Here is a 128,937-nt window from a genome sequence, read left to right on the forward strand (position 1 = left end):
GGGCTGGACGCCCAATGTCCCGCTTTCTGGCTTTCTGGCAAGTCCATCAAATGTCCCAGTTGTCTTTAAAAATCACTTTTTTCGGCGTTCTTTGACGGTGACGACACCATCATCGGCACGTGTCCCGCTTTCGCCCCCGAAACGTCTGGTCACCTTACTCAAGACACAACTCAACTTTGGTATATTATGCTTTTTGTACCCGCTTTCGTAGTCTAATGCTCCCAAACCCGTCTGCTCTGTAATTATTTTGTCTGCCCCGTGTTTCTAGCAACGATTAATGCATCCCAGACAAGGTTAAATTATAGGTCACTGGTTAAATACCTCACAACACTAAGTAGGTCACTCTTGGATACGACAGGCTTATGGGGTCGCATATCGTCCGTCGCGTCTAGTAACGGATTCAGTGTCATGTTATGAGAAAAGTATCGCTACAAACAGATGGACCACGGAGGATAAATAGTTCGCTGTATGTGTACCAGCCAAACTCTGATGTGATAACCAACTGTCATTTGTTATCTCCCTTCGTCAACAACGAGTGCTGTAACTTGTGCAACGCACTTGTCTGCAATACCATTTAGTATTTTCTTTTGCTGTAACCTGTAAGAGCCATGACTTTGAACCAACAGTCGGCACGAACATTTGATGATGATGTGTTGCTCTATTTTCACCCTTCGATGGAAAACCTTGCGAGAGAGATTGCTAATAAATGCGACGGTCAGAAAAAGGTATAGTGTATAGATCACACCGCCACACGTACTCTACAGTTTACACATATATCTTGAAGATAACACAAATTCTGTGGTGATGACGTGAATGTGAGCTATAGCATGATTTGAGGTGAATTATTACACTTTGAATCAATGGTCGTAATACATTGTCACAGTTTTTTTTTCTTTGATTACATTTATTACTTTTGTTGTGGGGGCGAAGTATACATTATAATTTCCACTAATGCTGTCCAACAAAACCACCAGCTGGTATTATCCTGCATTATTTACCAACATAAATAAAGTTATAATTGTACAATTTTTTTAAAAAGCTAATAACGTTATTCGTATACACATAAGGTGTAATTCAGAACCCATACATTAATTTCTTGCACTAGTGCATTCTGCTATATCTTCTGTTGCAATCTTTCAGTTAATTCAGAATCTGATCTCACTAAACAGGATGAATAAACATACAACAGTTTCTAGTTGACAACACTTATTAGATTGAGCCTAAGCAGTGCAGACTGAACAATGAAAAAGATAAATCAAATCAAGCATAAATGTGGCATTGTAAACCAAAGATAAACCATTTTAGCTGTTAGTATGAAAATGATTATCACAGCACATGTATCAGATGTCAAAAACTCCAGGGGCATTTAGTTACATGTGGACTGGAGGGAAAGGGTGCCTCTGGATTTAACCCTTGCATGTAGCATGTAGAGGCTGTGGCAGCCCCACCTGCTACCTAAGACCTTTGCTCTTAACCAGAGTTAGGATAGTTCAGGGATCTTTATAGGTTATCTGCTGACTTCCATGGTCTTTGTCTGCTGCAGTGCTTGCTGCCAGACAATCTTACTTTGTTTCCTGTCCATAGCTATGAGCCTACACACTTTGGAATCAAGAAACCTTACGTGCTTTCATTCTGTTTTAAAACTGTCATGTACAACATTTTTTATGTCCTTGTTTTTACTTATTTTCTTCTTGTCATCATCATGATGTTGAAGGAGATTACAAATAATGTTTAGAAGGAAGCTGAGTCATACAGTCGCCGGGTATGCTTTTGTGATAAAATCCGGTGGAGGCATTTCAACGATGGTTTTCCAGACCTTTTTATTGATGATGTAAAGGCGATGGCTGGAAAGGACGGTCAGTAGCTTATTGTGTATATTTTATGTATAAAATATGTATGTTTTTTGCATCAAAAAGTAACAGAAGATTTTTGTGTTTATCACTTAATATGTGAGTGGTATCATACAAGAGCGGTAGCTAGGCAGTGTCATTAGCGAATTTCACAATAGAGCTCCTATCTATAGTGCTTCTACAACTGTTAGTATGTAGTATGATCAATAGTGATGACAAACAGCAACTTTGATGGGAAACTGCACAGAATCTTTAAACAGAATCTACTAGATTCATTTTGTAGCATTTTATGAATCAAAATATCAAGTGCACCTTGATTTGTTTATACATGCACACACACATTAATTATATATATATATGAATCATTAAGCTGATAGTTTTTAGTGTTTTTATAGAAGCATGGGATATACTTTCAAAATTAATGGGTGATATTTTATTTTTGGGTCACTGCTGATATAACATTCTCTCTTTTCTCTCTCACTCTTGTGCCATTATATAGCCCTAGTTGCTAGCACGGCGTTACACACACACTCTCTTGCTTGCTGACATATACAGGCAGACATCTTAGAATTTGCTTTTATTTTTTTTTTATAGTTATCTTTCTTGGGAGCTTTCATTCTCCAGAGGTAATATTTGAGCAGCTCTCACTACTATATGCATTCCCAAGGTGAGTACAAAAGGCTGCACTGCATTATGTGTCAGAAGTTATTTCAAATTTCAGTAATTCATTTAATTTCTTGGCCTGCACATAGGTAACAGAACATCCCTTATTATTATTAAGTTTTAAGCTAGAGCTATAATTTACAGCATTATTCTTTTTTTTTAGCAGTCTTTTCACTTGTCTTTGTCATAAATATCTCCATTGGTGTGATTCACTCTTCATACTCCATCCCATCCACTTTGTTTAGCAGTGGATACATTTTTATTCCACATCCCCTTCATTTTGCTGGTCAATGAGCCTTTACTAATGTTCTTTCTGCTTGGAACACTCTCCCCTCGCCACTTTGCCAGGCTAATTCTTTAAGTGGTTTCCATTTGCTACTCACCTCTTTAAAATGATTCTCAGTCCCCAGCGTCATACCTGTTTTCATGGAATTAGTGCCCTTTGCAAGCCTCATAAACTTAATTAACTTGTTATATATAGTTTATGGGCGCTCTTTATTTCTTTTAAAAGGGAGTAAATTAAAGGAATGAGCTTTTAAGGGTTTGTTGTGCATGATAAATTTATATTTTGATGTTAACAGGGTGAAGAGAAAACCAGCCTTAAAAAATGGCATAAAGTCAATCCTTTTCTTTTAAGATTTGGTATCACTTGAACTGGCATGTGTTAATTTTCACTTGAAATATTCTATTTTCAGGTATCTTGCAAGATCATTTCACTTCATCATGCCTTATTTTCCAACAGGAACTATGGAACGCATTGATTTGGAGGGTCAGATTGCCACAGCAAAGGCCAGAATACTAATTAGCCATTGCCATCATGAGCTAATATTTTAACATAAACATAAACAAATTATGGGTCGCATTATTTTAAACACATGCGTTTTAAGATAAAATTGTAATCTATTTGGTCCCATCCCTTTTTATCAGAGCTGTGTTTCAAGTGCAATTGTAAGTAAACAATTGTTTTGTAGCCCAATATTTTAAATAGGAACAATTTAAAATGTCAGTATATCTATTATTTAATCCCAAGTTATCATTTCCATTACCCTTTTGGCGTTTGAAATTGTTCAGTCTTTGTTGTAGACTCTGGCCACACTGCTGTCTGCAATTCCCCTAAGTGCTAAGGGACCTGCCCAGATTATGATTTATGACATCCATGCCTTGCAGGAGAGATTTTACTTTTCAGATACGGTCATCCCAAGGTAAATAACTATCTTAGTAACACAAGTTTCAATTTTTAACTTCTTTTTTAATGGATTGGTTGATAAGCTCAGTAGCTATCTTCCTGGCTTGAGTTTATTATTAATTTTTTTGTCAGGTGTGATTCTTCTTCCTGTATGATTCCTGTTTTGGCTTTATAAATGTTAACATGCCTTAAACAAATACTGAGTAGCCATTCCGTGATTTCTTTACTTGGTATCTTTTCTGACAGACTTGTAACTGCCATTCCTCTTCTTCAACGGGAATTAGACCAGCTTTCAGACTGCAGTAACCTTGCTTATGCCTTTCCTGATGATGGAGCTTATAAGAGGTTTCATCATCATTTCAAGGATGACCGTACCATTATTTGTGCCAAAGTGAGAGATGGAACTTCAAGGACTGTCACAGTAAAAGATGGTAGTTGTTTTTCTTGAGCATACGAGAAGTTCTGAAGTTGACAAAGTTAAAAGGTGTTTTTTTCAAGTCTGTTGTAAGCAATTGAACAAGATTTTAAAAGAAGGTTGAGACACTTGACTGGCTGCTTTTAAATAACTGGACTGAGTTTTAGATTGCAGAGAGAACATAAGAGAGATAATACAGCTGATAGGACTGATAATTCGTGAAGATCTGCCAGAATAACAGCATACCAAAGTCAGCAAAGTATCCAACCATCATCAAAAACACATTCAGCCAGTTTCAATAACATTGCACTATATGTGTGCACAGCAAAAAGCATTTGTGACATCACAAGGAAGATTCTGAGGAAGTTAAATTTTTTTTAATCAACTTTACAAGAGAAAAAAACTGCTGCGCTGAAAAGCCAAATCAATATTCCATAGTTACTTCCCTTGAAATCTATTTCCTTGTTGAAGTGGGGCAGTCCGGTGGCGCAATGGTTAGCGTCTGTTACCAATAAAGTGAGGACTGGCTATCCTGGGTTCAGCTCTCGCCCCAGCCCCGGTGTTTCATCTTTGCATCCTTGCCATAGGTGCTGTCTTGGTGTGAAAGAAATAACAACTAAATGAATGGTTTAAATGGCAGTGTGCTCAGATGCACTGAGTTCTATTTTACAGGACTCTCAGTTACATGCTGAGATACTATTCTACTTGAGTGTAGAACAACATAAGATTTGATCAAAAACAAAGCAGATCAGAGATTTAAGGCAAGAACAGCGTTTGGTGGTTAAAGGCATATTTTTCATGAAAAATTTACTGTTTATTTTATTTTATTACCATTTTATTTCTTGAAATCATAAAATGTACCTGTGTTAAGGATGGATAATGTCCCCTCCCTCAGCAACACTCAGCACTCGAGTTAATATTGTAGAGACTACCTTCCTCTTATTTTAGTAGATGCAGATTGTTTGATGGTAGATATTATTCTCAAACATTTGCAAACTTAACAAGTTACCAAGTATTACAGTAAACAGATTATTTTATGCTCACCTGCATGTTTAGTTATTTAGTCATCTTTTTACCAATATGGAACATAAAACTTCCACTACAGACGTTCATTTTTGTCTCTCAGCAGTATATTTGGTTATGTTGCTCCATGTCAGTTTCTGGTTCTTCAGTTCTTTCTCTGCTCTCTTCTTCCTTTTTATTTTTTCAGCCACGTTTCCTCATACAATCATTGTCTAAAAAAAAAAAAGTTATTTTGGGTGGTGCCTCTGTTTTTTCTAGTAAAAGGCTATCAGCATTTTTAACGGTTTAAAAGTTTAAGCCAAATACTTTTTAAAAAATGCTTCATTTCTCCTATTTTAGCAGCTAATCTCCAAGATCTAAAATGTCAGTTATTTCCATTAGATCACATACTCCCTCCACTTTATGATCTTTCAAGGATATAGATTGGAGAGGAAGATGTCATGAAAAATCTAAGTGCATCAGCAAAGTTTTATAAGCGATTATTTTTCTTTTTTTGTGTTCTTTTTTTTTAATGTTTGCATATGGTTTTGACATAGTTTTGAAAATAAATTCTTATTTCAGGCCATCCAGAAGGAAAGCATGTGATCATTATTGATGACCTGGTACAAACTGGTGGAACCTTGAGGGAGTGTGCCAAGGTATAGATATTTTATGGCTCTCAAAAAAAAGTTTTAACCTTGTAAAAGTTGATAATGCTACAGTTACTTTAATGGTCTAAAGTTACAGCTATCACTGTAGTAGTTACATGTGATCTAAATGTAAATTAGGAATAAAAGTAAATTTTGTGTAATCATCCTGATGGGGGATATATCCATATGCAGGTACAAAAATAAACGGTATCTTTCAAAGAGATTCCAAAAGTCAAATCAGTTGCATGTCATCACATTTCAGGCACTTGTTCAGAGAGGAGCTGAGAAAATCAGTGCGTATGTGACTCATGCTATTTTCCCAAAAGAGTCATGGAAACACTTTATAGGCTGCACACCAGAATTTGAAAATTTCTGGATGACAGACTCAGTTCCCCATGCCGTTGAAATCTGCAAGAATCCACCTTTTAAGATGATTTCACTGTGTGATTCAATCTCTGAATCTCTTCTTGGTTATGACCTTATGCCTCAGTGACTTTTGTGCATGACAGATCTCTACTGTACCATGGACATAAAACATTTTATCATCATTGTTTGATAACATGAACTATTGGTATCAACTAGGAGATTTTTGTACAGGAAATCTGATGGCGATAATAAAATAATACATTGTAAGGATGCAGATGTAAAATTGCTTATTCATAGGCATGCAGATCACTTTCTTGTAACTGCAGTCAGAAATTTGTTTAAGGTTCCTGCAGTAAAGGGTGATGACTCCAAAAAGCAAGGTTTAGTGACATCAGGAGAATATTGAATATATTGAGAAATCTTGAGCATATTAAACATTCAAAAGGTGTAATGAGTTGTGGTAGGTGTGTATTGTTTTGTGCACGAATGGCACTGTCTTGTGTCTGACGTCTTGTGTGCGTCATTTGTTCCACGTCACTTGAAGCAGAAAAAGACGTCATATATAAGAAAATGGCCAAGTGAGCGGGAAAACAACGGTGTATGTATGTGTTTGCGATTCGCCCGCTGGCTACAATCGATTTGACAACTAATTACAGAAGTTACTTTACAGATCATTCGTCTGCAGACACACGCATCCACACACAAAATTCATTTAATCATAAAAGACAGACGGTTTATGGACTAGCTGGTAAAGTAAATTACGCCAACCGGCAAACTAACTCCCGACTTACATGAGTTACTGAGGAGGCTAAGTTACCTAATCAACCGCCATAGTGGACATTCTCGATAAAGGGGTCAGAGGGCAAGGGTGAAACTTAAAACTAAAACGAGAAACATTAATAAACAAGTGAACAAATGAAGAAGAAGCTATATGAAGTCACATTTATTCATCCTGACCAAATGATGTTCTAGCAAGTATTGAATATCAAAAGTATTACGGTCGGGGTACGATGTCGGTTGTAAAGTTCGGTTTTGTTTTATTATGGCGTCTACTATATACTCTCAGATTCAGTGAAAACGACATTCGCCCTGAACATATCTCTGTGCCACTTTATCGGTCCAGTTTATTTGTGAGGTTTAGACAAACTTCGCTTGAACTAAAAACGATTTACCCAGTTCGAGTAGGGTGACAGACGGGAAAACGTGCTTCATGACTGAGCCCTCGGCGACGCACAACAAGAGGGAGAGACAGCTTCTGCGCTTGGACGCTGAGAGTCTGCTGGGGATGCAGTCAACGCAGCCGCGGCGTTTGTTTAATTAAGCCCGTGCAATTAAAGACCAGTGCATTTGCTGGCTCTCCGTCTGTTTCTGGCTATATAGGTTGAAAGTTTGCTTACTCACATCAAACCTTCCACCACTCGGTTGCCATCGATTCAATGCGCAGATTATGGCCACCCCTAAACTGGATTCTGGTGTACAGAAGACTTCTTTGCAATAATTATCATAAATTTGATGAGTTGGAGAAGGCACTTGAATTGGTCTAAGTTCGCATGCACACAAAATCGGTCGTACTTTGCACGCTAGCAGTCCGGTCAGAACAGCTGATAATGCACTGATCGCCATGTTATACACCATACTTTAATAATAAAAAGAAAAAAAAGAAGAAAGGTACAGAAATAAAAGTCTTTTTTGATATATCACACCTAGAGAAAATATTAAATCAAGTTTCGCTGTTATTTGACTTTGATAAGATCGTTTTGACTGAATCATTCTGAGCCATTTACTGTCGACGTGAAGATTACTCAATTTACAAAACATTAACATCTTCATACCTTCTTCCTTCGCTCCTCGGCATTCTACTTTGCTCCAAAGTACACTGTTTTTGTTTTATTCTTACCAACCACCCAAAGACAATTAACACTGGAATTAATTGCAATGTAAAACATCACAGTGACAGCTAGGAGCTTAATCTGTAATTCATATGTTGCACCCATGCAGTATGTTCAGTGTCCCAAACAAGAGTTTCTGTGTGACACCTTTTGAAGAACTTTTAAAAGGTGTAGCATATCTGAAAACTTAAGCAGACAAACAAATATTAGGTACATATTTGTGTTTTCGTGGTACTCGTCCTGATTCATTTGGGTTTAATTTATTGCTATAGTATCATGCCTCGTTTTAGTAGTTATAACTGGAAAAAAACCCTCTGCCAGCAGTCCAGTCATACAAGTTTGTGCTCCAATAGTCGGTTCAAAACAAAGCTAACTTAACTATAGGGTTTATCCATGCGTTTCAAATCAGTGAGACCGAGTCAGTATGCATGACAACAATTGCCTCCTCCAAACTGAATAGGCTGTTAGGGTGGGGTGAACGGAGATTAAAAGCAAACTCAAAAACTGTCGAGAGCTAATTGATAGCAAGAACAGCGCAGAGCAGCTGTGATTACCAGTCCTGATTGCTCGAGAATTGTTCCCCCGTCTACCAGGTAGAAGACAAAATAAAAATCTGTTCTTACGCGCGTGCTAACACTTTCACAGATGTCACATTATTCTGGATAAACGTTCTGGATGGTGGGACATTTCGCAAATGTCACTAAATAGTACCACACCCCATTTGATTCATTGCATTTCTAAACTCTCCTTGGTGGGTGATATATGGTCTCCAACACACACCTGTCAGCGTGTGAAGCCGGCCGCAAAACAGTTCGGCAAACATTTCACAGGCTGCTTGACGCCAAACGTTCCTCAGATGCCAGTTGACATGCAGCAGGTGTTATTATTCACTTGCTATAATACGATACAATCAATTGTAACAACAATTAAAGAATACACGTCTGCGTGTGCAGCCAGCAACCATTCCAACGAAACGTCCTGACAGAGTGATTATGTAGACACCACAACTTTGTGTAAACAAATAAGTAATTAAGGGTGAAATGCTAAGAGACTGCCACGCAGAAGAATTTTACTTTATGAAGTAAATAAAGGACGTTATGTCATGCCTCCCACTCTCGAGTGAATGGTGGTTGTCTGCTCTTCCTTGACAAAACAAACAACAAAACCAAGCTCAGACATTTCTTTTACGTTTTATGTTGTTGTTGTTGTTGTTGTTGTTGTTGTTGTTGTTGTTGTTGTTGTTGTTTGTTTGTTTCGTTGCTTTTAAAGAAAAACATTCAAAATAATTCAGGAAACCTTGAGCCAGTTTGGTATTTTATGTGTTGCAGACAGTGTTAGCCTAAGGGGGTAGAATAATGCCCAGAGGTTTTATTAACCTTTGGTGTAAATAGCTGCTTATATTTGGTCCGTATGTAAGAAACATTTGGGTGTTTGACAGTAGTTTCTCGATCCTGGCGGTGAGAAAATTTGCTCTGTTTCAGGCCGGATATAGTTTCAGATATTTTACGGGTATAAGTTTGAATATAGTTGGCAAGGAAAGACATTAATTTCTCGTGATCGTATGTCACCAGTTCCATAGGCGTGTCATATTGAGAGCATTGAGTAGTGAACTAAAAGCTGTGTTTTGCAGTGCAGACTCCCAAAACAAAAGGAACGGGTGCGAGGGAGTAAACAGCCCGCACAGCTGATAATTAAAACCAAGAGGTGATTAATTATGTTTACGGGGGAAAGGATAAGTGGCAGCTTTATTCGATTCGAAAACAAACATCTCGCATTCTTTTATGGATCGATGTCTACCATTTTGACTGGTGCTGACGTGTATATAAACCTTGCATTAATCCTTCTTCCTCGGACATCATCCAGGACCAAAGCGCTTGTTGAGAAAGTTGACGAAGCAGCATTACCGACCTGTGAGTATCTGTGTGTCGTGTTGTTCACTTAGATGTCAAAAAAGAACTTCAGTGCGAATAAAAAGCTTAATAATGCATTGGTCGATTTTGAAATATTAGTCACAATTGATGACACGTCACAGATCATGCAGCCCGCGAGAATCGAAAGCATGGGGAAACTTTTTTTTTCTGACTCTAATGTCAGTAAATATTAAGAGGCAGAGAACATGCTAGGGTCGAGATTCGACAAAACTTGGCTTGAGGAGTGTAGAATGAGGCATTTCGTATCCTCACTATGACTGACTAACAGACTGTGAAATCCTCGCTGTGTGACTATCTAACAGACTGTGAAATCCTCACTGTATGACTGACTAACAGACTGTGAAATCCTCACTGTGTGGCAGGTTCGACTAACGTGGCTGTACCAAGCATCACCATGAGGATCCTGTTTACTGTCCTTGTCTGGACAGCCGTTATCCTAGGGCTGAGTAAGTGACTATCTATGTTTGTCTGAATAGCCGCTATACTAAGGCTAAGTTATCATGTTTACCTTGCCAAGCAGGGCAAGTATGCTCGACCGGACAGCACCATACACTATAAAAGTAGTTATGTTGTCTTGGAAACATTTGCTTACCTTTTTCTTGATATTTAGGACTGAGTGATTGTATCTTGTCCTCACATCTTTCGCTGAGTCACCCAGATAACGTTTGTCTAAACAATTAAGAATAATTGTGTGGCTGATTTTCTTTGTTTTGTTAAGGTTGTTTGTTTGTTTGTTCGTTGCTTTCTTTTTTTTTTCCTTTTTTTATACTGATAGCGTACTAAGATAGACTTTACTGTCCTGCTTGAAACTACTTTCGGGGACACAAATATGATTCATAAAGACCTCTTTCTTCTTCAAGCGACCACAAGTTTCATGAGACAGAAGGCACGTGACAGAAGAAGACTTGCATTAATATTGTATATGGATCTAGAAATAGAGTACTGCACGTTAAAGTTGAATCGAGTGTGGATCGCTACTACACTAGATTAGTATAAATTAAAAGTGATACAGGTATGTATCTCACGGTAGACGCCTGTGTGTACCTGGCTGTAAAGCACTTAAATTAATGTTGATAAATGAGCACAAAAATGGTATTCATTGTGCTCTGATAGCCTGCATTTTATTTGTCTAATTGTTGAGGTCAAGCAAGTTACATCTGCTACGGAGAGAAGGGGAAAGATCTGTACCAGTTTTCCGGCGAGAAGATCACCGTGGAATTTCCCTGCAAGTACAACGCCATCAGGTCGCAAGTGTGTGGCGGCTACAAGTTGACCATCACCAATGGCAACGCGTGGAATGGAGTGCGCTACCTCGGCTTCTCCAGCTGGATAAGTGTCACCAGGGTGTCAGACGGAAAGTTCTGGGAAGGCCGCACCGACCTCAAGGTGGCTGGCAAGGTCAGTATTGGAAACACATTTCTTACTCTTGTTCTCGGAGTCATTTGTCAGTTGGTTTATGTAAGGAAAGTAATGATGATTTCTCAGAAAGGTGGGAGGGGGGGGGGAGCGAGCAATAAAAGGTGAGGAAACCAGAGAAGGACACACCGACAAGTCCAGGTAGAAGTATTATGATCCAATATGCAATTTGAACCCCAGACTTAATGATTGTCACCCCAATGGTGACGAGACCCTATTACAAATACAGAACGGATCGACTCCTTTGTGTGTGTGTGTCTTTTACACTTCTGGAAAATTGTGCAATATCAAATAATGTTCAATATTTTTAATATACATATACGCTGCAATTTTCCCTGTCTTAAAGTAAGGATGGATAGATGTAGAACTCTGCAAATGCAGTAAAGACAGCAGTAGAACAAAGAAATCAAATGCATGGTAAAATATGTGTGCACGTGAGAACCCACTTGCAAAACATTTTCTATATTTATGTATATTTTATAGTTAGAAGATAACCCTTACCCGACGTCCTTTGCAGTATGTCAAAGACATCCAATGCACGAATACCAGCGATCAGTTGCCGTACAGCACAAAAGGCGGCAACATCAACTTTGAGGATCTCTTTGATATCAGCATTGCAGCTGATCATCTATCTCTTACCATCACAGAGAAAACAAAACAGCACCTTTTCTTTTGAGTTCGGCTTCTACCAGGTAGCAGGCGACAGGCAGTCATCATCAGACTGGAAATTCATCTGCAACGACGACAGCGCTGTTCTCAACCCGTATCCCGCACAACTATGTGGTGAGATATTGCTGACATTTCATTTCTTGATATTAGGGCTAGCAAATTAACTGCAGCCTTTAAAGACAGGAAGCATTGTTTTATTGATATGATTCGAAGTTTACGAGTTTTAGCAAAACATAATATTGTTCCTTGCTATGAAGCAATTGTTTTGCTTCCCTGTTGTAATGTACAGGGCTAGCTGCCTTTCATGATATCGCCTCAGTTTCTGGCTCTGAGTAAAACACCAATCATCCCATCCCCACCTTCATGTAATTGTGACTGAGCGTCTCTGGTGCGTGCCTGCATCCGTGCACGCGAATGTGTGCATACGTGTTGCACGTGTTCTTTATGTAGTGTACGCAAGAATGTTGCGCGTGCGTTTACTTGCTAAAGATGTTAGTCTGCTTGTCAAAGGTGTACCCATGCCATGTTTGACAGGTGACGGGAAGCTGAAGGTTGTCAGAGACAGGACTAAATCCATCCCATTGTTCAGTGATGATACGGAGACCGTTATCTACGACGTTTTCAGTAATCCTGACATCACTCAGTATGACCAGTGAGTCATCATTACATGGTTCTCATCACACAGCATCAGCCCACGCAACTTCATCATTAGCGTCGTTACCTACAACATTCTGCTAATGACCATATCGTCGACAATGACAAAATAAACTTATTTACATCTTATACAGTCTGGCACAAGGCAACAATTTCCCATATCACTCGTTTCACCTTCACTTCACCGTTTGCTTCTATACATTTCTGCACTGACTATAGAAATACGTGTTGAATGTGTCGTTTTTTTTCGCCCGGTAGAAAGGAACCCTCGTGCGAGGAGGCCCAGTTCCATCTGACCAAGACTTGCCCAGACGACGCGGCGAGGCAACTGGCTGTCAGCTACTGTTGGCCCATAGTGGGCAGCCTTGGACACAGAAACTGCCTGTCGAAGTATACCTACGATATTGCTGAAATATTTGCGGTAAATACACACTCAAACACACGTCTTTCTATTAGATACCTTAGAAAGATATAGTCTGCCTTCTCACCCGAGAACTAGCAATGGAAACAGAAAACTAGAATTTAAGTATACTGGCTTCCTTATCTTTTAAAAATGTTTTTGATGTACACATTCTTTGTCAATCATTTCTGATTTGTTTGAAAGAAATCTTTAAGAAACTTAAAGCAGATACTAAATAATTGACATGTTTCACTTGCTTGTTCTGAAAGATTTCCACTACTTGTTGTTGAAAGTATTAACTGTGTAAAACTCAGCAGCGGCATATGTGTGCGAGAATAGCAGAAAATTTATTCTAATGCCATTTATGCTTTTTTATAAGACCCCCCCCCCCCGAAAAAAAAAAAAAAAAAAACCCTACAATACTTTAGTGAAAAATGTTCGAAGCATTTTTGTCCGAGTCTGTTTATTTATGTGGGTAAAAATTGTATCATAAACAGATTAAAAGCTCTTTAATGCTGGTCGATTTCTGTTTCCCATTTTAAATTCGACTTGTCGTAGAAACTAATGCATTGTCTCAAATCTTATAAATTTTATATTAAAATAAACTCCATCTTCTTCCTATGTTATACACTTTTTCTGGACAATCGTTCAAGTTTCACACTTCTATCAATTTGTATTTATTATGTAACAAAAAATGGAGAAAACTCTAATCATATGTCAAATTAATTTAAAATGAAAGATTAATACTTAGATTAAGCACTAAAATCTTAAAATTTGACTGTCCAGTTTAATTACATACAATATTGGTAGAACTATTTTATGCTGTCCACTGCATCGTTAATTTAGCTTAGTTTTGTAGCTATTACACCTGGCAGTATTGTCCGTCTCGGTGTACTATTTTTCATTATAACCATAGAAACTGGGAATATCTTTACTGTGTTTACATTTAAGACTTTGTTGATCATCAGGCATGTGTGGAGTGGGCGTGTAGCGGTTTTCCAAAGCCCGGTGCTGACAAGGACAAGAACTGTAACGCCCTGGCGGAAGCCATTGACGACTGCAGGCGGTTCCCGGGTCTGAAGGAGAAGATCGACGAGAGCAAGTGCTACACCGGCCTCCGCTGGGTGCAGTCGGAACGCGAGGACGACTGTCCGAGTCTCTGAGTTAAAGGTCGTATGTACCCCTACTCGACCTACCCTGGGTGACGACTGACGCCTGCGTACCGGCAAGAGCTCAGTTCCGATCAAACAGCATCCCGACTTCAGCAACTATTCACTGCATATGGCGACTTGTTTAGAAACATCAGACTGACCTCGCTTTACATTGAATCCTCCATAAACTTCAGCTCCTGTAACAACCACGACTACAATCACCCAAAACGCTCGTCCACATACCCAGGCACGCACACACTTGATATGTTACTCTGTAACGTTCTGAATTTTTATTCTTTTTCCAAGAGACTTTAAATTAGTGGTCTTGATGTATTCATTGAAAAAATGAAGAAGAAATAAAACGTAATGTGCAGTGATATTCAGTGTTTTTGGGTTATATTTAGTGTTCTCCTCTTTACATATATTCGCACACATATATTCCTGTCTGCGCGTGAATGTGTGGAGATAGGTGTGTGTGCGTGCGGTGCGCGTGTTTGCTGTAAGTACGGACTATCGATATTTTTTAATCGCGTGTCTGCGCGCTCGCTAGTGCGTGTGCTTGCACACGTTAATACATCTTTCACGAAATAAAACAATTATGAATAAGTTATTTTAAAATACGTCTTCGATCGTACATTTATTTACAACGTAAAATCAATTACATGTATGTGAGGATATTTTGCGATATGTTTAACTGAAGCTGTGTCTGTTGACTACGAATGCCTGTCTTTCTCTGCTTATGCACCTCATGTCTATCACACCTGCCTCTCCAGCATGCAGCACTTAATTGTTGTCTTGGGTTTGGACACTTGTGTTAAGGGCTTTGTGACCAGCTTTCTCCCCAAAGCTTGATGAATTCAGTGATAAGTATTGTACAGATTAAGATTATGAAAACCTTCTTGCCATTATTTCTAGGTATAAATTGTGGTGCCGTGTTTTAATCCCTTTCATTTCGATTTTGCATTCAACTTGTATGCAATGACAAGAAAATATGTCCAGAATTACTAAGATAAAAGATATTCAGAAAAGCTGTGCACTGCTCAACAATGAGTTTGTGAACTGCAAGAAATGAGGAAGGGCAATATGTAGCTTTTAAACCCATCAGTTTTAGACCTATTAGTGAAACATCAGCATGGAATAAACAATTTCTTATATCACAAAATGTCATTTGAACACAAGCAATCAGATTTCATCACAACCAATAATCGTCTGACATACTTGACAAAAGTTTAAATCATATTGGTCAATTTAGTTGAAGACTTATGTATAGATTTTAGGTCTGCATGTAGTACAGGGATATGTGGGGGAAATAAACTTTGATAATTATTTCAATGAACAAAATGCGTTTTAATTAACACATTTTTTTAACATATTGGTCGCATAAGTATACATATTGTTTTTAATTACAAATACCATGCATGTCTATATTGATTAATAAGAATCAAAAATTGTCAATTTGTTTTTAATAGAAACTTCTGTACATAGCGATCTTGTGACAGCATTGTTAAGTTATGCAAATAGTAAGAACAAAAGAGTCTGATCTAGATAGGAGTGAAACACCTTGATGAAAAGCTCTCAACATGTTCTACAGAGATGCTTAGTCTTTAATGCATGTTAAAAGATAATGCACGGAGATAATGATCTATGTCATTGAAATAAGAACAGAGCTTCATTTTCATCAGCACTTCTTGTGAAAAAGAAAACTTGTTATGACGTAGCTGGTAGATGCATAATTAGCAAGGAATCTCTTTATTAATAATTTACTAGAAGCCCATGGCACATGGGAGGAAATTTAGCACCAATAAATTCTAAAGAGAGAAATTGGAAATACTGCTTCAAATGATTTAAGCTCAGCTTAACAACACTTATTCTCAACCAAACTTTACACAAAAAATTATTTTCCAAAAACAGTATAAACTTAAACCTTTATATGCTGGTATCTTGAAAGTAGTACAAGCTCAAACACTTTTACTCCAGACAATCTATTCTCTCACAAAAGAAAATCTGGAGTATGAGGAGAGTTTGAAATGGGGGACGAAGTTCTCATGGTCACATACCTGCATGTACACACAGGATAACACTGGAAAACTGGTGTTAAATTTTGATTTGATGAATGCCAGAAAGAAATAACAATAAAATTTGAAAGTGAACTGGTGAATAAAGACACAAAATACTGTTAACTTTTCAGTTCCAAATGTAAGAAAGCAAACTGAGGAGACAAGAAAAAAAAAAAGTGCAGTAAATGAAAATGTAAACAGATCTGAATTTTATATTATAAACTATGTAGAACTAGCACAATTTTCACATTCCAAAAATAATATCCTCTTTATCTCTACATACATTGTATGCCTATTGCAAGTTGACATCTGATAAATACTAAACTTCCCATTTAAAAATGTTAAATGTTAAATTTCAAAGCATACAATCATATTACACAGTGATGACTAGAATCAAACCTTATCAGCTAGCTGGGTTTGCACATTAAAAAAAAAAAAAAAAAAAAAAAAAAAAAGGTAGGGATAGTAGATTCCAGACCAAACACCCACCCAACACTTGGTCCAAAAAAAAACAAACAAAAAAAACCAACACAAAAACAAACCACATACATCACCCCACCCATACAAAAACAACCCCCCACCCCCAACAGCAGTGTACTTTTGCTTTATCTGCATTTCAAATTCTTTTGTGAAGGAATGTTACATCATCAAAAAATATCAGTAAAAACTAACCCAAGTCACCTACAGCTGAAAACCCTAACAGTACCTGCAGCAACAAAGTCCCAGGCACTTGCAAAAGGGTCAGACAAATATTATAATAAAGCAGTCACTCATGATGTTTCCAGTAAAGAAATACAACAAAGCTGAATAGGAAAGGAACTGAAATATTTAGTGCCAAATAAGCAGCCAAATCTTGAGGTCTGTCCAAGTGCAGAACTGGCTATGACTCTCACTGGAAGTGAAGTTTTAGTTGTTGGTCATAGGCAAATTTGGAATAAATGTTAAAGTCAGCGTCATGAAACTTATCTGCTGTTGAGCTGATCTAATATTGTCTTCTGCATTAATTGAAAAAAAGGCACAGTACAGCAGCACTCTAGGAAGGTCAATTATATATAAAAATATCCCAACTGCTTTGTTTATTAAAAGAAAACAACTCCCCCACCCTCTCCCCTCTGTTCAATCTGCTCAACTCTACTCCCCTCTTGTCCCAATACCTGTGTTCAAGCACATTATTTCTATAATTGCCTCATCACCTTTGTTTCTGGTGTCACATTATACATTTGTACCAAAATTTGCAGACCTTTTGAAAAAAAAAACACCCTGATAATCAGAAATCTTGAATACAGTAAAAAAAAAAAACTTTGCTAAAATTCTAAATTTGAAAAACTTAATAAATCTCCTCATTATCTAAATTATAGCCATTTCAAAACCATTCAAGTCACTGCTGCCTCATTTTTCCAGCAGGTTATGAAAAATAAGCTCTATACTGCCCATAAATTTCTTACACTCAAGCCTAGACCACTGATCCAATATTCTCAGCCATTCACCACTAACCATTATATTAAAATGGAATGCCAGTTAGGTTTCATGCATTTACAACACGATAACTTCAGAAGAGTTTATCCTACCTAGGTCCAAGGTTACAACTATGTAAGATGTGATGCTTTATAAAATTACCTTAAAGGTCTCCCCAACTGGTACATTTTGTATTTTATCATACAATAACACATCAAAAAGGTGGTTTCTCAAAGCATGAGCCTAAATCTGCCAGTTCATTCACTTTAAGGAAACCAGAGCATCATAAAACATGTTCATGACTTTTTGACACCTTTCAGCATTGTATGCCATCCAAAACATTTTTATCGATACATTTACAGCACTTTAACTAAAAATGCTTCAACAGGACAAGTTTTATCAACATATTAACGATATACTTCTAACCGAATAAAGCTTTCTTAAGTGAACCATGTAAGTTTAAAAGGCACTGTACAGATCTATTCGCACATTTGTGCAAGTTCTACACATTTTATAGGCATTCATAGTGCAAATAGCTTTGCTGTTATGCTGAAAGTGCTGTTGGGAATAAACAGCTCCAGCATTTATTAATGACATACATTGATATTATATATTTTGCATAGATCTATTTGGCACGGTGTTACACAGGATATAAAATCACTGTACAATGCTAGATATTTATCACACTTGTAGTCAAACTGTCCGGAAATGTCTTAGTTGAACAAACAGCATTTCAGAACTCAGGAAAAAATCCCAGTCTCTTGTACACAAGCACATTACATATAAAACTGATGAGAAACAAGAACATTTTCAAATTATCTAAGAATGATCAGATCCACAAGTTTGCCAAGGTCTTAACAAAGAAGTTATAGATAAGACCCTGCTTTGTCTCGTCAGCCCTGTTCACTGTATGTGCCTCTGCAGCACACCCAAATTCTAAAAAATGCTTACACCTTCACTGAATACTGAAATTAGCTCAGAAAAGTTAATTTTAAGGTGATTTTTCACCAAATAGATTAGAAGAAGCACATGCACTGGTATTCCATGAAATAACGTGCACACACATGCACATGCAAGTGATTATGTGTAAATGAGGCTAGAAAGCTTACAACCAGTCATCTTGAAATAGGCCTGAAATCAAACCTAATATGGGTAGTTTGGCAGACAAACAAAGCTTTTCAAATGACTAATATTAACTTACAAATAGCTGTCCTTATTGGTAGCTAATGATAATATCTTGGGTTCTGGCATTAATACCATGGTAAAAGTTAGGTATCCTTCCCATTCTGGCAATCACATAATTCTTTCTGCAAGTAGCCATTTGTACAATACCTTGTTGAATTTGATGAGTATTTCCTTTTTGTGCAATTATCCATAAGCATCAGAGTGAGCAGGTGTTGAGCTTCAAGACTCATGCAGCATAGCTCAAGATGTTTTTTTGTTTTTACAAAGATCTTTACAGAAGGAATGAACTTTAGTCCTACTCAGTAATTTCGAGCAGTAGGATCCAGCTGCCATGTTCATCTCCTGCAGCATGTGTCACTAGTAAGTTTGTAGACAAGGAGATTTAGACAGGTATCAGTTCAACATTTTCACATAATTTTCTTCTATATCAAGCTTGGATGGCACATTTATAGGGCCCTAAACAAAGGCTACATAAGACCTGGAAAATATCTGATGCTAGTTCACCAATAATTTTATAAACATCAGTTGATTTCACAATATCCCCCAATGTGAAGCTTTGAAGTGGTGTTAATCACCTGTAAATTTCCACCGTTTGCCTTAAAGAGGGGCATTGGACATTTGTTGAATAGGCCTGAAGTTTATTTTTCTGTAAAGTCCTTGCAAGAAAAAAATTTATGCTTAGCTGTGGTACTAATACAGGGTTAGGGTTATAAATATAAATATATGTGCCTTTCCAAAAATATCTTTCAGAAACAATACTCCAAACTTCTGATACATGTTGTTTGCATATTACATACATTGGCTTTTTTTGCGCATCTTTTATCCTGCTTGACTAATGTTAACATCCATTTCATGATTTAAATTTTTTTAACTGTTGTTTAATCTGAGCAAATGTACTGTAACCACCATAGCAAGTGCATATTCTATTTGTGATGCTATGCCATACAATCTTCTATTCATTTTATTATTAAAACTAAGCACAGATCCATTTCTGCATGACTATTGAATACAACAGTAAAATTCCTATTAAACAGCTCTTTATCAAAGCCAAACAATGCAAATGAAAACTGTTTTTCAAACTGTCACAATTTACAAAAACTAGCTCTCAATAACTAGATGGAGATTTTTAAAATATTCTATAATTTTCTATGCCACTCAGGCAAAGTTTATAGACAGTAGGCAGATGTGGTCCCAGGAAGTTAAGGAATGGAAGTAAAAACTGTCAGACAAAATATTCCCAGTTTTAGAGGATTTTATAAAATTATCTCTATTTAAAGCTTTGCACCACAAGATATTGAAAACTGCAAAAAGTGCTTTACTTGCTTTCTCTCTCTCATTAAAACAAAGATGATCCTAATACTATTATTAGTATTAATGATCTTGACTTATACATGATGCACATGTCTACATTAATGATGAATGACAATAAATGTACACCTTATAAATGTTTGTCATGTTAAACATAAAATCCACATTGCTATGGACAAATTCTATTTATAGCTTGATGAGATACCAGTAAATATTATTAAAACCATAATTTTTATACTTTATACCTTTATACTGAAATAAAGCAACAAGCTAAAGCAAAAATAAAAATCTTCAAGGCAAAAATGGCAACTTTTAAATCTGAAGAATTTTCAGAAGTGTCTGAAATGGAACATCTCCCCAGTCAAAGACAGCAAGAAATCAATAATTATAACATTTTAAAATGTAGACTAAGTAACATAAAAGGGCAATTATTTACTCTGCATCGTAAACTCAAAGCACCAATGTCTACAATTAGCATGCACAGACTACGTTGTAGATTCTGAAATGACAATTCCTTACACTGTAAGACTATTATGTTTTGGCGGGTAGGGGTGTGCTTTTATTGTACTTACATTGTTCATGGTCAATGACAAGTTCAAGTAACTAGTTCAAGAACAAATCTAAACGCTGAGAAAGCCTCCACAGCTATTTTACACGTAAATGTGCTTGTGTAAGAATGAATTCTGCATGTTCACATGCCCTTATGGCATATAATACTTATTTTAAAAATTGCCAGCATTTGTTCAGCAGAATAAATCAAATTTTACAGTTTTAGCAATCCACATTGCCAACAATGGATTACTTCTTCCCAATTTTTCACATGCAGCCAGCCTATTAAAAAAAAAAACTCAACCGTGATTTAATTGTGGTACATAGTGAAGCAGAAGTATTTTATAAAATAATGGAGTAGATGCAGCTCAAAACAGAACAGACGGAATGAAGTCATGAGCTATGATTAACACCCTTTCTAGTGTTTACAAAGAAATTGCACTTGGAACTGCTGTCTTTAGATATATATATATATGCTAACCCACCAAATTAGCTCTCAGATTACTGGCATATGAAGTACCTAGCCAAGACACATACAGGGTCATACACAACTGCCTCTGGTCACTCGCACCAAACAGGATTATGTGACAGGCAGATAACACTGCAGTGGCCACATCACGATGAAGTAAACCACAGATTACCACAATCTTCTTAACAAGTATTTTCTGGTAGAGGTAAATAAGGAATATAAGTATTGATCATAATGTTCTTTTCTTTTACTATACCAATGCTCTAATGATGACTAGGTTTTGACTTCAGTATCAAGAAGTATTTCAGTATGGCTGACATGGGAGAATGATTATCAGCATCTTTTAGGAATGAGTGACCAGCTGCTTTCAGGGAAAACAATTTTTGTAACAGTTGAAAAGGCAAAAAGGCACTTTAGTGACTCATGCTGACTTGTGCTTTTTTTTAAGAAAAAGTCCAATTCAAAAACCTTAGTGACAAACATGGATAAAAGAAATGTTTCAGTGGAAAGAAATTCTGAGAACCTGAATATGTTAGAGTATATAGAGGTAGATTGTTTCTTAGGTTTGATGAAAATAAGCTGCCAATAAATATGAGTCAATGAAATATAGTTTTGTACACTGGCATAAATTTTTTTAAACAAAATAATAAAAACAAAAATTAGCATTCTAGCACAGATCAAGGGCAAAAATAAAGGCACTAAAAATGAAGGCAACCAGGGTAGGGGCGCTCAAGTGGTGTTCTCAGCTCCATCTTTTCTGTTTATGCTCTGCTGCTTTTACCATTTAGTCTTTTTCTTCTGAAGGAATGACGCTTCCTATGGAGGCGCAAGTAAGAAAGGCTTGTAAATCGTTGCCAACAGTAAAGGCATTTGAATGGCCATGTCCCTGCGTGTGCTGCCTTTTTGTGTTGTGCCAACTCGCCTGCATCTACAACACGTTTGCCACACCGCCAGCATCCCATCTTGGGGAATGGTTGTAATGGTACTTGTCCGGGCAATACCCTGCTGGTGGAGACTGGCATGGAGGGAATAGAGTGACTGACTGTAAATGAAGAGCTTGAAACTGTAGAGGTATCTCCAGTGGTGCTGTTGTTAAATGATTCTTGAGCAACAATAGCTGTAAAAGTACAAAAGAGTATTGCTGAAGCATATAATGATTGCTTATACATACGCTCTCACACACACACACAACTTGTGATTAATACAAAATCGATTACTAAATTATAGAACAGTTCCAATGGTTGTCATATATATGACCTTAAAAATCCAATTGGAATAAAGTTATCTTTGTCAATTATTAATATTTCCCTATAATTTCATCTGTTCCATACTTACAATAGTCAGATGGATGCCAGCTGTCTTCCTCTACCATAAATGGGCAGCGCAGCTTGTGCTTCTTCATCACCCCAGCATCAGTGAATGTTTTACTGCAGCCTGAACAACTATATGGTCTCTCTCCTACAAATCCAGTTAAGAAAAATTTATAAGGTATTTCTGAAGTGAAACCATTAAAAAAAAAAAAAAAAAATTACAGATTTCTCTTAAATGCTTGGCAAAGGGTTGGCTGGTTATGAACTATGGCTATCTTTAAGGCTGTGTTATGCACAACTTTAGGCAGTGTAAATTATAGCAGTAGCAAGCGTGTCCTGGCTATTTCAGATGCTATATATCATTTTACCAATTTTGCAAATAATCTGCTGTTTACCCATTACTCTCACTGGAAGAAACACAAGCTCTTGCTGAAACATCAATCAATAAATAAAGACTTAGAGATTAGAGACTTAAAATGATCAACATGATTCCAAACTACCAGCTCTTAAATACCAAAAATAAACTGGTAACCTGTATGCTGGCGACAGTGTCGCTTCAGGCTTGAGGACTCTGTAAAAGCCTTATCACAGTAGTTACACTTGTAAGGCCTCAAACCAAGATGAGTTTTCATATGTCGAAACAGAATGTAGCGTTTAGTAAAAATCTGCAGCAAGAAACAGAATATATCTGTGGCCAGGCTTAACAGAATCTAGAAGTATGACACCCAAGTACACAGTTACTTGTTTGATTTAAGGGCTTGTCTTTTGCCTTTCTTGTATGAATTGTGCACGACACCAAACAATCGATGCTTGCAACACATTTTTTAGATCTCTGTATTAAGCAATAACATCATTTTAATAAAATAAGAAAAAATGCACACACACATATAAATAACAGACAAACATACCTTGTGGCAAACTGTACAAGGGTACAAAAAAGACTTTACTGCTTTTTTTTCCCGCTGGCATGAACGCCGTTCCAGATGTTTTTTGAGACCTGAGTTTTCCAGGAATGTCCTTCCACAATGCAAACAACGGCACAAGTTCTGGCCTGTATGCAGTCGCATATGGCGTTTAAGGCTGCAAGCTTCTGTAAAACTTTTGCCACATTGGGAACAGGAGAAGGGTTTTACACCACGATGAGAACTCATATGCTGATCAAAACTTGTCTGGTCTGAGAATATCTGCACCATAAATTAGTAATGATAATAAAAATAAACTTCCATGCACTTAAATATAAATACCTATCATGTCTTTCCCTCTCTAGCATGTAAGCATACACATGCACAATGTATGGTGTGAATATAACACATAGTAAAATACACATATAAATGGGAGAAGTGTCATAGCCATTCTAATGAGGGAAAATCTAATGGACCTCTGGCATTGCTGTTCACGATTTGAGATTTACATAAAAACATAGTATAGCATCAACAATACACCATTATGCTGTGATTACTGCAGCATTTACAAGTGACTTGCAGTTTATATGTGCTCGACCACACAAATCTTAAATAATGCATTTTACAGTTCCTCTTTGCATTTTCTGTATTTGTCTTTTATCAGCCATCAGTTGTTTATCCTTCCATATGTTGTTTGCTTGTTCTTCTGTCCCTCATATGTTGTCCATGTCTTGTTCTTTTTCTTAAACACTATAAGAATCTTGCATTTTTTTTTTAATTGTTATTACTACAGCTAAAATGTTTTACAGCACCTAGTGACTTCTGTGTGTCAATTTCTTTCTATAGCCTGCAAGTAGCAGGGTAAGTGCTCTCTCTGATACAAGTAATTGCAAGCAATTTCTGCTGTTTCATCGACACTTAGATCAAGCTGACAAAGAAACAAAAACCCTTTCTAAAGAAATGAGCAAATGCTTGTAATATTGGTCAGTGTGCTTTGTCCTCTTGCTAATGGCTACTGTTCACTTTGCTGTGAACCTGTGTTACAGTGTCGAAATATAGAACAAATATCCAAGAAAAAATCCAAGCGGTTTGAACAAGTCTAAACAGACTTGAATGGATATAATGTAATTATGTAAGTACAAAAAGTTGAAAGTGCTTGCTCAACAGTCCTGTGAACAGTGAACTGACAGCCAGAATAAAGGAAATAACCTGGATATGAAAAACAACAAATGAAGTGTTAAACCTTCCAAAATGAGACCAACATTATTTATAAGTAATAACTTTTTATTTTCCCCAAGTCTTCCCTTATATGCAATCCTTCTGGACACATCCCTGGCATAAATCAAGTCACCTGTGCTTAGTTGAATTCTTGCATTAATAATTATTGACCAAAATAAAATTGAGCATCTTTAACTAACCTTCATGAAAAAGAAAACTGAATATGGTGAACTAATCAAAGACAAAGCACATGCAGCCTTGACATGATGCCTACCTTGCCACAGTCGGCACATGGAAGCTTGGAGGTGTCCACAGATGTGGCAGACACAGGGTAGCAGCCTCTTATTCGATGTTTGGCAAGAGAACCACCATCAGCAAAAGCTTTGAGACACACATCACATGGATAAGGCCGCTTTCTGCAGTGGATTATGGAATGATGATGGAGACTGGCAGCATCAGAAAATGACTTGCGGCAAATTGTGCAGCGAAGTGATGGAGTTACTCGATGTGCCATTTCATGACCAATCAGGAGTTCTTTTGTTATGAAAATCTGTCATATATAAAGAACAATGTTTTGCATTTATTAAAAAGCTTAAAGTGTTTTAAAATAACATTTCTAATCTAAGTAAAAATGTATCAATAATAAGATTAACATATTCCATAAAACAATCAAGAACTATTTCAACTCGAAAAATCATAATGCAGATGAGACTACATAAGCTAAATTGTGTAAGTAATATTCAATCAGGAGGTAGATGATTATTTTCTTCAAAGGGTTTTCTTGTAAAGCATGGAAGTGAATGTGGACTAAATGTGACTCACTGTCAATGTCCCCATTAATTTAACTAGGTTTTACTTACTTACTTTATGTTACACTAATGAGTAGCATATTCAAGATATCAACCACTGATTTGTATATCAGATTTCTCTGTGCAATCATCACTTTATTATGTGCTTACCTTCTAAGCACACAGGTACAAAGCTCAGAGAGAACCTTTATGCACACATGCACAACTAGGCAATCCACATGTGTCTTCCACTAAAGTGTAAATAAATCACTTGAAAGACACATTCCCTTCGAAAGCTTCATAGCCACAAATAGAAGGTGTAGTGACAATACTCAAACTGAAACTTACTTTACTGCATTGGGTGCAAGGATACAAAGTTTGTTTTTCTCCATCTTCAGTAAAATGATCATCAATGCCTTGGGTATTAATTGGCACAGATACACATCCACGGTGACGATGCTTTGTCAGCCCTCCCTGATCTGGATAGGCTCTGCCACATTTTTCACAAGTGTGTTGGCTTTCAGAATGCAGTCGAGCATGACGCTTGAGGCTGCTGGCATCTGCAAATGTCTTTCCACAAACATTACAGGGGGTACCCTGGTTGACTTGAAGTGGTGAAGTAGACATCTGGTGTGGAGACATATCTCCAGAAATATTTGGGTGAGCAAACTGTAAGGACTTGGCACTCAAAAAATTTTCCACATTAGCTTCAGAGACATTGCTGGAATCGGGTGTGAAGTGTAAGGAAGATGAGCTAGCAGAAAATCTAGTCTGTGGTAAAGAATGAGGTCCAGCAGTATCAACCCCATGATTCTTCATATGCTGGCTAAGATACTGTGCAGAAATGAACATCTTACTGCACAGTGGGCAAGAAAAGGCATTACTGATTTGATCCAAACCAACCATACTTTCTGCAGGGTTACCACTTTGCTTGGCATGTGCAATTAAGTGACGGCGGAGACTTCTTGAGTCTTCACAAGACTTACCACACTGAGTGCAAACATAAATCATGCTGTCACTATGGTTACGGAAGTAGCAACTGGCATAAGTTTTTGAAATATCTGTATTAGCACTACCTTCATCACTGCAAGAAGTGATGACAGCTGCATCCTTTAAATCATTCAGTAGTGGAGGCAAAATACTCTCCTGCTGGACTTCTTCTCTTGCAGAAGCAATTTCTGATGTTATAGAAACGCAAATTTTAGGTATCTGTACTTTTGGCACATCCTTGCATTTGATGAGGTGTTTCTTTAGTCCACTGCTTTCTGTAAAACCCTTGCCACAGTTCTTACAAACATATGGTTTTACGTCAGAATGAACATTCTCATGACGACGAAGGCTACATGCCTCAATGAATGCTTTCCCGCATGTTTCACACTTGAAGTTGCGAATTCCCAGATGAATCTTATAATGCCGCTTGAGTTTTGAGGAATCACCGAATGTCTTCCCACATTTTGTACAAGTATGGAGTTCTCCTAGTTGATGTAAGTGCTCTTCAAAATTTGGGGGTGATGTCTCTCCATTTGCAAGTGCAGATGCTTCAAAACGACACATTTTACATCTCCTGGCTTTTCTGTCATCATCAGAGTTGCTGAAGCCACTGCTGCTTCCTATGGTGCCACTAACACTATCACTGTCCTCACAATCACTTATGGCATCACCACATTCAAAACACATGTACTGGTCCTTAGGCCATGCGGGTTCATTCCTTGTGATCATCTGCCAAAGAATGCATCAAATGTTTTCAGTATGTCAAGCTTTCACTTTAATTAATGAACATAAATCTCTAACTGCAATATGCTGCCAAATTGTAGCCACTATTTAGCAAGACTGTGTCAATAACATAGCTTCTTCACATAACCAGCAATTATCCAAGAAACAATCATCATTGAATTTAGTACACAAGAGTACGAAAGAATACAATATCTACAAATGTATTTGATCGTTTGATAAATCAGCTTACCTGCAGAGGCTGCACCTGAACCTGCAATGTTCTCAATGCTGTGCAGTCCCCCCTGGGCATTCCTTCTGGTTCTGCAAAGGCAACTGGGCAGAATGTGCTTTCTTCTGCCTCTGATTCATGCATCATAGGTGATGAACTGCTGGAAGAGCTGTGTTGAGTTGTGCTGCCATCTTCAGTGTTGACAGCTGACTGTAGATCAAACAAATGTTCTCCTTCACCTGTAAGTTTTGTTTTTGTACAGTCACTTTTGTTGAAGGCAACCACTTTCTCTTTACTATGCAGACCAAAGTTGCTGGAGATACAGTTATTATTGCTGATCAGAATGTGATCACCCCCAATGCTACCATTCTCCCTTCCTACCATACATTTGAAAAAATCATGCAGGGAGTAAGGATCCTCCTCTTCATTCTGGTCTACCTCAGGTTCACATTGGTCACTGATCCATGTGCACACATTACGTTGATGCCGCTGCATTGAAGCTTTCTCAGTGAAAGCTCTCCCACAAGATTTGCACTTGAATCTCTTCTCCCCACTGTGAACACGAAGATGGCGCTTGTAGCTACCAGATTCCGTAAATGCTTTCTGACAAATCTAGAAAATAAAAGACAAAAGTCCTTGTTTACACAATTTGCAAATAACTTCTGGTAATACTAAACTACAGTTTTTTTTATCAAAATTTTCAGAGAAAACAGTTTCATTTTTTTAATGTTCAGATTAGGAAGTTAATTTCCATGGAGTAATAAAGCACTTTTATTTTTAAGTATGTGTTTAAGTATATCAAGCAAAAGATAGTAAAACTTTAAACTGCTATAAGGTGATGACATTCTTAATATTCACCTTGCACTGGTACGGACGTTCTCCTGAATGAGTCTTAATATGTCGCTTTAATGAGCTTTTGTCTATGAACCTTTTTACACAATTATCATGTGGACATCTGTGCACTTTTGCACGGCTTCCCATATGCGTTTTTTTGTGACGTCCATAGCTTCCTACATCAGAAAAGCTTTTGTCACATATTTCACATCTGAAATAAAGAAACAAAGTGTCTTACTATGATTTAAGTTTTATTTACAAAAAAATCAATGCATTATTTATAAAAAAATCAATGCAATCTATGTTTTTTGGAGGAAAATGTTAAAGCTTCATGTTAATCTCATCTGGCCCTTCAGCTCTTTGAGGCTGTGGAATACAATGTATAAATTCATCTCTTACTTAGAAAGGTTATAATATCAGGCATATAAATCAGTGAACATTTTACATCCTTTTATGGATTATACATGTATTTTACATGTATGTATTTTTAGAACCGTGTAATGAAAATCAGACATTTAAGTACCGTTTGAATAATAAAAAAATGACAGAAGATGAAATGTGCTTTGATTTTATATGAAACCTCCCCTCTTCCCATAAAAAAGAAACATGATCAAAGGACACAGACATCATGATCTGAAAGTGATGACAACACAGTGATTTAAAATCAAACCATAAGCTTCTGCAGAACACAGAAACACTTACATAAATGGTTTCTCCCCAGTGTGCGTTCTGGTGTGTCTTGTTAAGCTGCACTTCTCACGGAAACTTTTCCCACATGTTGGGCACCTTCATATAAATTACATCAGCAGCTTTATAAATCATTTTTTTTTATCCTGAGGCAATCACTAAACATTATCAATTTCATTTCACTCTGTCACTAGTTACTGAAAATCATTGTACACCACACCTAGACAATAGAGAAAAAGAAAGACTGAGGACATGTGCAGGAACAGATAACATACAATAGACGCATGCTGGACTAAACCAGGTACTTGTCCTTTTTCAGGCTTTCCTTTATGCAGTGCCTTCCAGAACTATTTTTTACTATGCCTAATAACTTTTTTTTTTAAAAAAGCCTAATTCATGTTGTTCTGCTTGCAAATGTCCAAAAAAGAATAAGATCACTGGTGTTCAAACTAGGGTGATGGGGGACAGGATTTGGGGATGAATTTCATTGCTTACATGTTCCTATTCTACGCTGCTTCCATTCAAAAAAATTTACTTTCAAAATATTTTTGTATATCATTCAAACATCTATTAGCTTAGCCTGCTGATAAACTATGCATACAGAGGACTTATATATTAAAGTATCTGTGTTCAATTAAGTGTTCCTCAAGAAACATCCACTTATAGTGATTATCCTTCATCCTTCATTACCATTATTATTACCAGTGTAAAGTGTGGACTGTTTAGCCAAGATCAATTCAGATCTCATGACAGCACAATTATTAAGCAACAATCTCTGCTTGAGTTTAAGTTAAACAGGACCACAACATATTTTTTCATGTCTCAATCTTGTGTCTGAGTTGGGAAGAAACTAGCTAACCTCTTTTCTCCTAAAGTTTAGATCATGTTTTAATAAAGAATTTTCTTGATAACAAACTATTCAGTCAGTCATTAGAACCACAACAGTGGCAAACATCAATAATAAAATAAACAGGTGACGAAAAGGATCTGTAAACTAAATCCACTGAAACTGTCACTGTAAGATCAAGAAACTAATGTTTTGTCACATCTGGTACTGCCCATCTGATCTGCAAGCATACCATCACCAGACAGCAGAACATACTATTTGAGCATTATCCATAGCCATACCACGTGCCTAAGTTAAGTAAATAAACTGGGCTCTTGGTCACTATCAATTAAGAGACTTGCTCATTTTGTAAAGAAAAAATCTAAAGAGAACTTTTTATTAGCTTAATGGTTGCTGTTAATTTAAAGATCAAAACTAAATATTCAGAAAATATGAGACCAGAATTAATAAATATCAAACAGATATATGCTTTAATAAGCATTACATTTACAAAAATAAACAAAAATCTATGGAAAAAATTTATAATTATTTAGATAAAATTGTCCAAATTATTTTATCAACCTAGGCAAAAAATACAACTGTACAATATAAGCTTTTATCATCAACATCTTCAAGATCAGAAAGTAACAAGAATTGATGTAAAAGCTGCCATAAGAAAAAAATACATGAAAATACACCAATTTTAGTAATTTAACAGTAAAGAATAGAAAAATCAGCTCACTTAAATGGTTTCTCTCCAGTATGATGGCGAATGTGCTTGCCAAAAGTGGCAGCCTCACTGTAGGTTTTGCAACATATACTGCACTCAAACACATCTTTTTCTCCAGCATGAACAGCAACATGTTGTTCCAAGTCATCTCCATTTGAGAGTGACAGACCACACAATGGACAGTCATAATTTTCAGAGAAGGGCGAACTAATCTCAAGTGACAATAATGAAGACGACTCTAAGTCTCTGTTTGATTTAATGGATGAATCACCAAAGTAAGGACTATTCTGTGGTGAAATGGGCTGCTGTCTTTGCTTATCCACTTCAAGAGCTCTTAAGTGATCTTTGTGATCATTTAAAATGATTCCTGGATCTTGCTTCACTTTTAGTTTTAAGGGTGCAATTTTCATTTTGGGAGCTACAATAGAGATGTTTGATCTAGGTTATGGGCACTCCCTCTCTAGCAACCAGTGCAGATCTTCAGAAATAGAAATTCATTTTTTGCAACAACAGAAAAGAGTATCCTTTTGCAACATTTACATATCTAAGACTACAACTCACATTCTGCTCCACTGTAGAGCCACAAAGAATCTGAAGATAAATAAGCTTATAACACTTCCATGGATAATGTCTCAGCTGACAAAAACCAATACTCCTAAGTATTTTCTCTACATTCTGAATAGTAAAACTGAAAATTAAATAAAAACTTATTATTTCATGCATATTTGGGCAAAGATGCTTCAGCCATCTCCAGCTCCAAAAGCATGACGAGACAAAATGTCGTCTTCTCTGAACAGTACAGATCCAATAGATGGAAAGTTTGTTCCCTGCAACAAGTGGGTGATCAAAGAGCAGTTTATTAAAAACAGAAAATCAGTATTAATTTAGAGCTTCACCATTAGCTTTTCAGTTTTAAATTCTTTTAGCATGCAATGCTGTGTCAACAAACAGGTATATATATATATGTGTGTGCGAAAGAGAGAGAGATTGTGTGAACCTAAACAGGAAATAAGTAACATGTTAGTAAATTAGTAAAGGGCCCCTTCCTTTTCAAAAGGCATTTTTTTTCACTAATGATACTTTTCTTGCTGGGGTTTTTTGTTTGCCAGTGAAGAGTATCTAGCTGCCTTAAGTCCTACTGAAAGTCTGTGATGTGATGTATGCCCACTTTGGCGGCTATTAGTTCTGGATCTTGAAGGCAATGAATGAAATATGCTGCAATATACAATATCAATATTTTTCCACGGTATCAACCCTTCATATTATCATGTCTCTCTAAACACGATAAAGATTAAAGAAAGCATCTGAAGAAAGCATATTACACTGTAAGCAATACTATGTCCAAAAAATTTAGCAGCATCTGATCATCCCCAAACTTGTCAGCACCAAGCCATTTTGATTGACGAGAACTCCTTTTACTACAGACTTCCTCACTATTTACAAATTCATACAATTTAATCTGTAAATATGTTCTGTCTGATGTGCCTTTGCTTAACAATGTTACTTCTCTGGATTTTGTTTTATGATCGCTTTGTTTACTTTGGTGTCTCCTGTTGCCTTGTACTCTCTGTTACACTGTATACCTCTGTTTTTTTTAAAGTTCTATGACTGAGCTAACTCATTTCCAGTTGTAGATCCCTTCTTCCACCAACAGCCTCTTCAGTCTGGAACATCTGGTCTGAGATTTCTTTCGCTGATATACTGTCTCTATTTCTCTACAGTTATAACATTTTGTTTCTGAGCTATAGGCTATGCACTCTTCACATTTTTCTATGACTAAATTTTCTGATGTGTATTTAGAATTTGGCTCCTAAATTAATGAGTTTGTGCCCCTAGCAGTTATTATTATTGCATCTTGTTCGTGTAAAGCACTTTAAAGCCCCCCCTTCCCTTTTCTGATGGTAGAAAAAGACATAGAAATCACATTATATTGTAATTATTTATTATTAGTGCAATCATTAATTAATATTCACTGAGCTATATTTAAAAACATGCCACATCACTGTCTACAAAGAGCATATATATATATGAAAACTACTAAACAGATATGCAAATGCCATCCTGGCCATCTTATCAAGCCATGAGCTGATATTTACCTTGCTAAGAATTAGTGATGACAGACTGAAAATGGCCAAACCTCCCAAATCATGCATGGCTATGGGTAATGCTGTTTTTATGCGCAGCTTTATTTATGGTTTTTGAAAAATATATCTGATTTAATATTTATATTGTAACTGTACAATTTACATTACACAATTTTCTGGATATTTACTTAAAGACAGTACATTTTTAATTTTTAAACAGTGACATAAGTTAATGACAGCCTTTTCCCACCATCTCGTGCTTCGTATGATACACGAATGTACTAACTCCACCCCTTGGATTTAAACTGCAACTATCATAGCATCTTCTGTGGGTCTCCGTCTCGCCAATTCCATTAAATTGATTTTTTTTTTAACGCTATCGACAAAGCGTCACCATTCCTTACATTCTTATCAATTGCAAATTTTTTTATCCATTTAAAAAAAATGAACAGTCAACAATGCCCACCAGTGAACAAAGTGTTGTCTTGTTCAAAAAGACGGGGGGGTCAGACGCAGTCAAGTGACCCCGATGCGCCATTGTTGTGATTTCGTCGTTTCGATTTTAAAAGAAAAAAAAGTATTTAAAACAGCTCAGAAACTTTCTTAAGTGAACTTATATCCAAAAACACGTCTTACAATCTTACAGATACGTCTCCCAGTATGTAATGCAAACTCCTAAACGACAAAGACAAAGGATGAGTCGCCACCATCAGCGACAACCACCACCGCCATCGTCACAGCCAGCGTCATCTCTGTACTGCAACGAACGGCCTAGCAGCAGTTCGCAAACTTTTCACGACTCTCAATCTATCCTGCCTGTACCTGATACTCGCTTAGATTTTATTCAAAATTAATTCAGATCAAATGATACTTACATAACACGCTTGTTGCCCACTTTCTACAATTTAGATTTACTCAAAATTTAACTTTCGCGTCTGTTACTCTAGAGAGAAAAGAGAGCGAGGGGTGGGGGGAAGAGTGTGCAAAGGAGTTGTTTCCCTTGTTTTCCGGTTTCTTTGTCGATGGAAAAGTAGACGACAAGCTACGGATTTCTTTTTTTTTTTAACAGTAAAGGTGAAATCCAAGATAAATATCGCGGTAAACTTAGAGTTTTGGGTTTGATGTATACACAGGGTTAACTGGTATGTATAATCTAGCGTTTGTTTGCCAAAGCATACAGTGTGTATCTGAAGATGACGCAGTGGAACCGTTTTTTAAAAGGTCTGTAGATCATACGCTGGGTACAGATCAGTGGTATAAATGCATTACTCGCCATGTTAAATTACGTTAAGAGAAATATCGAGTACGATCCCATCAAATAGAGGGGAATGAAGTTGAGTAGATTAAATAGACCGCGGAGAGTAATGTCTAATGAACTCCCTTTAATGACCTTGTGCTGGACGTATTTTGTGGGGTTTTGTTGTTGTTGTTGTTGCTGTTGCTGTTGTTGTTTCGCTATGCTTTTTAAAAAAAAAACATGTATGTTGCTGGAAAAGGGTCGATTGTGACCTTTCGGTGGTTGCATTAAATGGAGAATCAATCTAACGAAAGCAGGGTTTTATACTTGTTTTGCTATGAGATCGGTTCCCATCTCTTCCCTGTTGTTTTTATTTACTCACCCCGTACAAGGAATCGCCTGCCAATTTAATGTCTGGACCAACTATGTGCCGAAAACTCCACAAACCAGCGCGTCAAGCTGTCGTTTATTTCTTTGGTCCATTACATTTTCTTTCCTTTACATGAGGGCGAGTCTTAGAATACCTTATTGATAATGTCAGTGGACCAGTGAAGTCTTCCCAATTCTGAAAGCTTTGTTGTGTATTTGTGATCGTTAATAACAAATGTGTATACATGCGTATACAATATGTATTGAGTCAGCTGGGAACAACTAAGAGCTACGTATCTTTTATCATCCCATTTGTCATTCTGTAGACATAACGTTTGCATGTTATGTTGCGTGTGTCCATTTAGATATGTGTTCTTATTATTCTGTCTGTGCGTTTACATTTTTTATCAAGGGCTTTGATGAAGGGATAAAGTTAACTTTAAAATTAACTTGGTTATTATATTTCAGACAAATAACGTGAAATATATTGCTGAGATTTGTGCCTAGCACCACCAATAATACCATGATTTATATAAACCAAATCAGTTTTGTATTTTAATTGCTGGGAACAATTGACACTTTACACCTAAGGCATTATAAACTTCATAATTATAAATTGTATATGCATTTGTGCATTATGTGATGATAGTTGTTTTATGATCTGCTCTACCTAGGGTAAGGTGGTGCAGGGAATTATCATGGTTTGTGCCTATAAGCAGTACCTCATCAGTCTTCGAGTATCATAGAGCTTTTCCTCCAAATGTCCAGGTTTCCTAATCCAATTTTATGGGAATTATTTTAAACATTTTGACATACTTGTATTGTTTCCTTGCAATTTTGTTAACTGCTTATTAAAATTTGAAAATAGCACACAAACACACACATATAAAAGTAATTTAAAGACATTTATTCTTGATTTGTTTAGCATATTTATTCTCTGCTCATTTGCCTATCCAATGCTTTAAAGCTGATATTAGGGTTTAAGGTTAGACACCGGTCGAAAAAAAATTTTTTTTGTTTCACGGGATAGCGCGGATTTTTTTGTATCAGCTATTTAGCCCTTGAATGAAGTTTCAAAAAATGGTTTTACTGCACTCGTCGCGCTATCGGTTGCCATGGAAACAATCCAAAATGGCGCCAAAACAAACAATTTTAAAAGCTAACTCCTTCTTCAATTTTGTGAGTAGACTCAAAATTCTTTTTGAAATAGTTACCTAAAAGACAGATCTACATTTCTATGATAAATAATTTGCGAATTCCTCTTAGTTTTTTTTTTATAATTTTTTTTGTAAAAAAGTGTGTTAAATTTTAAGAAATTTTGATGGAAAACGGTATAACTAACAAACTACTAAGTAATTTTTAAAAATCTATCATAGAAATGTTTTTATATGTATGAAGAAAAGCTCAACCAAATTGCAGATCTATATCTCTTGTCAAAAAGAAGGAGTTAGCTTTTGAAGTAAACAGTCTCTAACCAAAACAAGAAGCTGAGAAAATGAGGAAAGAAAAACTGAAAGTTTAGTAACTACTAAACTACTAAATATTTTTTTAAAAGCTCTCATAGAAATGTTTAAATATGAATAAAGAAAACTTCAACCCAATTTTAGGCCTGTATCACATGCCAATATAAAGTTATAAGCTTTTGAACTAAACAAGCTTACTAAAACAAGAAACTGAAAAGGCGAAGGAAAACAAAGTGAAAGCTTAGTAACTACTAAACCACTAAATATTTTTTAAAAAGCTCTCACTGAAATGTTTACATATGTATGAAGAAAACTTCATTCAAATTTTAGGCCTGTATCACATATCAATATAAAGTTATAGGGATTTTAAGTAAACAAACTGTAACAAAAACAATGAACGGAAAAAGCGCGAGCAGAAATATCAAGCTTAGTAACTTTGTTTTATCTAAGCCTTTCATGTAATTTACCTGCTGAATGAAAAATATAACCATCTTTCAATGTGTTACTACATATAACTTTAACATTACTAATAAAATTAATTATTTTATTCACTTTTAGAAAAGTCAACATGGTTGTGTTGTGTACCCAAATGTTGACCAGGCTTCAGAGAAGTACACAGTAATAAAAACAATGGTGTTTGCAAACATTGAGCAACACAGTTATAGCTTTAGTTAGTTATATAGAAGTTCAGTGTCCACTAGCTTCATGGTTTTTGCCATCTTTGGTCTTTTGCTATCTAACATTTAGTGATGCGCGATGTCACATATATTGCTTCCAATTTTTGCGAGCATCTACTGAAGTAGCAGCATTAGTAGGAAACACTCTCATCTTTCTTAGCCTTCAGTTGCAGGGTGATGGGATGAACATCAATTAAAGAAATTATTTCAAAAGCTTATAGGGAGTATAACCAATTCTTGCAGCCCTATGCTCCACTGGGGGCAAATAGGAATCAGAATAACCTATTCATGAAATCTAGAGATACATCACTGGTGCACCAGAATTTAAGCAGCTGCTCATGTTCTGTTCCTCTGTATGCTAGGATTATTTTATGAATTACCTCTGTAGTCACATGGATTAAAGATGGTTGATTTTTGTGGCTAGGGGGTATCTTATTTTCTGTCAAAGATTTCTGGGAAAAGCACTATAGCTGTCTGGCCTTTTAGGTGGCTGACAATGATGTGCTCTCTAGACACTGAATGGCTACAAACTTGACTAGATAGCAGTTTTCATTGTTTGTTAGGAATGCTATACATAATTGTCTTCACATTCTGTTTGTTACATTTGGTTGGAGTAAGACCATCCAACCCCCACCCAACCTTTGTTTTCTGTGCAAATGATGTAAGCTCTGTTTCCCTACATTCCTGACAAAGTACATAAATAACTAGCATTGCAAGTTGACTCAAATGTGTAAATGTTCGCATCTAGTCCTGATTACTACCGAGATTTGCAGCAGAAATGAAAACTTCGCTTTATTTTCAGCTCGCTTACCACATGACTGATGGTGTTTTCGACAGCCGAATTCGGTTCACTAAGTTACTTTTTTTAGCTGCTACGACGGTCTAAGAATGTCCACGTGGTTTTTATTTTTTTGCACGTGGTATTGTGAGAAGAAATGAGCGTCTGACAGTCACAATAAACATTTAATATCAACGTTAATGTCTTAGAAAAGAAAATATCCCAGAACAAGCTTTGACTTGCTGTCGCCATTGTTTATACATCCGGAGGCCATGACAGTTGCCTTGTGGGATACCCGAGCACAGCCGAAGCGTGTTCGTGTGCCCTATGACCCCGTCTAGGTCGGCATTAGTGAATTCTGATTGGCTATATGCAAAGTATGTTACGCATGCGTCCATATAAGGAAGTTTCCGACCCTTTGTGTCGTCTAGAAAAGAGCTTGTATCATAGCTTGGGGCCTTCTAAGGGTTTTGACCCAGCCTTTGTTTGAAAATTCATGTCCTGACCTTTCGACCGATATACGATGTGACACAGTTGCCCACGTGGCGAGGTGTGTTGCTATGTCTCAAACATTCTCTATTCTCGCTAATTCTGCGCTCGGGAAAAGTAAATAGGATAGAAGTAGATGTTTTCATTGACAAAATAGACATATTTCTAGATTGTTCTATGAAAAACCACTTGGTGAGTGAATAGAACAAAAGATAAACTTTGACATTATGAAGTAATCTGAAAATGGCCAAAATGAAAAATTTTTGACAATTTTTCGACCGGTGTCTGGCCTTAAGCATGCACTAGAATGATGAAGGGCTTGACAGCAGCAGCTAATGTGATGAAGAACATGTTAGCTTGAAGTCTCACGTATATAAAGATGTCTAACATATTCAAGCAGTAAAAATTGTCACCTGTGTCAGCAATAACGCTAACCATGGCCAAAAGGAAAAGCTAGAGAAGTAAAAGCAATTCTCTCTAGAGCCATGGAATGCCCATCCCAACACCTCTGCTTGCTGTCGCAGAAAACAATGTAAAAGTATTGAGTCTTTTGATTGAAGCCTAGGATCAGGAGATGAGAGTGGCTACTGTCCAGAGATGTTCTTACCACAATGGGCTTGCCTGCATTAACCACATCGTTCACTTGAGTCTGATTTAATGTTATTGTGTGCCTGTGCCTCATGAGGTATGGTCGAGTGGAAAATGATGTCACTAAGACCACACTCTGTTCCAGTTGAGTGTGACAAATGTTAATGTCATTGACAAGATTTGAGAAGACAATATCTTGCATGTCTTGCAAACTGACTTCTGCTCTCTTCGAAACAAGATACACATCCTCTGTTTTCGGCACAGTGTAATTTTCAACTGGATTTTTGATTGTGTTATTTCTATGTCTTCCAAAAGTCTCAGGAGTTGCTCTACTCAAAAGTACATCTTGATGGGTCTGTCGTTGCAAGAGGCCGGCAGGATGATGCATATATTTCTGATGTTGGTTATTCAGAACAATGTCTTTTAACGCCTCCAGCTCTTTCCAGACAGAGCTGCCTTCAGCATGAACAGGCATGATAGGATAGCGCGTGCGCAGTACGCCAACGCCTTTAATTTCCGGTAACATTATTCGAACGCCCGAAGCCACAACAGCCTTCACACTACCTTTGCGGTCAAGAACGCCCACTGTACCCTTAACCGTGTCGGCAGGGTCAGGGTTCACTTCTCCTCCCAAAAAAAATTCGGCAGGTGTCTGATAAAAATAGCGATTATTGGTGCCGTTGTAAGCACGTTGCACAGTAGGTTTGCCATCTCTGCCGCCAGCAGTGACCGTCCTTCCAAGATGAGACAGGTTTTCTTCCTTGAAGTGAAGGTCGTAAGGGTTCCAGGAGTGCAGCGGCGTGAGGAAGACCAGCTCCAGGGGCACGGCGTACGTTACGCGTCGCCAGGCGCGCGTGCATGACTTGCTTTCTCGTGCAGCAGCCCTGCACGTCGTGATGGACATAGGGGCCACCCGGGGCTGAGTAGTCTCCGCGACAAACAGGTTTCTGTCAGAGAAGCCGAGGTGGAAAACGCGTTCCCCCATGGCTCCAGCAGCGGAGAGTCTGTACCACCTGTGGTAGTAGCCTGTGTTCAGCGCGCGCTTATTGTTGGCGTTTAGCTTGACATCGCCCAGCACTCTGTCCAGCAGTCGAGCTCCATAGTTGTTGGTCCCTAGTCAATATAACATACATGCACATGAAAGAGAAGCGTTCATCCAACCTGCTTACCAACCGACCAGATAAACCAAGCAAAATATTCTAGTTGATGGTGATGACCACGACAATAATTTATTGAAATAGTGGCGATGAAGAAGGATAGCCCCAGGATGACCACGAAATAGTGACTAGTATTCAGGATGATTGGAAGCTAGACTGACCCGGTATCTGACTCATGATCTTGTCCAGAAGTGACCATTTGAAACTCCTGTCCTGCTTAAGGGTGTTTAGCGTGAATCTTGCAGCTCGTGTCCGCACAAATTCCTTCATGGTAGTCTTGCTTGCTAGCCGCGCGCCCAGGTCATCCACAGGCTGAAGGTCATTTGGGGAAAGGTCAGAGGAAATCGGATGACACAGCACCCTGTAGTTCCAGTGTGCAAGCGTGGGTACTCCTGTGTCGTTGAGGAGTAATGTGGGTAGAAAGGCATAATTCTCATCCTTATGTTTGTCACCCGTGTAAGAAGTGTACCGAATTTTGTCCTGGAAAAAAGAATCCATGATACAATGTCTTCTTCGTCACTAACGGCATCCATTGGAATTGGGTTGCTTAAATTTAATAGGATCTTGTATAGTTTGGCTAAAATAGTACTCACCTGAAGATCTGCCCACTCAACAGCTTCTATGCGATGTCTTCGACTCTGAAACGGCTCTTCCAAAGTGGAGTCAGTTGTCCAGGCTCCCTCCAGGTAACACAGCAATGGTCTAGGACAACAGGATTACAATAGACTGGCTTTGTATATTCTATTACATATTGTGTTTGCAATTCAGAAAGTAGAAACTGCTCTTCATTAACAACCGTGACTGGTTTAAGGTAGTTTCATTTACTGCGCGTGGTGAACACGGCCTGAGTCTCGTCTTGAGCAAATGTCAAAATACTTTACCTAAAGTAGGGCCTGTAGTCTCTTTGTCTGTGATGTTACCATCCTTCCACGCTTTGAACCATTCCCTCATCTCCGCAATTTGCTCTTCCACCGATGCCTTGTCCCTCACACGAGGAGGCACGGGAGGGAAAGGAACGTCGTCTGTGGCGTGGTATACCCTTGTGCTCGCGGGCATGCGCAGGAGGTAGTCATTGTGACGTGTGCGGAAGTGGACGCCATTGAGCACTGCTTCAAACTCCCCGAGACCGCACGTGCGGGGCATGTCTGCGTGGTCATGCATGGCCGCCATGCTGGAGCCGGTGTGTGTATTTGTGAAGTAGGGGCGTGTGCCGTCTCTGGCAAAACGAATCTGCAGAGACCAGCCGCCAGCAAGTGAATCATTCAAATTACATCGCCAGTATTTCAATTTTCTATGTGCAAGCAACCATCTTATAAGATTTGAAACCAAATAATAATAATAATGCAAATCGCATACCCACACTCCTAAGGAGCATACTCTTAGCACTTAAGAACAAGAAAGAAACATGGACAGCATACGAGGGACAGGAAAACAAACAAACAACATATGAACTATAAAACAATAAACAACCGTACTAAACGAAGAATAAAATCAAATACAGAAAACACAAAGAGGAACCAAATAACAAGATCAAGAGCTGAGACTAACATGATATTGCAAAAGGAAGGGTGTGACAAAGGACTAGCATTATGGGAAAGGTTGTTAGGAGTAATGTTTACGGAAGAGGTGTGTTTTCAGTGCACTTTTAAAGGATTCAATAGTGGGTTAGGTGGCGGGTATGGAAAGGGTGAGAGTTTGGCTGGACAATACTAGAAATCCTGTGGCCATATGTTGTTGTTCTGGTGACAAATCTCAATAACATAACCTGTTTCAAACCGGAGTCACCGTCGGATCGCCTTGCTTCCTCCTGCGACAATTGCAACATCATCAAGTGTCGTGTCAACATCTCCACTGTCCGCTCCAACCTGGACAGGCGCTCGCCTTCGTCTTGGCTTTGTGATGACGTCATTGGAGGCCAGAGTGACGTCATTGTGAGGACTGACAGGACCGGTAATAAACTGGTCTTGAGAGAGGAAGGCAGGTCATTAAGGGCAATGTGGCGTCAGCAGAGGGCTTATATACATTTTATAAATGATTTCTATAATATTCATTGCTGTTACCTTAGACAAACCTTTTAAAAACATTTTTAAAATGATTGTCACTAAATGCAAAAGAGTGAAGATAAATAATTAGAATAATAATCTGCGCTGTTTCCGTCGGAAACTTCTACAACGTTTTGACACAAGTACAAGAAAACAAAAAGGTAGACCCAGGGACTATTAAAGCTTAAAATGTTATCCTTTTAAAATAGTCAATTGTCCATACAAACCCTAAAGTCTTCTCATTTAAGCCATTTCCGTGATTCAAAGTCTGTTCAAATCACAACCACCTAGACATGCACTTCAAAGACAAAAACTTCTGCCAGCGAGGATGGTTTAGTAATGGTTGACAATCGTAACTTTTGAGGAGCATCACATGGAGGTGGAGTGAAAAGTCAACCAACCCACACTTTCTGGTATCACAACCAAAATCGTTCGAGCAGCGTACGTTTCAAAAACTCATGATGTAATGGAGTGCTTAGCTCTCTTAGTAGTCACATAATTAAGCTTGTAATAACCGCCATTCGGTATGCGCATTTGGGCTTTGTGTTAATTAGGATAAAAGACTTGACCTTTGACACCAGGTCATTGCAACAGTCACCACGTCTGCTCTCTGTCGGCCAGTAATAATGCGGGGCGGCCTCATATTAAAGACAATAAGACAGCAGGTGGAACAAATATGTAGACGGCCTTAGGAGAGGATGAGATCACAAAAAGGTGGTTTGTGGAGTAAAGACATTTAAGCACATTTCTTTAAATTAAAAATATTTAAGTGATTATGCTGCATGATGTGTGTCTTCGAAGATTTCAAGAAGGCATTTGAATGAGTCATATATGCATATACATATACAGATAATATGTCTCCAGGCACAGAAAGCTATAATTGTTCGAAGAACTTTTTACTGCCAAAGCTTAGAGTGATGCAGAAAACCGAAAGAAATTCATTTATGATTCTAATAAATAAAGCAGAGTGTAGCGATATGTGTGTGTGTGTGGTCGTCGCCGCTACATCTGTCTCTTCCAAGTGAAGGGTTAAAAAAACGAGAGATGTAGTGACGACAGGTAACGATGACGACGATCAGGCAAACATAATTCAGGGATCATGTCTTAACGGACTGCAACTCTAGATGATATTCAGCCTCCAGAATAGCATATATATGTTTGTACAACAGAAAAATGAAGGGGCCTACTAAAATTTTAAAAAGCGACAAATAAAAGTATCACAAGGAGTTAAAAAGAAAACTTACCATGTCTACTGAATCAGTGATGCTGCCTCTTTGATCACTGCTTTCATGTGATGCCTACTTGATCACCACTTTTCTCTAACTCCTACTTGATGGCCGCTCTGTTAGTGTCTGCTGGGAAGACTAGAGTAGCTCTGATGTTTCGTTTCGAGAGTTAAAGGAGGTCTGAAGGAAGACGTTGGGTGGGTGCCGAGCTCCAGCAAACTCGCAAATTACCTGCCGGCGTGACCAATGGTGTGACCAATGCAAATCAAGTCCATCGGCGCCACAGATGCAGAGGACGCTGCCTGCGACTAATTATAAATTCTGGACTATCAGTTGTCAGGAAGTGGATGAGACACGAACCATACCTCTATTCCCTCTCCCAAACCTCCACATCACCAGCCACTCCCCTCGCAACCTGACCAGGCTGGGCCAGGTCAGCTCGTGTTGTTATTGTCCCATGCATGGTCTCTAGACAGGCTCTCCTAATTAGCCAGCCAGAGGTTTGCTTTCGGACCTAACTATCGTGTCAAGAAATTCTGACATACACAGGGACAATAACATCAACATTTCGATCTAAGACCATAGTCACCAGGAAATGCGCGCTCATAGCCACCCATCCATTCATATACACACAATATCTATATATAAAACACATACATATTCCTGAACATGCACTCCTTTCTCTCGCTCCCTCCACCACACACACACAGAGTTCTACCAAGACGAACATTTCTACTGGAATGAGGTTTAGACGCTGTATAACTGGCTGGAAGAAAGTTTGTCTCTTAAACAGTTCAGGCACGTCTTCCTTATTGAAACGACGCCACCAACACCACCACCATCATCCCTGACATTCGTTCTAGTGCTTCTACCACCAACAACAATACCACATTACCACTATTGATACATGTTAAATGTTTTGGTTGAAAGTCAACGATATAAAAAGAAAAAAACTGAAACCTCTATGTATTTTTGAAAATGTATTTGAATTTTCTTGGATGAATCTCTCTTCTCATAAAACACCTTAGTACAAACAAGCACTAGGTCTGCAAGCCTGATTCAGCGGCAAACCAGTGTTTCACACACATCTATCTCAATATTCACACAGTCACAAACAAATGTCACACACAATCACAGAAAATCTTATTCAAAGTTGGATACACATCCAGAGAAATATCTGAAAGATCAAACTTCTCACAACTACTACCCTGAGGTCTAAGGACAGTATGTGGACAGAGGTCAGGATTGTTGTGACTGGCAGAGATGCAGCAACTACACAGGGGCGAAGGAAAAGAGACGAGGAAAGCACCATAGTGGAATGATTTGCACGTGACAAACGTTCCACCTGGAAAACTCTGCAGCAAGCTCCAGAGCATGTCACCGTGAGGAAATGCATGTGAAGACAGGCAAAATTACTGTCAAGAGAGAGAATACAACTTGAAGTTGAGCAGTACACACTCACACATTTTCAAAACAAACCATCGCGTCAACTGTGATCATAAATATGGTATGTTGCACTCAAATCGTGGTATGATAGATTGTTAACATTGATTCCAATGCTTGTCCAGGGCAGTCAGTCCACCACATTGCAATGAACTGGACAGTAAGAGAAACACTGAAATGCGCAGGAGAGTTAGTGTTAACACACTGCATGAAGGAATTAATTCTATGGTCGTAGTCATAAACCAGACTACAGGTCTGCCTCACAGGCTGCATTATATTTATAACACCTGCATACAACCTTAGTAATCTTCCATACGGAACTGACCACTGGACTGCCGTCTTCATCTAAAAACTTTGGGACAACAGCCATGAACAGCAATGTCAGCATGCACGTCTCTGTGATTGTGCATGTGTTCATAACATATAAATTCCTGTCCACAAGACAATGCCAGTAATAAATCTGTCGTGATATTCTCGTCCGCACGGGGAAACAAGAGGGGAATGTCCAGGTGAAGACCAGGGAGCAGCAAGTTAGCCTATTTTAATGCCGTCGTAGTTCAGACCGTTGTTGCTTTGCTTGAAGATGATGACAGCCGGGAAAAGAAAATTGATGCCCCAGTAGTCGCCGAAGACAAGCTCAAACCTTCTCCTGTATGGCATAGTCACCTTCATCTTTGCCTTCCTCACTGCTTCGCTCAGTGTTTTGCCTTGGGCGATGAGACTGTAGACAAAGGACGTGCGGGGTGATACAGGTGGTGGTATGATGTTAGGATCATTTATGAGAACAATACAATAGACAAAGGCCTCAAACAACAAAACCACCACACTAGACAACATCATTGAAGACAGGAAAAGAATAGTGTACCAGTGAAAATCAGTGGGAGTAATGTTTGAGCGATACTGCATGGAGCAAACAGCATTTGAGAGAAATTCGTGTTGTCGACAACGGTATCAAAGTAAAGTGAAGAAGAATGCGAATAAAGAGTTAGCAGACTGGTATACCTTATCGGGTGAGGAAAATAAAGTGAAACATTCTGGTTTAGCAGCTTGCCACTAGTGATACTTATAATTATAGACATGACACAGTAGACAGACGAATAGACAGACGAGGAACGTACGCTAGCTGGGACAGGAAGTACATGTTGCTGACAGGTGCTACGAAGCACAGGGTGTAGGCGTGGAAAGACCAACAGGCCGGTGGTCACGTCCATGGAGCCAGTCAGCACCTGCAGAAAGGTCAAAGGTCAACAGCGCTTTTTTGGTGCCGACATGTCAGCAGGTCCTGAGGATCTGAGGCTGTGGTGCTTGGGCTGTCTAAGCCCAAGGGGCAAGAAAACGGATTCATTAGATTGAGTTTCTTTACTTTCCACAAAATAAGAGCTGTGCGTTAGATTACCTGGTAAAAAAATAAATAATAAATAAGCACTCTCACTGAGCAGGTAAACTAGTCGAGAAAGGATTGCTACTCACCAGGTAAAAAGAATAGGGCAGAAAATATCTCCACAGCGAGGACTGCGAGTCGTGATGGTGGCCGAGCCACGAGAGGGTCATGTAGGCGCCGATGTAACCCACGATGATGCAGTAGCCCGCTAACACCACGAAGTAGCGCTGGTTCCAGTGGCCGATGCACACCCCCATCATGTGACAATGGTGGTCGCGGCGCAGCACGCACACGTTGCAGAACTTGCAGTGGCTGGTCCGCGGAGGTACAAACATCCGGCACCTGCTGCAGTAGTGCCACGGCATGCCGCCCTTCTCACTCACCTCCAGCAGGTGGTGGCCATTGGCCGCAGCACTGGGGTCTGTCCTTTCGGAGGGGTATGGCTGCGACAGCGACTTGTTGGCGCCAAAATGTTCGGCAGGTGTTTCCCCGGAGTAACGAGTGTCGAGATCAGGTCTGTCCCTGCTTGCCACGTATTTGCTGCTGAAGCAGATGGTGCAGAGCCAGTTGGCGCACGTCACTATGCACACGTACACGACGAACACCTTCAGGAAGTACTGAGTCCAGGGGTCGAAACTGGCGAAGATAAACGGCACCAGGTAGTTGAGTGTGACGTACAACTGAGTGACGGCTTGGAATACGAACAAAACGCGCAAAGAGGTCTTGGCGTGGGAGCCATGTGGGGAACCATCTCTGTAGTGTTTTTCCATTTCTCCCTCAAAGTCAACGGCTTTTCCCAGTGATCTTCGATGGGAACTGATGTATAGTTTGTCATGCTTCTGGTCTCAATGCTTCAACAGAGACTCCGTGATGCTGCTGAAGCTGACAGGTCCCCGAGAACGCTTTTATTTCTTCTTAATTCACCTGTTTATGTTATTTGAGGATAACCATTATGTGGTGTTAGTATTAGTGCAAGCCTGGAAATCAGAAATAAAACTAAACAAATCAAAATAGGTGAGACGGTAGGCACCAGGCAGCTCAGACTCAGACAAGGAGCATAATGACAGAAGAGAAGGTGTAATCAGGAGAACGAAGAAGGCAAAACAATTTAACAAAAGACAAGAATCAAAGATTAATTCTAATCCAGTACAATGTTTATAACTTTGAATTATTTTCTGCACTTATGTGTACAAATTGTTCTCAACAAGAAAGTGGTCAGCCTCAGAGACTCAGCCCGAGAAACTCAAATTCCTTTCCTTAGTATAAGCGTGGATGTGTATAGATGGACTGCCGTCTGCCGAGACCAACGCTTAGCTTCTTGCGAAGTTCACCGCTGTTAGTCTCGGCGAGCCAAAACAAAGAATGTGACTAAACCGGAAGCTTTGTAGCCTAATGCCTCGTTTTAGGAGTTAATCTGAAATGTGAATAAACCGGAAGCTTTGTAGCCTAAAAGGCTATAGGAGTTAAATGGAAAACAAATCGTCTGCCAGCAGTCCAGTGATACAAGTTTGTGGTATGAGCAACAGTCCTTACTACAGGCGGATTCTAGCAGTTTATTTTCAGCTGGTTTCATGGGACGTTTTACAGAGCAAAGAACAGTCATCATCTGAGTCACTATTTTCTTCCCTTGCACCTTGAACTCTTGACAATGAACTGCTTTTAGTCCATGAAGTTTAATTAGTTGTAAGATATAGTGCCTACTGTTAATGTGTGAGTAAGCATTTCCTTTGTAACGCGGACACAATGACAACTTACTTCCAATCAGCGGACAAAGTGAGGTGGATCCTCCAGGTAGTTGTAGAGAACTAACCTGCCCACGATTACGATCCCACTGTTCGTCGTCACGTGCACAGGCGAGTCACGCAGTCCACTGTGACCAATGCTGTGTGACTGCGACTGCCAGTGGTGTGTGCTGTGACAAGTCGTGCGGCAACCTGCACGTTCCTTCGCAATGCACACTCGACTGACTTGTCTTGATTAGCTACCCGGCCTCTCCTACCCGAGGACTACAGCTGTCTCAAGACAAGAAACGGCTTCACGCCGCGATCTAGCGCCTCCCAGTGTGAAGAGTGTGTGTGTACCTGTGTACCTGTCAGCCGACACACACGTTGCCAGGGGAGACAGCGGTAAATAATCTGGCTGATCGAGAACTGGCGTGCCCCACGCCTGCCAGGCTTAGAGATCAACTGGTGTGCTAAACCGTTAGACTAGTATAAGATATACTGGTTACCAGAATCCCTTGAAGGAGTTTGAACACACCTCTAGTTCATATTGTTTGCCTACCTATACGTGTTTGTCTGTCTGTCTACGTTCCTGTCTGTGTTTGTGTCTTCTCTCTGTGTTCATAGAAAATTTAGTAAGTAAGTCAATAAGACCGTCGTATATAAAAGGTACACCCAGGAAGCGAAGGAAGTGAGTGAGAGGAAAGAAGATGAAGTGAAGAAAGACATAAATCAGTTACAACATGATAATGCCCGTTAGTGGAGTAACCAGGCCTTGCTAGTGGCAAATGTCATTTATTCATCTCGTCCAGTCACTCCTTTGTAGTATAGTAGTAGTAGGCTGTCATTAGCTCTCTTCCTCATCGTGATTATATATCACAAATAGTTTCCCGTCTGTGAGTGCGTGCAAGCATGGCAACAGATACGTATATATATATACAAATACTCAAGAGCACACGCAGGTGATGAGTTTTGTAAAGGTAGTGTTTGACAGCCTGCACAGTGTCACACACTCAACACCAGCTAATTAGTTTGCCTCGAGATGACATCGCTCCGCCTCACTGCATCTGTGGTGGCAAAGCACTCGTCATCGCTAGGAAGAAGCTCGTGCTCCGTCTCCAGGTTCGTGTCTGTTTATAGGGCTAAAGTAGCTTTTGTGATAAACCTTCACCGTTATACCAACCAATACCACTTACGGTAAAACATCACCAATCAAATTTTCATGTTTTTATTGGGTCCCTCAAAAGAATGATTCAAATATATTGTCGTCAAATATTATTTTAATCACATTTTCTTGTATTAAATTTTAAAGCTCGTTTTTGCCTCCTTTATTATCATCGCTGACTGAATGTCAATTTTGGACAGCACTTCACTTGTAAGACATTTGAAACTACCCAGTCGTCACAGTATGTTTGTCACGTGTTATCGCCACTGAAACTTTCACAACACACATTACTCTCAACAGACAACAGATCTTCAAGCTCGTGGCTTCAGATGACAGTTTTTTCATCATGCAAAATCTCTCGTCAGAAATGCGACATTATTATCATGTTCATCTCAATCGACAGGAACTATTTACATTTCCAATTTCTCGACACCTTTTCTGCATTCTTACTAGAAAAGCACAGTTCGCAGCAATCTTGATGGTTCAGTTGTTCATGTTCATGAAAACAAAACATGATTTACTGCCAATGCAGCTACAAAGACAGATTCCATTTCAAAGAACTGTTCTACTTCCGGACAAAAGAAGCACTAAAAAACCCTCTTGGAAGAGACAGGCCAGAAGACAACAAATGCACTCAGGCTGTAGTATGGAGGGTCATCGTCTGAAGGCCGTTATTCAGTCTTGTCCTGAAGTCTGGTCGTTAGAGGCATCTTTGGCAGCTTTGATGTGACTGATCTTGATGGCGGTCTCCAGCTTGGCCCACTGCCGCACGCGCTCCCCTGACCTCCCTGCACATCCATACGACACAGTCAGTGGGTTAATACACAATAAACACTTTGAAAGTCACTTACCTTACAATGTAAGCACACAGAAAGTTCAGTGGGAAGGAAAATTATCATAATGACATTATGACAAGTACGTTAAGTGCACAAAACAATCGTCACTCCTACAAGTACTTCAAAGAGAGAAAACAGATGTTGATGATGATGATGTATGATGTTGATTTTCAGCACAAAAAAAGTCACACAAGTTCTACTAGTTTCTATTTGTTTGACTTTTATAGCAGTGCAGACTGACGATCACGTTGTCACGTCGTCACGTCGTCACGTACCTATTTTGGGAGCAGCAGGCCTCTGTAATGCTTCCATCGTAGTCCGGTCTTTGCCTGAAGTAAACAAAAGACTTGCTTGTACAGTAAACAAAGTACCTTGCTTGTATAGCTACACATACACATGCACGTATATAAACACAACACGTACATCACAGACAGACAGACAGACAGACAGACAGACAGACTGACTGACTGGGTGCTCGGCCACTCTGGCGGTACTCTCACCGTACTGAGTGGGGATACACCCAGGCGGATAAGGTGCTGACTAAGGCCACTGCTCTACACACTCCAACACTAAAGGCTCGAGCGACAGGAACTAACGGGATCTGTATTTTCCCTGTAATCATAATACAGTTAAGTAAACTTACTAGGTTGAATTTCCCAGCTGTAATAACCGATACTTTCTCCAACCAACTGTTTTTTGGCCCGCAGCTGCTCTCTCAGTTGACGCATGCCCGCTTCTTTGTTGGCCAGGTGGTCTCTCTGGTCAGACTTCGCCCACCTGGATCTGTCCGTCTGGGTATCCATCCATCCATATACGGAAAATGCACAAAAGGTATAAGAATTCGGAGGTAGAATATTCAAATGTCTTAAAATAGTATTCTGCACATTTACATTTCAATAAACACCACAAAGCAACAAACTGGATGCTACATTAACAAACACCTGAATGTAACACCTTACAAACATGTAGCGCGCGCGCATACACACTTGGAGTAGCCAACGGCTGATATTTTGTGTGGATGTGTTCACCCACCCGTGGCCACGTATAGACGTACCCGTTGCTTGGCTGCACTTTCTTTGTATTTGTCTTCTGACTTCATTTGCGCCAAGGCGGCCTGCTGCTGTGCCTGGCGTTTTACTGGGAGTAGACAAAGAGGTAGACAGGTTAGTAGACGAAGAGGTAGACAGGGTAGTAGACAAAGAGGTAGACGGGTTCGTAGACGAAGAGGTAGACAGGGTAGTAGAAAAAGAGGCAGACAGGTTAGTAGACACAGAGGTAGACAGGTTAGTAGACACAGAGGTAGACAGGTTAGTAGACGAAGAGGTAGACAAGGCGACAAGAGTTCCACGTTTCCACATGTCGCATGTAAGGGAACAGACAAGGACACAAGACGCCGACACTGACACCACACCTAAGTACTAAAAATGAGAAGATGGAATGATGAGAAGGCTGCCAGCATGACTAGGGGGAATGGATGAGGTCCAAACTGTTCATTCAAGGAAGGTCGTATGCAGTTGTCACGTGAAGGGGGAAGGCACTATGAGGTTGTCGAACGGAGGAATTATACTGATATCACTGTTGTGTTTTGTTTTTACAGAAAGCATACAAGTATACAATATGTGGTAATACTTTCGATTTTATTTACTTACAATTTACTGTTTCACTTCTTTACTGAATGTTAAATTTAAGTACAATTTTATGAACGTTAATAACCTTACAAAGCAATGTCAAGGGTAGTATTCGGGGTGGTATTCGGTAGGATGTACATCCTTGTACCTGTAATACGTACTCCTACTCGGACATCCCTAATACTTGCGTTACCTTCTGGTGACTCGAGCTCCTTAAGGGCGCTGATGCTAATGATGTACAGCCAACATGGCGTCTCGAGGTCGTCTGCGTCATCTTGACCAAAGCTGAGGCCCACCAAGCACGCGCGACGCAGTCTCTCCTTGGAAAACTCTCCTCGCTTCAGTTCCAGTGCGATTGTGCTTCGGAATTCTTTCATGTCAAATATCTGCAACAAGAAGGACAACAAGTTCGCTGAGCAAAACCAAATTGCAGATGGTCAGATGGCAACTGTTCGAGAGGTCACCTGTCCGGCTGTTTGCCCTTTGTTTCTGTGATCGAGATCGTTGACCGTCTTGCAGCAGATGTTTCCAGTTGTGTCCTCTCATTTTAAAGCGGATGTTCTCTGTGTTTCTGTTTCTTCAATCTCCATTTTTCGAATACTGACCGACCTCCGTTTGGATATTCAGACTGCGACTTGTTTCTGATTGGTGGTCAATCATCGATGTTCTAGATACTTCGGGTGTTTCCCTGCTTCTAGTGACGGTGTTACTTCGTGAAGTTTCCTCGATAATTTTGATCTTCAATTACAGTGGTTGCTATGGTGACTGGTGTGCGTTGATCTATTGACATCAAAGTAAACATCAAGTCAGCTTGCCTTTGCAACTTCTCACAGTCATCTTGCACACGCACGCGCGTGTTGGAGGGTTAGGGAGAATGTGTGTGTGTGTGCATGTGACGTGTGACCGTGCTCACGTGCCTTTATGTGACGTTCCTCTGTTTCCAACATTGTGTATGTGTGTACATCTCTTTAAGCCTGACAGGTGCAGTGTGATGACGCTTTATAAGTATGAATTATTGTTGTTATTTTTATTTACAGACCTTGATTGTCTCATCAAAGGGGAGATTGCCCTTTTGCAGGAGGACGTCAGCAGAGAGACAGAAGGAATGCGGCTGTTGCAGACCTTTGACCGTGACAGTCAGCTCCGTCAGACGACACGCTAGAATGTTGCCGTCAGAGTCACCCGTTAAACGCACGCCCTGCCAACAACACAAATATTGGTCAGTGCAGGTAGGAGATGGTAAAGCAGCTCCTAGTATATTTATAGATATATACTTATTATCTTTGAGGAGCGGTGGGGTAGAGGCTTAGATTGGCGGGTAAGTGACGTTTTGATGAAAGTCTGCCCTCAGTGGTTAGAGAGAGGTTAAAAGAGTTGAATCGTCCGGAATCAGATATTACTCATTTGCACGGAAGATAAACATAATATTCTAATTTCTATTTCATCTGATAGACTGATTGTAATACAATTTGATGTTCTTATAGTTTTTAGCGGTTGGAGGTGATGTCATGCATTGGAGGGAGAGCTGTGGAGGCTAAAAGCAGCTGGACACTTACCTCGCGAATCTGGTCGCGGAAATATGCAGTGTCTCTGTCTCTCAGGCGATTCTGGAACTGTCTTAAGCCAAACTTGGCAACCGTGGCTCGTTCAGCACTGATCAAAGTGAAATGTACTGACCGATAATTTAGGGGAGGGATCAGAAATCAGCTAATAGTCATCCTTTCAACAACAATTCAACAGAAACACAAACACACACACACACAAACACGAAGAAGGGAAGAGATCAGGAGCGTTGATCAACAAATTGTCTTGACGGATGGTGACTGAAGAAGTGGAAGCACAGCACAGTGTATAAAATGTTCTCTCAGAACAAGTACAGAGGTGACGTCATCATTAAACCCACCTGTCTTCGTCCACTGAGGTAAAGGAACCGTCGATCACGACCGAGCGTGAACTCAGGTAGGTGCTGGTGACTTGTCTCCCCCTCTCCATGTAAATCACCTTACCCCAGGTTTTTGACTCGAGCTTGTTCAGGGACACGAGTACTCCGTAAATAAGTTCCTGAAAAAAGAAGTGCTGAATTTTAATAAATAAATATTTAAGAGAGGAAGAGCATGAGAGGCGACTAGAGAAAGATGGAGGAGCCTGTAGAGAGAAGTATTGGGAGGGGGGTGTGTGTGGTGTGTGTGAGAGCTATGGCCTTCTGACCAGTTTGAATATTTCATGCATACTAATTAGGTCTAAGTTCGTATGCACTTCAAGTCTTTCGTAATGTCCATGATCACTCTTTTGTTTAACATCCTTAAAAACAAAGCCAATCGCAACGAGCTGAAAAATTTTGTGCTGATACTTTCCTCAACTACTTCAACTGCAGGTACTAAAAACAAATAAAAGCCAATTAGAAACAATTACAAACTTCTTAACAGAATAATGTATAACAAAACTAGTTTAAAGTCTATCGACAGAGTGTAAAGGTTAATAACCTCTCGGAAAGTAGCGGGATGTTCTGTGGCGATGATGTTTGATGTGTCAACGACGTCGGCGTGCGGTCTTTGATGGTGATGCCAGCCGCTTGAAGCTCGCTACCAGGAGAAAGAAGAGAGACAAAAATGTCAAAGTTAGACATTCGATAAATTTGATTTTGACAAAGTCACTTCACGGACAAACATTAATTGTTGTAAACATAAGTAAACAGGCTGTAACATTGGGTAGACAAGCACCAGTCACAGTAGATAGTTTATAGATAGCCCTATTCAGCGCAGACAGATTAGTGTCAACATCACTGCTTGGAGTTCTTCAAATAAATTTTCATCTGTAGATTCTGGTACATTGTTGACCAGCAACAAAGCACAGGTCACCAAGTTTGAACCTCGAGAAGAATAGAGAAGCTTTGGAAGAAAAGCTCGAGAAGTTAATTAAAGACGATTTTGTCCGTTCGACTGGACGCTTCCTCAAAACGTCCTTTGAGCTTCGAGGCGACTTTGTGTTGAGAAGTCGTGATCGAATGACTGTTTGGCAATGTAAGAACACATATAGGGACGACTCCATGATATTTTAAAATCAAGGTTGTTTGATTAAGTGTTTCTTTTTTAACATCAATTTATGTGCACCTCCTTTTTTATGGTTTTAAAGAACGTTTACAAAATTCTGTTATTTGCAAACAGGGAACGCTTGCTACAATGGATTGCAAAAGAGAAAGCACAATTTAGTTCCGAATAATGTTTAACTTAATTGTTATAGCCCATGACATCTCTCTCTCTCTCTCACACACACACACATCAGCATCCACTATTTATCCACGGTGTAAAGTTTTGTAATGGTAACACAAGCAAACTCTTACATTTAATTCCGCCATGGCCCCATCAATGTCCGCTTGATCTCTTGTGGTTCTCCAGGCCTCGCCTCCCAGTAGAGCCACGTGATCGCAGAACTGCTGAATCCTGCTTGTTTGTTCTTCCGGTGTCAGGGAGCCACCCAGACGTTTGCGCACGTGATAGCCGCGCACCACACTCTGACACACAACCACCTTGTGCAGGTACTCCGCCATCAGAGCGTGGAGTCGCTGCACGTGCCAGTACCGGAGAAATACCTGAAGCAGACCAGCACACCTTGTCGACATCTGACCAACATCTTGCCAGTATATCTCACAAACAGTTAGTGCTTGTGTTTGATTATGCATGGAGATAAAGTTTGTGTTTTCAATATCAAACTTGTCACACAGAGCGACATGAGAAAAAATAACTCCATTCGGGGCGTTAAATGTTAGGGACAAGGTGTGCAAAAAAATATATATGTATAGGGTGCATGGTAGCTGTGTGATGAGAATTGCATCAAAGAGCAGCAGTTCAACAAACTCACTGATTCTTTGGTCAAGACAGGTCCGCGGCCCAAAAGTTCTGCAGCTGTTAAAATTAGCCGGCATGCTTCCAGAAGTTTCTCGATTCTGACTGATGAATGAAATCTCAGAGCACGGAAGCTGTTGATTCATATTAAAGACAAGTTAGCCACATGTACATCCCCAACTCTACCTACACAGATAGAGCACATGTCTACACACTACACATCCCTCGACATTCTCATTTCTTCTCTCCCTCTAACACACACACTTGATTTATACTCACACTGGTTATTGTGATAAGAATATACTCGCTTGCTAGCATAGTACTGCCACATTACAAAAAAAGAGAGAAATATACCTCCTGACGAAGTCCGCGTGAGTCATGCATGCAGAGTATCCCAGCTTCCTCTGACGAATAACCTCCACTATGTTGGCTTCCTTCATCTGAGACGTCACTTCCGCCGTGTCAAACTGACCTGGCACCGCACCCGGGTTAGGACGCATGCACCTACGAGAGGATAGATACTGTTTAATAATAATGACACTCGTTCAAGAGGTTTCCAGGATGAGAAAAGTCTGTGAAAGTTCTGTCAGTAAGCAACACACCACAACACCATCCACAGCAGTTCTCTAAATAATCCAGGTTTTTCAATTTGTCTCCTTTCAGATATAAATAAGTGAGATTTTGACACGAACAATAAAACAATGCGTTCAAAATCGTTCACATAAAATGGTTTACACACTGCTTTATCGCCATAATCAATTAATTTCAGACACTGTAATTACGAACATAAATATTCGACAAGTTTGTTTAAAAAAATGGCAGGTGATGATTAGTGTTCTGTTTATATGTTCTCCTCAAGATCAATCCTTCTTTTACGAATGAAACATTTGTGATGTCAATGGAAATAAAAGAATCTCAGAGTGTGGTCATATTCTTGTCTTCTTGGCTGTGATAAAGATTCGCACGACACGTGACAACAAAGAGGGTTGATCCTCTTGGTGACAGGGTCAGGGGCTGACCTGATGTAATGAAGACTGCTGTTGTCAAGGCGATGACGGAGAAAACTTATTTCGTCCTGAAAAATGAAGCACGAGGGATGAGACAGTCTCCACATCAAAACATACTACAAGACGACTTCCTCAGTTATCATCTATTATCACCTGCGTGTTTCGCAAGGAGAGGAACTAGCAAACTTACCTTCAGTCATTATGTTTAGGATATAAAGGTAAATTAACATTATGGTGTCAAGTTGAAATTAATGATGTTGAGAAAAAAAACTCTCAGTAACACAGGGTGTAGGTTTCTCTATGAGGAAGACTCAGATCGTCGTCATCGTCAATCTTTAAACGAGAACATGAATCTTCACAAGAGATTTCAATTCAAAAATAGGAACAGCAACTCTGGTCATCTTTTAAGCTAGGTGACTTATTCAGAAACTGCTCAGAAACTTGCGGCATCTCGACAGAAATGAATAACTAAAAGTCAGTTGTTTATGAGTGGCATTTCTGTGCTACACATGACACTGTGCTGGCTGACTACTAACAATGGCGGTCAAACCAAAAAATACCTTGAAATTTCTGTGCGATGTGAATGTCTGTGACTCCTCAGGCACATACCTGTAAAAATAATCCGAGTCTGCTTGATTGTGCATTCGTCTATTATTCAATAAAACAAACACACACACACACACACACACACACACACACCCACACACCACACACACCACACACACCACACACACCACACACACACACACACACACACCACACACACCACACACACCACACACACCACACACACCACACACACACAAAAGCATGTTTCTCTAGCCAATCATAGGCGTGTAGCACCATCCTAACCATATGACTTACGCATCTCCATTTTAGAGACGGATTTCTGAGCACCTGCCACCGCCTGTCACTTTTATTTTATGCTTCCTTGACCTTATTATTTCCCGGTATTTCCCGTTCAACATTTAACCATGTACACCGGTGCTTTCGTCCATCCTTCAGTTTTTCGTTTTGTCTTTATAGTCCAGTCAAGGCACCTCCTCTGTTTTGCTGTTTATCTCATTTTTAATACATCTTCGGCTCCTCCTCTCTCAACCACCTCAATCAGCCTCATTGTTACATCCCTCAAACCAATGCCCAACTCCTCTGGTGCCAAACATACCCTAGCTGCTGCTGACACCCCATCCTATCCTTGCTCACCCATCCACCCGTCATCAGGTGCAGGACGTACCCGCGTTGTTGCTGAGTGACGTCATAGGCTATCTCCTTGGCCAACGGATTGGCGCCGTAGATCAGCAGCTGGGCAATGGAGTCTGGAAAGGAGGCTCTGGACCTTGCCAACAAGTCACTGGCATCATAGGTCATCTGCATACAAACACCTTGTACACATACATGGCTACAAACATGCTACACATAGTGTCACTAGAAATACAAAGCACCTGTAATATCACTTAGTAGCATATAGCATCTGTAATGTCACTTAGTAGCATGTAGCATCTGTAATGTCACTTATAGCACAAACACAACACTTTAATGTTAAATCATGGCTAGAAATACATAGTACTTATATTTTAATATCACACATACCGACATGAGCAACTTTCACCAGTCGCAAAATATTTTCAGTAAAAGTTCACATTGTTAAAATTAACGAGGCGAACTCCTAGGTGTCGGGACTAAATAAATATTTGTACTGCGAATCTGAATGATCAAAATGTTGTACATGTCAACCATTATCAGAAGCAGATAAATGCTTACCTGGCTCAAGAAGTGTTTAACAGTAAACAAATGTTTTTCTTTGCATTTCAAGAAGATCTTATTCTTCTTATAAGCCTTGTTCTTGCACAGACTACGCACGAGCTCTCTGGCGGCTTCCGTCTGGGGTCCAGACTGGTGCAGGAGGAGGTCGAGCAGGCCGGTCTGTGGCTGGTGGTAAGACAGGACCGTGAGAGGGGACGTCTGTCTGTCTTTCTTTCTTGTCTTGTCTGTCTGTCTGTCTGTCTGTCTGTCTGTCTGTCTGTCTGTCTGTCTGTCTGTCTGTCTGTCTGTCTGCCTGTCTTTGCGAACGCTGTTACATTACTTATAGTGTCTGTTAATAATTATAAAGACTAAATTCATTCAAAAAAACAATGGAGAACAATGCAAAGAGGGACGACAAAGAAACGTGTCTGTCAAGCAAAAGGACAAAGAAAAAAAGAAAAGAAATCTTACTGTAAACACGGCCTGCACGAGCAGTGTGTTGTCCATGTACTTCACTCTGTAGGCCGCGATGTCCTCGCGCTCACAGCAGTCCACGTCCCTCTGCAAGATGGCGGCGTTGAGGTAGTTCTCCATCGCCTCGGCAGCCATGTTGCGCTGGAAACTGTCCAGACCCTGCAGTCCAGTTGTGTCGACACCCACAGAGTCCACGACACACACTGCTGTCAGTCGTGTGTTACACCTGTGATAGTGAGTTTTGTGTCGCAATGGGCCTTTCGTTATACATTCTGTTATGCAAGTATTAATAGATATTAACTTTTCATGAAGATCTCTTTCCTTTTGGAAGAAAATGCTTTAACAAGACCTTGCATGCCTATGAAATAGCAGGACATGGATCCTAGCAGTCACCTAGCAGTCACCTAGCAGTCACCTAGCAGTCACCTAGCCAAGCACGCATAAGCCCGCTGCGCCCTCCCTCCAACTGTTAGGTAGACATGCGCAAAGCCTTCTCAAGGCCCGTAGCTATGGCTTCAGACGGTTATTCGGAGAAGAACTGTTGTTATTCTGAAGAGGAATTCCGTGTTCATCTTATGAAATGCAATAAAACAAAGCTTGAAATAAACGCATGTAGTCAGTAGCAATATATACAGCCCTATCACTGATAGTACAATAGAGAATACTACACACTACAGCAGTACAATAGAGGACATCAAACACTACTTTGAGACTTACAACTCCTCTGGTGACAGAGACAGCGCCATTTTGATCTTCTTAGAGACGATGGCACACAGACGATGGTACAACTCCACGACGGCCATGTCGATAATGTACGGCAGTTGTTGTAAAGTATATGGAGCCTGGACCACCTCTCCTGCACCAAGCATCTCAAAGTAATTATGTACATACAAGATTATATCTTTATGTAGATATATAATATATGTACATACTAGATTTTATATATATAGCTATAAAAAAGATGTCTTTACAGTACAAATGCCAAAATAGAAACATAATGTATAACATGTTACGCCGATTACCACTCTGCAAGGTGTACTTGATGCGAGAGATTAACAAAGCTGTTAAATTTATTGCTTTCTCATATGAATTGTGTTTGAAGAATGCGTCTCAATGTCTGACAGCCATTCCGAAACAAAAGCAAGAAAGCCTCGCTGCAAGTTCTACCTGCGACTTGAGTTGTGTTGTTGAGTAAAGCTCCTTCCAGGTAGTCTGACCTGACCCCCAGCAAATCTGCAGCTGTGAACACAAATGTCGACAATGCACTGTTTGAACAGATTATGTATGTATGACAAGTACAGTCAGTTACCTATGCTGACAAACACATTGACATAAGTACTCGTCACAACACAACAGTTAATGTCACAGCACACCTGGCTGAACTCGTCATTTACGCCCAAGAAAATCCACAAGGCAGCCACACATAACCTGCATCACGTGATCAGTTGATGAAGACTGGGACCGTCAGCAAGAACAGCCGATAGTTGGAAAACTTGAGAAAGTAAAACTAAGTATATAGAACTCGGAAATATAGAACTAAGCTTAAAGCTTCTGACAGTTAATGTCAGGTGTGCCGGGCAGTCTGTTGTCGAGGTTTGGGTAGTAAGTACCTGCTCTCAGCTCCTCTGGGTTCGAGAACGCTGGCCGGCCGGTGTGCGGGTGCACCATCACGGTTAAGTTCCCCAGATGCAAGATGGTGGCCAGCAAAGCCAGGAGAGCAGATAACTCGTGACCAGCATAGTTCTGAAACTGGAGAAGGGAGCAAAGTAGGAGACAAATATTTAGTGATTCTAACAGACTTTGTCCTCTGTGTCTGGCTCAAAGGTCTGGCGGAGGGAGTATTTTCTGAGTGCGATGAGTAGTGTGCTCGCTCTCCACTCTACAGATGGCGAGTTCTAGGTGTAGGTACATTTGCAAAATCTTTAACACCTCTGAACTATCTTCTAGTCTTGTCGTTGGAACCACAGGAAAGGTGTATGGGTATGTTTGTAAGAGGTAAAGTGAGTTCAACGAGAAATTCTCGTCTTCTGGGGATATTAAAGAAAAGCGTTCCTACCGTGTGGTCGAGTCCCAGCTGCGCCATGGCGCTGACAAAGAAGCCAAAGGCGCCGCCGCTGCGTGCGTAGTCCTGACGATCCAGGAAAAGGTTCGATCCGTCACCTGCATCCAGCAGCCTGCAGCACAGACTCACATTTCAAACCCTTTCACCCACGATTGTTTTCATTTAACAAATTGAGGAAGGGAGAGTCATAGGAAGCTGACTGTCAGTACAGACTGAAATGCGAGTCATACGGGGCTGTCCCTACAAACTGATATGCGAGTCATAGAGAGCTACAGACACTGACCTGTAGGTGGATAGAAGGTAGTACATCTCCTGCTCTCTCTTGCTCATACCAGCCAACATGGAGTAGAAGACACTGAAGGTACCCCAGCCTTTTGGCCTATAGACCAGCAGCCATTTCTCAAGGCACAGAATCCCCATCTCCGCTAGTGAAGACAGGAACAAGAAGCAGAAATGTCAATGGATGTGTTGTGCAAGAAGACTTGCCTGCTAGCTCTAGTCACATCATGCACAGAAGCTGAACACAAGAAAGGTCTTGGTTTAGAAAACTGCATGCACACACACTCTGACTCAACCTGGTCTACCTAGAGTATAATGGTGGCCATTGCTCAATGGCATGGCCTGGAGAATGAGACAGAAACAATACCACTTACCCATTACCATCTGCCTGTCTTCTGGATGAAAGAACAGCGTGGTCGTCCTGATTGCACGGGTGGAAGCGGCGTTTACGGGTGTTCGGACACGCGCCATGGCCTCCAGCATGTGCAGCGCCTTAAACAGACACCTCCAAGTCATGTGACAAGAAGACTGATCTGCTCTTTATGGTTTATTATTTGACAAGAATTCAAGGCTGATGTGTTCTTCGTTATGTGACAACGAGATGACTGTTGCGTTCTTTATTCTTGTGACAAGGATTATTTTTTCTGTATTCTTTGTTATGCTTTGTTATTTCTGGTGCGGACGACAACTACAGAGAATAGTGTCGACGCAGTAAATAGACGAACTGGATTCTCTCTAGCATTCACGGATAGGTCACGAAAAAAAACCCAAACAATTTCGAGAAAGACAGAGCGCATTCAAAACGAGTAGTGTTTGATAAAAAGTCATAGGGAATAGTGTTTAATGGGAAGTCAGAGTGAGTTTACTATATTTCACAGAGATGAAGAAAGAAATTCGCACAGAGGGACAAACGGATGGACAGACAGCAGGCGGACAAACGTATGGGCAAACGTATACAAAGACTAGCATAATTCTCCATTAGGTTTGAAGATACCTTACCACCAAAAAGAAAAGCATAAAGCAGCTTACCAAAGTAACACGGGAACCCAGGCCAGAGAGAGGAGATAGCCGGGACTCTCTCATCAACTGCGTGATGACCAGCTTTGAGGCTCGAGTTTTGCCTGAAATGACAAATTGTCTTCCTTGAACATAGGCATGCTGGCACCATTCACCAATTAAAAGACATGGTATAACCCTAAAGGCATGATCTCATCATCCGCCCGAGCTTGGCGAGGACTTACCGGATCCTGGTCTGCCAGTGATGAGGACACAGTGGGCGGGGGCGCCGGCCAGGAGGGCCTGGTGCACGCGGTGGGCCAGGCCCAGGACGTGGAGAGGTTGCTGCTGCAGCGGCTTGAGGTCTCGTATCTCACGACCGAGCTGCAAAGACACGGGTAGGTAGCTATCATCGATTATCGTTTTGTCATCAAGCTGAGAATATTTGGCTCTTCTAGATATATCGGATGGTAGTCTTCGTGGGGCAGAGAAAACCGAGCTGTCATTGTAGCTTTACTCTGTCTCTATAATGTTAACCTGTCTTCTTCCTGTTCTAAAGTCAGAACAATCGTGTCTCTGCAACCTTGGTCAACGAACTTCTGTATCACTCTATAGCCTTGACCTATCATCGCAGTCATTTATTTTTCTCTGCACTGTCGGTTTCTCTTCAGAAAGACTTAAAGCCTTATTAAATTATAATTATTATTGCTTCATGAATGTGTAATTGTCTGTCTTCAATTAAACAGTATTTTCGCTGTATGATTTTTTCATTTTTCTTCAAATTTATAAAGCCTAAAACAAAACTAAAAAGAAGAAACAAACAAACAAACAAACAAGCAAACAAACAAATAAAAATAAACAAAAATAAACACAAAACTTGTTGTCATGGATCTAGTCAGAGTGCTAGGACTGGGCGCGTGTGTAGATGAAAGCGTGCGAATGATGGACGTTCTCTAAATGGAACGTGAAAAATGACGTATAGTGACGTCAAAAGAAAGAGTGAGGTAAGCGGGAGAGACGTTGAGAAGGGATATGGAAGCAGAAGGACGTGAGAGGACATTTTTAGAAGAAGAAGAAAGTAGAGAGTAGATAGAAGAGGTAGAACGATAGCGAGTGGAAGAAGAAGAAAGTAGAGAGCGGAAAGGGAGACGTGAACGTATGTGTCAAGACAGTGAGTTTATAGCGTGTGAGGTGTTCGATGTACTTTGTAGAAGTGGAGATTGAAGGATAAACTGTGGTGTTAGAGACCGTTTTGCTTTTACAGTTAGGATCTATTTTTTTTTTTTTTTTTTTTTTGGTTGGTAATTTTGATCATTAAACAGACAGACTCGTACAGGCGAGTCATTCTTCAATTGGAACGAAAGAACGCGCAATTGTCCGACCCGCTGGTGAGTTTGAGAGAGCGAGAAACGATAGGCACCGGCGGCGTCGTGACAATTTGGTGACCCCGACGTGATTCGCCTGTTGCGGGTCTGTCTGCGTCGTGAAGAAGTCGTCAGATTTGTTTTATAGAGATTTGCAGAATAGAAGGAAAATGGCTGCTCAAGAAGAAATTGTGATAGATGTTGCAACCTATAAGGAGGAAGGAAAAACAATAGGACTAGAAGGTGAGGCTTTGACAAAATATATATTACAGTGCATAGAGAGACATGAGCGACGCTTAGCACGAGCAGCAGAGAAAGAGAAAGCAGAGAGAGAAGAGAGACTAGAGAAAGAGAAAGCAGAGAGAGAAGAGAGACTAGAGAAAGAGAAAGCAGAGAGAGAAGAGAAACTAGAGAAAGAGAAAGCAGAGAGAGAAGAGAGACTAGAGAAAGAGAAAGCAGAGAGAGAAGAGAGACTACAGAAAGCAGAGAGAGAAGAGAGACTACAGAAAGCAGAGAGAGAAGAGAGAACCGAAAGAGAGAGAAGAGAATTTGAATTAGAAAAGCTACGGTTGGAAAACAGCGAAAGGATAATTCACAACGACAGTGAACCCGGCCGTGGAGGTCGAAATTTCCAAGGACTAACCCCAAAACTTCCACTTTTTAAGGAAGAACTCGACGACATAGACTCATTTTTATATCGATTTGAATCACATGCTAACGCCCTTCGATGGCCAAAGGATCTATGGCCTCTCCACCTTTCAGCCATTCTTCAGGGAGAATCTCTTAAACTCTACCATGCTCTTTGTATTCAGGGATCTGTTGAATACGAAAAACTAAAAAGAGAACTACTGACTAAATTCCAGTGCACAGAGGAAGGTTATCGTGAACCACTAAGAAGCATTCGACCCCAAATGGGAGAGTCAATGATATCCTTCTCGACAAGATTAATAAGTATAGCTGACCGATGGGTGGAACTTTCTAATGTCGAAAAGTCATACAACGGAATACGAGATCTTCTTTTACGTGAGCAGTTAATTCAAAGCGTTTCAAGAGACCTGGCGGTTTTTCTGAGAGAAAGAGCTCCTAGCTCCGTTGAAGAAATGATAGACTGTGCTGAAAAGTATAGACAAGCCCACCCAAACAAGATCTTGGCTCGACGACCTGAAAACGCCGTAGCTGCTAACGCTACGTATCATCAGCCAGGCAAACCCAACCTTCCTCAATCATACCCTCCTAGAATGCCTAACACCCAAACCATATCTCGCCCTACACTAAGTCGTCCTACTGCCCCGATACCTCCCTCACACCCTTCCGTATACCAACGAAACAATCAACCTAGACAATTCCAACCCCGTTCCCCTCCTACGTCTGAAAGCATCCAGTGTTATGCTTGTCGTGGGTATGGCCATCTAGCCCGCGAGTGTGCTAATACACTGCGTCGCGAACACAATACCGCCGCAGCAGTGGACACGGAGGAGGCAACCGCCAACATTGCCGTCTTATGTTCCTCCTCGATCCCTAACGAATTGGGACAGCTACATCTTTTCCAAGGAGAAGTGAAAGGGAAGTCCGTCCAAGTTTTGCGAGATACAGGAGCAACAATCTCAGGCATTCGGGCAAGTTTGGTGGCCCCACGTGAGTATTTAAATAAACGCCAGACATGTGTAACATTTGGCGGACGGCGAGAGTTCTTCCCGTTGGCAAGAGTCCAAGTTAGAACTCCATTCTATACTGGGCCCCTCACGTGTTGCGTGATCAAAAGCCCCATTGTTGACCTAATCATTGGAAATGTTAGAAGAGAAACTACTCGTTGTGATGTAGAATCTGAGAGGACCAAGGCTCAAAATGTGTCACAAACACAACAGCCGACAATACAGAGAGAATCGACTCCTCAAGAGGTTCATGAAGCACTGAACCGTAAAATCAACGACATGAGTGATGAAATCAGAGAGTTGCGACAATGTTTACAGAACTTTAAAGGAAATACTGAACGTGATGAATGCAGACTGCAGAGAGAACTCAGAGACCGGGACAAAGAAATTATTGGGCTTAAAGATGAGACAGAGGTTTGGCGAAAAGAAAGAGATGAATTGTGTAGACAACAGTGGGTAACAGTTGGTGACTTTGCAGAAAAGGTTCGTGAACTTGAATTAGGTCATAAGAAACAGTCTAATGACCTACAGAAAGCCTTGGAAGAAATCAAATTCTTCAAGGAGCGTGAAGAAAGCATGAAGAAAGAACTTGAGAACACTGTAACAAAAGAGAAATATCTGGACAAGGAGATATCGGCCAATGGTGAGACTAACAGGGCGGTGGAACGATTGACAAGACTAAAAAGAGAACCCGAACAAATCTACGAAGACAAGAGAAAGACTACAAAAGTGTATCTGGACTCGAGACATCAGGTGTCGAGTGAAGTAGAGGAAAAGATGACAGACGCTGGCATCGTGACCAAAGAGTTTGAGGTTCATCAGACCTTCAAAGAACCCAAGACAGATCTGGGAAAAGCCAAGAAGAGACGACCATTTTCAGAGGACTATTATGGGACAACTTTCAAAGAATTAGGATAACTGCTGCTAAGTTTTGATCCGGAGGACAAGGACAAGAAAGAAGAAGAATGTGAGAGTATTCAAGAACAGAAAAAAAGAACTATCAAACTAATCTTTACATGACTCTATAAGGATAGAATACAAGCCTTCTATGACTGTTGATTTTCAAAAGGGACGTGTCATGAGAAAAAGGATATTGTTATTTAATGTAAAATCAGAAAAAAGTGACTACGAACATTAACATTGGGAATAGTATAGTGTTTGTCATGTAACCTAGCTTTACGGACAATGAAAAAAAATTTAGGAAAATTTTTTTTCAATGGAAGGGGGGAGAAATGTCATGGATCTAGTCAGAGTGCTAGGACTGGGCGCGTGTGTAGATGAAAGCGTGCGAATGATGGACGTTCTCTAAATGGAACGTGAAAAATGACGTATAGTGACGTCAAAAGAAAGAGTGAGGTAAGCGGGAGAGACGTTGAGAAGGGATATGGAAGCAGAAGGACGTGAGAGGACATTTTTAGAAGAAGAGGACGTTAGAGAGTAGATAGAAGAGGAAGAACGATAGCGAGTGGAAGAAGAAGAAAGTAGAGAGCGGAAAGGGAGACGTGAACGTATGTGTCAAGACAGTGAGTTTATAGCGTGTGAGGTGTTCGATGTACTTTGTAGAAGTGGAGATTGAAGGATAAACTGTGGTGTTAGAGACCGTTTTGCTTTTACAGTTAGGATCTATTTTTTTTTTTTTTTGGTTGGTAATTTTGATCATTAAACAGACAGACTCGTACAGGCGAGTCATTCTTCAATTGGAACGAAAGAACGCGCAATTGTCCGACCCGCTGGTGAGTTGGAGAGAGCGAGAAACGATAGGCACCGGCGGCGTCGTGACACTTGTATTACAGCAAGATTATATTAAAAGTTCCGGATTGTTTTCAAATATTATAGTAATGTCGAGTAATACACAGCAGACTACAAAAATATTTCTGCTGCTGACGAGGACTTTAGAAAAGTCGACGATTGTGATCTCACCTCTTCTTCATTTTCGCCTGTGTCATGGCAGGGGTTGAAACTCAGGAGAAAGTCACCAAAATAAGTCTGTGAAAAAGAAAGTCAGTCACCAAAATAAGTCGGTAAAAAAAGAATTTACCATATATTTACTGAACTTAACTAGCCTAGCATGACGTCACTGGCTCACGCACTCACTCACTGACTCACTGACTCACAAACTCACACACTGAGTTACCACCTACGCAGTACTGTTGGAGTTTGAATCGCTCCGCTAGCACTCCGAGCACTTCAGCTCCTTCGATGTCAGCGAGTGCAGCGAGGTCAGTCAGCTTGACCCTGCCATGGAAGAAAAGAGACGTGGATGTCATGGGTACCTGATACTCGGCTAGTGAGAGACGTACAGGGACAACATGGGACTGGGTACAAACGTATCAAGAATGCTATTTATTATTTATCCACACCAACGGCACGATACACGACCTACCGACGAACTCTACATGTGGCACTGAAAGGAAGGCGCCATTATCTTTCAGACTGTAACATTTCACGGCTCAAGTATTTTCAGATTTAAATTATTTGTTGTGATTTGGAAGAAGTGTTATTTTTTATCTGTTTAGGACAGTGGTTCTTAACCGGGGTTCGATCGAACCCTAGGGGTTCGGTGAGTCGGTCTCAGGGGTTCGACGGAGCCTCCGCCACGGAGGTCAAGACACACCCGCAATTTGTGATGACACTAAAGAAGGGTTTGGTGAATGTGCATATGAAACTTGTGGGTTCGGTACCTCAGACAAGGTTAAGAACCACTGGTTTAGGATGATATGACTGCACACCGCACCTTATTAAAGATCGCATGACAACAAGACGCAGAGAGTAACAAGGCTCAAGCTACCAAGATACCTTTCTTAGTCTTGGGTAGTCTGTTCCTCCGTCTATAGGAGGGGCAGCTTATCAAGGGAGGCCTGTTGGTGTACCTGACACCATCACAGGACTGTAGTTTGCACACCTGCTTGACACAACGCGCACCTGGCACCAAACTGTCTGCCGCTTCTCACTGTACTACTTTCACAGAGATCTCTCCTCGCCGTGCTCATCGTCTGATAATCAAGCAAAAGGCTACTTGAATATCGCACTGCTATATGGCTGCCATTGATTAGCCGATGTTGCTACAAGGACACTGACAAGTGCCCTAAATCATGGCCCAAGTATGCCAGTGACGTCAGCATTGTCGTGCAATGTACAGGTAATGCCAATGGTGGGACAGGTCAGTTACATAAGGCATCTGTTAGCCTGTAAATCACACCTGACAGACATCCGTTTGTAGATAAACCGCACCTAATGGATATCAATATAAATGGCGGAGCAGACATAGGGTCCATGTGCAGGTCCTGCACACACACACTGTCTTACACACACACACTATCTTATCCCGCCCAGAATACAATTCGTTTTTTTTAAATGCTGGAGATCGTAATACTCGTTGTCTTCTACCTATATCCATGTCATTCTCAGCGGGTGTGTCAAGATACCTTATCTCAGGTGTCGAGTTCTCGGTAGGTCATAGGACAGAGTGCTGATCCCCGAGAACAAACCGCGATAAGCGGCGAAAGACACTACGTACACTTTCATAAGCATTCACAGAGATGTGTGACAAGCTACATGACTTCACATTACTATTGTGTGTGGTCCACAGTGTCGGACACATAAACACCTGTCCGTCACGATTCACTCACAGAGGATGTTTACACAGGTATTCACACAGAGACAGTCACACGTACACACAAGACAACCAGACCCATGTCCCGTCATTGCAAGATATAAGCAACACAACAAAATATTTACTTTACTCTCAGGACATGCAAAACTCACTTTCAACATAAGAGAAATATCACCTGATTTCTCAGTAATTTGAATTAGCATATTTTCAATACTAGAGAAATTTCCTAGAGAGGTACGCAGATGGGGATTCAACGCACTACATACACATCTCGGACACCCAGTCTGTTAATTCGGGTACTTACACATCCATGTAGACGACGGAGTTTTCGTGCAGCTACACATCCACACAGGTCAGGATCGTGAAGTCACCCTGAGGCAGGTCTCACACGAACCCAAGCAAAGCGCACGAAGGCAACCCGGACTGCCGTGTGCAGAGTGTGACCCCAGTTGACCCCAGTCACGACTGACACTGAATCGCTCTCTTCCGGGTAGCGCGTCGTGCACCCGCCGAACACTTCTGATTAGTTCACGTCACGAGGGTATTTCTGGTCTCCAAAGCCTAGCGTCAGAAGCTTTTACAAGAACAGAATCATAATCAAGCGCGTGTGTTCGTGACTGCGCGTGTCACACCGTTACAAGGGTAGCGAGGGTAGTAACAGACTAACCTGACTAGTGACAGTGTTTGGAGACCTTACACTGATGGAAAGCAGAACATCATGATGATGATTGAGCACGAGACGACTTAAAGCACTAGTGGGGTGCAATGTTTCTCAAATGACTTGATTAAACTCTTTACATCTCCAGATAATATTTCTCTGAATGTGTGTCAATACATCTCTCCCGTTATCGAGATATGTGTCTTCACACATCCCCGTGCACAGCTAATCAACATACATTTCCAACTGCCCTTTTGCCTCAGTACTGTACTATATTGTTGTTGTTGTCTTGCTATCTATGTTGCTGACCTTCACCTTGTAGGCGTGTATCTTGAGAGCGGGAGGGAGGTGTTATCCAGATTTGAGGAGATACTATCTCGCATTGACTTTATTTTTGTGAAAAATCACATTGCATCCCGTCTCGTAGAGCTGATCTTTTCTCGTGACTTGGGTAAAGGCTCAGTGCAAGCAGAAATTCTCTCTGTTCTCTCTGTTCTAGGTGATACTTTCTAGTGAATACCGTTTTCCATTCTGTAGTTTTGGCCTCCACAATTCGTCATCGTAACTTGAGCGGAGCTTTAACGAGGGGCTAGAAAGACATTTGCACTCACTAGACTGCTGTCGCGAAAACAGCTGTCACTACAGCGCTAAGCGCCGCCATCTGTGATTATGGTGACTGATATGACCAGGTGATATGAGAGATCAGCCGCGAGAGAGTGTGTGTGTGCTGCAGAAGTATAGCGTGCTTGTAGAAAATGGCGTTGTATGGCAAATATCGATGAGCAGAGTCCACGTTTCACACCCATAAAGAAGGATTTGTACAACAAGGGCCTTGCACACACCTCGTGTTATGGCTATGCCACATCCTGTCCAGTCTAGCCTTTGCTGTTGTTGCTGTTGCGATCCTGATTCGGACATCTGTCGTGGACCTGCCGTCCTTGAAGAGGGTGGATCTCAAGCACCCGAAGCTGCTGACCTTTTGGAGCGGCACTCAGTTCATGTAGATCGCTGCTGTACCATTGCCGATGATCACGACTTCGCTCTTGTCAATGCCGGTCTCCATTCCATGTGTGTTTTAACTGTCTGTAGGTCTGTTGGCGAGGTCTTGCAGTTCTCTATTAGTATATGCTATTACTTCGATGTCATCTGCAAAGCATTAGTGAGGGTCTTTGTTGTGTTATCCCCCCATTGCTTGAGGAGGCATGCACCTAAGCTAGCGGCCAACTCGTCCCTCTATATGCATTCTGGAGAACAGAATACCTCAATGACCTGACTAACGAAGTGTAGTTATCATAATACAGGATCTTGCACTTAAACAGACAGGTCAGCAACACCTTCTGTGTATCTCTTGCGTGTAACCACACCCTCTGGACGGCAGGTACCCTAGGGTAACTGTTGTGCGACGGCGTCTCTCTCTCCAACAGACGAGCGCCCACGCACACACGCACGCACAAGCATGTGACATCATGTAATAGCTTACACGCAGAATGAACCTCTTTTGTTTTCTTTTGTACTCAGTAATTGATTTTCTCGGAAAACGAAATGTCTTTTATAGATAACGAGAATTATTGACTGTACTCTTATGAGAATCAAAGCTGACATTCATGTAAAAACTTTAAGAGTTAAGAATCAAATAAAAAATACAAAAGTTAAAACTGAAAACGAGAAATGAATCAAAATATAAATTTGTGAAGTTGAAAATAAAATAATAAAACAACAAAAATAAAATACACTAGTTAAAATAAAATTAAATAGTTCAAAAAATAAAATAGTTGAAAATAAAATAAGTTAATTATAGAATATATTTGAAAGCTGACTGTAACGAGAGCCTGCTGTTGAGGAATAATGATCTTGATTATGGATCAGTGTTCACTGCCCTCGTCGTCTACTGAGATAAAGTTTCGCTCCTTGATTTACCCCTATCCTCATTAGGATGTACAAAAAATGGCACAATATTTTTAAGAATACCTACACACGAACAGTAATAATTAGGAAAGGATATATTCCAAGCGCCAGTCACTGTGTATGTGAGGAAAAGGCTCTGTCCCAGTGTGTCACAGACTACACGTGACATGTCATGTAGCAAACTGTGTGCCAGCTGTGGCAACAAGTCACAAACTTTGACAGCAACTCCACAGTCAAGATATTTAGAACATTTTGATTATAAACCCACGTATGGTATGACTAATACTATTATGAGGTAGTCATTGTCCGTTTATAAAGACATACACAGTCGAAGTACTCCTATTACAGACCAGTACTGATCATCACCGCCGCTGCAATCACGATGGTATACAAATACTATACTGCTCTCCAGATAATAAGTCCACTTTGTCAAGCCGTTTGAGGCAAAGGACATACTACAGCACGTTAGAATGATTCAAATAATGCCCTGGTATGTTATGTCATTGTTCTTTGCTTTGATCCTGACCCGCATGACCCCGACATTCCAAACAGCGACGACTTGGACAGGACTGCCATTCCCAAGTGCAGGTAACATCAGAACCTTGTCTGGGCAGACGACAGCAAGTATTTCCATTACACAACACACGAGCGACGACGACAACTTCGAGAACGTCGCCACGTGGAAGCAGGAGTCAAAGCTCGTGATGAGTAACGATGAAGGAGAGCTGCGAGCGGAAACACAGAATGGCGGGTTGCTCAACATCACAGTCTCTCCTCCTGCGCAATATGACAGGGCGCTGATCATCACCAACGTCGTCAAGACGGTCGTCAGCGCCGTCTGCCTTGCTCTGTGCACTCTCAGTGTCGTCGTCTTCTGGCTTCTGAGGGCAGAGAACGCCGCCAACCACTTCCTCCTGGCCATCAATGCTGCAGAGGCTGTCACCGCTGGCCTGGCGGTGATGGTGGAAGTCACGAGTCTCGCCGACAGCCGCCATCAGGACACGCTGGCCTTCCAGTGGTTCACAGTCGCCTCTCTCTTCGTCAGCGTGTCTCTCAAGAGATGCGTGTATGTCACCTACCTGTTTACCTGTGTGCTCTGCACCCTGGCTGTCATCTTCCCCATGAAGCCATTTCACCGCGACTTGAGGAAATCTCCGAAAATAGTTATCGCTGTTCTCTTTTTAATAATCTTTTCTTTTCATCTTTATCTCATAGTGGAACACAAGGTTGAGTTTGAAGATGGTAAATACGTGCTTAAAAAGTCCAATGTCTACATTGAGGAGAAAGAAAAATTTTTACTTTGGGGAAATTTTGGTAAATCACTTTTTTCTTACTTTCCTCTGACTGCGAGCCTGATACTTAACGGACTGCTGCTGGGCGTCCTGACGACATGGCGGAGAGCGTCCAAGGTCTTGCACGAGGGCCAACGCCGCCAAGAAGAGCATCTTAAGGTCATCAAGAACGTCACTATTTTCCTGGTAATGCTTCTAGCTAGATGATGATTATTAATAACGAAAGTAATTTTGTTATTCTGTCTCTACTGCCGACTGTTATTACCGTCATCTCTTCCTCCACTGCCAGCTGTTATGACATCATCTTCTCTACATCCGATTGTTGTTACCCCATCTCCTCCCTTTATTCCAACTGTTATATCATCATCTCCTTTACCTCCGACTGTTATTCTATTATACCTTCGTCCCCTCCTCTTCTTCCTGATGTTATGAAATCTCAACTTTTATGACCAACAAGTAATCAGGTTATTTCATTGGTGTAAACTGAGTTTCACCTGATGTTAGTTTAGGGATACCGTTTGATGTTATTACGATGTAGGTATAAGGTCTGTAGCTGTCGCTGCAACATCGTCTCCACGTTCTGTGAGCACAGATTTCCTGTCTGCTCTACCTGCTGCTGTCGCTGCCGTCCAACACCCTGCAAGTTGTCGCCACCTACCACCCGACCCTGGGCTTCTACAAGGCCGACCACTCTCTCTACGTTCTGCTGGGTGAGATGTTCATCGTCTGCCAGGATCTGGGCAGCGCACTCACCTTCCTCACCTACTTCACCCGCAGCACGCGCTTCCGCAAGACATGCAGGCCGCTGCTCCGCTTGATCTTCGCTTGTAATCAGTCGGTAATTATCCCGCTCACTCGCAAGTAATTTGATTCTATTTGATTACGCAGAGAGAGCATCATCCGTACAAGAACAGCTGTTTACAACTCCCCCCCTCTTTCTTGGTTTCAATTAAGAAATGTTAACATTTGACTCTGCGTGTGTGTGAGAGAGAGAGAGACAGAGACAGGCAGACAGACAGACAGACAGACAGACAGAGGAGAAATTGCGGACGGTCAGTTTTCACGTTATAGGCTTTGTAAAGCGCGGTGAGCTTCAGATGGGCGGAGGTACTGTGCTCTATAAGGTTGATGATGACGATGACGACGACTACGATGACGATGATGATGAGGAGGGGTATAGTGGTGATGAGGATGATTAATGTTGTACATGAGCGTTACCGAGTGATTTGGGTAATTTATCACATCTCTTATGGACAGTTATTCTGTGCGGTGACATAAAGACTGTCACGTGCTCGCAATGTTGGTAATATTCATTATATTGAAGAAATATTTTGTAGCACCAGCTTGGTAACCGTATAGACTGGATGCTGCAACTAAGCATATCCATATCCTGAGTCTGGAGAACTAATTAAAGTACCTCAGATCAATTAAATCAATAAAGACATATTACCAGTAACATATTTGTACATACATATTTTAGGTAGAATGGATTAAACTTATCTTGGTTTAAAGCGAACCGTATAAATAATATTATCATGTAACTACTTCTGCCTCGCAGTTTCATGAGAAGACTCACTTTGTTGAACGAGATGTGTCAAACAAAGTTGCTGGTGGGGAAAAAAATCCAATTTTATGATTTGACTGGCTCTTTACTGCAGACACTGTTGTACTGCCTCTTACAAGACAGGTGCTTAACGGCTGTTACCTCTTTCTGTCAAAACAAGTTCGCTTTCATTATTCAGAAACAGGTATCCACTGGTTTCAGTGTTTAATAACAGGTATTCATAGGTTTCCTTCTTTAGTAAATTCACAATTCAGCAACAGATATTCATTCATTTCAGCATTCAGTAAAGGTATCTGTATTGGTTTCATTATTCAATAACAGGCAGCCATTATTTCAGTATTCTGTGACAGGTGTCTGTAGATTTCAGCATCCACAAACAGGTAGCCACTATTTCAGTAGTCAGTGACAGGTACATACTGGTTTCCTTACTCAATAACTGGTCGACATTTTTTCAGTATTCAGCAACAGATATCCATGGTTTTGGTAAAAATAAACAGTGCATCATGAAACTCCTGTGGCTCAGGAATTCGTTTAACATCAAATGGACTTTAAATAATTGTTTTTCATTTGATGGAAATTTAAAGCAATAAAGTATGTTGATAACTTTAATAATTTACTGATAAAATCCTCGCTGGTTTATGAAGAAACTGTTGTAAAGGGACTTAGGTTAATTCGATGGTTCTTGTACCTGTAATAATATTATATATAATAATATTAAATATATAATTATAGGTATCCATTGTCGTTATGCAAGTCGCTTCTTATAATTCACAAAGTCTGTTACAGAAACTGTTTGCTTCAGACAGCTTCAGTTTCTTTTTTGACATAACTGCTTTCAGAAAACATGAGCAACAAAGCAAGAGAAATCGCCGATGATGTATATAAATGTTATAAAAGTGGTGCTCGCTGTCAGTTGGGATAGTAAACTACGGCCAGTACATACAGGTATACAGGTACATACAGGTATATACAGGTACATAAGGTATATACAGGTACATACAGGTATATACAGGATCATACAGGTGGCGCTCAGCCGTGAGAGAGCTATGAAGAAAAGTGAGTTATATTACCCAACACAAAAGATTCAAGCAGATAAAAATACAATACAAGGACAACTCAACACATAATATCTTTAATCATCCTTGTCATGAAATTGTTGTCTGTCGACAGTATCGTCAGAACATCACTTCACATCAACATGCAATTCTAGTTCTCCATTTGTCATAATTGACTGTGGCAGTTATAGTCTCCCTCACAAGGTTTAAACATCTGTCGACATTCATATTGCCTCTCATAATAGAGTATGACATGAAATTAAAAAAAAAAAGTCGACATTAAAACAAACTTTCTGGTCTGGTCTGGTCAGGTACATTCATGTGCGTGCTGTTTGTTGTATATCTAAACATCTATATAGTGCAGATAACATGTGGCTCTAGCTCTAGGAACTCTAAACCTGCTTTTTTTTTTTTTTTTTTTTTTTTTGTCTATCTCTTGTCACAGTGGGTGCAAGTTTTGTTGATCAGAAGCTTGTCATACCTTGTCTTTATATCTTTCTCTTTCCCTCAAACTCCCATCCCCAGCCCGTTATTCTAGTCTTTGCTCAGTTTGTGTCTGTCCTGCTTTGCAGTGTTCCCACTGCAGCACACTGCACTGAAAGTAATGATGCTGTAAACAACAGAGGTGTAAAATATTTGCAGAAGTTGTAAGCGCACATTAAATGAATATTTGTAACTGTCCACTCTTCTTACTACTTCTCTTTGATAAGCATTTCATAAAAAATAAACTTGCCTTTCCTAAAACAACAATCATTTCTTTAGTTTTCTTTACATCCAACAATTCTCATCACACCAAGCAACAAAGTGATCAGTCTCCTCCCAGTAACAGGAGTCATCGTTGAAAATCCGTCTCGTAAGTCCGATGCCGTCTGCAAATTTAACTATGAGGAATTCTCATTTCTAGATCCATACTCTGCTTTATGCAAGAAAATATAAAAAGGGGGAAGTTATGTCGGTACAGTGGTACCTCGACATACGAGTTTAATTCGTTCCGTAACCTTGCTCGTATGTCAAATTGCTCGTATCTCAAAGCAATTTTCCCCATTGAAATTCATTGAAATGCCATTAATCCGTTCCAGCTCCCAAAACACCACCTCGGTTGTTTTTGTTAAGTGTTTTTGAATAAGAAAAAGTGTATTTACAAGAAGAAACATTTATTTATGAATAACAAATACATATTCTATAAAAACATATTAAATTCTTCGTTTGTGGAAGTGTGTGGATCTGCTTCAGCAAAATCACCGTAAATCGTCGTGCTTCTCACACATGATGCTTTGTGTTAAGGTTCCTCCTTGAAGCTGCTTCTCTGTCACCCACACAGTCAATAGTTTCTCCATCTTTTCATGGAGAGAAGTCCCGAGCTTAGAAATTATTGTAACGCCCCTAGCTGGCGTTGTACCCTTTATCAACTCCTGTTTAAGCACAGTTCACATCATTGATGTGCTACACCCGCACATCCTCGCCAATCAATTACTCGCACACCTTGCTCGTGTTTTTCTACGATTTCGCGCTTTAATTCAATAGACATCATCTTCTTCTTCGGACCCATGGTTACAAAAATAAATGTGATAATGTTTTGTAAATGTACAAAAAGCAAAATAACGCGAACCCAACTTATCAAAAATGCTTCGAACACGAGGGAAACAAGCACACAGACTGAGGTCTAGTCTGAGGTGGGAGAAACTGTTAGACGCTGCACACGACCCCAACATCCACCCCGCATGTTGGGGTCGTGTGCAGCGGTGTAGTGTGCGATTCCTCGTATCTCAAATCTTGCTCTTATCTCGAAGCAAAATATCGCTCGCTCGGCGGCTCGTATCTCAAAACACTCGTATGTCAGGGCACTCGTATGTCGAGGTACCACTGTATTTATTTACAGAATATCAGAAAAAGCTATAAATAGCTAAAGCTGGCTTAGTGACGTGGCACAACAGAAATTTGTTGTCACCCGAGGTGTGCCTGTGAAGTGAGTACAAGACAGTGTCCAACACTCTAAACACAGCAATAAGAACGATTTGGAAGTAATAACTAGAATTGCGATCTGTATCAGGTTTCTCATAGGGCGAAGTATGAATAGCTTGCTAATTGTGCATTAGCCTCGTGGTGACGAGGTTGGCTGGATAACTTGAGGACTGTCTTTAGTCTAGTGGTATGGTATGGTATGTGGTATGGAGGATTGTCCAAAGGTGAAATGTACCTTACCGTTATACTCAGACCTGTTTCCGACTGTCAGTAAAGAAACCTGCTACAATTATTGCAAAGGGTTTAAGCTGTGATGTTTTGATGTCCCACTCCAGCTTTCCTACTGGTATCACGTGGTGCGGGACCTCCACTGACCACATGAGCAGGGCTCCACTAGGACTGGTCAGTCAGCAGGAGGGGCAAACAGAGTGCGCATGCCAAAAGCGATATCAAAAATTGTATATAAAATAGGAGAAACACGTGGCTAGCTTTTTTGTTTTTTCTTAAATCATTTTCTCATTCTGGAGGGATTCAGTCCATGGGTTGAGACAGAGGACAACCCTACGCTCTGAAGACAGGTCAGTCGGTAAACATGTTAGTTTGCTTCATTGTTAGTAGCAGGTTTATTAAAAGATTTATAAGCACACGGTTGTTGTTGTTGTTGTTGTTGTTGTTGTTGTTGTTGTTGTTGTTGTTGTCGTCGTCGTCGTCGTCGTTGTTGCTGTCGTCGTCGTCGTTGTTGTTGTTGTTGTTGTTGTTGTTGTTGTTGTTGTTGTTGTTGTTGTTGTTGTTTTGTGTTTGCAGCATCTCTCTCTTAGCCTAATAGACGGAGCCGCAGAAACTCCTACCACGAGGTGAGGACTCGGCAGTGGCCTTAACGGTCCAGACATTTCGGTTGCTACCAATAATTTCACACAAGCTAAGATGTTAATTTTATTTCTCTCGTGGAATGTTGACAGTCTGCTTTCTAAAATGACTGTTAGCGACCTGATCTCACATGTAACTAAGCTGGACTTCATATGAAAATGTGGATACTTGAGTGCTTCGAAAGCGATTTGTTTGCGTCCTAGGATTCCTTTGCACAACCTGCTATAAACATTATCTACCCAGGGTCGCGGATCAGGAGGAATAATGTTTTTAGTAAACACAAACTAGCAGATTTACCAAAAACAAAAATAATTGAACTTTGACAATATCGTAGTTATTAACATCTCAAGGACTATTGCAATACTACTATAGACGTGTACCTCGTATACAACTATTCACCAGCTGCTGACTCAGTTTTATGAGCCACCAGACTTTAGTAACGGTGTTTCTATCCTAGAACAATACTTACTGGAACTTACTGAAAGTTATGCTGAAGCTTCATATATCATTGTAGGCACCTCAATTCTAGAATCTCTGTATTTGAGGACAACACAGCTGCTAAGGATGTTTTTAGCAGAACTGAGATCAGACAGTCAAGACATATCATAAACGATTGTAATGAGTTGTTATTAGAGCTGTGCTCAGTCTTTGACCTGCTCTCTCTCTCCTTCTTTCTGTCTATATATTATATATATTTCCCATTCTAACCTGGAACATACGAAATGGAATAATCCACTCAGCATTTACTGAATTTTTATTTTTATGCAGGTTTCCTTTTCTTGGTTACAAAAGTACAAGTTGTTAAAATTTTCATCTTTTTTTAAAAAAGTTTGTAGTTAATACCATAAACTGAAATCTAACCTGGAATACTTCATTTCATGGATTTTACTTATTTTAAAACTATTTATTAAAGCTCAAATCACTGCAGTTTTTCAATTCTTTTTGACAGAAATTTGGTTCATACTTACATATATTTTATATATTGTCATAGATCTTTGAACCTTTGGCGTTTTTGTGCACTTTTTGGCTGCTTTGTATCACATTGTTATATAATCATTGCAAAACACATTCATTATTAATCCATTTGATATTTTGGAATGAGCACCTGTGACACACCACAAGCTGGATGTTGCTGAGCTGCTAGCCCGGCACACAGAGCACAAACTGCGACTTGCTACAGTCTTCTACCTGACATCCAGGTGCCACAGGACGTACATCCTTCAGGACGAGGTCCTCCACCGGAAATGTGATCTTGAAGTTATTGATGGCTTCGTCTAAAACTGCCGAGAACTGAATTTCCTCGTCACAGTAGTCGCTCTTGGCGTCGTTGTCGTGTCTTAAAAACAGCTTTTGTAAGAACGGCAGGCTAGTGGCAGCAGCCGACAACAAGAACTGGTTTGTAAAACTGAGATCCACAGCATCTCCAAACATCATGACGATGACTAGAGCAAAGAAAAGGAAGATGATAAGCTTCGAGAGCTTTGCTAAAGCCATCATCACTCTCTTGTAGAAAGGGCCGGGACAGCCATAGTAACTGAGGTTCAAAGTGTGATGAAAAAAAGCCTCTGGTGTGTACACCATGTCTGACTGGTCCAGAAAGACAAGAAGTCCTTGGCATTGAATCTGAAGCTTGTTCTTCTTGATTCCCTCTAGTCCTATAGTTAGTCCTTCAGGTGGATCAGCTTTGTCGCCCACGCGACGGAAAGCCGTGTTTGTCTGTCTCTCTTCTCTCGTTCGCGCTTGAGTTTGCACCTGCGAAAATGGCAAATTAAAATAATTAAACTTCATTTGTCTGTTTGTTGATCTGTTTGGGTTGGGTATACTTTTATCTTTCGACTATCATTGTGTAACCATATATTTGTGCATAGGTAAGTTAAAGAATATTCATGACTATATAGCTAAGGGACAAATGTCATCACTCTTCCCCCTCCCAAAACGTACACACGCTACCCTAGTATCACTTCCTCACGACCCACACACACACACAGATAGCTACCCTGGTCTCACTCCCTCACGACCCACACACACACCCACAAACAAATAGCTACCCTGGTCTTGACGGGCTCGAGCAGTCTGGCGAAGAGTGCCCTGTGGTACTTGATGTACACGTCGTACACGTCCATATAACAGCCTCGAGAATAGACGACGACGGAGATGACAAACGGCAGGTAGCCGGCCAGTGCCTGATAGTTGATAATCAGGCCGATGAGCGTGTAGATGAACATTTCCACCAAAAAGCTGAGGCATTCCGCTGCTAGTAAAGTCGCTGACCAAACAAACAACAGCGCCAGCATGACGTACAGAGCCTGCAATGTAAACACCAGCCTGAGGTCACGTGGCTCTGCACTATACAGCACTAGACTGAGGTCACGTCACCTAATAGTAAACAGCACTAGACTGAGGCCACATTGCTCAACCTCAGGTGAAGTGTCAGTGGTGTGTGTGATGTTTTGAGTAATAATAACAATGATGTTTTATGTGTCAGAAATTGTCTCACCTGTGGAAGGAACCACCGGGGCTTGAGTGCAGCATGGCGAAGCAGGTTGCTCATGCCGCTGTCCTCCGGGTCCTCATTCCCTGCCTGTGACGACAGTGGCCAGGTGCTTTTCCGCCTGCAAGGTGTCAGTTGCCCAGGTGAGCGAGCAGCCGCACGGTCAGGTTGACGCTGGGGAACAGGTAGTATGCCAAGTACAGCACCACCAGCGGACTCGCGACACACAGCATGGGCAGCCCGTATATCCCGCGTCGCTGAAAAAGGGGTTTGATCGTAATTATACAATGTTGGAAGTAATAATAACTCTACAATATTAATATTAAAGTCAGTCAGGGTAGTGACCAGTGGTACGAAAGAATTCTGAGTATTTTGTAATGATGTAACAACAATATATGTGACGAATGTAATGCCATAACAATAACTTCATGTACTGCTAAAACAATATCTGTTATGTGACTTGTGTATGTTAAAATAAAAAATTATATGGCATTATCTCTCATTTAACGGTAGCAATTAGAAATTTTTGTCCATAGTGTCTTATAATGTAGTAAAAACAATCAGGTTAGTGTTTAACTCCAGCTGTCATGTTTGACATAAAGTCAGAAGACAACGATGACAGACATGACAGTAGAAAACGGCGACAGTGATGAAAGTAGACCAGACAATGCAGTAGTGCAGACAATGACATGACGGTAGTGCAGACAATGACATGACAGTAGTACAGACAATGACATGACAGTAGTGCAGACAATGACATGACAGTAGTGCAGACAATGACATGACAGTAGTACAGACAATGACAGTAGTGCAGAAAATGACATGACAGTAGTGCAGACAATGACATGACGGTAGTGCAGACAATGACATGACAGTAGTACAGACAATGACATGACAGTAGTGCAGACAATGACATGACAGTAGTGCAGACAATGACATGACAGTAGTACAGACAATGACATGACAGTAGTGCAGAAAATGACATGACAGTAGTGCAGACAATGACATGACAGTAGTACAGACAATGACATGACAGTAGTGCAGACAATGATGGCAGACATAGTAGGACTGAAAGACACGGAGTGCTCACCCTCACTGGGGACAGGACCTTTCTAAGCAGTTTCGACTGACCACCCTGTCCTTTCTTCGCACGCTCGGAGTACAGGTCCCGCATGCTGGCCAGGAGTATTTTCTTGACATCCCTGCGAAAACTGCTGTCAAATATTTCGTAGGCAAGGATGAAGGTGAAGGACATGCCGTAGAGCACGAGGAAGACATCGTGACCGGGTGTCAGGTACAGGGCCAGCGACCCAGAGAACGAGTACGTCACACCCAGCCTGTCTGCGGCCCTTTTTTTGTCCTCCTCCAGATGCTGTTCATACACATAATAAAACATCATTCTCAACACCCAGGGTAAGGTCAGGGTACACAGAAACAGTAACCGCGCTAGCAGGCGACATAGTTTGTACCAGGGGATGTAACTGCTCTTGTAAGCGTTGTCGCGGTTGTCGTCGCTCTCTCCGCAGATGTTGGCCTCGCAACACGCTGTCAACCCTGTCGCATGCCTCACGTGACAACGCAAGACCTGGTCATAGAAAAGCTGGAAAAAGCCGACAGGAATCTCCCATCTGGTCAGCAGTTTCCGTCGCTTGATGGAGAACATCACTGTGTCCACATCCACCTCGTACATTATGTTCCTCTGGATGCCTTTGCCATCAAGAAAGTTTAAAAAGTGGACCATTTCTTCTCCTTCCATCTTGTCAACGTAGAGTTTGGGCGGAAGACCTTTAGACAACGACCCACACTTTAGTATTCGTGGTGTGGCCGTCTCCTTCACAACCGTGAGTGTGAGCGACAAGGTCTGGTCGCTGGCACCTGTCGTCTCGGGCAGCTGGTGATCATTTCTCTTCGGCAGTTGGTAACTAAATGTTTCAGATGCAAATCCTTCTCCAAACAGGTTTCGTGGTATCAGCAAAGGGGTGAACAGAATTACGAGTACCTTGCAGACAGAAAGTATAAAAATCTTTTAAAAAGTAATTTTAATTCAATTTAATGGTTAACAAACAACATCCGCAGACAGCATAGGATCCAGGTCCAACATTGGTCCGATGCCTAAGCTTAGGTTATCTCGGGTACAGGGAGGCAGCCCTTTGCCAGCATGTACCCGACACACCAGCCACTAAGGAAGATCGTTAAGCTTCTTCTGAGCAAGGATAGTTAATATTGAGAGAGACTTGAGGGTTAACATTGAGGATTGACATTTTTAGTTGACATTGTTGCTATTGTATACGTTTGCCGGGTGCTTGCTCCTGCACATCCTGTACCCTGTGCTGTCAGGTACTGTGTTCGCACCCGGTTGTGAACAATTAATCAAACCTTTACCTTCAGACCCCATATGCCAGCCGTCAGCAAGTGCGACCACTGACTGTGAGTTAGCGTGTAGCAGACGAGATGTACATCCTTCGAGCTTTCATTAACCCCCGGCTCGGCACGAGACTCCTCCAGAGGTGACGTCATGCTGCAGCAGACGTACTCAAACTGAGCCTCGTTCCTGCTTCCTCGGGTAGCTTCAAGGTTACAGACCTAGAGAGAAAACTGCTTTTTTATTTCCCCCTTTTCTCAAATGAAGTTGGACTTTTTTTAGTATTTAGCTGGGGCACCTTCCGTCATGTCTGATGACCAAAAAGTAATTTGGCAAGTCTCAAAAAACAATGATAACAATATTGTCTGTCTTGTGCCATACGCAAGATGTTTTTTAAATAAGTATATGTGAAATTATATGAGTGCATAATTTATTAAGATTGTCGTTAAAAGATAAAAGGTCAAATAACGATAGCTCCCCCAAAACAGAGGAAAGATGTAACAAACCTCGACAAGCTTGTCCGCACCGGTGACGTAGACACCAGAGTTCGTGCTGGAACTGTTGAGTAACAATATCCTGATGCTTCTCTTCCTGTCTTCTTCAGACCTCTCCATCAGACATCCTTCGGGGACGTCACTGACGGTGATGGTGACGTGCGTGGTGCGGATGGACAGCGTGCCCAGCGACAGCACGCGGTAGTTGTCGTCCAGGTGCAGCAGACTACGGCCCGCGCTGCTCGTCACGCGCACCCAGTGGTCACCGCGAAACACCACATCCGGTGACGAGAACAGTGGACCTGCTACACATCCACACACACACATACGCACCGTTCGTTCGTGCTTTATCGGTCACTTTGGTGTAAAAGCTAGTTTGATGTTCAATGTTTGCTGTAAATGTCAAGGATGTGTAACAACGGAATTAAAATACCTGTTTGCTTTGTCAGGGGGACAGAGACGCCCCTCCTTGTGTGTGTGCAATGCTCTCAGCTCGGGTAGCTGCATGGGGCTTGTACATAATACACATGCCTCGGTGCTCAGCCAGGTGTTTTGACCTTACACCGCGGAATATGAAATCAACTTACAATATTGTTTGTGCTCCTTGTATCTTTGGAAAATAACGATTCTATTCACTGTTTGTCTTTCCCGTATGTATCTTTCTCTGCATGTGGCATCTGTTTACAGGGCTGGCTGCCTTGTCTTAGTTACTGGTTCGGCGTAAAATATCAATTCCTCCCTCCCTTCCCCTTCCCCGTATGTATCTTTGGAAATAGTCATTGTATTTACTGTTTGCCAAACTGTGCTGATGCCTGTGACTAACGTTTCTTACCCTTGAGACTGTCGTTGGCGGGGACCTCCATGTCGTCGTGGACATACGTCAGCGAGTACTCCACGAGCGCGGAGGACGGCGACACGGGGCCACCCTTGAAGGAGGCCGCGAGTTGACAGGAGTCGGACTGATGGCGTCGGTCTGTTGGTCCCACGACGGCCGCCACGTTTGGCAAGTGTCCGGCGAGCCCCACGTCAGGGCCCAGAGGCACGTTGGATGCGGAAACATTTTCCAGTAACTGCAGCCAGTAGCACAAGAAGACCGCATAACCTGGAATCCCAGTCATCTGCGTTCACATCACAAACACACGCGAAGTCTTCCGCTGTCGCACCGGTAAACAACAGCAAGGACACCTTTGGCTCGTGTAGCGAGGTCTGTTTCCGCTGTCGCTGTGTTTGTAAGGGAAGACGGAGGTGTCCTCTTGCTACTAGCGCCACTCCTTTGCACCTGTGAGTGACGTCACTGGTTTGCGCGCGCTCGCCAGGTAAGAAGTGGGGTTAGGGGTAGTGAGAACGGTGCAACTGTCTTTTGTCTTTTTTATTTAACGTTGGCTTGATGGATCGCCCACACCGCCAGCGGGACAAGATGGTGGATAGAATATGACACTTGGCGCGAGACATGAAATCACCACAGCATGACGGAACCGGCACTTGAGTGTAGGTGCAGTAGGTCACTGCATGTCAGCGTGACGTGTAGTCGTGTAGATATAGCATATATATATACAGTTCTGACAGCAATTGCACTAAACGAACAAATTTGATTGGGAGATGGGGAAGGGAACAGCAGTCAACTCTCCATTCATCCAATAGGTTACACTAGGCGAGAGCGTCAAATCTAGTCACGTGACTTTTACAAGGCCTACTTTTAACCGATGCAAGAATATCCCTATCACACACTTTATGAAAGGCACACAACGCCGCACCCACTTTCATTTGTAGAATCTACACAGCTCCACTTTCAAATACCATTAGGAGGATCCATGTTGATGCGGAGATAGAATATGCCTTTCAATATTTTACAATCAATTAAAAATTCCTTGTGGAAAATTTGGAAATGCTTTTTCTTTTGCAGCAGTTTTCAACCTGCTCTTCTTCACTAAACACAGGCTAGAAACTGTAAATACAGTTGGGTGTCCTTTCCTGGTTAGAAGGATGTAGTCTTTCTCATCCTAGTCATGGTCATGTAGAGTATGTCTTCTTGTTTCTCTTGTCGCGCTGGCTAACTAATGATTGCATGGCTGAAAGATGCTTATAGTTGTGTGTTTGTCTAATGCCATATCCCTGGTTTGTGTGTGTGTGTGGGGGGGTGGGGTGTTTGAACGTACTAAGTTTAAGTAAGGAAAGAAGAACTTCCCAGGCACTTCTCTGCACGATGTCAGTGCAAACGGAGCGCTTGGTCAACGGTCGTCAAGTTATCAACTGTCTTCAACGTCCAGGGACTTTTGTTCGAGACTTTAGCCAGAAAGGCTTCATTGAGAGACTTGAGACTCGGGAGACAGTCGGAACACCCGGGTTAGAGAATCTTGAGGCAAGGGGCTAGTCAGCGACAACAAAGTGTCAGGACTGCCAGCTGTCGTGGAAATTCCAAGGACTACACGACCAGAAACTGGGCTACCTGTGAGACCCTGTGAGACCCTGTGAGACCCTGTGAGGCCGGCAAGAAAAGTCGTCTTTAGCTGATGAAAAGATGAAGAACAGGTGGCTTACAACAGTTGCACACCCAGTACAAGCCAGGCTCAGTAGGCTTTTAAACTTCTATCTCATCCTCAAAATGCTTCACTACCTCATCCGACAGACAGAAGGATGAATTGTTGAACGGCACCGATGAAAGAGCGGGAGAAAGAGATAAAGGCGGGTTGTAAAGACTCAAAATCTTTATTGTTAAACAATAATGAATGCGTATCAAAAGACGAAGAACGATCAAGTATATTTAGCACAATTTCACAAAAACACGCGCGGTGAATTGAGGCATTTATCTAAGATAATGCGAGTAAATGAGTGGCACGGACAGCAGAAGCGAAAGGTTATAACAAAAGAAAACTTGTTCTAAAGGGAGACAGTCGCAAGGTTAAAAAAAACATTTTGTAATTCCTGATTATACCAGTTACTTCCCTTTCTCCGACCAACACTCGCGAGCCGTCCGTTGATCGATTACACCTCGACTCGTCTGCTTCATTTTCTAATATTGTTTAATACAATGATATTCATAACTCTGCACTCTAAATGAATATGTCAAATTATTTTGATGTGATCCATATTTTTAAAACACGCAGTATATTAATTACTTTCTTCTCGAAGCCTCTAATTCCTTATATTCTGTAATATACAAGAAGCCTCTAATTCGTTATACATGTATTCTGTAATATACAAGCTACAGTATAATAATATAGCGCATTTGCAGCGAGCTCAATGCGATGTAGAAAAAAATATGCAAGAAAAAAATACCAAAGTATGAAAATGGGGATGATATCATACTATTGACGGACCGAGACTGGCCGGCCAGCTGACCATTCTGTCTTGTGTTGCGAGATGCAGTTATAATTAGAAGACGCTTTTTTTAGAACGATGACTTCAGCGTGACCCTGTCCTGACCCTGAGCGTGCATAACGCGTGTCTGTAATTTACTTTGTGTATGAGTGTATGGAAAGCACACATTATCATCCCTGATTTCTTTACAACATACCCCATGTCTACTAAGCGTTTGACAGTCTGTGGTTCAATTTATTTTCCGTTTTGTAAATAAATTTCCTCTGGAAGTAGGATGCCAATAATTACATAAAATTAATCTCGATCTGTGGTTTCTTTCACTGAAACCTATTTGGAAGTACTGGCTGTTAGTCTGACCTTCCGGCATCATGCCACATTTTGCATGCACTTTGAAATGTTGTTGCTTGCTCAAGTTTTGACACAAAATAAGGTATAAGGTTAATAAATTTACAATAGAATTTGAAGAGCACGCTCCTGGTTCATTGTGATCAGAGTATTGTACACAAGAATGCTTCAAAGATTGAGGTAGATAGGTCAACACTGACACACAGAAATTATAGAGTTCTTAGCATGAAACAGGCTGCTTATAGTTGAACGAGCAACTATGTTCTTTAAATTCCTCTTGTATCAGCATTGTTGCTTTTGGGAAAACTCTTCCGTCCACACAATCTCACCATCACAGTCTGTACCGTATGCTGCAGAGCAAATGTCTTTTGAAGGAAATGTAAGCCAGGCACCTGGGCTCCAGATGCCTTTGTGTCCCACCATTTCATTGCTGATTCATATCTGTGCAGGAAATTTCTGTGCGTGAAGTCTTGCAGGCATATTGCACATAGAAGTAGATACATATTCAAAGATGCCTTGAAATAGATGTTATCTCATACTTTCATGATATTCTATTTTTTTATTTTCTGTTCTCATGGATGACATAATGTTCTATTAATGTACACGTGTGTGTGTGTGTGTTCCTATTCGTTTGTGGTATTTGATGTGTGCATACATTTGTGCCAGATACACTGTCGTTTAAAAAAAAATACTTGCTTTCCATAAGGTTGCAATAGCGTGGCTGCAACTTTTGCTTTTTCCCGCAAAGCTTGTGCAGCCTGTTTCCATAGTGCCATTTGTACTAACACCCAAAAACGATATTTGGAGTCGTTGATAGCCAGCTTTGGCGTACTTCTGACAATAGAACTAATTTATCCATCGGACAATATATGTATATCTAAAAACTCTTCCCACATTGTTTCAACAACAAAAAAATTAACTCTCTAAATTTATGTATATTTCGTCTCTTGGCCATCGACGCCTATCAAAAGGACGCAATAACATCGTTTTAGGAAAAAAAAATTCGCGGCCGAGTCAGATCAACTGACTTTGCGGGCGGTACTTTTCCCACCTCTGCTTTTCAAGGTCTATAGTGCGATTCCTTTTTTTTTTTTTTTTTTTTTTTTAACTGTTATTTTTATTTTATCGACGAGAGATTGTTCTATAAATAAACCTACAATTAAACATCCATCCCCAGGCACAGACAGAGAACAACAACACGCATTTTTTCAATGTAATGACTAATTTTACAAAGATGGAAAGAAAGAGCAGATGTGTGTTATGTAGTCGAGACGACATTTCGGAGGATAATCAATACAGCCCGCCTCCAGCTGCGATTACGCCCCTTTCCCTGCAGCCGACGTTCTAGAATATTCCACAGGAGCAAAGCTGCTTTCTTACTGGGCGAGTGCTACAAAGTAGTGGTCACAGCAAAGTCTGCATGTGCACAGCGAAACACACCGACACTGTCTCCTACACCATCCAGCGACTACTGTCACTACATCATCACCAGTGGAAATCGTGCAGCGACTGTGTACACTGTTGCAGGTGAGTGGCTTGCTCGTTGCATCAGCTGCATATTTATACTTATTTACTTTTTGTGTCATTACTTTTATATGCATCAATGCATGGGAATTTTCCTTTGGCATTGACACTCATTGCTGTCATATGTACAATGCAGAAAAGAACACTTAAAATCTGTCATTGAAACTAAAAGCAATGCAGAAAAGGAACACTTAAAATCGTTGAAACTAAAAGCAGGTGCCTCTACTTTAAATGGGATCTGAGTGGTGACATCAGCAAACATTGAGTTATCCTCCATCTCTTTTTGCTGCGTTAAAGAACTGCTGCTTGTGTTTTTTCAATATCAAGCAGAAAAACAAAATGCTTTAGGAATGAATGATTCAGTGGGGAAATCATTTAGTAGGCTCAAATCTTGTTATTTCTCCTCGGAAGTCGCGATGCACAGCAGCCACACCCACCTGCGTGTAGAGATGCTGACCACAAGGCGATTTGATGTGGATGGGGAAGATGGTTGGCATTGTCTGTATCTTAGCCTATGGTGAACGAAAATACACAAGCATCTTCTGTGTCTTGTTATCTGCGCTATGGTTATTAATGATACAATCGGTGTGCATGCAGTGTGATCTTTGAGTCAAACACTAATAAAAGCCCGAGTGTCTGTGCTCCTTAAAGTCAATCAGGATGACAGGTAAGGTCATGGTGCGTTTGTGTGAAAATTACTCCTATCTATATCTGGAAATGTTGGTAAAGCGACAATGTAAACTACACCCTCAGCCAACCCTAATTCCAAAATGAGATACGAACTCACACAATGCAATGACAGGGAGATAGAATTTAAGCTATGTTGCTAGTATAATACTTACATTGTACATATCATTCCTCATTGGCAGTAATTAAATACTCCCATCCCTTCTGTGGCCTTAATTTTTAGAGAACAGTTATATATAGGTGGTAATCCCACCCTGATATGGGGGCGTGAAGTACTCAGCTCGCCTAACGCAGTTCTCAGTATATGTTTGCACGATCGTGTGTAGATTTTCAGCATGCAAAAGGCCAGAAATTTTCTGTTGACCTACTGTCTTGAGTGTGTAAGAGAGCTAGCAAGCAAGACGACACCGACTGCACCTGCCACACGTGTTAAAGATATTTCAGGAATGTTGAATACACCATTGTCATGCATCACACAATAGTGAAATATTCACGCGTGACGGCAGCAAGCAAATCACATCCTTCACAAGTGCTCAAAATACATCTTTACCAAAAACACTTTAATTACTTCATATCAAATAATATGAAAACTTTTCTGCAAAATATAACAGATAAAACACACATGGTGCGTGAGTCAGGATGCTGGATGGAAGTTAACAGCCTAACCATCGACTTCCAAGTACAAGTATTAAATAGAAATGACCGAAATACCAGCAAAAGTACTGCACAGCAAACATAAATATAAATAGTCTATAAAGTGGGACAGGTCAGTGGCGCGGTACATATCCTCAAGACGTCTTACGGGCTCGTCGTGGCGTCAACACAGCCGGTACACACCGGTAAACAGAGTGACTCACCCTCATCACCGCCTTCCTCACTGATGTATTTAGACCCTCCGACACAGCAGCTCCGTCTGATTGGTCAGAACCCGGGATGGCGTCAAGCGGGGGCAATTCCACTGCGTGTGACCTCTCACCGTGGATGCGCCGAGTGCGCGGACTTTAACCTCTCCCTCCTATGACATCATGTAATTATTAGGGTTAGGTGAGGCTCCAATCTGTTGACAGCAAGCTGTGGGGAGTGAGTCAAAAGTAGGACTATAAAGAAGGGGGGCTCCTACAGCTGTTAACTTCAGCTTCGAGAGCATCCTCACAGCATTCCTGCTTGATTTGTTGAAAGCTGTCAGTCACCTCGTCTAGTCAAAAACCCGTGAGACAATCTGGCTGTGTCGTTCCAAACAGCACCTGCAGAAAACTGCAAAATTTCGAGTAAGTCAAAAGCACACCTGAAGTTACTTACACCTCATTGTGTACATTGTATCTAGTTAGCTACACGTTATTCTGCACCTAGACATCTGTAGCTACAGTCTAGCAGCTATGATTCACTAAAACACTTAGCTACAGCTTTATTCTGTAGTCAGTTTACAAGTGCAACCAGCGACTTGTTGGGGAACAGGGAGAGACAACGCCTTTATAAATTGGTTTTCAGTTTTGTTGTTATTATTATTATTTTGACGTTTGTATTTTCTTACTTGTCATTATGCTTTTTTTCTGGTTACCTGCGTTGTTTCAGTCAAGACTTAACTGAGTTATTTGTCGCACCATCTCATACAGGACAAAAGCTAATAAAGAATGTTTGCAAGGTTATGTCACCTTGGATACTCAGCCGTACAGAAGTATTTCAGATAAGCAGCTCTCAACCCTTGCCTCCCACCCTCTGACCCCCGCTATCAGACACTCGTTGTTTGTAAACATGGTAGACAAGGATGGCTGACAGTCTCATTGTGTGAGGGCACAGTATGCAGGCTCATGTAGCATACGTGCATAATCTGCCATTGAAGTATGGCTTGCCGGTGGCATTTGTGGCTGGACGACATTTGAGGCTTGTCCTGAACAGAAGGTGCAACGATAATTTACTTTCACAAATCTTTACATTTTCTTTCGAAACTGGACTAGTAGATTTCGTCAGCCTTCACGGATTGTTTTAACCTTTGACATGAGCGCAGACTGATGTCTTGCGTCGGTCACACCTTCGACTTTCACAAGTACTTTAATTGCTGAGTATATATATATTTCAATAATACACACTTAACGTCAATGTATGCATACTTAAGGCAATAAATCCCTAGTTTAATAAATCATCAATCATACTGAAGAAAATACAATTTAAAGCGTTCAGCAATCTGCTATGTGAGCAGTATCACAATCTTCTATCTTTGGTTATTTTTTCACACCTTTATCTCGATCATCAGTGTTGTAAAGACGAATGGGCAGAGCTAATGATGTCACTTCCCGCACTCCGGATGAAGGCTATATTAACTAAAAGTGATGAAGCATAGCAGTTTCCCCTGTGTGCAAGACCTGTGGGTCAAGCAAGACAAGCTATTCCACTTGAACTCTGCTTTTCTGTACAGTCTCAATGCCCCGCATCCTGTCTCGTCTTCGCGTATCGTGGCGTATTGTGATGTATAGTTGTGATCCCAGCCGCTATCGGTACATCACGAAGTGTATGTAGTGCGCGTTGCTTGAAAGTCGTCTTGCTCTGACCGGGATTTTCCACAATGCCTGCCGCTACCCACCCACCTACCCCACACCCCTCAAGGTCCCCCCCAAAGTCGGTCTGTCATCTGCCAGCCACAGCGCTCCGCCTCCACCGCGGTATAAAAACTTCCCTCGCGAGCTCGCGCATCTCACATCGACTCGACTGCTACAGCTGCTGACCTCAGTGCTCAAAGAACTCTGGTATAAACAGCTTACAGCATTTGATGCACGACTGGCAAGGCTGGCATTATCACACAGCACAAACATTTGCAGGTACATTGACGGGTAGATGAAGTGACAGATGTCTGGTGAGAGGTCGAGTAGGAGCTGCGTGTGATCATTACTCTTGACCCCGCGCTGTGGCGATTTGTAAGTGACCCTCCATCGCCACCCTCAACCCGTTGTTTCTGACAGATTAGCAACTGATCCCGCGGCTGTAAAGCTTAAGTTGATGTTAAGCACCGAATTAAGGATTTCTTAAAGGTATTGGCTCACTACACAGCTAGCAGCTGCACGGAATTTACTGACTTTATCTCGATCATTAAATGTTTCTTATGTTGAAATGTTTGCATGATACAGATTTGAAATAATTATTTTACAACTTGTGTGATTTCAGATCCGTTCAGCACAGAAGTTAAACACTTCCCGCCTCACGAAATGCTACCCACAGTGCAACAGCCCACAACCAAGCTCTCGCTGGTGCCCTTTGTGACGTCACTCCATGACGGCACGCGCGTCATCATCGACACAATGACAGACGCTCAGCTGACACAAACGTACGGCCTCATCCACGACGCCGCGCAGCATGGTCAAGGTTTTGGGGTGGACGAGTACAGCGATGAGAGCGAGTTCCGCGCCGACGTCGCCAGCGGGTTCCACTTCGCCATCATGGACAAGGACGGCGGCGATCTGCTGGCCGCCTTCATCCTGGCCCTCAGTCGCTATTCGCGCGGCTGCCGGGTGGCTGACCCCTTCATCATCGTGCGACCTGACCAGCGCGGCCGGCGCCTGGGGGAGTTGTGCTTGTGCATGTGCGAGGTCTTCGCCCGCCACCTCGGCTTCATGGGCATGTACGTCGACACCTTCGCCAACAACACGCCCATGATCAAAGTCATCGAGCGCATCGGGGGTTATCGCCTGGTGGGGGCGCTGCCTGCGGGGGGCTACATGACTGATGGTAGCATGGTGGGCAGCCTGGTCTACTACAAGGACCTCAGACCTGGCAACGAATGACAGGTCCACGACCTCCCTCTACCCAACGTTTCACTGACCCAAGCTCATGGCTTAACGTCGTTGTGCGCAAGTGGCGCCATCGACTTCCGCCCTGACGAGCGAGAGATGCTGCTCCGCACGTTGGAGCAAGTGATTTTCGTCTTGGGTGGCGTCCCTTGGTGCCCAGAGGACATCCAACTTCCGCGACCGGAACCGACGTCAGAGAAAGAGGAATGTCGCGATTTTTTGACAGTTGCTAGTGACAGTGGTGAGTGCGTCACCCAAGGCCATCAAACGGGGAAATAATCTACAACTTACGTGACTGCACAAATGGCGGTTCTCGTCACAGTGAACAGGAGACGCAGCTCTGTAAAGATGTACAGAAAAGAACAGAAATTTGCAGTGACTTTATTTTATAACTTCCATCTTTGGGAAACATTAGTCTGCACAAAATAAAATGGTTTTTGATTTTATGAATGACTCACACAGAACAGCAAGTGATCTGTTCCTGTAGCTTCCCATGACCTCCACAACCCGTGACATCATTCACTTTAATTGTAGTTAATGAGCCTGTGACATGAGTAATACCTGAACATCCTGTACACCTGTGATACAGGTGACACGTGCAGTACCCGTCAACCTGTAACGCAGGTGACAGTCGGAAAACTCGGTGAGCCCTTAGTCTGTGTTGGAAACATATTGAAAACCGTGTCTTCTAGCAGACCACACACACACACTGCAAGGGTTGTATAATAAACTGATTATGATGATTGCCATCACAATGTTTGCTTAATGCTCATTTTTTTTTTAATCCTTATATTATCTTTCTCTCTTAGTTTCACCCTCTCCTTTTTTTTCCACACCACACACACTTCCAAAGACTACTCTCTAGTTTCACTGGCCCTCGGGTTGTGTTGTTCTTCACAATTAGTCAGGCTGTGTGTGTCACATCTAATCACAGACTGTCAGTCTGCATGGTGTCAGTTCCAGGACGGTGATAAGTGTTTGCTTTCACTCAGTCACATGCAGTACACACTGCACAATACTAGCTGATGGATGAGTGATGTATGTTGACAGTTTGTAGATGTAAGTGGTAAAGTGATCTAACCATGGCTTTATGTTTAAAGATCTCATTGACGACTGTCACAAAGGTTTGTTTGTCTGCTATGAGTTTTTATAAACGATGCCTGCAGCTTATGGCCGCTCACACAGTTTTGTTTACAAGAAGCAAGCTGTGAGTTGTTGACAGTCTGTTGACAAGTATTTTCAGAAAGTGAGATGTTCTTTGGTTCTAGCAGGAGACAGCTCCACGCTTGCTTAACAGGTTTATTCTACCAATGTCATCAATGAAGGAGACGAGAATGTCTCATCTGATGAAAAGAGAGACTAGATTATTATGTCAAGATGAAGAATATCCATTGTTCTTGCACAAAGCTATCAATAAAATTATGTACACTTAAAAAAAAACTATTCTTAATAATTTTGAAAGAAAGAAAAAAGTGAGAGAAACTGCTTGGTTGACAGACACCACAAACACCCTGTTCGACACAACGACGTCTTCAACTGATTATAGTAACAGCACTTTAATATCGGCCTCATTATTAATGTCATCATAGGGTACATGTGTGATAATATGGATGCAGCGTGAGCTCAGTTATACTTGAGTATTTGTAACACGAAACATGAGCTCAGATATACATCACAGACTCACATTACAATGTTGTTACGAGCAAGCATCATATCAGGCTGCCCTTGCTGTACTACACTCGCTCACTCTCACGGTTCACTTCCTCGCGCGATGCGCGTGGCTCCCTCGTTCGCGCGCTGACCTCGTGGCCTACTTCACGCACGTAAACAAGCGGCGTGACCTCACCTGGCCTTGAGCCTCGAACGACCCTTGTTTGTCTGCAGCTGCCGTGCTAGCACCTTCATCAGTCGGTCAGTCACCTGTACACGCGGGGGGTCACTTTCAATGCCAGGTTCTGTCAACACAGTCGATCGCCGGTGTGAACTTGACCGTGACGGCGGCTCACCTGTGGACTGCGAGTAACGGAAGGTGACTGAAGGATGAGTAAGAGAAGGGACGGAAGGAGCCTCGACATGACTTTGTTGCCACTTTTCTTTCTTCGTCTCGTTTGAAATATACCACGTAAAGCTTACTATACAGAGCTGCTTCGTGGTGTAGGACACCCCAGTTCTTTCCGTTTCATGAATTTCAGGATTGAAGTCGACAACAATGGAGCAGAAGACAAAAGCTTTGTGTCCTGGAAGGGACTTCGCATATTTATCACACAATCCCAGCTCTTCCTGCTGTCTGCTTCGTGCGTGGTTCTACTTCTTGAAAGTCGGTGAAATCCTTCACCATGAAAATACCGGAGATTTTTTTTTCAGGAGGAGTAGGGTGGAAGGGGAGCACGTTTGGCGATGTAAGAAGGAAAATTGCGAATAAGTCTTATGCCAGCATTTGACGGTTACGTGAAAGATGTAAGATCTGAAGTGAAACAAGAAAACAAAATATCACACCAAGCCTTGACAGGGACAGACAGCCAGAGAAGTTGCCACAATAAAACAAAAATACAATATAATGGGAACGTTGCTTGCGTACCGTGTTCCATAGCAACCAACGTGTCACGCCTGTTAGTGGAGCAAAGGAAGGAAACAGCCGCTTGACGTAGGAAGACCGGAAGTCTGAGTTGTATCAGTATACAGCGTAAATTGAAGTCAGGAAATATCATCTCACTTACAGACACAAACATGGACACAAACATCGAGTATTATCTCTCCTACAGCCAATATCGACAGAACAGATGGCGACCATTGCTGATATTGCCTTTTTTTATGTGTGTGTATGTGTGTGTCACTGTCGGAAGCCAGACTTCAAAATGCATTTTTGAAAGGTTCATATTGAAAATGTTCACCCCAGGATGGCTTTTATTCTGTCATTTACTTGTATCTTGGACGTCCATTCTGCCCTGAATCTGCTAATTGATGTTTTGACATCTACCATTATGTCAGTTGTGGCATACTGTGTCCTGTTACTTGCAATTAATTGTGAAGTATTGAGTCCATGCAACCCTCCTGCGCAGGGCTGGCTCCTCATTTCGCTGCCATAGTAACAGAAGCGTTACATCCACCGGGTGGGCCTGTCTTTTACTGAAGGAATTGATGCTGGAGAGTGGAGGACCACCATGCCGGAGGGGAAGGGGATATCACTGAGTGCAGTACATCACAGAAGAAACGAGATGGTGAATGATGGTAGGTTAGTCAGCATGGTCTGACCATCAAATGGGTTGCTCAATATGGTTCGAAGTAACCACCTGAGCACGTTTGTGACCAAACAGTTTTGACTGGGATTGGCCAGACTGTGGTGGTCAGTCAGAACAACAAAGGGCACGTGATTAGCACTGACTGTCTAGCAGGTAACTGAGTATGTAACACTAAAGGAAAACATGCATTCAGCCTGCTTTTCTTTCAAGGGAGCGGATATGCAGGGACAACAGCCACGAGAACTGAGCTGAAGAGGATGTCGCTTCCGGTATTAAAGGAAGCTATTAAAGTGTAAAGTAGGTTAAAGGCAGAGTTCGGACCTTTGTGTTTTGTTAGCAACTTACAGCAGAATGAATAAAGTATCGTTGTAAAGAAGAGTTGTAATGCTGTGTTATAGATTATGATCATTTGCTATTCATCTACCTTCTCTCTCTCCTTGTGCTTTCTAGAATCTTATCTATGGGCTCGTTGTCCTTCTATGCACGGGTTCTCTAGTAAACAGGGTAGGGGAGCACCCGCTTTTGTCTGGTGGAGAGGTGCCCAGCATAATGGATGTCGGGAAAACTAGTCCTGGGTCGTCCAGTTATATTTGCTTGTAATCACCAACGCCCCAACCCTGACAAATGTCGTTTAGTCGCGGTTATCTTGCAGTCAACATGCAGGAGGACACACGTGTCCTTGCACTACATTAACAGTGTAATACTTACAGTGTAAATAATTACACAGCCCACACCACCATTTCTCTCTGTCGCATTCTCTGGCTGGTATGTGTGTGTGAGAGAAAGGAGTGTCATGACCATAAATGTGCATGTAATTAATAGTATGTTTGTGCGAGGGAGAGAAAGACAGCATGTGTTTTACAAATTATACGAACACAAATATGCACACTCGTTCTGAACAGACATAAAAGGGTTAAGTAGTAAAACAACAAAGGTTCAGACATACAAGAGTTAACCACTGTTTACGCGGCGCTTAGCAAAAAAAAAAAAAAGAAGAAGAAGCAGCGGACCCAGATGAGTAGAGGGTAACTCCATCCGCTAATCTTTATCAAGGAAATCTTTTCTCATGCTTCTCGTTTTGGCAGAGGTGTGGCTGGATACTGTTTTCAACCTCTGCATTGTATTTGCCAGATTTTTATCAGAAGATGGCGCTGTTGTACTTTAAGAGGTCAAGTCCTTTCCTGCCCCTCTAGATACTTAAAACTTCAGTATTGTAAACCTATCTTGACAAACACAACATTATTTGCATTGGTCGTTTAACGGATATGTACCTACATATTTACCCCGACATATCAGCAGGGGATGTCAAAGAAAAAGAATTGCAGAGGCACACGAGTTTCGTGCAAGTGCTGCTGTGGTGGAAGGTGGAGGTCGTTTGTATTTCGGTCATAAACAAGTCTGAAACAGTTGCCAAGGACAACCTCGCTTGCTCCTGTTGCTCCTTGCTCCACTCCTCCATCAGTCTGCAGGCCGGCCTATGTTGCTGAAATACAGTAAACTATACATCAGAGTGCACTCATGCATTATTTCTCAAGAAGTATTATTCTCAAAGTAGTAAAGTTCTATTCTTTATGACTAACTAACTATGTCAATATTTTGTATGCTTATGTAGGCACTTGGGCAGCTGGTCCTACATCTACAGATTGATTTCACCAGGTGAGCAAGGACTGTGTACTTGCTCTGAGGACTTGCCTTGTCGCTGTAAGGAGGGAGCCTGGACCCTCGTCACACCATGGACGTGTGTAGGTTGATTGCTGTCTGTCTGCCAAGACCAACACTTGGCCTCTTGAAAAGTTCTCCGCTGTTAGTCTCGGCGAGCCTAAACAAAGAGTGTGACTAAACCGGAAGCTATGGCGTCTAATGCCTCGTTTTAGAGTTACCTGGGGAAAAAAATCATCTGCCAGCAGTCTAGGGATATTAGTTCGTGGTCACACGCTGTTTTTGTAACATATAATGACATCATCTGATGGTCTTCCCTCTTCTCTCTGAACATCTACTCTTCCATAAAGTTTTGAGCACTTTTCTTTTCCTGCCACTTCTGTTTTGCCCCGGTGCAAGTCGATGGACACAAAGATCGTCGCTGGTTCAGTATTTTGTACTTCGAAATTCATCTGTTCGAGGTTCCTGGGTATTTTCATCAACGAAACCACATAATATTTTCTGCTTTTCATGTCATTCAAGTTTTTATTACTTAATGTTGTTTTCAGATGAGAAACCTATGTATCTGCGTTTATGTATTTCTCGATGTCTTACTCATCTCAGGGGTGCGTGTCCTAGCTGTGAATATTACCCGACACGTGATGCTTGTATTGTAGAAAAACAAGTCTGCTTGTTCGAACAATACATTCTGAAAACCTCTGACTGGAAGAAACAGCATCAGAGATGTTGACATGTCTGTTATTCCTCACCTGTGTTGACGAGGACGTCTCAGGCACGTGACTTGGGTTGTAGAGAAGGGAAGGGTCTCTCTGCTGGAAAGTTCTGCTGCTCGTGTCAGGGTCTCAGTGGAAACTAGGTCTACACTTGAGCCCGTATCTTGTCCCAAGGTAAGTTAGATTAGTGTAGGTTGAGACCTAAAATAGCCCACTGATACGGAATGATAGCGGCGTGTGATAAGTAAAGTGACAACAGCGGTGTGAAGGGTCAGATAGCACTGACCGTGGCGACAGAGCAAAGGTCGCGGCTTTCTCGCACTGCCGTCTGGCCTCTGCCACCAACACCCCGGGTACCAACCTCACATAACAATCAGTCAAATATAAAATTACATTCCAGCAAGTCATTCTGTCCGTCCCTCAATCTATTTTTCTTTTCTGTCTTTCCTTTCTTGTGTTTTGTTCCTTTAGGTTTTTTTTTAACTTTCTTTCCTTACTGGGTGTTTCCTTTATTCTTTCAACGGTTATTAAATCTTTTAAATTTTACTTGTTTTTGTGACACTCTTGCCTCTCACTTGTCCTGGCAAATTTTGCGAGGAAACGTAGCAAGAAGATCGTTTCTCTTGTTTGTAAATGTAGTAATAAGTAGTACATCAATGGACTTTCATTAAGTTGAAACAGTTATCGCAGTGTTTACAGTGCTTGCATGTTTACTTGTAACCGACAGTATTGTCAGCTAACAGGCCGGCGAGGCCTGCATTTCGCGATGGTAACCCTATCCAAGCTACTGCGAGGTCAACGAGCACCACACCGCCCTCTCGTGTTTACTGTAGTAGATAACACGTGTGACCACACCATGCTTACCAGTCTCCAGTTGACCTGTTATAACTACAAACCCTTACTGACTACAATGAGAAACACATTGTTTACAGAGACTAGAACAAACAAACAGATGATGATGTTCATGTAGATCTCTGTGTTGTTGTTGTTGTTGTTGTTGTTGTTGTTGTTGTTGTTGTTGTTGTTGTTGTTAACCCTGATTGCATTTGCCCTCGGCAGTGCTGTTCTCCGTTCGTATGCGCTGGCATTGTCTGGTGATGAGGTCTTGCGGTTTGATGATGATGCCCGCCATCAGGTAAATGTCGTCTGGAGATTGCGTAGGTGTCTCTCACCGATGAAAGTGGAGATGTGATGGTCAAGAAGGTTTTTGCATGATATTCTTCCAAAAAAAAAAAAGTGTTGAATAGTACAGGCGACAGGGACGCTGACTGTTGTCTGAGACTGAGGATACTGCTTTGTCATAGGAACAGCATAAATGATGCAAATAAAATAGAACAGAATGCTGTAAGGCCTATGGAAACGCTCGAAGTTTTGTGCACCTGAGTTCCTTGTTACCTGGACACCAAATGTAAGCCTTGGAATGTCAACAAACGAAAATATTCCTTTGAAATATATATTTAACAGATTCAACAAACGGTGACGGGTAAAGGCGCGGCATTAAAACAAAGGCCATCATTGAGGAACCGCTTGTCTCGTGCATCTAAAAACGTCTGCGTGCAGGTTGCAGTGAACGGGCTGAGGTGTGGGTGAGGAGTGTTCATACGAACACAATGCGTATAACATATAAATATAACATATAACAGTCACAACACGGACGTATGTAGGGATGTACGTGATCACAGGGATCACAAAGGGGGGTGAGGGGGTCACAGGGAGCGCACTACGCCGTGTGAAGGTCAGAGTTCGCTGCGTGAGCGAGTTCCGGATCATGACCTCCGCAGTGGCCGGGTGCACGTACCGTTAGGGAACGAACGCACCCTGCTGGGGTCTCCGTGTGACCAAGAGCACGTACGTCGCCCCACAAATCTTTGTCGTGGGACACATAAGAACAAAGTAGGCCACAGGGATGATAATAACCATATATTCTCTCACTCCGTCTCTCCCTGTGTGTGTGAGCGCGCGCACGTCATTATTCAAACCATGAAAAGTCCGGCGCGGGTCATTTAGTTCTCGCACACTACTGTTTATTCTCGAGTTCTTGCAACATTTCGGCTACTGTAATCGCAACCACAAAAGGCGACCAACATCCATGTGGGAAACACAAACATTTAGAGTCGATCTTAACATTGCGGACTTTTTGCTTACAGCTTATCCATGAGATAATACCGGCTGACGTGAGTTTCGTCCTGTTTCCACACACCGCAAGCTGTCTGATATTTTTGGTAAGAGCTCTGCTTACAGGGAAAGGTCACGCGTAGAAAAACAAAACAGCAGTCTAGACTCTGGAACATGTGCTTGAAACAGGGTGGAAAAAACCGTTAGGCGAATACCCGACGGGAAGGACGAAAAATGAGAGAACAGAGCACGGTGGTATAGGAAGATTTTCGATTTCATGGGGGCAAATTCTATGCTTTCAGTAAACATTCATATTCTTGCCTCCTCAGCATCTTTTTTACCGCTCTCCTTCTCCTGGTTCCTACCCCTTTATATACCCCACTATAAGTACACATTGTACTTATTTATAATCTGAGACCGGAGACGGAAAGATTGAGTATGGACTGGTGCACTGGGAGAAGTGTTTGTCAGACAGACAGCAGACAAGGCGGACAAGCGAGTAAGAATGTTTGTTCGTGTGTCACTGCAGCACACAGCAGGGTGCAGCCGCCGCGTGACGCAGCTGGAGTACGCAGTGAGCAACGCTTGCCTTTAACGGCGGGTCAACGACCGCCACAGCCACACTTCACAACAACGTATTTACCACCAACTCACTTCCGGATTGTTGTTCCAAATAAGGGATTCGCGATCGTCTGCTATTTTCCTCTTATTGTTATTATTACTCGGTGCAGGTGTGACTACTGTAAACATGAGTGAATGGGTGAACGGGCGTGAATGATGGAAGTTTCCTAAATGCGTGTCTCTTCTGATGTTAAAGAAGAAAGAAAGGGTGTGACGGGAGAGGGAGGGAGAGGTCAGCGAGGGGAGGCTGGGGGAGAGGACTTGAAATTGGACGCTTAATTGTGGGGAGGAGGTACTGGGTTTTCTTTTGTTGTTGTTTGTTTGGTTCGTTTGTTTGGGTTTTGTTTTTTGGAAGTGATCGAAGCCACTGCCGAGACAGTGTGCTTTAATAGGTCTAAGGATTCGGGGATTGGGTGGACGCATCATTCGGAGTAGAGAGCCATTGCCGAGAGAGAGAGAGAGCTTAGTAGTGTATAGGAGAATGAGTGCATTTTTGCGGATGTATAATTCGTAGAGGACAGCCATTGCCGAGACAGTGTGCTTTACTAGTGTGTAAGAGATTCAGTGGATTTTTGTGGCTTTGTTAGTGGAAGGGAAAGCCAATGCAGAATGTGCTTTACTGGTGCATAAGAAATTCGGTGCTTTTGTGATTGTGTACCATCTGGAGGAAATAGATCATAGCTAGGACTTTTTTAGTAGTAGTATTTACGTTATTTTGTTTTGATTAATAAACACAGGCAGACTCGTACAGACAAATCATTTTGTTTTATTGGGAGAAAGAATGCGCAATTGTCGAAAGAGTGTGAACGAGGGACACTACACGGTGTCGTGACACCTCACCTAGTCTATATGCTAGCTTCTTGTTTTGCTCAAGTGTGCATTCACAAACACCATTACCACTCCCGTACAAACAACTCTGAAGTTCATGTAAACATGTATTCCACACACATAGACAATGACGTCATAGAAACGCCACACAAGGAGGTCAAAGGACAGGGTCCACATCTGGAACTATTTAAACCATTGAATAATTATACCGAGGACTCGCCCATCTGACTCGCTATAGTACGAAGTTTTCGTTGTGAAAGTGTTAACATTTCGTCACCTGTACTCAACCCTAGTCGCGTCACCTGTGCATAACCCCAGTCACGTCACCTGAAGGCGTCAACTAGTTCTCTTCTTCTACTAGAGAGCGCACATGCACAAGTGGTTGACCCAGTTGACTTTGACCTATTTAATCATGTTGCACGCTCGATGTTTGGCGTCCTGGAAGTAAAAACTGCTGACGGCCAGTGTGGGAGATCGATTCCCACAGGACGTATGGGCCTCGGCAACTCAGCGTATGGTGACCCTGCTCAGCGAATGTTTACATGACGATCTGATACAAACAATCGCCCAACATAGTCACGTATTGCAGATGTAATATATTGCGGTTAAGCAAACCACTTCAGCAGCTGCAGCTAGATGTAGCGGCCTAGTAGTCGCCACACTGGTACATCGATTCAACGTTGACTGTGAGTGACGTCAGATAACCTCGGTCACGTGTATTTCAGCGCGTGATGAAATCAGTTATTGCACACAAGATGGTAGCAGCTTGCCACGAAGATGGCGTTTAAGCAGGCTGCACTCAGTGCTGTGTCCTTCATACTGATGGTGGCTGTCTGTGTCTGTGTCCATACCATTATCGGTCATGCTGGTTTAAATCCTTGCAACTGTGGGGTTCCCTGTCTACTTACATTTGAACTATCGAACCCCAACACCTCCCGCCATGCCACACCCACCGGTGAGTTTGGGGGAGGGGTAGAAAGCACTTCTATATATATATAAAGTGTAGGCTGGCACAGCGCATGCCAAGGTTGGCTCTCAGTCAACAGCCCGGTCTAAGTAGTTCACACAATGCAGCATGCCAGCAAGAACAACAACAACAAAAAAGACAAGTTGCATTTATCAAAGAAAATAAGAATTTTTCGTTTGATATTGTTGGGGAAGATCTGACCTCTCTGTATTTCCCCCAACCCACACTTGTTCATCCCTCCTGCGTGTGGTGGTGGGTGAGAGAAACATAAGGGTTAAGTCGGTCATAGATCGAGGAAGGTGGGCTGGGTGTTGTCAGTACATCAGAAACCCTCTTTTACCTGAGAATGAAGCAGTAAGTTAGCACTGGGTCCCCTGGCTTGCTGTTGTGGATTCAGTGTAAATTTCCACCTGACCTGCTCACACGCGCCTTGAGCGCTCACTTAACACGTGCTCGTGCACGCGTGCACTTGGTTTCAAAACACCTCCTGTGAATCATTCGCTCGTGGCAGTGTTTCTCTGATATTATTGTTATTATTATTCTGCACTTTTTAGCCTTATCTTAATATTGCAGTTGCTTTGTCTCTTTTGCTTCTTGCTTTCTTTCCACACTACTTTTTACGAGTCGGCTGTTATATGGGGATGTGTAAAGGTGTTCGCTACACGTTTGGACAATCCTCATTATCACTTTATTACAGAGGTGTTGTGGCTATACGGAGATACTCCTCGATCATTATTACGGGAGGCGCTCGCAGGATTTAAGTGGTTCATTAGAGGTAAAGGTGCGGAGAAAGTGCAATAGAATGATAGCAAACAACTGAATTCTACTCTCTGCCTTTATCAGCATCATGTAAACAAATGCCAACCGCCAAGGACAATTTTATGTGATGTCCTCTCACTCTCTGTTTTATCTCACTCCCACCTGATCCCCCCTCTCTCACCTGATCTCCCCTCTCTCTCCTCTCTCTCTCTTCCCAATAGTTTCCTGGCGATCTCCTGTTTAAATGGCTCAAAGCTAAAAGTTTGTGATTTAATGTATATGTTTGTGTGTTTATATATATATTGTGTAGGTGTTTGCCTGTGAGAACCAGTGAGTCTGGTGTTTATGTTCTTGTGAGAACATTAATTTGGGGGAGAGAGAACAGATGAGTTATTTTTGATAGGTTGTTTTTTGTTTTGCTTTGTTTTTGTCTTTTTCTTGTTTGTGTTTGTGTGGGGTGGTGGTGGTGTGTTTTGCCTGTGTTCATGTTTTTAGTTTGATTAGAGTAGAAGGCAAAAGTAAGTCGATCAGATTTGGAGATTTTATGCAGCAAGAAAGGCAGGTATATGTATTCACTGTTTGTACTCAGCCAGGGGAGCGCGGAAAGTTGATGTAGTGAGTACGAGACTTACCGAGTATGAGGCATCTGACACTTCACCTTTCTGGAGACCATGTGAGGCAGTCGGTTCACAAACAATTTCGGGTGGTACCTGAGGTCAAAGCAGTGGAAACGTTCGAGGTCAGAAGGTTATTCGCGGTTAGGCAGGAACGGCGCGGTCACAAAAACAAGAGCAGGGTGGCGGAGGGGGGCGATGAGAACACGTGACCGGCAGAAGATCAAGCAGGGTACAGACATCAGTAAACTGTCCTTGGACAGGGCGAGGCCCCTACTGCTGACAGCATGGGGCATCATCAACAGTTGACCGAAGCCCGATGAAAACATCGCGACCTTCACCTGCCTGATGAAACCGAGAGAGTGTCATCTATATCCCAATGTTTTGATTGCTCCTTCTTTCAATCCATCTTTTCTAAACTGACATAATACAGCTGCAAACATTTGGAGTTAGGTGGGGTTGGGAGTGTTGAGAGGAAGATCATCGACAGAACGAATAAGCCGTACTTTATATAGCCAGGCATTAATAATTCTATAAATAACTAAATACATTATTTCTATAAATAAAATCTACAGATATACACTTTAAAAAATATTGTAAAATAGAGGTTTTCTCCATCAAAGATAGTCTGTTTTCATATTCTGTTTACAAACTGGAATTAGAAAAAAAATATATCTTTGTATTCCAGCAAATATATTTTTAAAGAACTTTTTTAAAAAGTCGTGAGATTTCTTTGAAACTCTGTCAACCATCAGTTCATTCAACCAAAGAGACCTCGCCTCACCTTGACAGAAACGAGACCGTCAACGAAGGTGAAGGTAGAGGACAGGTGCCGACCGCTGGGGTGGACAGGTGACCGTTATCTCGCACAGACGTGGCCAGACTCACGTTCAGCCGGACAGTGCAGCGGCCATCCCAAGACAAAGTACTAGCACACGCTCTGAAGATTGTAATTATACGGGAGACAATTTCTCTGTCTGTCTGGCTCCTGGCCTGTTTCTCTGTCCTGACCGAGGTGTCATACGCATACACACCCGTAATTACTGATGCCTCTATCGGGTATTCATGTCCAAGTCTAATCACTGGCTGTAATGATGACAACAGTCTGCTAGATGCTTGTACAATTTACCAACAGCGAATTCGCACAATACTTACTACAGCTGACAGAGAGAGAGAGCAAGAAGAAGAGCAGAATAGTAGGAAAGGCACGGTGAATATCATCATCAGTTAAAAATAGTAATGATGGGCCAAGAAAAGATCGCTGTGAGGGAAATTCAAGTCGACTCTATATTAGGATGTGCCAGCCGAGGACACAAACCTAGTTGTCACAAACACTTTTACAACTCAGCACCGGGCCACCAACTTGGTCCTGGGTGGAAGTGATATGGTCACGTGACATGACACGAGCTAGTGCTAGTTGTAAATTTGTCGAGTCGGTGTAGAGAAGCAGGGCGCCATCACCTTCTCATATTCCCAGCTGCCGCAAATAGTCTTCTGGTACTATTTTGGTCAGTATTGTTTTCTTATTCGCTAACAGGTCACCTGTATATATCATGGTTCGTGAAAGCTTTGCAGAAAGCATCCAAATCTAGCTCATCCATCACTCCCTCGGAAATCTCATGGGTGGGTTCCCATAGCAGAGTATAACTCCCACAGACCACATTCTGTAAAACAAGCAGGCTGCCAGCAGTCAGTGACCATCTTATTGCTACTCCGCTATTTCATTCACAGGAAGCATTGTTACCATTGACAACCAATAAAGACATAGAAGGATATCTGAGCACGCGGCGCCAAGGGGAAATTTAAAAAAGTGTCCCTAGCTCTGATATTCATTTTATAATTGCATATTGCATTCTTTAGCTACAAATTAATTTTATCTTTACAGCTTTAGTTGTGGCTTTGGTCCCCAGCCATTGTAAATCCAGTCACTGATCGACCTCTCCACTGCCACTGTTTGTTGGATTGTTTTTCTGTCTCAGTTTCCGTAACGGTATCTGTTTACAGAAATGAACTGTTATTGCCCAACCCCCTGTGACCCTGACCACGACAAGGTGGTGGTCCAACAGGGGTCATTGAGGTTCATGCGAAAACTAAATATTTGCTGCTGAAGCCATTCTATCAATAATTAGATGTTGCCTCGACTTCATACTCCGGAGCTGGCTGCCTTGCCGTGATATAGCCTTAGTAAACACCACTCCCCACTTCCTCTACTTCCTACAAATAATTATCAAAGATCACAGTGCGATGCCAATAGTGTAAGCAAACACTATAATAACAAATACAGTACACAGTATAGGTGTGATACGGTGTGTTATGAGTCACGTGACACTGCATGCTTTACCAGCCATGACACTGTGTGTTGCCAGCCATGTTCATCGAGTCCAGCAAGAAACACAGTGAGACAGACAAAGTGTGATGTGAAGTGTACATTTCTCTAACTACATCACAAGAAAACGTTCCTTAAACAACAACAAACAAAAAAAAAGCCAGTGGCTTTTGCCATTTTTGCTGATCCCTCCCTTATTTTCTTCCTGAATCATGTTTCCTCCTCAGTTTGTCGCAGACTGTTGTTTGTGTCCCTCCCGCGGCTGTCGGAGCCTGAAGGCCTTTTTGTTGACTGCCAGCCTGCTCTTGTTATTGTTTACCAAAAACAATGGAATCCTTTAACAAATAACACTCATTAATGAAGCTTATCGTCAGCAACACATATTTACTTTCAAACTGAATAATTTTAATTGTTTACAAATGGAATCAGTGCCCTATGACCCGTAAACTGAGAACCTAAGTGTGACAGACAGTCTGTACATGAAGGATGAAGCAAACATGAAGGCCTCGCAGATGGTGTTTGTGTAAAAGAGAGAGTGTCTGTGTGTGAGGGTTGTAGATGTTAAACATAGAACATGTTGACTGTGTGTAGTATGTTGGTAGACAACAAGTGTCAGCAGATTGCGTATATCGCTTGACAACAAAGCCCAGGGTGGGGTGGTTATCAGTATACAAGCGTGTGGACGTGCGGATTAGCGGGTGAGTGGGTGTGAGAGGGCGAAGGTCGGGTGAAGCAAGCCAAGTGCTCATTTCCCTCGGACGAGTTAGACCCAACTTCTCCCCGCCTCATTCGTCACACTAAACTTCAATGAAGAAACTTGAAAACAATTCAGGATGACGATGAAGATCACAACAAAATGTTTAGACAAACCATGAACACTAAAAGCAAACGAAACTCATTAAAAATTATGAAAGGTAGAGAGCTACTCCATCCGCTGTCGCTACTCAGGCCAACAACATCGCTCATTATCTGAAAATCACTCCCACGCCCTGCATGCCCTCCGTGTCATGTCACGTGACGTAGACCAGGTGTGGAGGTGTGGAGGACGTAGGCGTGGAACGTGGGCGCTATGGCAGTCAGGACTCATGTTTCTCAGTCAGGTTGCCCTCAGTTCTGTGAGTAGGTGTCTGTCCTTCATCTGTGTCAACTAACATAGTCTCGACAATGCAGGGTCGGCATCTTAAGCCTGGCTTTGTTACAGGATCCCAAGTCACATCAACCGTTATACCCAGTGGAAATGCGCAGTGTATACTGAAATACTAAGTGTGTGTGAGAGAGACTAAGGATGCTGATGATCGGTAATTGTCATGAGTGATGGGTGTATTAAAATACACAGGGTGGTATTAAAAGTTAATTCTTTCATGAGAAAACTCCTTCCCCAGTGACCTCCAGTACCACCTAATGGTCGTCCTCGAGCAGTTCTTTGACCAGTTCACGTGTCCTGAGTGAGTGTGTGACTTATTCGACGACTGGTCGTAGATACAATAAATTACACGCAGTTAGTTTTTACTTTGTTTCAAAGAAGTAACTGTGACTACAGGTTCTGTTCTTGTTTATCGTTTACAGTAAAGGTACATCGTGTACTTGTGGATGCTTCGTCTCTACACCTGATATTGGTAGTGGAAGGCGAAAGTTAATAAAGAGATGACTAACGGAACAGAAACCGATCCAGAACAACAGCTAAACTTGTTGCTGATAGATAAAAACAGAGGTCTCTAGTAATAGTCTTTTGTATCACCTAGGTACGAAAAGGACGAAGTATTAGTCCTCCATGCAATAAAACAAGAGATTGTAAAAGCTCATCTTGCCAAAGACACTCCAACCTCCTAAGGCTCGCCTGGTTTAGTTTGGCATCTCTTCTACTTCTCACGTCGCTGACATTATTGACGATGTTCTTGAAAGGATCCCTTTGTAAAAAAAACTTTTCATCAACAATGTCATCTATATGATAGATTTTGTTGGCTTACTTTAGTCGAGAAAACTATTCATGTTGGTACTTGGGTATGATGAGCTTCCAAAATTTCCGAGACCTTTCCAGACTTTAGGGTGAACGTGAAGCACGATAGACTCCCCCCGTCAGCTCCACTTGTTTGTTGTTCATCCAGCTCTGCCTCTACTCATTGACCCCTCTGTCACCCTCGAGACTACTGCTTGGAGCTCATTTTCTTTCGAAGTTTGTCTGCTCGTTTGAAAAGGAAGAAATGGGGAGTATGGATTATTATTTATTTTTTTTTTTTTTTTTTTTGATAGAAACGGAAATTTCATCAAATTCTGCTTTATGCGAGGCCCTGGCTGAAATGCGTGCATGTCAAAAGCACAGAACATTACACTCATCAATCGCCACTGATCAGTGTAATGTTATCAGTGGTCTGTTATCAGTATTTCTGTTATTAGTCATATCAGTGTTCTTGCGTGGTGCCCTCTATCGACCCTCTTCGATCACCTCCCGCTCCCCTCCTTCTCGCCCTCCTCTTGCTGTACTTCTTCTCCAGTCGCAGGGTTGGCGTCATAGTAACGCATCAATTAACTGCCTGTTAATTGTCTCCATGATGTTCACAGGACTGTTTCAGTTGCGGGTGGCAACATGATCACTCCAAGTCTGTTTGTCGTCTGCTGTGTGCGAGCTGCTCGGCAGATGGTTTGCTGCCACTTGCATCGCCGGGAAACATTTTCACGATGTAAACAAGTTTTGGCCTATTTTCAGGTCAACGCTTCTTTTTTGTCCCAGACCAGATGTAGGTCACTGGTGCGTCCTTTGCGAATAACAGAGCGATAACACACAGCTATCGTACTCACACTCGTTAGATAACCGGCGGGGAGGAGGAATAGAGTTCTGCTCGTACACAGTAGGTCAAGTTCCACAACACAAGGTTCAAGGGCAAACACGTGTATCGATTAGCTGTAACCCTGTGCAACAAGTCCCTGGCTGCTCCTCCCAGATGACATAGGTCACGTGAGTCATATTTTGCACACGAAATGAAGTCAGCGTCATCCAAAGGTTAAGAATATATTTTGTTTCTGACATTGCAGCAAATCTTCCTCAAACTGTTCCGGCGAGAGGTGGGTTGTTATTATGATGGGGGGGGGGCGGTCGTGCAGTGTTGTAAAGGTCCACCCCCCCCCCCCCGACAAGAGGGTCAGAGGTCGGCTCGGACACTGGACACAAGCCACGTAGTAACCTAACGTCCGTGTCGTGCAGCGGGCAGTTGATGGCGGCGTGCTGGACTGCACGTGCATCAGTGCTGCACCCTACTGACACTGCATGGACGCCGCCAGATGACGCTGCAGCTGCTCGCTCTCACACTCATCAACAGCACATAATCGACAGCTAGACGATAACAGCTACAAGTTATCGTCTGCAATCTTACATAGCTTATCTTGCTTTGAACATATATATATATCACTTCGTCTTCGTACGCTTGTCTAATCTGCTGTTTCAAAAAAAGAATAGATAGCTGACTCCTGATAAGTCGCCAAAAGGACAGAACGGACAGAATTAAGTACTTGTGTCGCGTCACACGATAGGACTTCTGTGACAGACTTAGACATAGTGATATACAGGACCTTTGATTCATTCTTGTATCTCAGAAGTTCGTAGACGAACATACGAACATACTTTAATTGGAACGCAGCGCACCGACCACAGTGGACACTTGTCGAAACATTTGTTGGCTCAAACATCCATCGATGAGTCTGGTCGTCATACGCCATCTACCATTCTGTTTATTTTCCTCGATACAGTTTCGAGTTACTGAAAGCACGTGTGGTGCTTAGAGCTAGGAATACAGGACCACACCACTCTCTCCTTCGTTTTCTCCACTGGCTTCCCATCCGTTCTGGCATCCAGTACAAACTGTCCATGCTGTGTTTTAATTTCTTTGCTGGCACCTGCCCTGATTATTTCTCTGAACTGCTTTTCACTTCCCAACTAGACAACTCCGCTCCTCGTCTGATGATAGTCTTCTTACTCTTCCTGTCACAAAACAACAAAACATGGCCACAGGATTTTTAGTTATTGTGCAGCGAAACAATGGAACTCTCTCCCTTTCCATACCCGCCACCTACCCACTATTGAATACTTTAAACGTGCACTGAAAACATCTCTTCCGTAAACATTACTCCTAACAACCTTTCCCATAATGCTAGTCCTTTGTCACACCCTTCCTTTTGCAATATCATGTTAGTCTCAGCTCTTGTTCTTGTGAAATTCGACACGAAATGAATGAAATTTTTTCGATCTTAACTTTATTTAAATCAATAGTCACCTCATTTTGATTTGTTTGTTTTTGCTGTTGTACTCTGTGGCAGTCGAGCTGTGTACATCAGGCTAGCTGACCATGAGGCGAAAAGCGGTCTGTCAACGTATTACTGACAATGATCGAGTTTGGAACCCATCTCGAGTAGGAACGATTAATGGATTGAGAAATGTATGTTTCAGGTGCGAAATGTGAGGCGCCATAGCTCAGTTGGTTAGAGCGTCTGCCTAGTAAGCAGAAGGCCGAGGGTTCGAATCCCCCTGGTGCCTTGTTGATTGCGTTTTTTTTAACAAGAGTAAATTCCCGCCCCGTCGAGGAATCTTCCTACAATAATGCCACTACCGTTCGGGTATACACCGCAGTAGATCGCTTCTGTAAAACACATAAAAAATAAATCCTCATCCTTTTTCCAGATTACACCAACACGCCATGGCGCCTGGAAGTTGCAAGTGAAGCAAAAAGAAAAAAAAGGTCTTCACGCGCGAAAGATGACAAGGGGCGCTAACTGCATGGGTCATACTAGGTTCTTGGACTTCGATCTCTCACAGATACCTTACTGTACTGATCTCTCTGTCTTACACATAAGGTGAGCGGCTGGGCAGCAGGCTGCTAATTGTAAACATTTGCACGTGCAAAGGGTGAGTAATGTCTCGGTGAATAAGTTTAGGTTTCACGACCGGCCCTGACCTCGTGCGGTGGATGTGGAATTGAACACTGTGTAAACATGTCAGGTTTTTTTTTTTTCTCTCCAGTTGCAACCGTCCTGTATTCTTACGTAACGCTCTCAGTCAGGATTGTTTCTCGGACAAACCTTCTGTCGAGATCATTAATCGTATCAAGTCTGGAGCAGGAAGACCTGCTTTGAGTCACGAAGGGCCTGTGATGATGAACTGTGTCAGCTAGTGCACTTCATTTCTGTTGACTAAGCAAGAGTTGACAGTTTAACATACAGACACCAGATCAAGTGTTTTGCAAGTCCTTAGTAATATCACGAACTAATAATCATACACGTCCATGATAATATGAAGATAACCTGGAATAATACAGGTGTGCATTTCGTTTCAACATATTTAACATTCTACAACCTTAGGGTTTAAGCACTAACAAAGGGATAGATGATTTATTACAGTCAGAAAAGCAAAATGTTTACAGTGCACTTGGAAATAAAATATGGCACTGACTGTAAATAAAAGTGTCAGCTTAGAAATAATTTGCAATCATCTGCCTATCCTTTGGCGCTCTGCATGCCATTTTATTTTCACTGCAGTCGTCTACCCCTGGGGCGACGGCTACAGACTGCGTTCGTCAGACCTGACGAGCCCCACATTACTAGTCACCTTTGTTTACCTGTTTGCAAAAGAGTCGCGCGTTGTGTCGCCAAAAATGGATTGTTGACGGTTGCTGTCTGATCGCGTGACGACACCGAAGGGTCAGGTCACCGCAGCTAGGAATGTAGTGCGTCACGAGGAGCATGGACTGCAGTGCAGTGTGCAGCAGCGGCATTTGCACATGACTTTATAGAATGTTGATATTACTTAAAGTCACATAGATGTGTGCAGGTATTGGTGTCTAAAGGTACTGAAGTGTGGGAGGGGGGGGAGGTACTGACGGGTGGATGATATCCTCTTCAGTGTAGGGACTAGGGACAACAATGATGTGACCTCTCCGTAAAGGACAGCATTCGGACTATCGAGATAACAATACTGTGTCCTGTTATTAAGGGACAGTGTGGTGTATGTTTCTGTTCAGAGTATTTCATAGTGTGATTGTGTGATGGTTTACATGTGTATATTTCTGTTCACTGTAATTCATCAGCGTGTGTTCATCTGTCCTTTTAGTAACACCTCGTGAAATGTAGTGCTCACCAAAAGTCACCAAGTACGATATACATTGTCTAACTCTTCCGAATGATTTGCGACATTAAATCCTTCCGTGTGTAACCTCCTGCCCTCTGGAGACATAAAACTCCTTATCTGACTCTCACCCTTACAGATGGCAAATCAGTGTCAGCATTGTTGTATGGAAAGAACTCACATACCGCGAATATATTTGCTTCTAATTGAGGTGCTCTGTCCTCTTCTGGGCATAGCAGTATATGGTATGACGTCACTTTGTCGTATGCCCTCGACCAGCTCCATTGGAAGCTCGTTCATCAGTTGTTTCAGACACTGGCCGCCCAGACCTGATGTCTCCGGCCCGGACACCGAGTGTCTCGAGAGTCTTTTTCACTAAACCCTTTTTTTTCCTCGACCTGCCTTCAGAACGAAAGACGAGACGGTCAGCACTGAACGAGTGAAGGAAACCTATGATGTCCAAGATTATACAGTGCACCCTGCTGTTACGTGTTGTGCATCGTGTCTTACCCGGCCGTTATTACAGCCATTATTCCATTCCTACTCTTCCACTCCAGGTTGGAGTCAATCTTAATGTCAATAAGAAAGTTTCACTGCCGGCTGATGCAAGTCTCAGCAATCCTCAAAAATGTCGGTCTCTCTGTGTGTCTCCACGTCTCTGCCTGTCCCTCCCTTACTTACAAACGCAGGCATGCAAAAACACACACACATACACAGGACAGAGAGAGAAGATGGACGATTGATTGATTGATTGAATGATTGATTGATTCTGCAGTACCACTGTAAACAATACATTTAAAACTGACATCAAAGCTCTTGACATAACACATGCACCACACTTCTCCCGCCCACAGTCTCCAGACTGTATTTCCACATTTAACTTGATGTAATTCCAGATGTTGATTCACTTGCATCCAAGGAGCTACTGACGAATCTATGAAGAAACAGAAATGAGAGTATGAAAGTAAATAGATGGGACATAATGACTATTAACACCACAAAACTTACATGTTAATTAACACATTTGACAGCTACACTATTCAGCCAGCCTACGACTGTATTCGGCCAGCCTACAGGACAATTAGAAAGCAGCTCACAGTTATAATTAATAATAATCACTAACATCGGTATAGCCCAACATCAACAATTACATAACACACAGTCACTCATACCCACCACACGGCTCACTAACAACAATTCATTCACACACCCTCAGTGTTCGGAGGTCGTTTGACTGAAACAAAAGAAAGAAAAGAAAGCCTATATCTGTTGATCCTGCACACGAACACACAAAAGGCTGTAATGTGTGTAAAGTCTTGTCAATGGACACTTCCATCTTATCTCTAATAGTCTTCAAAGATATCTCGGTATTTCACACAGGCATAAAAGCAAGCGACTTTTAGCAGTTGTATCCATGGTGCATGGATTTTGCTTTACTAGTAGTTTTAACACATTTACCACACCCCTCAAAATGTGGAGATTTTTAACATCCCCTCTTCTCAATCTGGAACATCCTGTCGGAAATTTCCAAAAGGGAATAATCCACTCATCATAAGCCAATAAATTCTATTTCATTTGCAACAACGGCCAGAGCCTGAAATAAAGAGCATCGTCTCCATGCACTGTCTAAGGATCACCGGGGTCGATTTGATGGCTGCAAGTTCATGTGTCCTTATTTTATTTCATCATAGCAGTTTAAAGCGAGGGTTTCTTTTACAATGCAGCGACAGAGATAAAATCCTCACATTTCTTCTTATATATTGGAGAAAGAAAAAAAAAAACCCTGCACCTTCAGGTTTGGAACGCAAGGCTTCTCAACTACTACCTGCAACAGTTTTAGCTCGCGTTCTAAGCTAACCTACTTAGCATCTTAAGACAGCCTCGAGCATGAGGCGTCTAGGAAAACCACGCTCCACCCCCGAGTGTGTGTGTTTATTTGACCTTTAACATAGCTGAAAGGTCAGATTGTCCCGAAAAGAATTTTTAAAAAAAACCGTCGGTTAGAGGAAAACGGTCACAGGGCTAATCGACGTCAGACAACGCCACCCTGTGAGTGTGGACAGTGGATGTCTTTGGTGTTGGGTATCTCCCGAGTCGCCATGATTTACCAAAGACACCAGAACAGATTGTTGAGGGCACTTTTCGTATCTGGCAAACTTACTCCTATAGTGAGATGCTTCACTTTGTTGTGTACTGTGTGTGCTGTGGTTCCAGCTACAGCGCATGTCAGCTCCTGCTGGCTTGGTTTCAGTTTTAATCCTCTCAGATCGTTTGTTAGAGGAGGTGTGACATTGTAAGTTCCTAATCTAACCCAGCGTGACATTGGATATCAACCTGAAATTTGTATATATATTTTTTTTTTAAGTCATGTACTTCATATACTTCCATATATGAGTAAGAAATTGCACGGTAGTGTACATTATGGGGCGCTGAGAGGGAACTTTTCTCTAATGACCTCTATAAGTATAAAATGCATTGTATAGCTGTAGAGAGAGAAAATTAGAGAAAATTCCCCTCTTGGCGCCTCATGTGCGCACTCAGGCCATCATCTGGCAAAGGCCACGACCGTCTATCAGAGGGGAGAGAGCACGTGACATGTCGGCCTGTCAAACTCCAGTTAAGCTCCGCCCCGTGTGTTGCGGCGGCTGATAAAAGGCTGAGAGCTGCGCGACACCGTATCCTTGGAGCGCGACTACCACAACAACGACAGCGTTACAAGTCCCCGCCTGCCACAGACGACAGTCAGCGCTTTTAATTGTTGTTCTTCTGTTGACATTAGCCTCAATTTCCATTTGAAAACGCCGTACGTGCCGGTACTTGCTGCAGACTACAAACGCTGCTTGCGTCAAGTAAACTGCAGGAGGACAGACGCACTGCTGAATAGACTAGCTGGTGAAAGGACGCACATACCTGCAGGTAAATATCTCGGTCGCGGCTCTTATTCAGGGCTTCTGCTTACGCAAAAAATTGCGCACAGTTCGCATTAAAAGTTCGGAGGACCCCTTCAATTTTCCTCAATGGGGTCCCATTCAAATTTGGGCGAAGAACAGAGACCCCTTAAAAATCTGAAGAAGGGTCCCCAAAGAATTTAGCCTTAGCAGAAGCCCTGACTTATTGTATTTTGTTCTGAAATAGCTCAAACATTTTCTGTGGCCTGACGATAAAGGATGTTGGTGTTATGTCAAAGATATGAAACCAAATTATAAAAGTTAATGAAAGCTTCGTTAAAATATTAAATTTACACATTGTGGATGTGAGAGAGGGAGAACAATTGATACCACAGTGCAATAATCATATCGAGTGAAACATTAGGGCAAACTGTGTTGGGAGTGGTCGTCGCACTGTTGTTGGTTTTGAGGGCGGGTCAAAGTTAACAGAACTAATTTGTGTGTGAACCTTGACCTCGCAGTCGCGGCTCGTCTGACACGCACGGGCTGTTGTTAGTGTATGGAAGCATTCTCTGTCACGAAAGTGCAATCAAGAACTAGTACTGCTGTCCATAATGAAAATTTGATTTTAATTCAGCCAGAAGACTTCTCCTTTCTCACCACGGCTGCCAAAGGTCCCAGGGCAAATCGTCTACAACGAACGTGTTATCCATTTTGTTCAACACTTGTATATCGAGGACCATTCGACTTATAGCTGCTAGCAATTAAGATTTATAATCTCTTTCTTTTACAGACATATCGAGAGGGTTCTAGATCATCCTGTCACGATGCTCAGCAAAGAAGTTCAGGCTCAGCGCCTTCTCGGCACACTGGTGCCCTTCGTGACGTCAGCAGCTGCGTCAAAAGATGGCGAGCGGAAGCGACTGGTGCTGGTGGACGCCATGACGGACGCCCAAGTGTCGGAGATGTATACTATGATCTGCTCGGCGGCGGCGGCTGGCCAGGGCTTCGGGGTGGACGAGTACACGAAGGAAGAAGACTTCCGCCGTGACATTGCCGACGGCTACCGCTTCGCCATCATGGACAAGAACAGCGGCCAGCTGCTGGCCGCCTTCATCCTGGCCGTCAGCAAGTACTCGCGCGGCTGCCACGTGGCTGACCCTTTCATCATCGTACGTGACGACCAGCGCGGCCAGGGGCTCGGCACGCTGTGTCTGGACCTGTGTGTAGACATGGCTGCCCGCCTGGGTTTCCAGGGCATGTACGTCGACACCTTTTCCAACAACCGCGCCATGATCCGTGTCATTGAGTCCTTCCCTGGGTTCCGCCAGGTGGGTTGTCTTCCCATGGGCGGCCTCATGACTGATGGGCAAGTTGTGGGCACAGTCATATACTACAAAGACCTTCGCTCAGACAGCCAGGAGTGGACCAGTGTTGTTGACAGTTGAAAGTCTAGACATCTTCGATGTACTCCGGAAAACAAGAATCTTCACTCCCTGAGGTAACAGCTCGTAACAGCCGAAGGACGTGAAGAGCGCAGGGCATCGCGAGCGAGCGCCGGTCACACGGAGCTGGTCACCAGAGAGCGGAGGAGGGGACAGGTCCCTTGCACTCCCTCCACAACAACCCCAGGACGACGAGGTGCTGGGACTGAGAAGTGCCCTACACAAGCGACACGGGGCTCATGGCAGTGCGTTCGAGTGATTCTGTTAACAGTTGTCTGATCAGGGCTAATGCTCGCATTTAAGAACATTTCTGTTCGACTGAAACCTTGTTAAGAATGCGTGCATCGGTCACGACTACTCCTCGACATCATTCACTTCGTTGGCCTTTGTCGTCACCTTGCAATAGTTGGCACAATGGAAACACAGCTGTAACAGGCACTGCAAGCTGTTAAACTGCTATAACAAGCAGGCAGGTGTTAATCGACTAATTTACTGAATTTTCACCAACATTATTTTCTGTGCTGCAGCCAAGTCACATAACTGTATATATCCATAGACGTTATAACCTTATAACGTCTATGATATATCACAGAGGACATCTTGACAGCAACTCGAAGGGAGACAAGAAGTTTCCCTGACAAGAAGTGAGATAATGAAAATAAAGCAGGATCTCTTTTCTTACGAATGACTAGTCTTTTTGTAAATTTAAAAAAGTGTATTTGGTTGACCTAGTCGCAGACTCTACATACAATAGAAATATTTTCTTGTTTTCTCAGATAATTTTTTTTTAAGGCGGTGTATTGAAGTAGAGGATGGAGCCATGAGATGATATGGATAGGATCTCTTACGCACTGTACCTGTCTTCACCTGTATCAGGATCGAGTAATTGACAGTGTTATTTATTGAACTTGTAACTTTATGACTTATTTAATTATATGTCAGGACAATTATTTTAACTGCGGGTCTTGGGCAGCCTGTCAGCAAGCTATCTCTTCGGCCCAGGAATGGCTCGAGAATGGGGACATTTGCGGAAAAGGCTGATGGCATCACCCAAGGCGCTGTGGAGACCATCTTTAGGATATAGGTGCATACTGCAAATGTATGTGTAGACTAAATGCGAGAACATTCTACTTTACGCATAAGCAACAATTCATGCTATGATTTCAAAAAGCACTGTTTATGTGTGAAAGCTCTTGGCTAACCTGCATGAAACTCTGAGATATTAAACACATATTCAATGTGTACACTGCTTTGACTTGTCGCTAAACTGCATGTGATCTCTCTCTCTCTCTCTCTTGCAATCTCCTTCATTCTCCCCAACCCTAGTATTGTAGATTATTTTCACATCTTTCTTTTGAAATAAAATTTATCCACAGAAAAAAACGAAATTGTCGGAGTTCAGACGACCTATACGTTTGTATGTGGGAGCGTTGTCTGGAGGTGATGCATTCTTGTGTGCTTGTGTTTGAAAGTGAAGTTTCTTTCAGATGTGGAATAAAATATTCTGCTTATTAAGGATACACTGACTATGGTTAGTGATTCACTGACAATGGGATATGTCCGATATTGTTTGCACAAACTGATACACGCAGGAACAGAAGCAAACACGAAGTTGTGCGTGCACGCAAAAACAGTAGTGTAAATCGACAGGTACAGGCAGGGGATGCAACAACAATAACAACAACAAAAATTAACGAAAAGGTCAGGACTGTATTTACAACAGGTGGAGGTCGATTACGTCATCACGACGAAGCGATGTGTGAAACGGTACTTGCAGTCTCTCTATAGCTAGCAGTATCACTGTACCTAGTTATATAGAGCTAACAGTCTTATTATAGCTAACAACCTGATTACAGCTAGCAGACTCACTGCCGATGACTGGAGACACATTTTGTTTAAAACAAAAATTTGATCAAACATTTAAGAAACGTGTCAAGTTTGTAAACTGTTGTAGATATAGTCAGCCTCGTTATGAATGTGTACTGACTGTGATATGGTCACATCAAAGAGGTGCCCTTTTCCTCGCCGAAAATTTTTCGGGTTCCCAAAGGCGAAGAAACAGCCCTAGGTCACAAAAGAAGTTATCAACCTCCGCGACCGTCAACAGGCCCCGAAGAGCGAGAATCTGAGCAACCCTTACATGTAACTGCTGCAAACAGAAACGTCAACCGCGATATACGGAATGGCATCAAGGCACCAAGGTAAACCTGAGTAGAGGACAGATAATATAGGAGCTTTCATGCACAACTCTTTCTTGAAAACGGACATTTTCGTCTCAATGCATAGAAAATTTAAAACATATCATAAAGACGATTTTGCACTATGCGGAAATGGCGACTCTGTGTGTGTATGTGTGATAACAGTTATACCTCTCAATATTTATCGGTGCACTCAATGCTTTTACGGGAGGCAAAGTATACAGCAGTGTGAAAAAATCTCATTATCATATCCAAGTTTCAATGAATGTGGTCGTCAGCGGCTGGTAGAGTCACAAAAACATTCATTGCCTTATCACAGCTTTAGTTATTATATTAACTAGTAAAGTCAATATTAAATAAGGGGAAAGAAAGATTTCACGCCACTTGCGTCGTCTGCTAGTGACAACGAGTTGCCGTTCTTGTCTCTGATCTTCGATGTCATTGCTTGGGTCGGAAAAATGGCCTCGGACACGAGGGAAGACGTTCGAGCAGACGACCAGTATTTTAGAGTCTCCATCAACGAACGAGCTGTTGATGACATCTCACTTGATTTTTTCTACAAACCGCACACTATCACGCTTTTAGTAGCATGTATTTCTGGACTTTTGTATTCAGCTTTTACCAGGTAAGTGATTCAGATTGTCGATTATTACATTAAATTTACATTGTAAATTCAAAAATTATAAATACATTCCTTTTTGCATAGCTCCGTCAGCGGTAGCTGAAGGAATTCTTGGGATATAAAATGGAAATGCTTGGTGGATGTGAAATAATACTGTAAATGGATATTACAAACTATGGATTTTTCCCTCACACATTCACTCCGACCTTTGTTGGTGTGTGCATTCCTCACCTTATTTGTTTGCTTGAAACTACTGAAATTACTGCATACCGTTATCTTAATAGATAAGTAACAGGGTTTGTATAGGAAGCAAACTGTTTTACGAATATGCGATTACCATGTCATACATGTTTAGAACACTACCCAGATTAAGGATTAAAAAAAATGAATGTTTATTATAATAATAGCCATTGCAACGAAGTTTATAAATGTTCCAGTAGTTATGTTGTTGAATACTGATAATTTTCTTCTTTCTTTGTTTTCGTTTTATAAAAAGAAATGACAATGTCTCAGAAGATAATATCTGGAATGGATTCTGCACAGTCATTTTCTTCTTTCTTATCATTAGTGTTCTTGCATTTCCAAATGGTGAGTTATACATTTAAGCTATTATTGTACACTTTACCACTGTTTGTGTGAGAGAGAGTATGCTGGTCATTCACACCCATGTACACACCATTATATTTAATAATATCTAAGATCTTTAGAAGCATTTAAAAAAATAGAACTTTAAATATCATGATTACCAAAAACTTATGACTATTTTATTATTACAATATACAAGCTTTAAGGGCAGATGAGTGCTTTTTTGAGACACCACTTTTATCTTATACAGCCAAAAGATAAAGCAGTCATTCCCTTCTCTGACACCCAGCCACATTATATCATTTACTACTTAGACACCTGACTGATGTCCATGGAATGTTTATCAACATTATACTTGGTAAATTGTCTGAAACACAGTGAGCAAACACAAAAATATGATCCAGCATTATGCCATTTTTTTCACATGACTGATATAGTTATTATTATAATTGCCAGTCGTTTTGAATCAAAAAACTGAAAAGTTCATAATCTCAATACAGGGCCATTCACCCGACCCCATCCTGCAATTTGGAGGATGGTTTTTGGTAAGTACATTATATCTACATAAAAACTCGAAAGCAAAGTTTTTTCTTCTCTGCAGAGGTGATGAAATTTCACCAGCTATTTACTGCAGAGCCAAAAGTCATATATGTGCTTGATAATTTACTAAGAATTGCCATGAATTTATATATTTTCTCAACTTCATTGTGAAACAGGTGCTAGTGTTCTCTACTTCCTTCTGCTGGTCTTCATATTGTTTCAAACTCATACTGATGTACGGCGTCTTATTGTGTGGCTTTATCCAGATCTTCGGGACTCAGGGCCTGATACTAAGGTCAGTTCGAGTCTCCAAAAGGCTTCTGTTATTAGTATGATTCCTTATCTGTAATATAGGTTCAAATGTCTTTTAGTTTTCCCCCCAAAAAAGTGTGAAAATCAAACCTATTAGCTTGAAAAGTGTTTGAATGATTTATTTGTTAGTTTTTCTGTTTTGTGTGCTTGGAGATAGCACTTTATCATTTTGTGAACGTTGATAAAAAGAAACTAAAGTGTACATTTTTATTTTGCTTTAGTTTTAGTTTTTGCAAGCACATTTTGCCTTTTACTTTGAAGATACTGGAAATTATATAATTTGTTACCTGTGTTAACAGGAGTATGCAGTCAACTGTTCCAACGTAACATTACAGCGTCTTTGGTCACACATGGATGTGTTCATCCTGTGCCACTTCTTTGGTTGGGTTACAAAGGCTTTGCTTATTCGGCATTATGGGATTTTGTGGACAATAAGCGTAATGTGGGAAATCACTGAGGTGAGAGGACCATGGTTGAATGTTGATCATATACCTGAATGTTAAGTGCAATTGCTACAAAGTGATGAACTTTCAGTCACAACAAAGAGAGAGAGAGACAGTGACTATGACAATTTTTTTTTATCAGAGAGAGAGAAGCAAGGGAGGAGGAAATATATTGAAGTGTTTTTACTCAAGCATTACAGAATTATCCTATCTCTTTCTCTGCTTAAATCTGTGATTACTGAGTACAGCAGAACTGTATCTGTTAAATTCCTAAGCGTTTTTTTTTTTATGGACTTAATGTTTACAGAGTCTTTCTTTCTGAACAGGTAGCCTTCACTCATCTGCTACCTAATTTTGCTGAGTGTTGGTGGGACACCCTGATTTTAGATGTCTTACTGTGTAACGGACTTGGAATCTGGATGGGTATGTGGCTGTGTCGCATTCTTGAAATCCACGACTACCACTGGGAAAGTATGAAGTAAGCTGCATTCATACTATACATTTTTGCTTAAATAGTCTTAAAGGCGGAACTTCTTTGGACCGTAGGAAGAGAATGGTTTTGCCCATGTGAGGGAAGGTAGGATTACACGCGGTGCTGACAACTAGTGGTCAGTCGTCTCCAGTTACTACCCCATGGGTGCTCCTACCTTCCTTCGATCAGGCAAAACCATTTTAAAAACCACTCACAAGAAGTTCCGCCTTTAAATGTAGAGATATTTGTTTTTTGTTTGGTTTGGTTTTGTTTGTTTTTATTTTTATTTTGCGTGACTACATATTTTAAATTACACACACACACAAATAATCCACTGATCTGGTTCTCTTGTTGAAAAAAAAAAGGTTTGCCTTAAGCAAGGTTGTAAAAATTCGCATTTTAATGATCTGGTTTCAAGTTGCTTTGTAAGATGTTTTACACCTACTACACCTTGTCATGTCTGATTCAGTTCTTTTCAGATTCCACATGACAACATACAAGTTTTAGAACAGTTCATTTGAAATAAATCTTACATGCAATGAGTTTATAAAAGCTGTGTATTGTTTGCCAGGTATGTATTTTTAAAAACACCTGTTTGTAACAGGGATATCCACTCAGCCACTGGTAAATTAAGGAGGGCAGTTCTGCAGTTTACACCTATCAGGTAAAAGATGTGTAAATCAGCTTTTAAACATTTGATAATTGGTTTCTTCTTAAAAAAATGTGCTGGCATATGTTCATCTGTTTATGTGTACACATAAATGTCAGTTCATTTGTGGTCATAGTTCTTTGCCATTTTGGGGAATGCTTTTGTAATTAAAATACACACTTGCCATAGAATCAAGCACTTGAAATAGTAAACCACAACCTGAATTTTTTTATCTTTTATGGTTTCAGTTATTGTCACAGTGTTTCCAGCAAGTGGGAAAGCTAACAAGTAAACAGTCTTTTAGAATAAGTCTGGATATAGAAGGAGTTATGCTTATACAATTTTTTAATTTTTTTAATGTGTTTGTATTGATGGTGGTTAAAATGTTCTTGCTTATTCTACAGTTGGATGTCTGTGCGCTGGTGGCATCCACACTCCACTTTGACAAGAATCCTGGCCACTTGGCTTCTAATAGTTGTGTGGCAGGTTTGTATCTTTCCATTTATTTTCTGCCTTCATTTTTGGCATGAGCATTTCCTGTTCTCACTTCTAATTATTTTATCACAAAAATTACCTAAGGAGTAAAGAAAATTTGACAAACCAATTGTTCTTTTTTGCTTCTGATTGCATGAAGCTAAGTGTAAAATCACTTCCACATGACTTTTTCCTTTCACCCTGCTATTAATGTTAATAAAATGTCATTTAAATGACAATTTTTTTTCTCACAATCTATCTTTAATCTAATTTTTACTTTCAGCTTTCAGAGCTCAATACATTTTTCTTAAAGCACATTTTCTTTGTGCCTCCTCCACATATACTGAACCTTATCCGACTTCTTCTCATCTGTGTCATCTCAGCTCCCACTATCAGGTATTTCATTTTGTATTATGATCTTTGCCTGAGTAGACTGCACACTTCATGAATCTGGATTTTTTCCCCCCTACAATCAAGAGATATTCAATTGAAGTTTTTCTCTGGAGGCTAGGACTGATAGTAGAGCAGTTTCCAATGTTGAAAGTTTGCAGAGAATGAATATTGAATGCTTTGTTGTGGAGAGTGCTGAATTTGTTGAAAATTATGATGCAAAAAAACTGTGTAGTCTGTCATTATCCTCAGGTAAGGAATTTTTTTTTATGTGGGATTTTTTTTTTATCTTTGTAAGTTAACAGATCTGTTTTTAGAACACTTCCCCATCGACAATACCCAGCATCCTTATAACAATCTGGTCACTTTTCACTGATATTTTTAGACTACATCAGCTTGCTTCTCAGCAGATGTAATTAAGAAGTTCCCTTCCATGCCTACTAATTTAAGTTAGTTTTGAATCCATGTGAACTGGAAAAATGCTAATTTTTTCCTTTTTGTTTGGGTTTTTTTATGTTTTTTTTTTTTTTTTTTTTTTTTTTTGTTTTTTTTTTATTTTAGTCTCTCATTTTCAGGCAGTTCTATGTGTATGTGACGGACCCTAGGTGCAAACGCTTGGGCACGCAATGTTGGGTTTTTCTGTGAGTACTGAGATTGTCACCTGAAGCAAATAGTTTATTTATGTCTTCATTTCATCCCCATTTTAAGAAAAGAATAAGTCTCTATCACCATGTTTAATCAAATCTGATAAAACAGTTCTACCTGTAACACAGAATACTAGTCTGGTCTGCACATTTATGCTTGAAAAAATATGTATTTCATCCTTTTAATGTGGGCAGAACTTTGGATATACAAGGTTATTCTAATATAAGCACATTGTCACCATAAAACAATGTTCAAAATGCAACCTACTTAACACTTCCGTGAATATTCTCTGTAAATTACTTGGAATTATTTGTATACCATTTAGAACATACTGTTTCCATTAGGAGTCCATGTTTAATCTTAGATTCAGCATTAATACAGAGCCTAGATTGGGTTGACTATTTATTCACAGGGTTTTTTTTTTTTTACTTGTACCTATGTACTGTTCAGATGTTTACTTGACAATAACACTGGACAGATTTTTCAGTGCATGTTTGTTTTCAGTGCCATCACCCTAACAGAAACTATCATCAGCATCAAGTTTGGAGCTAAAATGTTTAAGGAAACAGTCATCACAAACATACTCATCTGGCTTCTTGTCCAGGTCCGTGTTATATTCACTTCTAAATTGCTAATTGTGATTCTTGTAACTGTTTTCTTAATTTCCCCCCTCCATCTTTTTAATGATTCTTTAAATTTCTTAGCTAGGAAACTTAGAATTGACTACTGTCTGTTCAGAGCAGCTTAGGTAGATCGTCTTTGATGGATTGTGTCTTTTAAATGCCTTTTTAGTATACTCTCAGTTATGAGAATTAGTATTTTGTTGAGCTAAACCAGTCATTTCAAAGTAACTTTGAACTCTTGGAAATCTATTGGATTTTTTTTTTTTTTGTTAGGTTGTTTAGTGTCACATTTGTTTATGTTTCAGATGTTGGGGAGTTTCCTGTGTATTTATCTTTGTGCCCTAGTAGCCAGGCGTTGGAATAAGTGGAAGGTAAGATACCGTGAGAAAAAATAATTTGTTTCTTGTCCTTTCATTCTTCATTCAGTTTATGGCTTTTTTTCAGTACTCAAAGGCATAAGCAGAAACTGATATGTTTCTGTTTCTATGTGCTCCTTAGAGCTAGCCAAAACCAGAGTAACAATAGTGGGTTAAGCTATACTTTAAAATGTTTCAAAACCTGAATAGAAAATTAAAATAATGCAAGTGTGTGAACTAAACAGAAGTAATGTGCTCTCGTAACATTCACCTGTTGTGGGTGAATCTTCTATCTGAAGCAATATATTTTCTTGTCTCTCATTGTAACTATAGCTGAGAAGTTGTTGATACTGTATTGACTGCAAAATGCAGATCTAATTGCCTGTTTTTTTCACATCACAATTTTTGCATTTTTTTTTTTTTTTTTAGTTTCCACTGTTAATTTGCATTCAAATCAAGCCTTTTAATTTGACTGAATATCCATTCTTTCAGCAAGTTTTGTTGCTAAGAAAAGTCAGAGAGTATTTTTCAGCTCGCCAAACATTTTTCTTGACAGTCAGGAACTGCACAGTCTCTGTAGGCACTACAGGGCACGATGATTAGCGCCTGTCACTAGTACAGTGAAGGGTGGCTGTCCTCGGTTTGGCTCTCAACTTGGGCACGCTGCTCTTTCTCAGAAAATTACAGTGGGATAAGAGGTCTTGAAGTCAAAATTTTCTAAATAAGATGAATATCTTTCAAAAATAAAAAAGAGTACCTAGAAGATATAGTTCCCTTGATTTCTAAATTGTCTTTTACCTGGGATGTATCTTGATAGCTCCAGTGCATCACAGTCTAACTTTCATGTGTTTCAAATTTTGCAACTTTTAACTATTCGGCTATTTTTTGCAGTATGCAATTATTTTACAATTTATTTTTAAGCAGAGGATAAGAGCTTGTTAATGCTACAAATGTCTGACCCCTGCTGCCTCTCTGTTTGCAGGCATATGATGATCAAGAGGACTCTCCTGTTCGACAAGTCCAAAATGGCCATTACCCAGATTCAGATCATTTGTCACTGGCACATAAAGATCTCTCCACTGACTGCAAAATGACATCTACAGGAGACAAAACCACACGTCAGCGTCAGTCAATTAAAGGTTCATCTGTGTCCAATGGAACAGTTCACAAAGCTGAGATTGACTAATTTCAGTTTAGAATAAAATGGTCATCTTACATGTCATATTGTGTGTCTGACATCTTAGCTATCACAATTGTCAGACATTATTTATGAAGCAAAATACAGTCATATTGATATTATAGGTAAATGTATGTTATATAAACATATCTTAAGTCTTGAACTGACTTTTCTGATTCTTATGGAAAATGACAGGCACAGTCAACTATACACAATCTCTTTGGTGTTAATCCTATGTGTTACTCAGGCTGATAAATAAACTTATACAATAGCATAGGTTTAACATAGTCAAGTAAATTAAGCAGAAGAACTTCAATTTTGTTTCAGTTTTGAAATGTACTTTGCTCAGTTGTGATGTAATTTTTTTTTCATGAGACAATTAGGCAATGATTTTTAAAGACATCATTCTTCTAGTTCTGACAAGATCCCTCAGACTTGAGCCTTTTTATTTGCTGCTTGATTTGTTCAGATATGTGAGAAAACAGCAGTTATGCTACACCTAACCTGTGTCAATGAAGGAAAAATCTATATGGTGTAATACTGCAAAGGTACTTAAAAGATACATGTTCTTCTCAGTCCTGAAACTACCCTCCTCACCATGATGTTGTGCTATTACTGCTGTTTTCACCTGCATTTAAACTACTTGCAGTGAAGAACATGTTAATATTTTGTTTTCTGCTGATATCTATGCAGATTATTTGCTTTGTCATTTTTCATTGCATTTTGCACAGAAATTTTGACAATAACTAAAGGATTTTTTCCTCCATGCATTTTCAATTAAAACAATTAGAATGAAGAGAACAATTACAAAAAATTATATTACAAAATTAAATGACATCCAATACAAATATAGACTGGATAAAGTGAAGAAAGTTCATACCCTAACCTCAATTCCTACTTTAAAATGTGGTCACACGGTTGTTACTTATTGTCTTTATAGCTTCCATGCCCTTTATGGAAAAAAACCCTATTCTCCATTGGTACAGCAATTTTCTTTTAATAGCTTTTTTTTTTTTACATATTTGATCATACATATATTTCTCATCTTGACTATGGCGCTGTATATGAACATGAACTAGACATTCTTAACATTTGTTGACACTGAACTATAATAGCAGAGTGAGAAGTGGCAGCATTGAATATCTTCACTTATTTTTGTACAGGGCAGCATAACCTGATTAGACCATACCATACCAGTTCACCTTTCATTGCAAGAGCATGTTGCATGTATTCTGGCCTGGCAATAAATGACTTTGCCTCAGGTGTTAACATCCTATTAACTAGGTAGGCCTCTTGTTATGCTGCGAATGTCAAAATAACCCATTTCATTAGTAGTTATCTTTTTCAAGGATTTGGGTAGCATGAAACAGATAGTTTTCTAGCATCAAAAGCATAGGAAGGTTGCTATATTAACTGCTGATTGAATGGGAAAGACAGTGCGCATACATCAGGGTAGCACTACAAACACTTATCGGCACTGTTAATCTCTTTCTTGTTCCCTATTACTACTGCGTTGGGTAAGGAAGCTGTTTAGGATCATTTATTTCTTTTTGTCATTTAAAGTATGTCTTAGTGTTGTCATTCTAATGCATTTTGATTTTCTACTGTGCTGCATTTGGAACAACCCTCACAATTTTGTTTCTAATTTGCACAACAATTCTTTCATGCCAATAATGGCATGATTGTATGCCAGACCAAGCAGTTCCATTGCAGCAGAATAGTCTAATTATTAGCCTTGTCAGGACAGTTGTTTGATCAGAATATCACACAATCAGTGTCAGACTGGGATTTTCTTCTAAGCTGCTGTTGTACTCAGTTTAGTTTTATATGCTTGTGAATAAGTAAAACTTGATGTGTCCTTAAAAACAGACGGGAATCATTGCAAGGATCACCACAGTGATTAATGGCAATGGTGCAACATGGCTGTCTTCATTTTTGTGTCAAGCAAACAAGTCAAAGACTTGTTTATTTTTTATCTATCTTTGCATGTATTTTATACATTAAAAAAATACCTAGTGCAATCCCTAGTTATGTGATCCAAACCTTTGGCACTCCATTACTTTTTACTTCGAATCAGAGGGGTGTAGTCTGTTTCTGACTTATGCTGTCCAAAGCTGGATGTGGTTTGTAGAGGGATTTTTGATGGTGTGGGTGTGTGTGTGTTTCTGTGTTTGTCGGTATCTCTTCGTTAAACTCCCTCCGTGTCTTCAAACAAGGTAGTTAATGAGGTCTTGCATATTTAGAAATCATTGTGTTCATATTTTTTCCTTTCATTTGTAGATGATGCATTTATTTATCAAGGATGACACGGTGAAGGCGTATAATGTTGGAGATGCATGCATTGGAATTAGCATGGGGGAAGAGAGGGAAATGGTATTTTCTGCTTGGGATACACTTCTATGTGTTCTACATTGTGTGTGTGTGTGCACACATGTACATGTACATATTGGTGTATGTAAGGCACTTTAAGCTTCAGGTGTAATGACACTATATAAATGTATTCAAAAATACATAGCATGAATAACTTTGTGGCAAAGAGTTATAATACGGGTTATGCAATGCTGAACTTTCAAGCTTCAAATATTAGTTTCTTTCAGATACTCTGGAAAGGATGATACACACAGTCGAAAACCTGAAAACTGCTCAGTATATTTTGTATTAATATGTGTGGGGCAGTCCAGACAGATGCTATCAGCAGCACTCTTGCTGGGGCTTGCAAACAACAAACTCCATTATTTACAGAGTTGGAAAGTAGACCAAAAGGAATCTCATTCCGCCTTGCATTTAGCCATCAGTGGTGAAAACTATTTTATTTTTGAGTCTTTTCATATCTACTTCCTTTGCTATTACTTTAGGAGTTTTTGCAGTAAAGCATATTAACACAAAATAAGCACATTGAAACACCAGTTTTAGTAGCATTGTCTGTTGGAACAGAGTGCTCCCTACAACTTCCTATGCTTTAGAGGAGGATGCCATGCTTGAGTGACTTGTCTTCTTTATGAAAGTTGTTGGGATGACAGATCTTTTGGCAAGGTGTTAACAGATCT

General features: G+C 41.1%; 10 protein-coding genes and 1 non-coding gene across 25 annotated transcripts in view; 7 read left to right on the forward strand and 4 right to left on the reverse strand.

Moving 5' to 3' along the window:
- The first annotated feature begins 273 nt into the window (after positions 1-273).
- On the forward strand, positions 274-6,586 carry LOC112562621 (ribose-phosphate pyrophosphokinase 4-like). Of its 4 annotated transcripts, none has more exons than XM_025235971.1 (8): positions 274-725; positions 1,739-1,856; positions 2,445-2,517; positions 3,209-3,302; positions 3,597-3,715; positions 3,946-4,130; positions 5,699-5,775; positions 6,029-6,586. In XM_025235971.1, the coding sequence occupies exons 1-8, from the start codon at positions 609-611 to the stop codon at positions 6,257-6,259; spliced, it is 1,014 nt and encodes a 337-aa protein (XP_025091756.1). In that variant the 5' UTR covers positions 274-608; the 3' UTR covers positions 6,260-6,586. The 4 variants fall into 4 exon arrangements, with proteins under 4 accessions (XP_025091756.1, XP_025091759.1, XP_025091755.1 ...); XM_025235974.1 differs by having other exon boundaries at positions 280-725; positions 1,715-1,856; positions 3,256-3,302; XM_025235970.1 differs by having other exon boundaries at positions 281-725; positions 1,736-1,856.
- Positions 6,587-9,780: 3,194 nt separating this feature from the next.
- On the forward strand, positions 9,781-14,622 carry LOC112561876. The gene is made up of 7 exons (XM_025234700.1): positions 9,781-9,931; positions 10,315-10,398; positions 11,094-11,350; positions 11,886-12,151; positions 12,572-12,689; positions 12,950-13,112; positions 14,060-14,622. Exons 4-7 carry the CDS (start codon positions 11,887-11,889, stop codon positions 14,252-14,254), a joined length of 741 nt encoding a protein of 246 aa, XP_025090485.1. The 5' UTR covers positions 9,781-9,931; positions 10,315-10,398; positions 11,094-11,350; position 11,886; the 3' UTR covers positions 14,255-14,622.
- Positions 14,623-15,688: 1,066 nt separating this feature from the next.
- On the reverse strand, positions 15,689-33,587 carry LOC112561875 (zinc finger protein 91-like). Of its 5 annotated transcripts, none has more exons than XM_025234696.1 (11): positions 33,462-33,587; positions 30,515-31,329; positions 28,962-29,045; positions 28,284-28,470; positions 27,447-28,037; positions 25,832-27,202; positions 24,970-25,245; positions 23,484-23,759; positions 23,108-23,240; positions 22,601-22,723; positions 15,689-22,382 (listed from the first exon to the last, which is right to left on the reverse strand). In XM_025234696.1, exons 2-11 carry the CDS (start codon positions 30,910-30,912, stop codon positions 22,027-22,029), a joined length of 3,795 nt encoding a protein of 1,264 aa, XP_025090481.1. In that variant the 5' UTR covers positions 30,913-31,329; positions 33,462-33,587; the 3' UTR covers positions 15,689-22,026. The 5 variants fall into 5 exon arrangements, with proteins under 5 accessions (XP_025090481.1, XP_025090484.1, XP_025090482.1 ...); XM_025234699.1 differs by lacking the exon at positions 33,462-33,587 and adding an exon at positions 33,231-33,424; XM_025234697.1 differs by lacking the exon at positions 33,462-33,587 and adding an exon at positions 33,223-33,424.
- Positions 33,588-37,896: 4,309 nt separating this feature from the next.
- On the reverse strand, positions 37,897-47,489 carry LOC112562972 (probable protein S-acyltransferase 4). 3 transcript variants are annotated; one of them, XM_025236618.1, is made up of 7 exons: positions 47,192-47,489; positions 45,526-46,360; positions 45,174-45,281; positions 42,631-44,776; positions 41,110-41,307; positions 40,226-40,574; positions 39,937-40,046 (listed from the first exon to the last, which is right to left on the reverse strand). In XM_025236618.1, the coding sequence occupies exons 2-4, from the start codon at positions 46,204-46,206 to the stop codon at positions 44,693-44,695; spliced, it is 873 nt and encodes a 290-aa protein (XP_025092403.1). In that variant the 5' UTR covers positions 46,207-46,360; positions 47,192-47,489; the 3' UTR covers positions 39,937-40,046; positions 40,226-40,574; positions 41,110-41,307; positions 42,631-44,692. The 3 variants fall into 3 exon arrangements, with proteins under 3 accessions (XP_025092401.1, XP_025092402.1, XP_025092403.1); XM_025236616.1 differs by lacking the exons at positions 45,174-45,281; positions 45,526-46,360; positions 47,192-47,489 and adding exons at positions 37,897-39,300; positions 39,506-39,824 and having other exon boundaries at positions 39,938-40,046; positions 42,631-43,470; XM_025236617.1 differs by lacking the exons at positions 41,110-41,307; positions 42,631-44,776; positions 45,174-45,281; positions 45,526-46,360; positions 47,192-47,489 and adding exons at positions 37,897-39,300; positions 39,506-39,824 and having other exon boundaries at positions 39,938-40,046; positions 40,226-40,697.
- Positions 47,490-48,375: 886 nt separating this feature from the next.
- LOC112562716 (myosin-IIIb-like) lies at positions 48,376-68,477 on the reverse strand. Of its 2 annotated transcripts, none has more exons than XM_025236148.1 (28): positions 68,123-68,477; positions 66,347-66,440; positions 66,126-66,191; positions 61,435-61,573; positions 61,223-61,314; positions 60,568-60,685; positions 60,198-60,339; positions 59,909-60,026; positions 59,463-59,601; positions 59,020-59,091; positions 58,570-58,708; positions 57,850-58,078; positions 57,397-57,564; positions 56,870-57,003; positions 56,196-56,244; positions 55,648-55,703; positions 54,983-55,132; positions 54,645-54,762; positions 54,127-54,375; positions 53,270-53,368; positions 52,690-52,847; positions 52,343-52,439; positions 51,826-51,984; positions 50,980-51,172; positions 50,213-50,295; positions 49,802-49,949; positions 49,434-49,487; positions 48,376-49,110 (listed from the first exon to the last, which is right to left on the reverse strand). In XM_025236148.1, the coding sequence occupies exons 1-28, from the start codon at positions 68,128-68,130 to the stop codon at positions 48,998-49,000; spliced, it is 3,384 nt and encodes a 1,127-aa protein (XP_025091933.1). In that variant the 5' UTR covers positions 68,131-68,477; the 3' UTR covers positions 48,376-48,997. The 2 variants fall into 2 exon arrangements, with proteins under 2 accessions (XP_025091933.1, XP_025091935.1); XM_025236150.1 differs by having other exon boundaries at positions 66,343-66,440; positions 68,123-68,475.
- A 2,386-nt stretch (positions 68,478-70,863) lies between these two features.
- On the forward strand, positions 70,864-72,538 carry LOC112561677. The gene is made up of 2 exons (XM_025234288.1): positions 70,864-71,859; positions 72,266-72,538. The coding sequence occupies exons 1-2, from the start codon at positions 70,864-70,866 to the stop codon at positions 72,536-72,538; spliced, it is 1,269 nt and encodes a 422-aa protein (XP_025090073.1).
- Positions 72,539-77,023: 4,485 nt separating this feature from the next.
- Positions 77,024-84,058, reverse strand: LOC112562942. Of its 2 annotated transcripts, none has more exons than XM_025236567.1 (7): positions 83,301-84,058; positions 82,481-82,770; positions 81,995-82,195; positions 80,703-81,611; positions 79,619-79,869; positions 79,170-79,427; positions 77,024-78,873 (listed from the first exon to the last, which is right to left on the reverse strand). In XM_025236567.1, the coding sequence occupies exons 1-5, from the start codon at positions 83,584-83,586 to the stop codon at positions 79,744-79,746; spliced, it is 1,812 nt and encodes a 603-aa protein (XP_025092352.1). In that variant the 5' UTR covers positions 83,587-84,058; the 3' UTR covers positions 77,024-78,873; positions 79,170-79,427; positions 79,619-79,743. The 2 variants fall into 2 exon arrangements, with proteins under 2 accessions (XP_025092352.1, XP_025092351.1); XM_025236566.1 differs by having other exon boundaries at positions 77,028-78,873; positions 82,481-82,773; positions 83,301-84,056.
- Positions 84,059-87,358: 3,300 nt separating this feature from the next.
- On the forward strand, positions 87,359-92,622 carry LOC112562807. Of its 4 annotated transcripts, none has more exons than XM_025236319.1 (2): positions 87,359-87,658; positions 91,499-92,622. In XM_025236319.1, the coding sequence occupies exon 2, from the start codon at positions 91,540-91,542 to the stop codon at positions 92,113-92,115; it is 576 nt and encodes a 191-aa protein (XP_025092104.1). In that variant the 5' UTR covers positions 87,359-87,658; positions 91,499-91,539; the 3' UTR covers positions 92,116-92,622. The 4 variants fall into 4 exon arrangements, with proteins under 4 accessions (XP_025092104.1, XP_025092101.1, XP_025092100.1 ...); XM_025236316.1 differs by lacking the exon at positions 87,359-87,658 and adding an exon at positions 89,029-89,610; XM_025236315.1 differs by lacking the exon at positions 87,359-87,658 and adding an exon at positions 90,975-91,155.
- Positions 92,623-110,413: 17,791 nt separating this feature from the next.
- Trnat-agu lies at positions 110,414-110,487 on the forward strand. Its single transcript has one exon. It is a non-coding gene; the product is annotated as a tRNA-Thr (tRNA).
- A 4,249-nt stretch (positions 110,488-114,736) lies between these two features.
- On the forward strand, positions 114,737-116,948 carry LOC112562804. Its single transcript, XM_025236312.1, has 2 exons — positions 114,737-114,987; positions 115,753-116,948. Exon 2 carries the CDS (start codon positions 115,787-115,789, stop codon positions 116,405-116,407), a length of 621 nt encoding a protein of 206 aa, XP_025092097.1. The 5' UTR covers positions 114,737-114,987; positions 115,753-115,786; the 3' UTR covers positions 116,408-116,948.
- Positions 116,949-118,585: 1,637 nt separating this feature from the next.
- LOC112562453 (phosphatidylserine synthase 1-like) overlaps positions 118,586-128,937 on the forward strand; it is a 10,452-nt gene continuing 100 nt past the window's right edge. Inside the window, exons 1-14 of the mRNA XM_025235739.1 lie at positions 118,586-118,605; positions 119,003-119,227; positions 119,721-119,812; positions 120,310-120,354; positions 120,526-120,644; positions 120,961-121,119; positions 121,431-121,582; positions 122,181-122,240; positions 122,630-122,711; positions 122,983-123,095; positions 123,665-123,730; positions 124,239-124,338; positions 124,663-124,728; positions 125,696-128,937. The exon at positions 125,696-128,937 is cut by the window's right edge and continues 100 nt beyond it. Of these exons, the coding sequence (XP_025091524.1) occupies positions 119,061-119,227; positions 119,721-119,812; positions 120,310-120,354; positions 120,526-120,644; positions 120,961-121,119; positions 121,431-121,582; positions 122,181-122,240; positions 122,630-122,711; positions 122,983-123,095; positions 123,665-123,730; positions 124,239-124,338; positions 124,663-124,728; positions 125,696-125,899 (1,425 nt within the window). The 5' untranslated portion in view covers positions 118,586-118,605; positions 119,003-119,060 and the 3' untranslated portion in view covers positions 125,900-128,937. The remainder of the gene's footprint in view (positions 118,606-119,002; positions 119,228-119,720; positions 119,813-120,309; positions 120,355-120,525; positions 120,645-120,960; positions 121,120-121,430; positions 121,583-122,180; positions 122,241-122,629; positions 122,712-122,982; positions 123,096-123,664; positions 123,731-124,238; positions 124,339-124,662; positions 124,729-125,695) is intronic.

Source organism: Pomacea canaliculata, linkage group LG4 (assembly GCF_003073045.1).
Source record: "Pomacea canaliculata isolate SZHN2017 linkage group LG4, ASM307304v1, whole genome shotgun sequence".
NCBI classification, from domain to species: domain Eukaryota; kingdom Metazoa; phylum Mollusca; class Gastropoda; order Architaenioglossa; family Ampullariidae; genus Pomacea; species Pomacea canaliculata.

Excerpts from the sequence above, each read along its gene's own strand:
- LOC112562972 (XM_025236616.1), bottom strand. The coding sequence starts at position 39,614 with ATGAAGGAATTTGTGCGGACACGAGCTGCAAGATTCACGCTAAACACC. Across the intron at positions 39,301-39,505 it reads GATCATGAGTCAGATACCGG|GGACCAACAACTATGGAGCT; the intron begins GTCAGTCTAGCT and ends TATATTGACTAG.
- LOC112561875 (XM_025234696.1), bottom strand. The coding sequence starts at position 30,912 with ATGAAAATTGCACCCTTAAAACTAAAAGTGAAGCAAGATCCAGGAATC. Across the intron at positions 28,038-28,283 it reads AACGTCCGTACCAGTGCAAG|ATTTGTCAGAAAGCATTTAC; the intron begins GTGAATATTAAG and ends TTTATTTTCTAG. Across the intron at positions 23,241-23,483 it reads CTTGTACAGTTTGCCACAAG|ATTTTTACTAAACGCTACAT; the intron begins GTATGTTTGTCT and ends TTCTTGCTGCAG.
- LOC112562942 (XM_025236566.1), bottom strand. The coding sequence starts at position 83,586 with ATGACTGGGATTCCAGGTTATGCGGTCTTCTTGTGCTACTGGCTGCAG. Across the intron at positions 82,774-83,300 it reads CGCCAACGACAGTCTCAAGG|CAGGTCCACTGTTCTCGTCA; the intron begins GTAAGAAACGTT and ends GTGGATGTGTAG. Across the intron at positions 81,612-81,994 it reads CTGGCATATGGGGTCTGAAG|GTACTCGTAATTCTGTTCAC; the intron begins GTAAAGGTTTGA and ends TCTGTCTGCAAG.
- LOC112562621 (XM_025235970.1), top strand. The coding sequence starts at position 609 with ATGACTTTGAACCAACAGTCGGCACGAACATTTGATGATGATGTGTTG. Across the intron at positions 3,303-3,596 it reads GTCAGATTGCCACAGCAAAG|ACTCTGGCCACACTGCTGTC; the intron begins GCCAGAATACTA and ends TCTTTGTTGTAG. Across the intron at positions 3,716-3,945 it reads TCAGATACGGTCATCCCAAG|ACTTGTAACTGCCATTCCTC; the intron begins GTAAATAACTAT and ends CTTTTCTGACAG.
- LOC112561677 (XM_025234288.1), top strand. The coding sequence starts at position 70,864 with ATGCCCTGGTATGTTATGTCATTGTTCTTTGCTTTGATCCTGACCCGC. Across the intron at positions 71,860-72,265 it reads AGAACGTCACTATTTTCCTG|ATTTCCTGTCTGCTCTACCT; the intron begins GTAATGCTTCTA and ends CTGTGAGCACAG.
- LOC112561876 (XM_025234700.1), top strand. The coding sequence starts at position 11,887 with ATGTCAAAGACATCCAATGCACGAATACCAGCGATCAGTTGCCGTACA. Across the intron at positions 12,152-12,571 it reads GTATCCCGCACAACTATGTG|GTGACGGGAAGCTGAAGGTT; the intron begins GTGAGATATTGC and ends CATGTTTGACAG. Across the intron at positions 12,690-12,949 it reads GACATCACTCAGTATGACCA|AAAGGAACCCTCGTGCGAGG; the intron begins GTGAGTCATCAT and ends TTCGCCCGGTAG.
- LOC112562716 (XM_025236148.1), bottom strand. Across the intron at positions 61,315-61,434 it reads CACTGGCAGACCAGGATCCG|GCAAAACTCGAGCCTCAAAG; the intron begins GTAAGTCCTCGC and ends TTGTCATTTCAG. Across the intron at positions 52,848-53,269 it reads ATCCCGCTACTTTCCGAGAG|GAACTTATTTACGGAGTACT; the intron begins GTTATTAACCTT and ends TTCTTTTTTCAG.
- LOC112562804 (XM_025236312.1), top strand. The coding sequence starts at position 115,787 with ATGCTCAGCAAAGAAGTTCAGGCTCAGCGCCTTCTCGGCACACTGGTG.
- LOC112562807 (XM_025236315.1), top strand. The coding sequence starts at position 91,107 with ATGCACGACTGGCAAGGCTGGCATTATCACACAGCACAAACATTTGCA. Across the intron at positions 91,156-91,498 it reads CACAGCACAAACATTTGCAG|ATCCGTTCAGCACAGAAGTT; the intron begins GTACATTGACGG and ends GTGTGATTTCAG.